This window comes from Loxodonta africana, chromosome 14 (assembly GCF_030014295.1).
Source record: "Loxodonta africana isolate mLoxAfr1 chromosome 14, mLoxAfr1.hap2, whole genome shotgun sequence".
Taxonomy (NCBI): Eukaryota; Metazoa; Chordata; class Mammalia; order Proboscidea; family Elephantidae; genus Loxodonta; species Loxodonta africana.
In genome coordinates this window covers 58,312,379-58,456,557 of record NC_087355.1, presented here as the reverse complement: position 1 = coordinate 58,456,557, position 144,179 = coordinate 58,312,379, and the positions used below count along the sequence as shown (strand labels likewise).

The 144,179-nt window shown below is 38.1% G+C and overlaps 1 protein-coding gene across 2 annotated transcripts; it reads left to right on the top strand.

Annotated features, from left to right (window-relative positions):
* The first annotated feature begins 53,818 nt into the window (after positions 1-53,818).
* Positions 53,819-142,437, top strand: RSPO2 (R-spondin 2). Of its 2 annotated transcripts, XM_003408433.3 has the most exons (4): positions 53,819-54,719; positions 77,190-77,333; positions 79,395-79,583; positions 140,320-142,437. In XM_003408433.3, exons 1-4 carry the CDS (start codon positions 54,638-54,640, stop codon positions 140,430-140,432), a joined length of 528 nt encoding a protein of 175 aa, XP_003408481.2. In that variant the 5' UTR covers positions 53,819-54,637; the 3' UTR covers positions 140,433-142,437. The 2 variants fall into 2 exon arrangements, 1 of the variants encoding a protein (XP_003408481.2); XR_010317823.1 differs by lacking the exons at positions 53,819-54,719; positions 77,190-77,333; positions 79,395-79,583 and adding an exon at positions 110,412-110,831 and having other exon boundaries at positions 140,320-140,429.
* The last annotated feature ends 1,742 nt before the right edge of the window (positions 142,438-144,179 follow it).

The window sequence follows — 144,179 nt, the reverse complement described above, 5'->3', positions numbered from 1 at the left end:
CAGTTTCTCGTTCTACTGGTACCTTCCCATTTTACTTTCAAATGTGCTTTTATATCCTCAGTCCTTATATATAGAAATGTCTTTTGACTCACCAACCCTTAAAATTTACTATTTTTGCTCTGGGCATTCCTTTCCTTGTCCAACTTCTCAGACAAAAACAATTTACAATCCTCCTAACATTCTTCTGTCTTTCCATTCGTTCATTCTTTAATGCCTTTTATAGTGGGGCAAGGAGAAGAAATCAGATATCAGGTTATGTTTTAGAGATGTCCTCCTAAATTGCTTGATAACTTTAAAATCTCTCTCTAGACAGGCCCTGCGTTTCCATTTACATGCTGGACAGCTCCACTTTCTTGGCCAACTTAACTTGTCTTAAAAGTGAATTCATCTCTCTACACCCCCTTCCTCAACGTAAATGAAACAAACAAACAAAAAACCCCACAACTTCACACTACCATCTTACTCTGTACTGGCTTTGCTGTTGATTTCAGTGATACCTCAGTTCTCTTCACCCTGGTAGGGAATTTTGACCACATCCTCAAATATTCTCTCTCCTTCAGACCTCAAGCTCAATTTACTTGTTAGTTTTTTGGTTTATAATGAATCAGATTTACCCTTTGCCAAATTTCCCCTTTGCAATACTCTAGCCCAGATGAGTATGTTAGTCATGATGACTGCAAAACTCTCTTAACTGACTTTTCTCTTTTATTCACCGCCCCCACTCCCTTCATTAGTTTTTATCCCATACATTAATCCAGGTTAGGCTTCCTGTTTCTCTTTGGTCATGTTCATTCTCCTGCTCAGAATTGAGGAACTTCTCATTGCCTAGAGGCCAGTTTTCATACTTGCCTTCCATGTGGAAGACCTGGGTTTGATTCCTGGACAACGTGTCTCATGTGTAGCCATCACCTGTCTGTCAGTGGAGGCTTGAGTGTTGCTATGATGCTGAATAGTTTTTGGCAGAATTTCCAGACTAAGACAGACCAGAAGGAAAAGGCTAGTGATGTACTTTTGAAAGTCAGCCAGTGAAAACCCTGTGAATCACAAAAATTTGATCTGAAACCTCTTATGGGGATGGTACAGGCATGGGCAACATTTCATTCCATTGTGTTTGGGGTTGCCATGATTTGGGTGCAGACTTGACAGCAGCTAACAACAACAACAACAACAACAACAATTTTCATACTGAGTGTGATATTCTATGTCCTGTTTTGTATGTACCCAACCTACCTTTTCAACCTTCTTCTAAGATTATCTGCATTTACTCTCTACTTAGCTGAACTACAGCACTTACTCTTCCTAAGCGTGCCTTGTAGTTTCTTTCTTTGTGCCTTTTGCTCATAAGTTTGTTTTTTCTGTCTAAAATGTCTTTACTTCCCCTTTACCTTCCTTCTGCCTTTTAAAATTCAGCCCATAAGACCCAGCTTAGAGCCTTCCACAGTGATCGCCCATTGTTGAGGAGTTAGTGATGAAATAGAAAATAGTATTATTTATGCTGACAACATTTACCCGCCTGATGGTACAGCTGTTTTAATGCCTGCTTATACAATACCTGGAAACCCTGGTGGCATAGTGGTTTAAAGCTACCACTGCTAACCCAAAGGTCAGCAGTTCAAATCCATCAGGTGCTCCTTGGAAACCCTATGGGGCAGTTCTACTCTGTCCTATAGGGTCACTAGGAGTGGGAATCGAGCCCATGGCAATGGGTTTGGTTTCGGTGTGGTATTATGGTCCCTCTGATTAGGTGCCTTTCAAGGACCTATTCCTCAGAGCCTTCTAACAACAGGTGCTCAGTATTATTTTCTCAATTAATCCTTTATTTTTACTGTTTATTATTTGACCGATAGTAAGAAAGGATAGGTTTGCTTGGATAGTCATAGGGACCCTCTTAAGGTTGAAGGGAGAGGAGAGGAGGAAGGCAGGTTGAGCTTGGTGTGGTGGTTGAATGGATGAGCTCCTGTATCTTTAGAACTTGGCTCTATTTTTTTGCCTTTTGAAAGGCAATCTTATGATAATCCATATTTTACACATTATTTTTCAGTCTTAAACACACAGAAGGGTACAGTTTAAACAATCCTTTATTCTAAGCACTAAAGCTAGACTGAATGAGTTTAAATCCTGGCTTTTCCACTTACTAGCTGAGTGACCTTGGGCAAGATATATAACCTCTCTGTTCATTCATTTCACCCTTTGTATATCCGAAATAATAACATTCCCTTATAAGGTTTTTATAAATATTAAACAAATACACGTAAAGCATATTAAACAATGTAGCATTTAGTACATTTTCAAATGCTGGTGACTAATGTTATTACTACTAAGCAATGAAAAATTGCTGCAAGTAAAACGGTGTGAGGTATTAGAACTTAGAGTTTCTAATTTACTTGCCAGACAACTAAAGTACTGTGGTTTTAATACAGAAGAAGAACTGCTAAAATTTAGAAACTCTTAAAATGTGGCACATAGTAAAAGAGAGAATGAGTGGGCATATTATGGATAATTATGGAATATAGCCTCATCTTTGTTGTACTGTCATATACACCTGGGAATTGGCTGATGCCTTAACTAAAGACATTTCAGAATAGGGATAATAATTTATGTGGTAACTAGTAGACACCGAGCAGAGCATTTATCAGTACTTACTAGATACAAAGATAAATAGCCCATGGTCTTCGTTTTGGCGTTCTCAAATTTGTGGGATAAACTGGTAAACCGATAAACTACAGCCCAACATTGAAAAGCACTATTAACACAGGTACGTACAGTGTGCCGTAAGCCTCTCTGCCTGCGACATGCGTGACGTCTTGAAAGAGGAGGGTGACTTAGGAGCTGTCTTGAAAAATGAGACAGTTTTCTGCTGAGAGTCTACCTTTTGCTATGGATGTTAGCACATTGTAATGATGTGAGGTGGGTGTTTTTGTTTGTTTGTTTGTTTTGTTTATTGCCCTTTTTTTTTGCCGACTAAAATGTGTGAGGATAGCAAAGCACCCATGGTGGTTTACTTGGTATAAAGGGAACGCTTGTTGTACCAAGTTTTTTGTTTGTTTTGTTTGTTTAAATAAGATGTTTTGGCTTTTAACACAGTCTTTTTAAGAGCTGTTTTTTAACTTGGAGGATCGCGTGCTGAGAAACACAGGATACCTCTGTGTTCCTGTCTTTGTAATGTGTTTCACAAAAATCAAGAAAAATGTTTAGTCAGCACGTGGATAGATCTTTGTCTTCGGTTTCTAAATCTGATAATGGTGGGAATAACCTGGGGAGCATTTAATAATGTGGGAGCCTGGGCCCCAATCCAGAAAATCGAAAACAGACTGTCTGGGCATGGAGCTCAGGATCTGTCCAGAAATCACAGAAGTTTAAAAACGGGGAGGAAACAGTGTTTACTGTAAGCTTGTGCTATTGATGTGTCTGGCACTAATTGGGTCTGTGATATTAATTCATGCACAGAAGTGAGTTGAAACACAGTAAGAAGACATAAAAGTAAGTCGAGAGACAATAGGAAGTATCACCAAAGTCCTTTTTGCTTATCTGACACCTTACTTATCCTAAGGATCTACAAGAGACTGTGATTTCAAGATAAAGAATAATTCAGAAAAGATGTTTAGATTTCTAACATTCTATTGCTATTGCTATACACCCAGGTTATCATTTGGTCTTTTGTCCCTATTATGTTGTTTTCATTGAAAAGGATCTGCTCTCCTTGTTCCGAACTCCTTTTTCTCTCCCCACTGTACATTGGGAAGTGTGTTTCAATGATTAATTTAAAACGGTTATGCAATATGGTGGTGGTGGTAGGGAAAGCGGTTGGTTATTTCAGTCAAAACATGATGACAATAAAATTTAGCTTATGCTTAGGAGTCTAATTGATCATATAAGGGTGTGACAAGATTGTTAAGTGTTTTGTGCACACGTGTATCTTTTCTAGACCAGTATTTATGATGCTTCCCAGACTGGCAGGTTCGGGAGTTGATTTTCATACAGCTTTGACCACTAGTTTTTTTTTTTTTTTTTTTTTGACCACAGCCTGGATATGGCCAGTCTTTATTTTGATGGCTGCTAATGCCCCATAATGCCCTGGCTAGGCTGCACCAATTGTCATTCTTAGTCTGACGTAAAAGAGATATCTAAGCCACACGGTTGCTGTTGAGTTGATTCTGATTCATAGTGACCCTATAGGACAGAGTGGAACTCCCTCATTGGGTTTCCAAGGAGCAGCTGATTTGAATTGCTGACCTTTAGTTAGTGGCTGAGCTCTTAACCACTGTGCCACCAGGGCCCCAAAAGGGAGCTATAGACCTAAGGATTTTTATTTTGAAATATTTCAGTCAGATCACAAATAGAAGTTACCTCCCATATACATCACTCAGATTCAACATTTAGGGAGGTTGTTTGATATATGCTTCATCTGTCCTTTCTCTTTTGTCTTTGCTAAAGCATTTTAAAGCAAATCTCAGACATCGTGTATTTCTACCTCAACATGCTTCGTTATCTATAAAAAAATGCAGATTCTCTTTTATAACAATGCCATTATCACATTTAAAAAATTAACAGTAATTCCTCTATATCATTTTATACCCACCAGAGATCACATTTCTCAGACCATCTCAAAAATGCTTTTTTTTTTTTTTATAGTTTGTCTATATGAACAGGGATGCTAGTTTGGGAAAAGGACATTTTTAAGGGTGGCACTAAAGACATCCTTAAAGAATGTGTTATATTCCTCATATAATTAGAACAAGTGGAAAGGGGGTGGGGAACCCAGAGCATCATAGGATTTCTTAAGTATTTTGTGGAAGGAACTAATACTTTCTCTCCATTTTCTGTCCTTAAGGAGCACTATGATCTATCCCCTGAGAATGAGCGATCCGATGCACTTTTTAAACAATGTAAACCACAGTTTCTGGTTTAATGAGAGATTACTTTTCACATTGCATTCCATGTCATTGCAGATGCAATGATTTCATGTTCTAAAGTTAGTCCTGCAATTATCATTTTGATTGCTCTTAGAAAAATGCACGCAAAGAATACAGTGACTCAGCAAAGGGCGTGCCAGTGGGTTGTAGCTTTAAGCTTTCCAGTTATGATGGAATTGCATAAAGAATGCACAAACTCTGTGTTGCATTTTTCTGCTCTTCCTGCCTTTCTTTCCAAATACCACCACTAGCACCAGGCACAACCAGCTCCTTTTCTTTATCTTATTTTTTTAAAAGGTTGCGAAGAGTTTTGGAAGTACAGTTTACAGGTGAATTGTAAATCTCCATAACCAGCCCCCTTCTTAAAAAGTAAGCTGTCCATTCCCTTGTGATTACAAAGGTTTGTGAAGCTGTGCTTTTACTTGAAAATAATCCACAGACTCCAGAAAATTCTAACCTTAACATAAATTGATGCCCACGTGACACCTCAGTCCATGGGGTAATTGAAGGTTTTTATTGTGCACATGTGAAAGGACACTAAGTGTAGTAAGAAATGGCACTTGACTTCGAGGCATGCCTGTCTTCGGAGGGAGGATGAAAGTCCAGCTTGGAGAAGATTAGCCGTTTGGAGGAGAGGAAGCGGGAATTGGGGAGGACATCTAGAAGTTCCTGCAGCAATCCAGGTACAAGTTAATTGGCCGCAGGACTAGGGTCATGGCGTCAGGTGCTAAGAAGATGTTAGAAAAGTTTAGAAACTTTTCTTGTTCGGTTACTTTTTAGATCTGGGTAGTGAAGGATGGTGTTGACCAAGAGTTTTATCCTACAGCATACAGATCCATATTATGCTTTTGAAAAGATACACAGAGACTGGTAGGGAGAGGTTGATTTCTGTTTCAGTATCTTAACTTCGAAATCATGAACACCTAAGAGGAAATAGTAAATATTTAGAGATATGTGGCAGGAACAGGATAGAAGTGGGGATTATTGATTTGGATGATGAGTAAAGCCATTTGTTCATTTATATAAGACATTAACCTTCATGTGCCAGGGACACGTAAGGTGACCAAGTCCAAACGCACTGCTATCCAGTCAATTCCAACTCACAGCAACCTTGTAGGACAAAGTAAAACTACCCCATAGGGTTTCCAAGGCTGTAAATCTTTCATGGAAGCAAACTGCCACATCTTCTGCAGAGCGAGTGGTGGTTTCAACCCACTGACCTTTTGGTTAGCAGCTGAGTGCTTTAACTACTGTGATAACAGGGCTCCATGAAGGTGACAGTAATAGAAATTTAAGAGTTTCTACCCTCAAGGAGTTCATCATTTTAGCAGGAATGGAAGTGAATGGGTGAGTTCTCAGAGGAGCAGACCATGTGTGAACTATGGTTGTTATTAAATGTTTATGATTATGTATAACCAAAACCAAGCCAAACCCAGTGCCACCGAGTCGATTCTGACTCATAACGACCCTATAGGCGGATTTGAACTGCCAACCCTTTGGTTAGCAGCTATAGCACTTAACCACTATGCCACCAGGGTTTCCATGATTATGTATAAAAAAAAAAAATTTTTTTTTTTTTGTATAGGAAGGCCTAAATTTGGTATGGAGCCCTGGTGGCATAGTGGTTAAGAACTTGGCTGCTAACCAAAAGGTCAGCAGTTCAAATCTACCAGCTGCTCCTTGGAAACCCTATGGGATAGTTCTACTCTGTTGCTGTGAGTCAGAATTGAATTGACAGCACCTAACAACAACAATAAGCACAAATTTAGTATAATGATTCCTTGGGTGGTACAAATGGTTAAGCACTCCACTACTACCTGAGAGTTGGGGATTCGAACCCACCCAGAGGCATCTCACAAGAAAGGCCTGGTAATCTGCTTCTGAAAGGCCACAGCCTTGAAAAGCGTATGGAGCTCAGTTTTACTATGTAACACATGGGATTGCCTCTAGTTGGAATCAACTCAACGTCAGCTGGTTGAATTTGGTACAATCAATAGATGGTTTTCCTCTTTCTTTCCTTCTCTAATCCTTTTTTCCTTTCAAAATTTTTATTTTAGAAGTAGGAATAGAGAGTATATGGTATTTCACTGAAGTTGTTGAGTTTAAGGGGCAGGATCAGGGATCAGAACTTCTATTTGGTCTATATCATTGTGGTCCAATCATATAGTTCCTGGGCTAAGGCTACTATTTCTACAAGTTGCGTGTTGAAATATGGGTAGCAGTCCTCCTCGCTTCCCACTTGTAGCTACTGGGCCAGTTTGTGTTATAGATGAAATGTAGGGTACCAATCCTGTCTCGGAAAGAAGTACAACCAGAATGCTCTTTAGAAGCAAGGATGGCAAGACTACGTCTCACATACTTGAGACATGTTATCAGGGGGGATCAGTCCCTGGAGAACGACATCATCCTTGGTAAAGTGGAAGGTCAGCAAAAAATAGGATGACTCTCAACAACAACAGCAATCCTATTCTATTACCTTTTCTTCACTTCTCCACTTGTGTGCTAGAGATGTGGGAAGCTAGTCACTGTCTCCAAAGTAACCTTGACTACTTGATGTGTCTACTGGTTCAAGGTCACTTTTTTCCCCTCTATCTACAGGAAAAACAAAAACAAAAAACTGAAATGAAACCCGCTAACCAAAATTTCAATCTTTAGCTTTCCTCATTTCAAGAAATATTATTTTTATATTTTCATTCATGGTTCTTGAATTTTCAATGTAGAAAATTATAGCCTTTTTCGATCCCTGATTTTTATGCCATTTCTTATTCTCATTCAGGTGATACTCAATGCTTGTATTTTTCTTATCCAGAGGAGCTTTTGTCAACATGAAAGGCTTAGTCTCTTTTAAAATGAATTGACAGTCTACTCTACATATTTTTCAAAGTGCATAGGATGCATAGTGTTTTAATAACCAGTAATAAACATTAAAATCTATTTTTTAAAGTTGATAGCATAAAAAGGCCTTTAGTTACACCACAAAAAAAAAAAAAAAAAAAAGAAAACACATAATGGACTCCAGCTGCTTACCTTTACAATTTCCTGAGTCAAGTTTTCTGCACCATATAGTCATGATCCGTTAGTGCTGCAACATCTTGGGGATCTCATAAGTATCCTCTTTATGACTATTATTTAAAGAAAGATTAATCTGATGGTAGATTCAAGCCTATAACACCGTGACCTATGAATAGATTAGTTCAAGTTATGCTTGTTCCAATATGGAAGTATAACTTAGATGCACATCCTACAAGAATGATTTAACAATGGAATTGGTTGAGACTGAAAGAAATCAGTAGATTGAGGAGACATGAATTCTGTCCCTGGTAGTGTAAAAAATCATCTTGATCCTTAAAGAATATTAAAACAGGAGTACAATCATCAGTAGAAAAATGCTTGCCAATTTTTCAAGGACCTTGGATACCATGCAGTGATTTCACTGAATGTTAGATACACTTGATAAAATGCATCTCATCATTATATCTTCAACAACAGGCAAATTGAATAGCTGACATAAATGTTAAAAAAAAAAAAAACTATTTCAGAATTTTGTTACCTGATGATCTAGGAAGGGCTTGCCTTGCTGTGTTCTTAAAAATATAAGTGGCCTTTCTCTGAGTTGTTTGTGACTTGCCTCAACTACTTAGGTTAGGAACCCCTCTTCCTACAGTAGCTTGTACACACCTTTATCACTGTTCTTGTTGTCAGGTGCCATTGAGTCAGTTCCAACTCATAGTGACCCTTTATATGACAGAATGAAACACTGCCTGGTCCTATGCCATCCTCATAATCATTGTTATGCTTGAGCCCATTGTGGCAGCCGCTGTGTCAGTCCATCTCATTGAGAGTCTTCTTTTTCACTGACCCTCCACTTTACCAAGCATGATGTCCTTCTCTGGAGGTGGGTCCCTCCTGATAACATGTCCAAAGTATGTGAGATGAAGTCTTGCCATCATTACTTCTAAGGAGCATTCTGGCTGTACTTCTTCCAGTATGGATTTGTTCATGCTTCTGGCATGAAGGGAGTCAATTCTTCGGTCTTCTTATTCATTGTCCAACTTTCACATGCATATGAACTGATTGAAAACACCGTGGCTTGGGTCAGGCATGCCTTAGTCCTTAAAGTGACATCTTTGCTTTTTAACACTTTAAAGAGGTCTTTTGCAGCAGATTTGCCCAATGCAATGTGTCTTTTGATTTCTTGACTGCTGGGTGTTGATTGTGGATCTAAGTAAAATGAAATCCTTGACAACTTCAATCTTTTTTCCATTTATAATGATGTTGCTTATTGGTACATACAGTCATGAGGATTTCTGTTTTCTTTCTGTTGAGGTGTAATCTATACTGAAGGCTGTGATCTTTGATCTTCACCAGTAAGAGCTTCAAGTCTTTTTCATTTTCAGCAAGCAGGGTTGTGTCATCTGCATAACACAGGCTGTTAGTGAGTCTTCCTCCAATCCTGATGCCCCATTCTTCTTCATATAGTTCAGCTTCTTGGATTATTTGCTCAACATACAGATTGAACAGGCAATGGTGGAAGGATACAACCCTGACACACATCTTTCCAGACTTTAAACCATGCAGTTTCCCCTTGTTATGTTCAAATGACTGCCTATTGGTCTATGTACAGATTCCTCATGAGTGTGATCAAGCGTTCTGGAATTCCCATTCTTAGCAATGTTATCCATAGCTTGTTATGATCCGCACAGTCAGATGCCTTTGCGTAGTCAATAAAACACAGTAAACATCTTTCTGGTGTTCTACCTGTTTTGTCTTTCAGCCAGGATCCATCTGACATCAGCAATGATATCCCTGGTTCCACATCCTCCCCTGAATCTGGTTTGAATTTCTGGCAGCTCCCTGTTGATGATGTTCTGCTGCAACCACTTCTGAATGCTATTCAGCAAAATTTCACTTGTATGTGATATTAATGGTTTTGTTCAATAATTTCTGCATTCTGTTGGATTACCTTCCTTTGGAATAGACATAAATGTGGATCTCTTTTAGTTGGTTGGCCAGGTACTGTCTTTCAAATTTCTTGCCATACATGAGTGAGCACTTCCCAGTGCTGCATGGGTTTGTTGAAACATCTCAATTGGTATTCCGTCAATTCCTGGAGCCTTGTTTTTTGCCAATGCCTTCAGTGCAGCTTGGACTTCTTCCTTTAGTACCATTGGTTCTGTACTGTATTATTAGCACTCACCTTATTGTGTTGGTTTTATTTTTCATACATGCCCCAAATAGGTAGAACATATTTAAGTCAGTAGGCAGTTCCTGATGGCACAACCAGTTAAGCACTTGGTTACTAACTGAAAGGTTTGTGGTTCAGACTAACTCTGAAGCTCCTTGAAATCTACTCCTGGTGATCTACTTCCAAAAGGTCATAGCCATGATAACCTTATGGAGTGCAGTTCTACTTTGAAACACATGGGGTCACCATGAGTCACAATTGACTCAATAGCGACTTTTTTTTTTTTTTTTTAAATATATCAGTCAAGAAATGATTGAAGGTTGTGGGTCCTGCCCCCACTCAATTTCCGTAGTTATTTCTACGCGTTGCCTGTGGTTACTGTACAACATCCATCATGGTTTTCCTTCCTTGCTTGGATACCTGCTGGTCAATGCCTGTCATTCCTGAAGTCATTAGAGGGAGCCTCACCATGACTACTGCTCAGACAGGACCAAGGACTCTCGCTTCTGACACTTCTCAAGTTATCAACTTGTAGGGTGCCAGGGCCATGCTGACTTCCATGCAGAAGTAGAGACACTGCCACCATCCCAAACTCTGAGCTGTACCTTGGTCATATGAATGACTACTGCTTGGGCCCCTCTGAAAAATATCTCCTCAAACAGCTCCTACAGCTACTGTTCCTCAACCTTCTAACTTTTGAGCCTCAAACCCAGTCCAATGGACTGGCCAACAACAGATGCCTACCTGTTTTGTCTTTTTATCTGTCCTAAGGCCTTGCCTCACAAAACTCCTCCCTCCATCCCAAGTTACCAAACAGAAGGGAGACCGAGTTGAAAAAAGAGGAGGTCATTGCTACTAAAAGTGAACTCCAGCGAGTAGAGTCAGATACATTGTTAAATGAATGTTTTTATTCCTTTGAGCTCTACAAGGGCAGGGATTGTCCTTTTCTTTGATTCCTGGCACTTCACTTAGTGGTAAAGAGGCCAGAGTGGAGGAAGAATTATTGCAGTGTAGTTTCCACAACTCATTTCAAGCTGGAATACCTCCCTTCAGGACCCTCTGCTTCCCATCCATTAAAGAATATTAAATATGTAAGTATAGTTATTCTTGTTGCTCAAGTTCTATTTCAAGATTCCTTTTAGTGGGGAAAAATGTTTCACGTATTTTCTCTTTCCCTTGAGTCATCATTGTTCTTGTTGGGAACACTGTGAAAAATGTTGTCGTGAAGATGCCTTGCAGTGTGAGTTCTGTGGTAGCTAATGCTTCCTGAGCCTCCCAATTGTGGCAAGTTAAAAATGATGATTCTTGTGGGCTGTTTTTCCTCTCTATTTTAGGTGTGGAGTGTGTGAGTAGAGGTTGTTTTACCTTCCTCAATTTGTATGCCCACAGGGATTTTCTTTTATAAATATTACTTTGAATATTACCATGTATTTAAATTGATGCTGAACCAAAAAGCCAAACCCATCACTGTCGAGTTGGTTCTGACTCATAATGAACCACATGGTTTCCAAGGAGCAGCTGGTGGATTCAGACTGCCAACTTTTTGGTTAGCAGCCAAGCTTATGGCAGTAACTTATTATATACCGTGCTCTAGCAATAAAATAGCAACTTATCTGTAATTCTTCTAACAGCCCTCTGCAATAGGGGTCAGCAAACTTTTTTCTGTGAAGGGCCAGGGAGTAAATATTTTAAGCTTTGTGGTTCATGTGGTCTCTGTTTCAACTCTTCAACTCTGCTGTTGTGCAGAAGCAGCCATGGACAGTGTGTAAAAACATGACTCTGACTGTTCCAGTAAGATGTTCTTTACAAAAATAGGCCATAGGCTTGATTGGACTGGTGGGCCGTAATTTGCTGACCCCTTCTGCCAAACATCTCCTCTTTTAGATGAGATAATTAGACCTCAGATATTGAGACTTACCTAAGATCGTCTTGTTAAAAGGTGTGAGCATCAGGATTTGAACTGATTCTATTATGTCATGATTCAAAAAAGTCAATCATAAGATATCTGTTTTTTTAAGTGCTCATTCAGTTCAGTATCCACTACTTGCAAGGCTATGTACAGTGTGCTATGGAAGTGATACAGACCTAGTTATAGGACTCTGTACTTCAGAGGATGGGATAGTCAATAGCATCTCTCTTACCTTCCTAAGTCATGAGTGATGACAAAATACCAGAGTTTTCATATGACAAATTAAATATCTTGATTACTGGTAAAGCTGATACTAGAAAACATAGCTTGGGTGTAGAGTAAAAATGAGCTTCCTACCCCCATACGTTGGACTTAGGCTCAGCCAGCCACGTATAGAGAATGTGTGATGGCCCCAGCACTCCATGTGGAGGCCTGCCTCTGTAACCCTTCAGGAAGGTCAAGCAGATTCCAAAGAAGAGAAGAAGGGGAGAGCGCTAGTCTGCCATGCTTACTTAGTTCTTAGTTATGAACACTCCATTCTGAGAACCCCTTCCCTTTCAGTGGGGAAGAGTTAGTGAGGGAGTGAAGAGAATGAATAACATTATGTGAGTAGAAACATCAGGAGTAGGGAATAAATGTTCCTTTCCTGGTGTTCAACATAGAGCAAGTGGCATAAGAAGGAGAAAAGTTAAGTGGCTTTAGAAGTTAAAATGATTAGAAATTACTCCTAGGGTTGGAGAAAATTTGACAAAGAAGGTGGCATTGGAAAAGTCCTTGAACACTCTTTATTTCGATAAGTGGAGATAGTGGGGACAGGATAAACAAGAGGAAGTGAATATTAGAAGCAAAGGTCCATTTGGGGGACCAAGGAGGGTCAGTTGCTGGGTCACAGCATTATGATGACCAACTGTCCTGATTTGCCTGAAACTATTCAAGTTTTAGTGCTGGAAGACTTGTGTCCCAGGAAAGCCCTCTGTCCTGGGCAAACTGGATGACTAACATCCCTACAGAGGACCTTGGGTGCCAGGTTAGCAACTTGGACCTTTATTATGTTGGATTGTGGAATATATAGAATGGCTATATGTATGTTGTTAAGTGCCGTTGAGTCAGTTCCAGCTCATAGTGACCCTATAGGACACAGTAGGACTGCCCCATAGGGTTTCCAAGGAGTGGCTGGTGGATTTGAACTGCTGACCTTTTGGTTAGCAGCTGAGCTCTTAAACACTATGCCACCAGGGCTGTGGACTTTTTGGTGTGTGTGTATATATATATACACATATGTGTACATACATGTGTATAAAAAAACCCCAAAAATATGTACATACATGTGTATGTACTGCCCTAAATGAACCACTAGTTATAAGAGTGAGAGACCGAAAGCTGTTCAGTAGACAGAGGGACCCATTTGAAGGTTTTTGAGAGATGTGAAGGTTATATTGAATGTTAGAGTATGTAAATGTGCAAATAGAGGCTTGTGTATTGTTGAATACACATGTTGAAGCCACATAAGAAAATATTAAGGAATGAATTAAAACATCAAGAAGCGTTTTGTTTTTTGCAAAGGATGAAACCCTAAACGAAAGAAATGTGATCCCTTTTTATTGTTCTGTTGGGCTCTGAAATGAGTTATTTAGAATTCAGTTCCCCAAATTGTTACCTATTCTGATCTCTCCATTCTAATGGATAATGGTGATTTGGAGTCAATTGTTAGGATTCAATCCATGGATTGTTTGGCTTTTTATCTTTTAATGCAGGGTCTCTACTCTCCTGCTTTCCCAAACAGAAAAGTCTTTGTAATAAAGAATGCATTTGCGATAAGTTCGTTGAAATTTATTATTCAAGAATTGTTTTCATTACCATGACTATATTGTTCTGCTGGCATCTGTTTATCCCACCAGATTGACCAAATTGATAAAAAAAAACCTACTTGGGAAAGCTTGTATGGTGATTTGTTGTTGGCACTGAACTCGTGATAAACTGGATGAACTAGATGCACATCTTATCTGTTTATGTATCTAGATGGTGTCTTTCTTTCAATAACTATTTGTTAATGAGTTAATCAGTTGGGTAATTTTCCCTTCTGAGAAACCTAAGCGGAAAATGCAGTGTGTTTGGGCATGTTCTTCTTTTGGGTAGTGAACCTTATTATCTAAGAAATACCAGAAGTTGATCTCATAATTTACTCAAAAATTCCAGGAAATATGGAAGTGATATAGAGATCTGGTTATTTGAAAACCCCAGGAGCACTTTCAAGAAACCGGTTTGTATTAGTTGCTGTAGTTTCTTATAGGTAATTATTATGTTAATTATTTTGAAATGGATTGGTTGGTCATTGGTTCTTCTGCTGAAACTTGCATGATTATATTGTTTAACTTTTTATTTTGAACTGCCCCATATGGTTTCCGAGGAGTGCCTGGTGGATTTGAACTGCCAACCTTTTGGTTACCAGCCTTAGCTCTTACCCACTACGCCACCAGGGTTTCCTTTTATACCAAAGGTAATATTTACTATATATTCTTTTGTAATTTTTTTTTTTTTTTAACAGTATATCCTAGAAACCATCCCATATTGGTTCAGAGATCTTCCCTGTTCTGTTTTACAGCTACATTGTTCTCCATTGTGTGGATGTACCGTAATTTCTCCAATCACTCTCCAGTGTGTGGGCATTTAGGTTGTTTCCAGTATTTTTCAGGGATGGACAGTGCTGCAAAGAATAACCCTGTACATATATATCTTTAAATTAATGTAATTTTTATTTCATCAAAGCAACTTAATCCAATTTTTTTTTCAAGTTGTCATACATGGAGAGAATTTTAGGGTTATGTGTGTGTTAACTTTTTTATCTTCCTTTGGAAGTATCTTCAGAGTATAAAATATTGTTAAATTCTCCTACTTTTAAACACAGAAACACCGTATTGGGACTATACACCGTGAAATTTTAGTAATTTAATTCATGTTTAATGTGTGGTCAAAAGAGCCCTTGTGCTTCCTGGCTTTTTATTATCTTAGGTAATCTGAGTAGCTTCTAACGAGAGGTTCTAAAAGAATTTGGGTAGCTGGTTTTATAGCCGTAATTGAGACACAGCTCTGCATAACTCCTTCCATCTACCACTTCCTCCTCCCTATACAGGACGCAGGCCTGAAAGACTGCAAGCGTGGCCATGTGTTTTTCCCAATTAATAATTGTTCTTTTATTATTAGCAGCCTTAGAAATGATGTATTTGTAAACACTTGATTATCTAATAAGCTTTTACCTGTGACTATAACAAAATGTCCTGTTAAGTAGGACCGTATATATTGCGAATTTACAAATAAAGGTGGTTATAGGCCTGCTCTGCGTTACCTTCTGTATTACTATGTTTCTGTTTAACTGTCACCACCTGAGAGGAAGCTAATCTTAATTTTATTTGTACGTCCTTTCTCTTAAGTGTTCACATTCTGCTGGTTTCTTAACTTTTAATCTAAAATCAAATCGTATCATTTTAGTTCAGATGCCATGTGTTGTGTTTTATCTGATCCTTGTGCGCTTGAACTCAGATTTCCCTGACAAAGACTCTGTTGTTTCTGGGCTGATTGACTTTAACCAGAAGCTGGTGCTTTCTAAGCTGCATTTTCGAATGGGCTCTGGGGGTAACGTAGCTAGCGTGTTCCTCAGGGATTTTGAAATACTATGACGTTTTTCTGAATTCTGAATTTCCTGCATTCGGTTAAAATGATGTAATTTTATTCCTTGGCAGTAACCATAAAGGGGAGTTTTTCTCACTGTTTCTGAAGGATAAATTAATAAATAGTAATCTGAGTTCTGAAGGGCGTTTAATTTGGAAACCTGATTATTGAGTCAGATTTCACTATAAGAAGTCAATCAATCTCCGTTTCTTTCTTCTTCCCTTTGTTTTTCCTTCCTCTTCTTGTTCTCAGTTACGCTTGTAATACGTAAATATGTCCTCATTGTGAGGGAAAAAAAAAAGGTAAAAAGCATGTCTCCCATGTCCCGTTTTATAATTTCTCTCTAGATGTAGCTGCTGTTTTATATCAATTTCAGGTAATTCCTATGTGTTTATACCCTCCCACACATAAACTGTCATACATATTTGGGGCTTGAGGATGAAGGAGAAATGTTTCTCCTCTCCAAAGGCAAGGATGAGTGACTTCAAGCAAATCAGCTTAAATTTTGGTCCTACTGAGAAGAAAGTGGAGAATGGCCTTTCCTTCCAAAACCTGCTAAGTCAGCGGACTTGCTGCGCTCTCTTTGTGCTGAGGAAGAGAAGGGAGACCCTGACGGACTGTCTCTAGGAGGTACTAAAGATGGATCCTACACGTTTGGCTACATAATAGATGAGACTGATGAGTCCAAAAAACCAGAACCCATTGCTGTTGATTTCAACTTCCAACTCATGGTAATCCCGTATGTTACAGAGTAGAACTGCTCTATAGGGTTTTCTTGGTTGTAATCTTAACAGAAGCAGATTGCCAGGCCTTTCTTCTGTGGCACCGCAGGTGGGTTCCAACTGCCAACTAGCAGCCTGTCACAAATACCTTGCACCACCCAGAAGCACTGAGATTGGGAATTACAGTCCTCAATCACCACACTGTCATGGGGTGGATGAGGGAGGGCTAACTAAGGCATGTGTCAGAGGAATGCTCTGCGAATACTCCCCGCTGTGTATTAGCTGAAAGATATGAGATCTTTTGCATGAGACAGCCAAAGCCTAGGGAAGCTTCATGCGTGACAGACAGGGTTGCTTTTGAGGATGAAGACAGTGAAGGCTTCACCTTCCTTACTGAGCCCTTAGGCAGTGAGACAATTAAGGCCAACCAAGGAGATAGCTAAAACCTCAGTCTTTAAGTAGAAGACATGGCTCTGTTCCTCTCCAGCACAGTCACGGAGTTAGCACCCACTGCCCCCAACCCTGATGCACTCCAAGCTGTTAGAGACTTAGATATTTCCTACTTGTGCTGAGGGAAAGGGAGGAAAGGCTTTGCATTAAATATAGATTAATGTCTGGAAATAAAAAGGACTAAGTCTTAGATATTAAAGAACTACTTTAACAAATTTCTATTTGCTTTCATTCATGGAATCTGTTCAGTATACCTAGGAAACTGGTACTTGAATGAAAATGGGGCTCAGTGTAGCAGAAAGAGGGGAGGCAGGTTTTGAGAGAAAAATCTGTTTATTTACATATTCCAATGAATCAAACTACCTCAATAAATTAGTTATTGGTTTGCTTGCCAATGAGATACATTTGATTTGCCTTTCAAATCAGTGATCTATACAACATGGGTGAAGGATGCATTGAAAAAAGATTGATACAGAAGTTGGTAACTGACTATATGGTAAGGGTATGGGAATCTAGGTTGGATGTAAGGAGTTTGGTCTCTGTTGTGTAAGCAGAAGTCTACTTGGTAGGGCTATTGGTTTCTTATTGAACACGAAAGAGACTCAACTGGCACATACCTTTTGCCCTCACCCATGCCTAGGATGCTATGCAACGGATACCTCCTAACTGCCAGAGGGCCTGGGAAAGCTTTTTAGCCAAATGCATTTTACCTCCCTGAAGGTCCTGAAAGAAGAGTGAGCGACTAGGAATGTCTGCTACATAATAGGTTACCTGTTTGCCTTACTACCGCCAATATTAAACAAAGAAGACAAAGGTTATTATTTTTTTAAGAACATTTTGAAAAATAAGCCACATATTCATTGGGACTACTATATATGCAAAAAAAAAAGGGGCTGTCATATCCAACATGCACTCAATCAATAAGTGCTTTAGAACTTCTAGTGTCTGATGATTGTAATCCCTGAAGGATAACAACCAAAAGAAAGAAAGAAAGAAAGAAAAAAAGCAGTTGTCTTTCTCACCCAGGTTGATTTGAGTGAAAAGTAAAAAATAGAAACCACCAAAGGAAAGTTTAAAAGCAGCATGTAATATGTGACTGATAAAGTGGCTCAGATGAACACTCTGAGGGAGCCCCATGAAAGGGCAAGATTACCATGGAGCGAGGGTCAGTTTTGCAGAAGAGATGATGAAAATATAAATGGGAGTGAGTTGTATGATTTTTCTTTTTAATAACAAGTATCAGTGTTGGGTGATTCACTGTAACATTTTTGAGTTGGCTTCATATAACCAAAATCAGTTGCCATTGACTCGATTTCGACTCACAGCGACCCCATGTGTTTCAGAGTAGAGCTGCACATATAGTTTTCAATGGCTGTGACTTAGGATGTAGATCTCTAGTCCTTCCTTTGGAGGCACCCCTGGGTTGATTCGAACTGCAGACCTTTCGGTTTGTAGGCAAGCATTTAGCTATTTGTACCACCCTGAATTCATATAGGTAGATTTGAGTATATTAGAGACTAGGAGGTCCACAGACCATAAATAAAACAAAGTTTCTCTAGTTTACTTTTCTATGTCTCTTTTGTATTTATATTTAGAATAATCTAGATTGTATTGATTACTCTTAAAAATATCCATCAGTCAGTTTTTAAAACTATTTTCAACATATATGCAATTCATGTGTCGGCATGAAGTCTGTTAAACATAAAATGTTTTGTTAAACATAAAAGCCAAATTCACTAAAAGTTCATGAAGACATGAAATTCAGAATACTGGCACTTTTAGATTCTGGGTGCTTTACAGAAAAATCTTAATATTTGATAACACATGGCTTCATTTTTAAAGCTTTATCTGGATTTTCTATCTGCCCCTCCCCCCTTTTCAGTCCTATTTAAGGCTTCGAGACGTCTTGGCAAAAAGGAGCTAAAGAGATTTAATTCGTACAGAATATGAAACTCTTTAGGCCTGGATAATGTCTGTAGTTTTGCTAAGTCTGGAAGGAAGGAAGCTTTAGCCAACACTGGGACAGCTTGAGAAACTATTGAAATCATACATGTATTGTTCTGTCTCTTATATAGGAAAGTACTTCTGTGTGGCCTGGTTTTACTTGATGTGGTCCTAGTTAATATGGTTGGCTACTTAAGGTCTCTTGTGTTGACCTAAGGGAGGTTTGTGAAACATTGGTTAATGTCCCATAGTGTGAGAGGATTTATTACAAATGCTGTATATCATTAACATAGGCATTCTTTCCATGTAAACCCAACTCTTTTTGTAAGAGTGTATCACAGTAACTTGGATTAATCCCTCATTTTCCCTCGAGTAAAATAAACCAAAAACCCATGGCTGTCAAGTCAGCTCAGACTCATAGCAACCCTATAGGACAGAGAAGAGCTGCCTTGTAGGGTTTGCAAGGCTATAAATCTTTATAGAAACAGACTGCCATATCTTTCTCTCCCGGAGCAGCTGGTGGGTTCGAACTGCTGACCTTTTAGTTAGCAATCGAGTGCTTAACTATTGCACCACGAGGGCTCAGAGACCCTCAAAAAGATTTATCCTAGAATAAAGCTGTATCTCTGTTTTGAAACTCTGATTCTTCTTTCTGACAAGATTTAAGTGACACCCTCTTTTAGCTAAGAAATATAAATATGAATTCAGCATGAAACTTTATCCACAATTAAGTATGCCAATTTTTTTTTTTTTTTACATGTTGCTGTTTAAAAAAAAAAGCACAGTGAGCTCGTGAAAATACTTCATGGAGGGCGGGCACAGTTGGCAAACAAACATAGAAAGTGGGTGTTCTTTGTATAAAAAATACGATAAATAAAAAATATTATAGAAACAATGTTTGTTTTTTTTCTACAAGAAACAAAGTAAGTTTTGTGCAATGGCCGAATGATTCAAAGTTCTGTAGAGAACGAGTCTTCAGATTCTAGAAAGACTTTTTCTTGGTAGCCATTAGAAACAATCTGATTTGAATATTGGTATATTAACGTTGACTTTCCACAGAGTATTTACATTCCTACATATATTTCCCTCCCTTTGACTTTGTAGGTGCTATGTAATTGAATATTTACTTTGGAATATCTTCTAATTTAACTATATAAAAATTAACATTTCGTAAATATAGGCTTATCAGGCATAGGTTTAACTGCAAGTGGTGCAGTGGTGAAAGTGCTTGGCTGTTAACCAAATGGTTGGTGTTCTGAACCCACCAGAGACTGCACAGGAGAAAGATGTGGCAGTCTGTTTCTGTAAAGATTACAGACTTGGAAACTGTATAGGGCAGTTCTACTCTGTCCTACAAGGTCCCTGTAAGTTGGAATAGACTCAACAGTAACAAGTTTTTTGGTATAGGTATATCATTCATTACACCTACTCCTCACTTATCGACATGGTTAAGTTCCAAAGACCAGGTCGTTAATGTGAAAATCGGCATTATGCAAAAATGGAGGATGAGCACAGCAGATCACAAGATGGAGGATGAGTACATCATTACACAATTGCAATATTACATCATTATATAACTGCCAAACCACTGAGAATCACGGTTCAGCCAAGTGGACACATAATTGAACCATCATAACCGGTGTACTCTTGCCTCACGCCTCAGCGCTCGTTACTGCCAGATGTACATTGTTAATGAGCAAAATAGTCAAGATAGTAGATTTTTTTACTATTGTAAATGTGAAGTGTCGAATAATGAGATAGACGATAAGTGAGGAGTAGGTGTACTAATATCACAAGAAAATAAACACATTCTTTGTTTTAAGATTTTGTTTGTATCAATGTTACACATACGCATAGCTTAGAGTCAAATAGTTCTCCAGGCTTTTTAGGAAAAATTGCTGTCCTTGTCCCAGTGCCCTCCTTCCACCTCCTCTCCTGACCACTTTCTACTCTTTTAGAGGTTTTTGGTATTTGTGTTCCTAACTCTTCATAACGTGACTTTATAACTCTTTCTCAACTTTTTAGTTTCGGGTATTATCGAGTTTCTAGTATGGAAGATAAGGATTTAGTTCATTTTCTCTGCCTTTCTTCCTCACCAACACAAGTACACTTCTTCTCTCCTTCCTCCCAGTATTGTGATTTTGAATGGACGAGTTGTGATTTTTATATTTTTATAACTGTGCAAACATTATCCACAGCTGAACCAAATAGTGTATGTTGTATATATTACATTTTCTTTCCTTAGGTGATTTTTTACACATCCCTAATTCCTAAATCTCAGTACACGGAAATATATTGCCTATTTTATTCTATTAAAGAAACTTCTTCCAGAGCCTCTGACCTGTACCAGTCTGGTTTGGTTGGTTTCTAGACTGCTTCAAATCTGTGATCTTGGGATTTCCCTTCCCTATCATCTTGGAGATTCCTTCTGCCTCTAACCATGTTGAATACCCTGTTTTTGGAGTCCATCTTTTGTTTTTTTAATTTAATTCCCTGTTTTTTCTGGAACACATCCTTCAGTAGCTTACTGAGAAAGGGTACATTTTGAGGCACTGCATATCAGAAAGTGTCTTCAACTTCACAGTTGACTGTTTGGGATAGGTATAGAATTCTAATATGGAAATTATTATCCTTCAGATTTTTGAAAATGTTATCCCACATCTACTGCTTTCACTAATTTCCATGTTGCTATTAGCAGAATGGTGCGGCTCTGATTTTTTTCTTTCTCTCTCTTGAAGCTTATAGGATCTTCTCTTCAACCTCGGTACTTTGAAATTTTACAGCAATGTGCTGTATTTTCATCTACTGAGCCCCTGGAGTGGGTTTTTTCCAAATTTTGTATTTTGGCTCTGGTAAATTTTCTTGAGTTGTTTTCTCGATGGTCTCCTCCCCTCCATTTTTTATTTTCTCTCTTTCTCTAACTGTTGTTATTCAGAGGTTGAAACTTTTAGACTGGTCTTTATATTTTCTGATTTTTTTCTTAGTTCCAATTTTTCTACATACATATATTTATTTTACAGCTCAAATTAGTTTTTCATTCAAAAATTTTATATACGAGTTATTTTGTGATGTGTTGCAGTCTCCACAGGGGACTTTTACTATCTACCCTAGGTTCTCCATGTCTATTTGTCCAGTTTTCCTGTCCTTTCCTGCCTTCTGGTCTTTGCCTTTGGACAGATGTCGCCCATTTGGTCTCATATGCTTGACTGAACTGAGGAGCACGTTCCTTGTGTGTGTTATTTTTTTTATAGGCCTTTCTAATCTTTGCCTAAAAGGTAGACTTCGGGACTGGCTTCAGTTCTGAGTTAGCAGGGTGTCAGGGGGCCATAGTCTTCGAGGGTTCCTCTAGTCTCTGTTAGACAAGCAAGTCTGGTCTCTTTTTGTAAATTTGAATTTTGTTCTGTGTTTTTCTCCTGCTCTGTCTGGAACCCTCTATTGTAATGTGTCAGAGTGGTTGTTAATGGGAGCTGGGCACCATGTAGTTCTTCTGAGCTCAGGCTGGTGCAGGCTGTGATTCATGTGTTTATTAGCCCTTTAAACTAATATTTTCATTGTGTCTTTGGTTTTCTTCACTATCCTTTGCTTTGAATGTGATGAGACCAATAGATATATCTTATATGGCCACTTGCAAGCCTTTAAGATTCAGGCGCTATTCACCAAAGTAGGATGTAGAACGTTTTCTTTATGAACTATATTATACCAATTGACCTAGATGTCCCCCGAAACCATGGTACTTAGCCTTCAGCCTCAGTAACTTAGTCTCTCAAGGTATTTGGTTGTGTCTAGGAAGCTTCTATGACTTTGCCTTGGTCAAGTTGTGCTGACTTCCCTTATATTGTGTATTTTCTTTCCCTTCACCAAAGTTAACACTTGTCTGCTATCTAGTTGGTAATCCCCTTGCCCCTCCCCTCCCTCTTAACCATCAAAGATTTTTTACTGTGTGTGAAACCTTTTCTTGGGACTTTATAACAGTGGTCTCATGCAATATTTGTCTTTTTGTGACTGACTTATTTCACTCAGCATAATGTCCTCCAGATTCATCCATGTTGTGAGATGTTTTGTGGATTCATCATTGTTCTTTATGGTTATGTAGTATTCCATTGTGTGTATGTATCATAATTTGTTTATCCATTCATCTGCTGGCGAGCACTTAGGTTGTTTCCATCTTTTTGCTATTGTGAATAATGCTACAGTGAACATAGGTGTGCAGATTTCTATTTGTGTGACAGTTATTGTTTTTCTAAGATATATTCCTAGGAGTGGGAATGCTGGATCATATGGTATTTCTATTTCTAGCTTTTAAAGGAGGCACCATATCATATTCCATAGTGGTTGTTTTAATTTACAGTCCCACCAGCAGTGCATAAGAGTTCCAGTCTCCCCACAATCTCTCCAACATTTGTTATTGTCTGTTTTTTTGATAAGTGCCAGTAATGTCAGGAAGAGATGGTGTATCATTGTAGTTTCGATTTGCATTTCTCAAATGGCTGATGATTTCGAGCATTCCTCATATGTCTGTTATCTGCCTGAATATCTTCTTTGGTGAAGTGCCATATCCTTTGTCCATTTTTTTAAAATTGGGTTATTTGTCTTTTTTTGTTGAGGTGTTGAAATAGTCTAAAGGTTTTAGAGATTGTATCCTTGTCGCACGTGTCATAGCCAAAAAATTTTTCCCAGCTGGTAGGTTCTCTTTTTACTCTTTTGGTGAGGTTTTTTGAAGACCATAAGTGTTTAATTTTTAGGAGTGCCCAGTTATCTAGTTTATCTCCTGGTGTGTGTTTGTTGCTGGTTATGGTTTTTATTCTGTTTATGCCATGTGTTAGGGTTGTATTAGTGTTGGTTAGGAAACCCTCGTGGTGTAGTAGTTAACAGCTACAGCTGCTAACTAAGAGATTGGCAGTTTGAATCCACCAGGCACTCCTTGTAAACCCTATGGGGCAGTTCTATGTTGTCCTGTAGGGTCACTATGAGCTGAGCTGGAATTGACTTGACAGCAGTGGGTTTGGTTCGTTTTTAGTGTTGTCCCTAATTTTTCTTCCTTGATCTTTACATTTTAGGTTTTAAATTTAGGTGTTTGATCCATTTTGAATTAGTTTTTGTGTATGGTATGAGATATGGGTCCTATTTCATTTTTTTACAGACGGATATCAAGTTTTGCCAGCACAATTTGTAAAAAGACTGTCTTTCCCCCATTTAATGTATTTTGGTCCTTTGTCAAAGATCAGCTGACCATAGTTGGATGGATTTACATCTGTTTGATTCTGTTCGATTGGTCTTGTGTCTGTCATTGTACCAGTACCAGAATTTTTTGACTACAGTTGCTGTATAGTAGGTTCTGAGATAAAGTAGTGTGATGACTCTTACTTCTTTACTAATTCATTGCTTATCTGGGGACTCTTTCCTTTCCATATAAAGTTGGTAATTAGTTTTTCATCTCATTAAAGAATGCTGTTGGTATTTGAATCGGGATTGCATTGTATCTGTAGATTGCTTTGGGTAGGATTTACATTTTCACAATGTTGAGTCTAATCCATGAGCGTGGTATGTTTTTCTATTTAGGTAAGTCTCATTTGGTTTCTTCCAATAGTGTTTTGTAGTTTTCTTTGTATAGATCTTTTATATCCCTGGTTAGATTTTTTTTCTTACTTTGAAAGAGATTTTCTAGTTTTATCTTTCAGCTTTTGAGATTTTTTTTCTGTCATCATGTCAAATTTCCATAAATTTTTTTGTTCTCTAAATATTAATTTTTTATACCTTCTTGTTCTAATTTTATGGTTAAAATGTCTTTCTGAGAATATTAATCAGTTTTAAAGGGTTTCTCTTTTTAATATTTTTTGAATATTTTTTTTTTTTTTTGCCAATTTCCACTTTTCTGATTATTTTAGTCTCTATCTCTCATATTAGATGCTTTAGTTAAATGTCTGGTGATATTTTTTAAGAGTGGAGTATTAAAAAATTGGAAACTATACATGGTTGAAGAAGTGGGGTATATTAACTGTGGTCTTCACTGTAATGTAATATGGCTGGGCAGTTCATTTGGTAAGACTCCATTTGTTCATACCTTTTGATCTTTTCAGAGCCCTGGTGGTGTGGTGCAGTAGTTAAGTGCTCAGCTGCTAACCAGGAGGTCGGTAGCTCAAACCCAACAGCTGCTCCACAGGAGAAAGGTGTGACAGTCTACTTCCATAAAGATTACAGCCTTGGAAAGCCCTTGGGGGAGTTCAACTGTGTCCTATATGGTTGCTGTAAGTCAGAATTGACTCAGTGGCAGCAGGTTTAGTTTTGGGTCTTTTCATGTAGGCTAGCCCAATTATCTAAGAAGACACTTCTGATCTGCTTAAAGATCCCTGGTTGCCATGGTTCGAAGAGCCAGCTTGAAGCTGACAAGCCCAAGGTGTCTCTTCCTTCAATAGGGAAACTTCCACTTAATCCCTCATGTTTCCAGTATATTTTCCCCACTCTCAACTTTCCCTGGTATCTCACTGTCCAGAGAATCTCTATTTACTCCTCTTCAGAGATGCAACCTTAACCCTTCTTCAGGTATTATGGAAAGACACTTACCCAGCTTTGTGTGGGAGAAGATCTGGAAGTTAAACTGTGTCGCACACAGAATTTAAACCATTTCTCTTGGTTTTAGTCCCAAATATGTGTTAACTTCAAGAGCATTTGGTGCCAATTTCTGAACCTTTTACTCATTCTGTGATGTTAAATGGGTTACTCTTGTCTTTCTTCACTCTGGTAGCTTAGCTTTCTTGGGCTTGTTAACTTAAACCCAAAACTCATTGCCATCGAGTTGATTCTGACTGATAGCAACCCTGTAGGACAGAATAGAACTGCGCATAGTGTTTCCAAGGTGGTAAATCTTTACAGAAGCAGACTGCCGCATCTTTCTCCTGTGGAGTGGATGGTGGGTTTGAACTATCAACTTTTTGGTTAGCAGCAGAGTGCTTAACCATAGTACCACCAGGGCTCCTTATTGTTGTTCACTTAGTTGCTATAAAGCATCGGCTTTCTAATGTCCAAAATATTGTGCAGTTTTCTCCTCTTCTGTTCTCTTTGTATTTAAAGATTTACATCTTTAAAAAATAAATACCATTGTTATGTTTTCGTGGCATTTGATAGACGTAGAGTTAAATGTAAAGGTTTAATTTGTCACCTTTAGTAGGAAGTATAAGCTCACTGTTGAAAAAAAGATTGCATTATACCTTCTCTTACAAAAAAATGTATTTGGCTTAACAAACAACTCACTTTATATCTCCCCAGTCCCCTACACAGACCGTGATGAATCAGTGCTTCCAGACCTCCACATAGTTCCCAGCTATAGCCAGTTCCCTTATTCTTTTTTGCCCTATGATTTTAATCAATCTCTTCAGTCTAAGTTAATTTAATTAAAAAATATACACATGCATATTGCCACAAGCATTAATCTCTAAACGTTTTCATGATTGCTAGTCCAGGCCTTTTAATTTATTAATTACTGGATTTTAATTTTGATTTTTGAATTATTTTAATTATAAGTATGGTTGATTTCAAATTTTTGAAAACATGCAAAACAATTTTCTTTATCTGTCTGCATCAGAACCCTACTTTGAAGTATTTGTGACTGGGGTAACTTCGGCTGAATTCTCTTGGTGTGGTCAGCATCTGCGGGTTTCCTTGTTCTGAGTGAGTGGGCCATTGCTGGTATTGTGGTTCCTCTTGATGTCTGGCTGAGGTTCAGGTCTTGACTTTGGCAATCCATTCATAGGCTCTTGCTAGATGTCAGTTTGCCCTTTCCCATGGCAACCCCCCTGGTGAGGTGTTCAGCTAGCTCACACAGCTTCGCTGGGCTTCCTGCACTGAGGCATATGGAGTACTCTTGTGATCACACCCATGCTACATAGGAACTGAGGGAGATTAAAGGAGTGTAAATTCAATCTCAGGTCTTTTTCCTTTCTATGTGAGCCCTGTGCCCACTGTACTTGAGTGTGTCCACCCCACATTGATACTAGGCATTCTGCATGACTGATTGTTCCCCAGGGTTTGTGGCATGAATAGGGCGTATTTCCATTTGCCCTTGGTCCTGTATCCTCTGTGGAAATTTTCTGTAGCCACTCCATCACTCCCCAGGTTTCAACCTCAGGATGAGACTTTGAAACATTCACTACATCTAACTCTCTTAATTTCCTTATAATTCTTCTCCAGCACCAAAAATGAGCAGTGAAAATTGGGAACATACACTTCTCTAAAAGAGTATCTTTCCCTTCTCTGCACGCCCCCCACCTTCAAAAATTGTCATTGGTACTGGTAGCTGGTACCTTATTTTTCATCATGGTTTGGGTTCTTGTGCGTATTTGTACTTGTGGGTATTCTTGTGGGTAACTATCATAGACGGTCAGGTATTATTAAAAATTCTCAAGGTAGTCCTTGTAATTCTTCTCATGAATATCATTTATTTATTTACTTGACAAATTATTAGAAAGTGGGATAAAATGTAGCAACATAGATATATAGATATCCTACTGGGGAGAATAATAATTTCTTTCCTAAGGCTAATCTTGTCAGGATATTAGCCGTATCAAAGAATTTAATCAAAGTATGTATGTAGTATATTACAAGAAGGTATATATATATTTTTTAATATAATTTTATGTTCAAAAACACTTTGTCACCATAGAGTTGAAGGATGTGCTTGTGTTCCATCTGTTATGGTTAACTAACTAACTTAGGTCTAGGAATCACAAGCATGGGGAACTTTTCTACAAAGGGATTATAGAGCAACCTGGGCATTGATTGATGTGTAATTTACTATTTTTAAAAGTATATACAGGTTTCATTTTTGACTGCTAATACTAATGTCTACAAGGCCAAGCCAATGGGGGAAATTGTCGGGCAAGCCCTTGAGCTTACCTGAGTGTGCAGAATGGAAACAGGTGACTGAATTTATATTTATAATGGTGGTCAAGGAATAAATAAATAAGAAAGAAAATAAAGCAAATTATAACTATGGAAAGTTAAGTTTCTAGTGATGATGAGGGATTTTAGGGTCACTGAGGATTCTGACTGAGGTCTTGAGTCATCAGAAAATGAATTTTGAAATCACATAGAGAACATTCTCTTATCTTTGAACAAATTAATTAAATATCTACTCTGGAATCCTAGAATACCTTGTAATAGAATGATAATCCCCTACAAAGATATATAATGGAATTAGAGAAGATAGAAGAAGGATTCTAAAATGGCAAGGATAGAAGGTATCTATGCCATGGGGGTGGGGGGTGGGGATAAAAACTACAGGAATCTATATAGAAAGACGGGCTACAATAAGTTATGGCCAAACTTTTTGACCTCATGAATGGTACAAATAGTATTGATGGCATGAACACTGTCAGTCCAGGATTTGATGAGCAGTGGGGCTAGAAAATATCACCCTACCCAACCAGTCATAAACTTATGGAACCAATTACTCTAAGAGGAAGTAGGAGTGGAAAATATAAATAGCCTCAAAAATTATTTAACTAAATTTGTGGATGACAGATCCATAATGGGTTATTACAGGGAACTAGGATGTTTTGGGTCCACTCCTAACCTTTGAGGTTGACATCAAAGAGCAGTCATTCTTCCCACAGCATGTCCCTTGGTGCCATTATCAAAATCCTGGACAGGAAAGATCATGAGTCTGATCCAGTGTAGCAAGACCTATTAGACTCTGATCTGTGCCAGATTTCTGTGGATTGTAAATTTAGAGTAAATTCCAATATGAGAGTTGTAAATTTTAATGAATGAAAACTTGAAAACCTTAACTTTTGTATTTTCTAATCTTTGCTAATTCCCTTTTACATAGTGTACTTTGAAAGCCTCTTTTCCAACTTTTTTTTTTTTTGAAAGATCTCCTTATTATGTAGCCTGTGCTCAATGGTATTTTGTGATGTGGTAGTTGTGTGCTGTCAAGTCGATTCTGATTCAGTGGCCCTATGGCACAGAATGAAACTGCCTCATGGGGTTTCCTAGGCTGTAATCTTTACAGAAGCAGATTGCCAGGTCTTTTCTCCCACGGAGTAGCCCGTGGGTTCCAACTGCTGACCTTTAGATTAGTAGGCGAGCACTTAATTATTGCACCATCAGGTCTCCCGTAGGTTGTATATTAAAAAAAAAAAGTGTAGGATCAACTAATTACCTTGGGAAAATAAATCCTTGACACTTGGGATTTCTCTTGCATACCACCCCATTTTCAACTGAAAATTGAGATCATAAAATAGAAAGATTATACTTCTATTATGAATCTTAGTTTTTCTAATAGATATATAACATTCATCTTTAAATTGATTTTAATCCAAATACATAGGGAAGCATAAAGGTAATTTTGATGTTTTCAGGTCCAGAGATTTGTTCTACCTTAGTTTTAGGGGATGGGGTCTGCATCCAGAACTTTGAGCTGAACACCTTAGAACAGTGCATAGTAACCTGAGAATCCTGTTTAAATGCAGCTCTGAATTCTGTAGGTCTGGCTTGAGACCTGAGATCTTGCATTTCTAACAAGCAGGTGACGCTAATGGTGCAGATTCAATGACCAGACTTTTCATAGTGGACTTTAAAATATTGCTTGCTAATTTAGTGCTGTAGTTTTTTTTTTTTTTAATCTTGGTTTCGGTTTTTCTACTAAATATGGTTTTGGAATGCTAAAGGAATAATTAAAACAAATTATTTATGTGAGCAGTACCCAAATACTATATTTACTTGAATATCAAACTAAACTAGAAATGTTCTTTCTTTTCCGCCTATTTGGAATTCTTCCCATCTCTCTTCCTCTTCCTTCTTAAATCTTTTCTTTTTGTATTGAAAAATGAGGGACTAAACGGCACAAATTTTGCTTCAGTCTATTAAATTTCAACACTCTCTTTCAGTCCCTGAAAAGGCTCTGTATACTTTGCCTAATTACTGGTAATAAAACTCAGTAAAAGGATTTAAGGCTTATGAATGTTCTACTTGGAGGAAATTGTAATTAAGGTTATTAAGGCATTGGGGTTCCTGTGTATATTTTAAACAAATTAGGATTTTATGTGTTTTTTAAAGAGACAGTAACTCTTTCCTTTCCCATTATTTCCTCTGCATGGATGAGCATGTGGGTTTAGTTCATGCGGTTTCAAGTGGCATATGACCTACTCTGTTCTCTCAGGTAAATCACCAATTGAAGTTAAAGAGTTAGGGCTTTTTTTAAAATGTGAAACTCTAGATAACTTACAATAAAAACTAAAAAATGAAGCGAAATGGTCCATCATACTTTGTACAAAAGTATTTTAAAAATCAAAGTATTCTTTGAATGTTTTCTTTAAAACAGTTTAAGGCAGAATAATTATTATTCATCTTTTACTTCCAATATAATTTTTCTATTAAAAAAAAGTAATGAGTTTATTGTGAAACATTTATAAAGCACCAAATAGTATAAGTAAAAAACTGACTTATTTACCACCTCGAAGTTACCACTGTTAATATTTTGTGTCTATCTTTCCATGATATTTTTTATGAGCATGTGCAGAAGGTAGAAATTTTCAAAGGTAGATCCCCAAGGGTGCCACAGAGCCACTTTATTTTTCTAACTTGAAGTCATTTGTATCTTGAGGCCTTGTTCCTCTTAGTAATGGAAAATTAATCCTGGTAAATTCATGTACTCTGTCAATTAAGTGTTTTTCCGTTTTCATCCCCAGATGAGTTTTGCACTTACTTCCTTTCCCCCCTCCTCACCTTCCCAGGATTGCATCAAGCTTGTCAGAGGAGGGAAAGAGGTGGGGGTCTCTGTCAGCAGATGCCACTTTCCACTACTATGTGCGCTGTCACTGTTGATCTTTACTCTTCCACATCTACCCTGCATCATCTCCTGCCATGCCCTGCCTTCACAAGGGCTCTGTTCATCTGTCCCTGTTCTTTGCATCGTCTGTCTTGACTAGGACATGTCTCTGGCCTCTCTTGTACCCTTTTGAACTCCTCTCAGGAGGTAAGATTCTTTTGACTGGCCTCTTATACTGCTTTGGACTCAAAGGGACTTCTCAGGCCCTCTCTGTTCAGAATACCTCGCTACTATCTCCACTCTCCTACCAGGGTGACTGTGGGGATGGAGGACACTTGAATGCTGCTACTTTCTCAGGCTTTGCAGAAGCTTCTGGTCTCAGCTTCCCAAATTTATCCGGACAGGATATATTCTTTGTTCTGCCATTCCCCTAAGGTTAGGGCACAGGTCCCTTCTTAGAGACTCATTCAACATAAACTCAGTGTTCTGTCCTTCCCCCACCCAGTTCATGGGGTCTTTATCTTGTTGAAGAGGGTAAATTGGCTCTGATAGATAACAGTCTTCCATGCTTATCAATGACAATGTTTTTTGCTCTGTGTCTTTCATGTCTTTGGATTTTGAAACTAAACATTCAGTATCTTATAATGCGATAAAATTAAAGACAAGACTTTTGTCCCTTCTAAGAGTTCTAAAATTCCTTTTGGAAACAAAATTTGAGCTGCTTCTTTTAAGAACCACTCCTCCTTGAGCCAATTTATTCCACTTATGTATTTGCATGAAGAAAAAGTAAAGAGCTAAAAATGAACTTAAAAGGAATAATAAATCAGGCCATACTCCAAAATATCCCATCACACATAATGTATGTGTGATTTTTAATAAATAAAAGTAAAACCTGTTGCCATGAAGTCGATCCTGATTCATTGTTTTTATAATCTGCCTCCTCTCTTTCTGTAAAGAGAAAACCTTCTTTACATGTTAACCACCACTGCTACGTGAAATAAATGGCTCTTTGCGGTCAATATTTAAGATCTAATTATGTTATTCAATATTTTATTGATGAGACATTTAGACTGTTTACTATATTTTCATGATTAAAACCAATGCTGTGATAGAAATAAAATATTTTTGTTCACTGGTCCAGTTAATTCTTTCAGCTAATTCCTCGAAGTCACATCATTGGGTAAAAAAGGGAAAGTGTGATATTGCCAAATTATACGCTGAAAGTTTTGTACCAATTTACGTTATCACCAGCAGTGTTTGAGAGGCCCACTTCCTGAATGATTACCAATTTTTTTAAGCATTAATCTTCTAAACCTTAGAATACGTTGAGGCTTATTCTTTATTTTGATTTTGTACTTTTTTGTCACTAGTGAGAAATAATGTATTTTATGTACAGCTCTCCATTTCTTTTTTGGTAATTTTTTTTCTTCCAATAGTTTGTTTATATTATCTACTTCTTCTTCTACCCAGTGCTGTTTCTTCTTCTAGAAGGACCTTTATCCATATTAATTTGCAAGTATTCATTATACAGAAAAATTGCCTTTTGTTGTAGGTTACAATAATTTTTTCCAGTTTGTATTTTTTGTTTGATATGTATTTTGCCATGTAGAGGTTTGTTTTTTAGTCAAATCTACCTTTCTTTTCTTCTTCATTTTCTGACTTTGCCACACAGCCTTTTCAGGAAGCTCATTTTAATTATTCTATGAACAGACTTTAAAACGGGCAAACCATTTTACAAAGTGATATTTATATGGTGTATCTATGAAATTAGAGTACATTTAAAAATATTTGTAATAGTGAATAGTTTAATTTTGTTTTATTAATATTTTTGTATGTGATAGTATCTATTTCTCTTTATGCCAGTTGGTCTCTACTAGGCTACAGTGAAAAAGCCGTCAACCCTGATCATTAATTCATAGTGAGCAAGATTGTGTTGGTTTATAAGATTACTCAAACTTTTCAGTTAGTGACTGGAGTGAATGTTAGTGGAAGGTCCGTGACAGCATGAACTCTAGTGTTTTGTCCCTTGGGGAAGGCGGTCCTCAGAGGCCAAGTAGAGTCCATGAGTGAGGCAGGCCATGTGCTAGACAATGGAGAGAGGTGAACTCTGATGGAGAATGAATGCTTGTCCACTGGAGGCAGCTGCTACGCGACTGTGGTCAAAGGTTATCAAGCAAGAACGTGGGCCATGCCCTCTGACTATTCAAGAAAAAGCTAGAAATACGGATTTTCCTATTTAAAAATTTAGAGGGAAAAATGCACTATAGGTAAAACAGAACACTTCTACATGCTGAAATAGGGCTTATGATTATCAGGTTGCAACCTCTGCATTATATTCTTTGTATGGGCAAAACTGCTCTATGTGAAGAGTGTCCCCTAGAGCTGTGTAGCGCATAACCAAACATGGCAGTCCTAAGGCTATTATACACCATGATGATGAACTTATTTTCTCAGGAAGTAGGTAATTTCCCATTTTTCTCCCTTGGAGTATATGTGTGTGTGCACATACACATGCATACTTGCATGGCTACCTGTATGAGCCTAACGATCAGCTCTTAACATTGAACAGAAACCAGACTCCTTATAATCTGTATCTACTGGCTCTTCCCACCCCCCTTTTGCTGCACTCCTTTTTGAAATCTAATTGTGAAAACACAAGGAAAAGAATAAAAAAGCAACAGGGATCTACAATATGAAGTTCTGGATCCCTTTGAATAAATTGGAAATTTAACATCACAAGAATAAATCTATTGACAAGACTTCTAAACAGGTGCATACTTCCCTTTGTGTCACATCAGAAGGCATGTGGTTCCATCTGTCCCACTTGTGGTGATGCTAAGTTTGAGTGTGTGGTTAACGTGGGTTCCACCAGATCTCTCCTTTGTAAAGGTAATGTTTCCCTTCTGGAAGTCATAAATAACCTCCTGGGTGATATTTTCCTGACAAACTTTTATCCAGTGGTGTTAGGATGCACATGCTCCCTGCCAGAATCAAATTATGCAGCCGCAGTCTTTAGAATGTAGACTATGGGACATTCTACAAGATAACTGGCCTAGACTCTAGAAATACTAATGTCAGGAAAGATTAAAAAAAAAAAAAGCGCAGGAACTGTTCTTAATTAAAGAAGATGAAAGAAAACCAAATGCAATGCCTGATCCTTGATTGGCTTCTGGATAGTGGAGAAACAGTGTCTACTTTTGGGACAATTGAGGAAATATGAATATGAGTATATTAGCATTATTTTATCCATGTTAAATTTCTGAGATCTGATAAAGTATTCACATAAGGTACATGGCGAAGAATTTAGTGTAAAGTTTGCAAATTCCTTTTTAAATAGTTTACCAAAAGATGTATGTGTGGTATTTCCATATCTTTGTTTCTACCTTTATTTGTCTGTGTGGATAGATAAATGGATATATAGACATAGGTGTATAGACATAGATATCATGTGTACATAGGGAGAGAAAGCAGGGGAAATTATTATTTTTTAAAGTAATGGTATTAGTCTAACATAATCTTTATTTTCCCTTAGTGACTTAAATATCTGGTTAGGTATTTATAATTATTGCTTTAAGTTATACGTGCATACAAACTTGATGCCCTAAAACCTCCTCTAGCATTTGGAGAGTTTGAAGTTCACTTTTTCCTATTTCTTGAAAATTAGGTATTTATCAGTTTCCCTCCTTTGAAACCCTCTATTTTTTTTTTAATTTTTCAAAAATCAATGTCTAAATATTTTAAAAAATATATTAAGATGTAATTTGTTAGGCTCTTCTTGTCAACCTTATATTTTAATATTTTTTTCTTAACCTGTGATTGGTTTTTCCCTTTTTAGTATGGAGTTCTTTATTTTTTGTAAATATAAAAATGAAAGCAGAAAATAAAATAGTTTTGCTTTGTCTTTCATCTAATATATTACACAGATCCTAATAGGTTGCATTAGCTTTTCTTGTTTGTTTATTTTGCCCTAAAAATAATTTTCAATAAATCTCAGGAAACTTTAGCCTTCTTCACATTTCTTTTGTAATTATTTCATTCTTCTCCTGAATGTATCCTTTTGTATCTGTTACTTAAAATGTTGAAATTAATTACAGAACTCTCTATGAAATCATATTGAATTCCTGAGAATGTTACTCATTTCTCCTTCTTTGGGATTATATAAGCAGAATCTTACTTTAAAACTGCCTTCTTAACTCCTATTCTAATTTAGAAACTTTGTGAATCCAAACCTTCTTTCTTCTGAACTTTTAAAAATATGCATTCTTAAAGTCTGAGATTATATACTTCTAGGGTCACAGTTTATATATTCTACTCTTAAAGTCTCGTGGTACATGGTGATTTCCATATTAGTAACAAACGCTTCCTTGTAGATCCACGTTAGGTGTTGAATACCAGCTCCCTTTGTTGTTTTCTCTGTGTTCTGAAAGGTAAATTGTCAGTATGCTTGTTCAGTATTTATCAGTCATACTAAACTTTTTGTCTTTGCATATCCCATCCCTGTGTATACATCTGTGCGCATGCTGTTCTCTCTGCTTGGAATGCCCTTTCTAACTGGCAAATTCCTACTTTCTCTTCAAGACACAACTCATATTACCACTTATTTCTTAGTTTTTTTTTTTTTTTTTTTTGATAAATTCAATCTCCTTCCTCTCTAACCCCAAGCACTTGGTAATGTACACATAAAAAGTAATTTAAAAACTACAAGACCTTGAAGGGCTCTCACTGGACAATTCTGGGATAATTTGAGCATCAAATAAAGATAGTAATAGATTATAGTCCATTGAATAAAATCCTTAAGTCCCTAGTTAAATGAATGAATGAACGGACAAATCTAGGAAAAGGGACAGTTCTTCCTAACAGTAGAATACTCATTAATGAATGGTAAACGAATGATGGAGTTAGAAAATCTCCTTTGACAACCATCAGAGTAGCAGTTGACGTAGGCAAGAATGGATGAAAGCCAAAATAGTGTGTGGGAGGTTGATGAAGAGTAAGATATTTACATTGTTGTAATATATCTCCTCACAAATTACTTATTCATTTGTTGTTGTTGGGTGCCCTTGAGTTGGTTCCAACTCATTGCAACCCCACCCATGTGACAGAGTGGACTGCCTCCATAGGGTTTTTTTAGATGTAGTCTTGATGGAAGCAGATTGCCAGGTCTTTCTCCTGCAGAGCTGCTGGGTGGGTTCAAACCGCCAGTTTTTAGTTAACAGCCAAGTGCTTAACTGTCGCACCACCAGGATTCTTTGCTTATTAATTCCAGAGGGAAAAATAACAACTTAACAGTGGAGAAACCAGGCAGAAACCACCTTAAGTGATCAAAGTTAGCATTGTAAATAAGGCAGAACAGAATTTCAAATTCTAATGGAGTCCAGACTTTCTGGAGTCATGCAGGCTGGATGAACCCCTGAAACTATTGCCCTAAAATAATCTTTAAACCTTAAACAAAATATATCCCCTGAAGTCTTCTTAAAACCAAACAGTAACTTAGCTAGTAAAGAATGTCTGTTTTGAGCATTGTGCTCTTTTAAGATCTATCTTTATAGGATTTAATTGACAAAAGTGACTTGAAAGAGTAGATAAGAATCTTAGGGGACAGTGAGTTTATGTTAACGGAGGAGGAACAACTCAGAAAAGGATGGCGGCACAACTTGAGTGTAACCAGTGTTTCTGAATTATACACGTAGAAACTTGGTGTATGTTTTTACTGTGTAATTCTCAACAACAATAAAATAAAATGATTTTAAACAGTGCAAGCAAATTCATCATGTGCTGCCTAAAACAATGCATAGAAAAGGGCATAATGTGACTTCATTTATAATCTCAAAAATGCATGACCAATCATGAGGGAGCACCAGAGAAATCCAAACAGACATTCTGCAAGTTAAGTAGCCTGTATCCTTCAAAAATGTCAAGCTCACGGAAGACAAAGAACTGTTCCAGGTTAAAGGAGACTGAAAAGACGTGACAACCTAAAATGATGCTTAGTCCTGGATGGGATTCTGGTTGAGGAAAAAAAAAAAAAGATATAAAAGACATTATTGGGTCAATTGAATATGGACTGTGGATTAGAAAATAGTGTTGTATCAATATGGTTGCTCTAAGACAATGTTTTTTACTTTTGGAAAGACACACTGAACACTGAAATGTTTGGGGAAAAAAGGGCTTAATGTGTGTAACCTAGACTCAAATGATTCAGAGAAATTATGTATGTATTTGTATATACACACATATATTTCAAGCATGTGTGTACAGTTAGATACATAGACGGATAACGTATGAGAGAGTGAGAATAAACACCAGTAACAGAACAAATATATCAAAATGTAAACGGTGAAATTGGGTAAAGGGTATATACCAAATTCGAACCAAACCCATTGCCATCGAGTCAATTCCAATTCATAGTAACCCTACAGGACAGAGTAGAATTGCCCCATAGTGTTTCCAAGGAGCGCCTGATGAATTGGAGCTGCCAACTTTTTGGTTATCAGTTGTAGCTCTTATCTACTACCCACCAGGGTTTCCTTTATTTAACTCTAGGGTTAAAAGTAGGGTTACTGACTTAAACAAATTCTGTATTGAATACTTTTAAAAGACCTGCTATTCTGTACTGTAGGTCACCCCTTCCTAAATTCACTGGTTTACAATGGTGCATATGTATACTGAGGCTTTATATCTGTCCATATGTAAGCAAACACATTACTGGCAATTTTCTTAAGAGGGAAACAGATTTTTGCTTTGCCTCTCTGAAACAGCAAGTTTTTGTGAATCACAATGGAGGAATTTGTTTTATATGTGATAGTGTTGGTACCGCTACAATTCTGATATGTGTTTGCCTTTAGTTTTGCCACTTTTGGTGAGTGGTCAAAGGCTGTTTACAGTTTTCCATTAATGTTCGTGTACGTTGCTTTTGGCTTCCAGGGCTTTCAAGGAGTGGTGGAGAATCGCAGTCAATAAGCAGTGGCAAATTTTTCTCCAAATCTGTTCTGAGCAGAAGCTTCTCCTCTTTGCATCAGTCAGCTCATACCTCCCTCCTTTAGTACATCTTTCAAGTCTAGTTTTGATCATTTGAATGGCATACTGAGGCTTTCTAATTACATAGGTAGGCCTGTTGTGTTACTTCAAAGGCCCCTTGGCCAGGACAGGATCTGTCTTCAAAGACAGTGAAGAGAGTGGACCATTTGCAGGAAATTGCATGGTTTGGAGTGATTTTTTTTTTTTTTTTTTCTTTGAACTTGTTAAATGTATATTCCTCCTTAAAAAGTTCTGGCCTTTTGCTGTATGTCCAAACAGTTAAAGACTTTCCATTTATGATTTTGAAGATTTACCGTTAACTTCTGTCAGAGGAAACCTGTAATTCTATTTTCCCCCTATTCTTCTTGGCGTATCAGCAGTTTTATTCTGAAGTGTTTTGGGGGATGACATCTTCATTTTGTTGGTTTGTAAAACTTACACGGTACTAGGGATGCTGGGAAAGAAATTAGTATAGCACTCTTGATAACCGATCATCAAAAGGAAGTTGGTTATTAAAAGCAGAGAAAAGGGGCAGCAAGTGAACTACAAGGTACAGTTTTATTTGAAAGGAAGTTCTTAGTTATCATCATGGTATAATGCATTTTTTTTTCCCTACTAGGTGCTGTATGTATATATATTGCTTAATAGGAAATCATGGTTTTGAAGTCAGCAGGATTCAGATTTGTCACTAAAGAACTGTATGACCTTGGAAAGGTTTCTTAAACTTTCTAATATATGTATTTACTTTGATAAACGGAAATTGTGAGTAATAAGCATTACTTTTCAAAAAGTATACAAGCATGTAGCCTGCAATCTGGCATGTAGCATGTCCTCTGGTGTTCATTTTCCTTCTTTTTTTTCACTTTTTCCATTTTGACTGTCCCCGGCTTATTTCTTCTTATTGTGATTAGACAGAATTTATTGGTACAAGAATAGTTAAGCCGTTAGATATGAAACTAGGTCAAATGTACAGATTGCTGAGAAGTTAATAAATCAACAAAGCATGTCCCACAGTGTATAAATGTTAAATGCAGACTTTTGTTATTGAAGATTTTTGAGAACTAAATTTTATGTAAGTCTGGAAATTTAGTAGTGGATTTTACTGACTTTGGTTAACATATGTGATACTTACCAACAGTTACCAATATGGAAGATAAAAAAGTTTTCACTTTTTGCAGTCATAGTGTATTTCCAAATAATTATTACATAATGATGTTTGTCAACCCTCAGGGCTTGTTAGTGCTCTTTTCATTAAGGCAACTGTGTTTTATTAAAATAATTTGTATTTTTTCTTTGAAGAAACCTTTCTCTAGGACAGTGTAGCTAACTGAGTTTTCCTTCCAATTTGAAAACACAGTGGTATGACCCAAGGAAGTTTCCACATCAAACACACATGGGATCTTTAATATGTTTAGTTTTTTATGACGCTGATTCTTCTTGAGGGCTGTGTCCATGACACCAAGCAAGGCGTCCGGTTTGCTTTCCATTTTTTTTTTTTTGAATGAACACAGTGGTGTAAGCAAGAGTTAGCAACTAGTATCTATTCTAGAATGCAGGTGGAATATGAGGGATATTTGAATAACTTGTATGTGGTGAGAATATACTTTGAATATATTCCATCCCTGGTGAGAATATGAATTGAATGTACTCCATCTTCCACCCGCTCCCCTCCCCCCTTTTAAACAATTTAATTTTTAGATAGGCAGATGGGGAGATTTTTCCTGCAGGCAGTTTAATAGGTCAGATACCATGCACTAATGTCGTAGTACTTAGGAAGTATGCAAAAATTGTTTTGAAATAGTGTTTGTATCAAAAGTATTTAAATACTGGTTGGAATAAAAAGCTTGGCTCTGTTTTGTGAGCAGTTGTTTTTTTGTTTTGTTTTTTCCTATTTAAGTAATTGGATTATCTCTTTGGGTAAACATGGAACTCTGTGAGAGTGATGGTTTCACAATTTATCATAAATGTATATATTTACATCTGTTCATGTTGGGATTACATGAACACCAACAGTGTGTCCACATTTCCACAGAGCCTTTTAAGTAGGTTGGGAAAGCCCAGACGAGCGTTTGGCTTGAGTAATCTGTACTACACAGCTCTGTCTAAGCCCTGCTTCTGGGATCTCACGCATTGTAATTTTAAGCTTATGTTTCTTTTGGCATTAGAACAGTTTTATGGAGTTATTTATTTATTTATTTTCTTCCACAGATTCAAGCAGGTGGCTTATCTTAAGGAACATAGGATATGATTCTTCCTTTGTTTCAGAAACATCATGTATTTTTTGAACAAACAAGCAATCCCAAACCATCCTGTTTTTTTATCTGGCTTCATTGACTGATTAATATTATTGGTGTTAGCATTTGTAGAAACTGAAGAGCTTATGATTCGGGTGGTGTATTTTGTCTATTTTAATAGTTTAGTCTTGTGATGAGTGTGTTTTTATTTATAATTGTGCATTTTCTCATTGCTTGACAGAATTAAGATCTAGTGTGTGTTTGTTGTTTGTTGTGTGCCGTTGAGTGGATTCCAACTCATAGAAACCCTGTAGGGCACACTAAAACTGCTCCATGGGGTTTCCTAAGCTGTAGGCTTCATGGGAGCAGATCGCCAGGTCTTTTCTCCCCCAGAGCAGCTGGTGGGTTCCGACAGCCCAGCTTTTGGTTAGCAGCTAGATGTTTAATCATTGCACCACTAGGGTTCCTTAACATCTATTACAGGGATTGCATTAAGATTTTTGTGACAAAGAGTTTGTAAGGGGGAAAAAATATTCTTATAGGGCTTGGCTTTCCAAAGTAAAGGTTAATTGATTACGGGAAATGCTAATTCCATCATTTGGGGAATTGTATGTGCTAAATCAAGGACCGTGATTTTATTATCCAGGTCTGTACATAGTTACTTCTACCTTTTCTTGTGCCTTATATTTTTACTTGACTTTTGGTATTAACTGTTTTGGAAATGACATGTTTTTGGAGAGTTTCTAAATCCCTCTTGTTTCATTTGGATTCTTCTGTTCTACTTGAGCTTCTGACTCTGGTGTAGGCTAGAAGATAGACTCTGTTGATCAGCCTGGAGAACTGGCATGTTGGAGTGCCAGTTTTGGCTTTTCTTGAGTCTCTCTCTGTGGTTACTGAGCCCTGAGGATCAGAACCTGATGGGTGCTGATATAAAATTACCCAGAAGGTACCTTAGGAGATCTGTGGCTACTACCATCACCAGATGTGCAACCCACACCTGCTTCAGCTGCTGACATTTTGGGTGAAATATGTTGAAGGAGTACTGCTTTGTATCAGGGTGAAATGTGCTGAAGCAGTTATTTTTCCTCTGACAACTACAATGATTGTTTGCTTTTGGCATATCCTTTCAGTCTCCTCCAGTTTTAGCATATTGTCTTGAATGTTGATGATGTCTGTAACTTGTTAATTAGAGGGAAAATGTGATATTCTAGACAGGCTGCTGTATCCTGTAACAGAACCATGTTAAGACTCCATCCCCATTTGCTTTGCAACCATATCTTGGTTCATTGTCTTTCCTTGACCTGCAGTTATTGAGTATTCTAAGCCTCCCTGTGACATTTTAGTTAAATTAGACTTAGAGCATGCAGTACACATGCCTCATAGAAGCTTTCTGCTTCCTTCTGCTGTGGAAAAAAATACCCATCCAGGGATGCGCACTATGGTTACAGTTCATCATGGGTGTAAATGCACCTCTGAGCTGCCAGTCTTCAAGGATGTGGCTTAGATGATCTGGCATTGGAGAGTAATGGGGGGGGGGAGGGAGGAGCGGGAAAGGGTCATAATTGTCTTATTTTTCTTCACGTTTTTCTGATGATACTAACACTGTATGTGTTAAAATAAATCTTTAGCTCTATTTATCTTTCTCCTTCCATATTTTAAAATTTTATAATCATTTTGAATTTTTATATGGTGAGATACATACTTTGTAGGAGAAGCAAAATCATATGATTAAACACCTTTAATCTTAATATCATTAAGAACGTTCATTTCTTGAGATGACTTTCATATTTTGGAAGGGGCTTATGCATATTTCGGAAACCCTGGTGGCATAGTGCTTCAGTGCTATGGCTTTAACCAAAAGGTTGGTAGTTCAAATCCACCAGGTGCTCCTTGGAAGCTCTATGGGGCAGTTCTACTGTGTTCTATAGAGTTGCTATGAGTTGGAATCAACTCATAGTCAATGGCAATGGGTACAGTGGGTATAGGTATACATATTTAGAAATTTTTTTTTTTCAAGGAATACTTCTCCGGATAAGGATATGTCTAGCCTTTCATTCCTAATTGACGTATTGTAGATGAATAAAGTGGTATTATTAATTATCAAACTAACATTTTAGGGCAGGCAGTTTGTATTTGTCACAGGTAGTGCTTCTTTGGGGTATTAAAGGTTTGTAAGCCTTGTATCTAAAATGTGTTCTCTGTTGAAGAACTCATGACAAGAGATTCTGAGAAAATATAGCCTGTTTCTAGAGGTCCTAAAATCTCTGGAATTTTTCGTACAAGTTTTGCCCTTAATTAGGTTCAAAATTTTTCTAGATTAGGCTCATTAACTAGCCTCTTTAAAATTTTAATGGGCATTTAGCAATTTATCTATTTCTAAGCTTTATTATGATTGTTTATTTTAACACTTATTTTCTGCTTGGGATTGTAATGGTGAACATTGAGTATTAAAATTTGTTGGCTTCATATTAAGATCAGATTACATGTTTTATGAAGATATTTTCTGTAAATATTTATACTTTTATGTAAATCTAAGCAAAAGCATTCTAAGATAGGCATTTCTTCATTTTAGGCACATCTTCTTGGGCTCATTAATTCATTACTTTGATTGCTTACTTGAGTTTGGAGCTTGGTGTTAGTATACATGATTATAGGATTTTCATCCCAGTGTTGTCAAGTTCTAGTGAGCAGGATCTGTGCCCAACTTGATTTATATAGGATCTGACATTCAAGGTCCCTGTTATTGGTGCCAGAGACAGTTTTTTTAAAAACATATGGCTTAAGCTCGGGATTAGGGAAGTGACAGGTATTAGTAATTTTATTATGTGCTTGTTGAGGTTAATAGTAACTATTCATTTAAAAAATAATGTTGAACTTGTAACATTATTTAACCAATGAATATGGGATGAGGCAGAGATACAAACAACCCAGTTGTTTCAGTCCTGTTATTTTCAGGATTAGAGATCTGTCCCCCTTTTCAGGAATAGGTATCTTCCCCTAGAAGGAATTTAGATTTCTTCTTACTTGGCAAGGGCTAAATCCAGAAACAGGAGTGTGCTTTAAAAAAAAAGTGTCAGGAGTATATTGGAAACAGATGGGCATTCAACACCTACATAAAATGCTGTATGGGATAAAATGCGAATAACTGGATTTGATTTAACAAAAGACCAAACTTAAAATACCAGGATTCATAAAAAGGCCAGAGTTACTTTGCAATTTAAGAGGAACACAAATCAGTTATTAGGTTTAAAAGTAAAAAGTTCTACTTGTGCTGAGTTTTTCTCTCTCAATGTAATTGTAAGTGATATATGTGTTGTTACTTGCTTTCTACCTTATGGTTTTCCTCATTTTCTGAATCCATAGATTCCTTTCCCTGTCATGGAGGTATGTGTGGGTTTGTGCTAAAATCACCATCTATAATTTTTATTGAGGATTTTCATGTTTCACGTGATATACTTCATCTGTAGGATTCTGGGTGGATCTAGATTTAGAAAAGTGTTTTGGTTGGAATGGTGAGGCTCTGGATCTCAGCAGGCTTCAGGGCTGGAAAAGTTGAAGCTTACAGAGAGAGCAAATAAACATGGCCATCAAAGCTGGGAATTAATATCTGTTTATTCACCTGCACACTTGAATTAAATCTCTTAGCAATAGACAGAGCCATTCAGCTTATTCGGATCATGACAAAATAAATCACTCTAGTCATGTTTAAAGGCCTATTTTTGCCTGCCTTTGAACACACAGATTAGTGTAGTCACTGTATAATGGATGGAGAAGTTCTTGTTGATTTGTTAAATTATCGACTTACAACACAGAGAAGGTTCTTAGGATAGTTGACACTGGAAGATGGTTAATTAAACTGAAAAGTTTCTTCACAGTTTGGAGCATGAAGCTTCAAATTGCAAAAAATGAAATGATGCTCTCATCCTTCAGCATCGAAGAGCACTGTTAATGACTGAAGATGATTGGGGAAAGGGAAGAGGTTGGGGGTGGCTTATATCACTTTTGCTTTAAGAGAAATCATTCTGTGTAGGGTTATAAAGGTATCTAAGATATGGACTCGGGTAAGTGTTCTTTAATTCATTTTCATTGTCTAAGTCAGTTGAGGTTCAGGTAAATAAAGCAATGCTTTTAATGTTTTTAATAATACCTTTTTTTAAAAAAAAAAATGTAGGGCACAACTTGTTGACCCTGAAATCTTTGTGGTTAAGATGAAAGTTGGCTTCTGGTACATAAAAACAAAACAAAACAAAAAGCCTTTAATTTATGTTGATTCACTTTGTTCTTTAATTCTCTCCTTTCCATACTTTTTTACCATGGAGTGTGATTTATGGTGATAAAGACCTTTTGGTTTAACTTTTGAACTGAAAGTAAGTATAACCTCAGCTTTACTTTGCGATGACTGTGGTACAGAGAGCCTTCTCCTTAAACCATTCTGCTATGTACGTAAACCTTCCAAATTCTCTTTTCATTTACAAAGCTAAGTTTGGGGTTTGGGTAATCTTGATACTGCTTTTTTCAAAACTCTAGTTAAATTCAAGAACAGAAGGCGGCCAGGAAACTACTCTTGGACATGTTACAGAGAACCCTGCAATGTGAGGCCACTTTTGATGCAATTCTAGCCAGTATCCCTCTGCCCTTGCCTTAATCTGCTGGTAGTTAATATTTAAAAAATCTCTCTTTCACAAAATAATAATGAATTGCTTCTCCGAGATATCATGCTTATAGGGTCTTTGTGTTGATGGCAAGTTATGTTCTTTGATGCAACCCTGAAAATTAAACTGAGTTGGATTCTTCCCAGTCATTTCCTGTCCCACCATAACCATTTCCTCATACAGCCTCTGAATATTCCCAGTTGCTATTTTTCTTTCCTATCTTTATGTACCCTATCCACCTTCAGTCCCAATCTTTACACCTTTCTTACTTTCTAACTGAGCTGTACTCCAGCTTTTTGTATTCACTTCTTACACCTTGCTCAGGACACCAATAACGGAATAAAACATCTTCAGAAGGCAGCTGGAGAAATTGTAAGTAATTGTAGACTGATTTTCTATCAGATATCTGAAAGTGCTTTATACCTCATAATGATCTAGTCAAAGTAAGATATAACAAATATCATAATAAGAGTAGGAAAATTCATCATTATGATGTAGAATGTAGTAGAGAGATGTGGGCCTGGGGTTGGGGACCATAACTATCCATATGAGAAGTAAGAAGGTAAAGAGTTATGGGAAGATTAGCGGAAATCACCATAGCGAGGGAGTAGAATCCATTCTGTAGAGGTGTCATTATCATGGAAGCTAGAGGAAGAAGAACACTTCCAGCAATGGCCCAGTCTGCAGGAGTCCTGAGGGCCAGAAAGTGAGAATGAGGTCTTCAAATGGGCATTAGAAAACTGGTGGTAGTCTTCATAAGAAATAACTGAATGGGAGGTGGTGGTGGGTAACTAAAGGCTGCAGGAAAAACTGAAACTTACATGAATTGTGATAGTAGTGTTGATCTGGATCATTGCTATGGAAAGATGAGCACAACTTGACTGAAATTGAGTAGGATACAACATAGCATGTAAAGTATGATCATCTTAGCCACAGAGATTTCACAGTCAACAAGTTAGGAAAAACACAAATTTTATTTCATGTATATATGTATCTGTGTATGTATATATAATGTATATATATATATATACACACATAAATATATACATACACACATATATCACATATAAACACATACATACTTACAAGGACATCTGGAAAGATATTTGCCAAAATTTTACTAGTAATTACACCTGAGGGGGTAATTTTTTAATCTAAATTAATTCTTCACCCCCTCACCCAATGACAGATTAAAAAAAAAAAAAAAAAAAACGGGATTAGTAGGATTGGGATAAAAGTGGGTTTTAAAAATCATTTGGAAAGCATAGATAGGCTTCGAGGCAGAGAGTGAGTGTCTATGAAATAGATCAAATATCTAGATAAAAGCTCTTGGACTGTTGATAGATCAAAGTCCTCAAATAGATGAGAAGTAGACCTTAATGGGCAAGTCAAAGAACTATCTTGTGAGAATGCAAAATGATACAGATACTCTAGAAAATGGTTTGGCAGTTACTTACTGTGAGACCCAGGAATCCCACTCATGGCTCTTTACCCTAGAGAAATAAAAGTTTATGTTGATAACAAAAATCTGTGCATGAATGTTTATAACAGCTCTATTCATGATTACCAAAAACTGGAAACAACCAAACATCCTTTAATGCATGAATGAATGAACAGATGGTGGTAAATTTCATGCAATGGAACCCACTCAGTGAGAAAACAAGGGATGTACAACAACATAGGTAAATCTCAAATCTGTTATGCTAGGTGAAAGAAGCCAATCTCAAAGGTTGTGTTTATATGGCATTCTTGAAAAAGCAAAATTAGTGATGGAGAACAGATCAGTGATTGCCAGATGTTAGGGGTGGGGGGAAGAGATGACTGACTATAAAGGAATAGCACAAAAGAGGTGTCCCCCCCCACCCAGGGGAGTGGTGATAGAACTGTTCTATATCCTAAATATAATAGTGGTCACAGAGAACTATGTTGTTGTTGTTAAGTGCCATTGAGTTGGTTCCCACTCATAGCTACCCCATGGACAACAGAACAAAACACTACCAGGTCCTGTGCCATCCTCGCAGTGGTTGCTGTGTTTGAGTCCATTGTTGCAGCTAGTGTGTCAGTCCATCTGGTTGAGGGTCTTCCTCTTTTTCACTGGCTCTCTACCAAGCATGATGTCCTTTTCCAGGGACTGATCCTTCCTGAAAACATGTCCAAAGTATGTGAGATGAAGTCTTGCCATCCTTGCTGCTAAGGAGCATTCAGGCTGCGCTTCCTCCAAGACAGATTTATTTGTTTTTCTGGTAGTCCATGGTACACTCAATATTCTTCTCTAACACCATAATTCAAAGACATCAATTCTTCAGTTCCCCTTATATGTTGTCCAGCTTTCATATGCTTATGAGGCAATTGAAAACACCATGACTTGGGTCAGGCGCACCTTAGTCCTGAAGATGACATCTTTGCTTTTTAACACTTTAAAGGGGTCTTTTGCAGCACGTTTGCCCAATGCAATGTGTCTTTTGACTTCTTGATTGCTACTTCCATGGACATTGATTGTCAATCCAAGTAAAATGAAACCCTTGACAACTTCCATCTTTGTTTATCATGATGTTGCTTATTGGTCCAGTTGTGAGACTTTGTTTTCTGTATGTGGAGGTGTAACCCATAGTGAAGACTGTAGGCTTTGATCTTCATCAGTAAGTGCTTCAAGTCCTCTTCACTTTCAGCAAGCAAGGTTGTGTCATCTGCATAGTGCAGGCTGTTAATGAGTCTTCCTCCAATCCTGATGCCAAATTCTTCTTCATATAGTCCAGCTTCTCAGACTATTTGCTCAGCATACAGATTGAATAGTATGGTGAAAGGTTACAGCCCTGACACACACCTTTCCTCACTTTAAACCATGCAGTATCCCCTTGTTCTGTTCAAATGACTGCCTCTTGGTCTATATACAGGTTCTGCATGAGCACAATTAAGTGTTTGGAATTCCCATTCTTCACTGTGTTATTCATAACTTGTTATGATTCTCACAGTTGAATGCCTTTGCATAGCCAGTTAAACACAGGTAAACATCCTTCTGGTATTCTCTACCCTCATCCATGATCCTTCTGACATCAACATTGATAATCCCTTGTTCCATACCCTCTTCTGAATCTAGTTTGAATTTCTGGCAGTTCCCTGTCGATGTACTGCTGCAAGCACTTTTGAATGATCTTCAGCAAAATTTTACTTGTATGTGATATTAATGATATTGTTTGATAATTTCCATTTTCTGCTGTATCACCTTTCTTTGGAATGGGTATAAATGTGGATGTCTTCTAGTTGGTTGGCCAGGTAGCTGTCTTCCAAGTTTCTTGGCATAGACAAGTGAGCACCTCCAGCATTGCATCTGTTTGTTGAAACAGCTCAATTTGTGTTCTGTCAATTCTTGGAGGCTTATTTTTCGCCAATGCCTTGAGTGCAGCTTGGACCTCTTCTTTCAGTACCATTGGTTCTTGATCATATAATACCTCCTGAAATGTTTGAATATCAACCAGTTCTTTTTGGTATGGTGACTTTGTGTTCCTTGAATCTTTTGATGTTTCCTGCATTGTTTAGTATTTTCTGCATGGAATCCTTCAATACTGCACCTAGAGGCTTGATTTTTTTTCTTCAGTTGTTCCAGCTTGAGAAATGCCTAGTGTGTTCTTCTCTTTAGGTTTTCAATCTCCAGGTCTTTGCACGTGTCATTATAATATTTTACTTTGTCTTCTCAAGCTGCCCTTTGAAATCGTCTGTTAAGCTCTTTTACTTCATCATGTCTTCCTTTCATTTTAACAACTCTACATTCAAGAGCAACTTTCAGAGTCTCTTCAGCCATCCATTTTGTTTTTTTCTTTTTTTCCTGTCTTTTTAATGACCTCTTATTTTCTTCCTGTATGATTTCCTTGATGTCATTCCACAACTCATCTGGTCTTCTGTCATTAGTGTTCAATGTGTCAAATCTGTCCTTGAGGTGGTCTCTAAATTCAGGTGGGATGTATTCAGAGTTATACTTTTGACTCTTGTGGACTTGCTCTAATTTTATTCAGCTTGCATATGAGCAGCTGATAGGCTGTTCTTCAGTTGGCTCCTGGCTTTGTTCTGACTATTGATATTAGTTTATTGTACTGTGTTGGCTTGCATGTTGCTGTGATCCTGGAAGCTTTGCCACTGGTATTTCAAATACCAACAGGATCACCCTTTGTAGAAAGGTTTCAGAGGAGCTTCCAGACTAAAACAGAGTAGAAAGAAGGACCTGGGACTCTACTTCTGAAAAAAATGGCCAGTGAAAACCTTATGAATAGCAGCCAAACATTGTCTGATATGGTGCTGGAAGATGAGCCCCTCAGGTTGGAAGGCAATGAAAATACAACTGGGGAAGAGCTGCCTCCTCAAAGTAGAGGTGACCTTAAGGACATGGATGTAGTCAAGCTTTTAGGGCCTTCATTTGCTGACATGGCACAACTCAAAATGAGAAGAAACAGCTGCAAACATCCATTAATAGTTGGAATGTGGAAAGTATGAAGTGTCAATCTAAGAAAATTAGAAGTTGTCAAAAATGAAATAGAATGCATAAAGACCAATATTCTAGGCATTAGTGAACTGAACTGGGCTAGTACTGGCCATTTTGAATCAGAAAATCATGTGGTCTACTATGCCAGGAATGACAAGTTAAAGAGGAATGACATTGCATTCATTGTCAGGAAGAACATTTCAAGATCTATCCTGAAGTACAATGCTGTCAGTAATAGCATAATATCCATACGCCTGCAAGGAAGACCAGTTAATAAAACTATTATTCAAATTCACACACCAACCACTAAGGCCAAAGATGAAGAAATTGAAGATTTTACCAACTTCTGCCATCTGAAATTGATCAAACATGCAATCAAGATGCATTGATGATTACTGGTGATTGGAATTTGAAAGTTGGAAACAAAGAAAAAGCATTGGTAGTTGGAAAATATGTGCTTGGTGATAGAAATGGTGCTGGAGATGGCATAATAGAATTTTGCAAGACCAATGACTTCATCGCAAATACCTTTTTTTCAGCAACATAAACGGTGACTGTACATGTGGTCCTTGTCAGATGGAATACACAGGAATCAAACTGACTACATCTGTTAAGAGACGATGGGAAAGCTCAGTATCATCAGCCAGAAATCTATACGTGTGTCAAAATTCATGAAACTGTATGTTAAAAGGAAAAAAGTCAGCGTTACTTGTATGATAATTGAAAACATAAAATAAAATTCCACCCCCACCCCCAAAGCTATCTTCACCTTGATTCCTGGTCATGAGGTACCCTGGTTCTTCTTCAGCCCTTTCTCTGAAACGTAGATTAAGCCCTTGCTTTGGGATCTCCCTGGAAGAGAGCTTATAGAACCAAATCAGGGCTGTGGGACCCTGGGAGAAGAGAGGAGAGCATCTTGTGGAAATAAAATTTATCTACTACGAGTAGAGATGTATTTATTTGAATCATTACAAGTAAATGCTGTAGGGTACGTTGTATTTTATGGTATAACTGATGATCTGATATTAACTTCCTGGATATTAGTTTTGTATGCAATAAAAATTACATGTAGGGCAAACAGGGTATATACCCCAAAGCTAAATGGTTGAATAATTGATGAGCTTTTTGGGTATTCCCTTTTTAGCTCAACCCAATAAAATTAAGTCACTTGTGACCTTATGTATCTTGTTATATTTATGGTCTTGCTTGGTGCAGTGGGAACTGAAACTTACGTAAATTTTTCATATTTTAGAAATTATATTGAGATTTCAGATTATATCATTTCCAAATTATATACTAGGAAAAAAATTTTTTTTTTTAGGTCTAAAGTTTTTCTTTTTTTTTTTAATTACCTTTTTCACCACTAGAGGTAGTGAACTTCTTGAGGTACATATATTGATTTTTAGATGCTATTTCAATATTTTTTTTAATTTTTAAATTAACTCGGAAAACTATTAAATATGTTAGTATCCAATGTAATTTATAATACCTTTAAAAGATACATAATTATAAGAAACTCCATTTTCCTGAAGTTAGTATATAGATATCCTGTCCATTTTTTGTTTAAAAAAAATTGAAATATAACTTTCATGCAGTAAAACTACACACATCTGAATTGCAGTTTGATAAGTTTTGCAAACATGTACATTTATGTCATCAATATCCCATTCTAATGTCACCAACATTCCAATCAAGATATAGAACATTTTTATCATTTCTCCCTAAATTCCCTTGTGCCCCTTTCTAATCAGTTTCTACCCCTCAAAGGTAGCTAGTGTTTTGATTGCTAGTGTTCTGATTTCTGTATTAGCTTCATCTATCCTTGACCTTGGAGGCCTGGTGGCACAGTTGTTAAACATTTGGCTACTAACCAAAAGGTCCACAGTTTGAATCCACCAGCTGCTCCTCAGAAACCCTGTGGGGCAGTTCTGCTTTGTCCTATGTGATTGCTGTGAGTTGGAATCAACTCGAGGGCAAGGGGTTTGGTTTTTGGTGCTCCTTGATCTTAATATAAATGGAATTATAAAGAACATATACTCTTTTGTGTCTGGCTTTTTTCATTCACCATAATGTGTTGAGCTTTATTCATGTTATGTGTATTGATAGATTGATCTTTTTCATTGTTGAGTAAAATTCCTAGTATGAATATGCCACAAATTGCTTATCCATTCTCCTTTTCATGGCCATTTGGGTGGTTTCCTATTTATATTTTATAATTTATTGTATCTGTTTATAGTCGTTGGGACCTATATTTGCTATTACTGTTCTTACAGTTCCTGGGTTAAAAATTTTAGCATATATATTTAACTTAAAAACTAATCTATATGACAAAGTCTTCCTCACAAATAGTACAAAACCTTTAAATGCTTTAATTTTGGCTTCTCCCTTCCAGTCTTCTAGGTTATTGCTTTGAAAGTATAAAATATTTATGGATCCTGAAAATTAATCATTTCTTAAATACCTATGTTTTATAGATATACTGACATGTTTATCATTCATTTTACTCACTACTGTATATTTTGCTCTACTTTGTTATGGGTTTGATTTTATTTTCTTCAGAATACACAGTTAACTGGTTCAGTGAGTGCTTTTGATTAATAAATTTCTTGCCTTTATTTTGACTGAAAAGTCTTTATTTTGGCCTCAGTCTTGAACTATCATTTAACTTCTTACAGATTTGTAGTTTGAGAGTTACTTTTTTTTTTTCTGATGAGAAACCTGCCAGTCAAATTTTCATTCCTTTGTAAGTAATCTATTTCTCTCTGTCTTGACTTGTTCACTAGTACAAGCATGCTGTGTCTAGGTGTGCACTTGTTTTACTGATCTTCCCAAGACTCGTCATTTAAGAACTCATGTATTTCTTTAATTCTGGGAAATAATCAGCTATTATTTCTTAGACCCATTCTCTTTATTCTCTCCTTTTGGAATACCTGCTATCTTAGTTATCTAGTGCTGCTATAACAGCAATACCACAAGTGGGTGACTTTGAGAAATTTATTTTCTCACAGTCTAGGAGGCTAGAACTCCAAATTCAGGGTGCCAGTTCCAGGGGAAGGCTTTCTCTCTCTGTCAGTTCTGGGGGAATGTCTTTGTCATCAATCGTCCATGGTCAAGGAGCTCCTCAGCACAGAGACCCTGGGTCCAAAGGACTCACTATCCTTCTGGCTCTTGTTTCTTGGTGGTATGACATCCCTATGTCTTTCTGCTTGCTTCTCTCTTTTAAATGGCAAAAGAGATTGACTTAAAACACAACTTATTCTTGTATTTTATTGACTATGCAAAGGCATTTGACTCTGTGGATCATAACAAATTATGGATAACATTGCAAAGAATGGGAATTCCAGAACACTTAATCGTGCTCATGAAGAACCTGTACGTACATCAAGAGGCAGTTGTTCGGACAGAACAAAGGGACACTGAGTGGTTTAAAGTCAGGAAAGGTGTGCGTCAGGGTTGTATACTTTCACCAGACCTGTTCAATCTGTATGTTGAGCAAATAATCTGAGAAGCTGGACTGTATGAAGAAGAACAGGGCATCAGGATTGGAGGAAGACTTATTAACAACCTGCGCTATGTAGATGACACAACCCTGCTTGCTGAAAGTGAAAAGGACTTGAAGCACTTAGTAATGAAGATCAAAGACCACAGTCTTCAGTGTGGATTACACCTCAACATAAAGGAAACAAAAATCCTTACAACTGGACCAATAAGCAACATCATAATAAACAGAGAAAAGATTGAAGTTATCAAGGATTTCATTTTACTTGGATCCACAATCAACAGCCATGGAAGCAGCAGTCAAGAAATCAAAAGACGCATTGCATTGGGCAAATCTGCTATAAAGGACCTCTTCAAAGTGTTGAAAAGCAAAGATGTCACCCTGAAGACTAAGGTGCACCTGACCCAAGCTATGGTATTTTCAGTTGCATCATATGCATGTGAAAGCTGGACAGTGAATAAGGAAGACTGAAGAAGAATTGACGCCTTTGAATTGTGGTATTGACCAAGAATATTGAATATACCATGGACTGCCAAAAGAATGAACAAATCTGTCTTAGAAGAAGTACAGCCAGAAAGCTCTGTAGAAGCAAGGATGGCGAGACTGTGTCTTACAAACTTCGGACATGTTGTCAGGAGGGATCAGTCCCTGGCAAAGGGTATCATGGTTGGTAAAGTACAGGGTCAGCAGAAAAGTGGAAGATCCTCAACAAGGTGGATTGACACAGTGGCTGCAACAATGAGCTCAACCATAACAATGATTGTAAAGATGGCGCAGGACCAGGCAGTGTTTCCTTCTGTTGTGCATAGGGTCACTATCGGTCAGAACCGACTCAATGGCACCTAACAACAACAACCACAACCTTGTAGATTGAGTCCTACCTTATTAATACAACTGCCATCAATTCATCCCACCTCATTAAAATTATAGAGGTAGGATTTACAACACATAGGAAAATCATATCAGATGACAGAATGGTGGACAGTCACACAATACTGGGAATCATGGGCTAGCCAAGTTGACACACATTTTTTGGGGGAACATAATTCAGTCCATAATACCTGCTAGTCATGTATTTGAACATTTTCCTTTTTTTTGCTTACATGCTTCTTACCTTTTTATATTTTCATGTTTTACGTGTTCTTGTGCTGCACTTTTGTGTGGCTTCTTTAGATTTCTCTCTCAGTTAATTCACTCTGTTCAGAGACAAGGTTTTTGAAGTTTAAAATTTTAATTTTTTTTTTCTAATTTGCACATTTTTTATACAATCTCATTCTTCTCCATGTGGTTTATATTCGATCCTTTATTTCCTCAAGTATTTTAAACATACACATTTAAAGGCACTTTCAGACTGTTCTGTGGTGTCTAGTTCTTTGGATGTAAATTCTCCCATTTATTGAGACTGATGACTTGCATGTGGTTTGTTCATTTTTATTTTAAGGTGATTGTCCGTAAAAATCCCAGGTCCTGAGATTGTAGAAAATATCTAGAGGATAGTCTCACATTTTCTTCTTTGTTGGTTTTTCTGGCTGTGGACAAGTTTTTATGTTAACTTCTTTACTTAGGGATTCCAAAACATATTGATATTTGAATTTGGACCCCACACTTAGATGTCTTGCAGGCTTGGGATTTTTCTTTCTTATAGCTGTTTTCTCTCTTCTGAGCTCACGGTTTCCACGGCCCCAATCCAGGGTTGCCGTCCTCTTCTTAGCTAGTTGGGGTGAGGATGGGGTTCTAGTACTTATTCATAGGCAGAACAGTCCAGATGACTCCTTTGTACCTAAAGAGATCAAACTTTCAGTTCTCCACATGCATGTATTTTGACCTGGACACACAACCCTGCCGTAAGGTCTGCCTCTGTCTGGTCTAATATCCCATGAGCTGGTTCAGTTTCAGCTTGTAGCCTCAACTCTGTGTCTTGGTTTCTTCATTGTCTCTAAGCTTGGTTGTATATTAAGTTTTCGGGGGGTATATTTTATCTAGTATTTCTTTGTGATTAGAGCAGAGGGACAAAAGACACTTTGCTCTCAGCATGTTGTATTTACCAGACTTCTGATTATATTCGTATTTAAACATGTTTTTTTATTTGTTCCTTTTGCAGCAAGCTATGTGTCAAATCCCATTTGCAAGGGTTGCTTGTCTTGTTCAAAGGACAATGGGTGCAGCCGATGTCAACAGAAGCTGTTCTTCTTTCTTCGACGAGAAGGGATGCGTCAGTATGGAGAGTGCCTGCATTCTTGCCCATCAGGGTACTATGGACACCGAGCCCCAGATATGAACAGATGTGCAAGTGAGTGACTTTTGTCAGCCTTATTTTATTGTTTATGAAATTTAGAAAAGAGCTAAGTTGGAAATTTTGTCTAAAGAAGTGGTATATTTGTAATAATAACTAAAAACCCCAAATCCACTGCTGTTGAGTTGATTCCAACTCATAGTGACTCCATAGGGTTTCCAATACGGTATATCTTTATGGAACCAGACTACCACATCTTTCCCCTGCTGAGCTACTGGTGGTTTCAAACTGCTGACCTTCCAGTTAGCAGTTGAGTGGTTTAACCACTGTGCCACCAGGGGTACCTATACATTTGTAGTAGGCCCCAAAATACTGTAAGCTCAAACTTAAAAAAAAAAAAAAAATGTGATGGGGTCAGAGAAGAGGACTTGCATTTTATTTTTTATAGACATGTATCACCCATACTTTTTTTTTAGGTTACCAAAATATTTTTTCATAACAAGGATCTCAATTCTAGCAGAAATGAGATGAATTGGAATAGAATAGAAAGTAGAGGAAGGCTATTGGAACAGTCAGAGATTAGAAGTAGTGTCTGTGAGTAAAGAGTTCCAGAAGCTTTTGAAATAGAGTCAATTAGATTTGGTAACTAATTGCACTGGGAGAGAGAGAGAATCAAATTTGATCCTGAGGATTCTAGCCAAGTGTAGATAGCTTTGTCATTAGCAAAGATAGACATGTATAGGCTTAGAGGAAATTTGGGTCTACCATCATTTCATGGAATTGTCTGGGTTAATATCTAGAGGGATACAACTCCCAACAAGTGTCAAAAGACTGACTAGTTTTTGCAAATACATGTCTTGTCCTTGAGGTGTATGAGTTGGTTAGTAAAAATTAGTGAATTAGTAATTTGTCTGTTAAGTTGTCAAATTCCATAGGAGGATAGAGTCCACCTTGAAATGGATTCCTGTTCAGATTGATTTAGACAACCTGTGGAGGGATTTGAGTTCACGACTATCCCGTGCACTTTTCATTCTAAATCATCAGTGTGCTAGGAGGGTGACACAAGAACATAGATGGCTCTAGGCATATATTCCAAGTTCAAATCCCAGATTTATACATACTGTGGATGGACAATAGGCTGATCATATAATGTGTCGCTCAACCTGGAATGTTGGGAAGTAAAAGAAGCTGCTATTAATAATTATTCAGAGGCATCGGGTGTAAGCTGGGATAAAACCAAACTCGTTATTATCAAGCCACTTCCGAATCATAGCGACCCTACAGGACAGAGTAGAACTGCCCTGTAGGGCTTCCAGGGAGCAGCTGGTAGATTTGAACTGCTGACCTTTTGGTTAGCAGCCAGGCTCTTAACCACTGTGCTGTAAGGGCTCCAAGCTGGGATTGTCATGGGCAAACTGGAATGGATGGATACCTCAGCTATACCTCAGAGTTTATCAACAAAGTATTCCTTAGAGTGATAGTCCCAGGAAGGGGTTAATAAGACATTAAGGTGAGTTTGATATCTTTTCTCAGAAATGAAGAGAGCAGTGTTTGTAATTCAGTGTTCTATAGAGAATCTACTTGCGATTGAGTTTATACTCATTCTGTAATGGGTTATACTTATTGTAAGTGAATGTAATCAATTTTGTAGCTTACTGACCTAGAAGAAATCGTTACTTACCAGGCAGGAAGTACTTATTAGCAAGACTCCTATGAACCAAAGTGAAAGTGGAAATTTATTTAATTCTTAGTATGTGAATTTAGATTACCATGGTTTTTTTCATACTATTTATTTCCTCTTTTTCATAGCTGTTTTATACATATTGCATATGTATTACATAATTATACATGTTCCATTCAGAGGATGAGACATTTAAATTGAAAAGCTGTCATAGACTTAGAATTTAAAATCATGCCTACTTTTTGTTTCTTAAGATATTGCTCAGCAGTAGAGAAGAAAGATGTACTTCAAGCATCAGTAGCTTAAAAAATTCCGTAGGTGAAATGTGCTCATCTGTTTTCTGATCACTAAAGTCAGACTGTAATTGTAAAGCAGTCTTTCTTCCAAAGGTTTATTATCTTTGAAGTGTTGGCTAACCTATGAAATGCTGACTAAAGTAGGCTTCTTGGTAAACACAGTATGAAGCTTATGAAATTCAAACACTTGTATAAAAACCAATTCAATAACCATTTGAGGCATGTAGTGAGTATATATATTAACAGACAATAATATTATCCCCGATACTATATTAAACCAAACCAAACCCACTGCTGTCAATTCTGACTTACAGTGACCCTATAGGACAGAGTAGAAACTGCCCCATAGAGTTTCCTAGGAGCACCTGGGGGATTCGAACTGTCAACCTTTTGGTTAACAGCCATAGCTCTTAACAACTACGCCACCAGGGTTTCCAATACTATATTAGGTGATACTTATATTTTCTCTTTCTAATTCATTGATAAACTCATTTACATGATAAAGCTTAATTTTTTTTTAATTGTTATACGTATTCCTTGCAGAATGCTTAGAAAATACATAGACCTAAAAGAAAAAAAAAAAAAAGCAAACCCAGCAAAACAAAATAAAATAACAAAAATTATTCCAAGATAGCAAAAATTAACATTTTGGCTTCTGTCCTTGATATTTTCTTTCTATGCATATTTATGTCTTTTCCCACTTATAAATATATCATTCTTCCATTGTATAACATGTTTAGTTTAATGAATTATGAACATTTTTCATGTCATTAACTACAGCTACATATATTCTACTGAATGTATGTACCATAATCTATTTAGCTAATCACCTGTTGAAATTTTGCTTTTAGTTTATAGCAGTTCTGTGAAGCACTTTCTTGTATATACATTCTCTCTCTCTCTCACAAACACACACAGTTTTACACATTTGTTGGGTTTATTTTCTTAAGATAAACTTTTAAACATAGTAAAAATTTTTAAAGATTTTTGATCTGTATTGCCAAATGACCTTCCAGAAAAGTTGTAGCAGTTCACATCTTCACCAATAACAGATATATTTCCTTGCATCCCACCAACACTGAATGTTGTTGACAAAAATTATAAAAATACATTTTTTGTTTTAATATGCTTTTTGGGATACTAATGAAGTTTGACACATCCATTTTTCACATGAATATTGGTATTACAGAATATTTACCAGTATCTCTGGCTTTTTATTTTTTTTCCTATTTGAACAATGGCCTTGTTCTTAAAAATTAAAAACAAAAAACTTTAAATGAAGTATCGCACACAATTCTAAGTTCATGAAAGAGAATTCAGTGAATTATCCCAAAGTGAACACACGCATAAAACCACCACCTAGGTCAAGAAGGAATGTTAGTCGCACCCTAGGAACCCGCGTTGTGTCTCTTCGCAATGACCACCCCTCTCTCCTCCATCGTAAGCACTATCTTGACTTATAATCAAACACATGTACATGAATATGCATGAGAGCACTACAATCCCAATGTCCAAACAATAGGATAACTAAAAAAGTATAGTATATTAATAAAAGGAAATATACAGCACTGAGAATGAATGAACTACAGCAACATAGATAACTCTCAAAACATAATGTTGAATGAAAGAAGCCATAAAAATAACATATACTGATAATTCATTTACATACATTTCAGTAATAGGCAAAACTAATTTGTGATGCTAGAAGGCAGGATTGTAGTTCTTACTCTTATACATTTAATGAGCACCTACTGTGTGCTGGCTTTGGTACTAGGTACATGGAGATATAATAATGAGTAATAATTAGCTTTTGCCCTCAAGTTGCTTATGGCCTAGTGCAGTGGTTCTCAACCAAGGGAAATTTTGCCCCTTATGTGACATGTAGTGATACATGGAGACTTTTTTGGTTTTCACAGCTGGTGGGGATGCTACTGGCCTCAAGTGGATAGAGGCCAAGGATGCTGTGAACAACCTTTTCAACAAACAATTATCTGGCCCAAAACATCACCAGTGCTGAAGCTGAGAAACCCTGGTCTAGGGAAAAGACAAACAAATCAACAATTAATCCAGTGCAGTATGACATACAGACTGCTGATTTAGATTCCATTCTGTTCAAACTATTCTGCTATATGTACTTTTACTCATTTGATTTTTCAAATAAGTATATAAAGTAGGCTATGCTATTTCTCTTTCATCAATGAAGTTACTTAAACTGGGTAAAATAAACTTTCCAAAGGTTGGAATGGGTTGCAGCAATAAACGAGAGGAAACTCACGAAGAGCAGTGGAGGTTTTCAACATGATTAGGATTAGGGGGGAAAAAAAAGCCAAACAGGTGGGAAGAATAGAGGCTGGAAGCATTATCCCTTGTTAAGTAAAACACAGGTTCCAGTGCCATTGAGTCAATTCCAATTCCGACTCATAGTGACCCTGTAGGACAGAGTAGAACTGCCCCATAGGTTTTATAAGGCTGTAATCTTTACAGAAGCCAACTGCCACATCTTTTTTCCTGTGGAGCCACTGGTGGGTTCAAACAGCCAGCCTTTTGGTTAGCAGCTGGGCACTTAACCATTTTAACACCAGGGCCCCTTTTCCCAATACTATCCCATTGCCATTGAGCTGATTCTGACTCATAGTGATCCTGTAGGATAGAGTAGAACTGCCCCATAGTGTTTCCAAGGACTGCCTAGAGCAGCCAATCTCTTAACCACTGCACCACTAGGGCTTCAGTCTTTACAGAAACAAACTGCCACATATTTCTTCCGCAGAGCACCTGGAGGATTTGAACTGCTGACCTTTAGGTTCGCAGCTGTGTTTTACTACTGTGTCACCGGGGCTCCCCCTCCAATACTACTAAAAAAACTACTAGCAGGTATTTATCTGGGGAGGGAAGAGAGGGACAGACTGTGTTTTGGAGGACAGTTTAGGTTACTTTATAAAGCTTGTAAATTTAGCAAACATTCAAGGCTTACCTTTTATATACTAGGCAGGAATGTGTGCTGTTAGAGAAATGGAGAAATACAATGTAATAAGGACTTTGGTAGCAATTATATACTGGGTGTTTAGGGAACCCATAGGGGATCTCATCTAACCTGCTCTGGGGGGTGGGTGGATTTTAAGACTGCCAAAGAGTGTGTTACCTGAAACAGTCCCCAAAGAGGAGTAGGAAGGAATTAGAGCAAAAGGGAAAAGGGCATGCATAGCAGAGAGTCAGCTGAAGTTTGGGACATAAGTTTGAGGAATAGAATCCTGGAAGATGAGGATGGAGGATTTGTCAACTGGGAAGACACACAGTTTTCTTCTTGCTTTGGAATATCTTCTGGTGGCAGCAAGGGAGATAGTTTGGAGAGTGGACCAGACGGGATGCATGAGAACCAATTAGGAGGCTGTTGTACAATTCCAGACAAGAAACAAGGATTTGAGATGAAGGGGAAGACCAGGTTTAGGAGATTAAGGAGATAGAATTAGCAGGAGTTGGTGGTTGGGCATAGGAGTAACAGAGAAGGAAGAGTCCATGATGACTCTCAGATTTCTGTTTAAGGATGGCATAAATATTGGTGGCATTCAATGGGAGGGAATACAAACATGAGGTAAATCCGGGCTTATTATTATTGATTTTGGTTTTGGTTGAAGGTGCCCCAGTAACACAGTGGTAAAGTGCTTGGCTGATAACCAAAAGGTCTGTGGTTCGAACCTACCAGCCGTTCTGAGAAAAAAAAGACCCGGTGATCTGCTGCTCTAAAGATTACAACATAGAAAGTGCTATGGTGCAGTTCTACTCTGTCCTGTAGGGTCACTATGAGCCAGAATTGACTTGATGGCAATGGGTTTGGTTTTATGGTTTTTGTTGGTTTTGATTGGCAGTGAAAGGAGTTCTAGTGTAGAAACGTTGAATTTGAGGTGACACACTCATGTAGAGATATATGGTAGGGAGTTGCATATCTGGGTCTGCTTTGGATAAAATCAGGTTAGGGTCTTCCTGCTATCCTGGTACATCTTACATCTCCTGATAATATTGATTATAGATGGAAATATTACCAGGAATATTTATTATGTTTAAATGCTTACCAGAGTACTACTATACAGTCACACCACATTCTGGTGGAAATGAAACCGTAGTATATCTGCAATAACCTAGTACCCTTCAAGAGTTCTTCAAACAGAGGTGTATATGTTGGGGAAATTATTTCCCCATCCAAATTAATGGCAAACGGAACCACCCTGCATGCAGTTGTGAGGTTTGACTCTTATGTGCCTCTCACTGCCTCTCCATTTTTCTCCCTGTGGTCCTCCTTGGTCATGACCTTCCCTCTTCTGCTCTGGACCATGCATTCTTATCTGCCTTCTCATCTCTATTATTCTCAAAAGCAGGAATTATTATGACATACTGATGGAAACTTTATGCTGGAGTGAGACAGTTTGTGAACTGAAGTGTATTCAAAATCACCTGATTAAGCCAGGGCTTTGAACTGGTTTGGTCTGGTTTGAACCCTTCCTGAGAATTTGCATTTTTAAGGAGTTCCCTGCTGAGGATTTGCATTTTCACCCAGATATACTGAATCAGAAGCATTTTCACCCCAGATATACTGAATCAGAAGGCACAGTTTAACAAGTTCTCCAGGTGATTCTTATGTATAACTTCTTGGGAACTTATTAGAAATGCAAATTCTCAGCAGAGGTTTTGAGAACTGGAATAAACCAACTGGAAGCCCTGGTTAAAGTACAGGTTACTGTGTCCCATCCCTAGAGTTTCTGATTTAATAGATCTGAGGTGATGCCTGAGAACTTCTAATATGCACTTTTAATTAGCTTCCAGGTGATACTGACATTGCTGCCTTGTAGACTACACGTTGAGAATCACTCTACAGTATAATCACTCTATGGTGTTTCTACCTGCATTTGAAGTTCCTTGTCACTAATTATGAAATAGAAGACTTACTTAGTAAAAGACAAGTTTTAGTACTGCTAAGAAGAGGGGGCATCGGCAAGGTAGTTCAGTGGTAGAATTCCCGCCTTCCGTCCAGGAGATGTGATTTGATTCCTAGGCAACGCACCTCAAATGCAACCACTATCCATCTGTCCGTGGAGATTTGCATGTTGCTTTGATGCTGTGGAGCTTCCAGACTAAGGCAGGCTGGGAAGAAAGTCCTAGCACCCTACTTCTGAAAAATCAGCTGGTGAAAACCCTATGGATCACGATGGTCTGATCGCCTTGTGCATGGGACAGTCATGAGTTTGGGGTAACTTGATGGCAGCTAACAACAAGCATAGGAAGGTATTCTGAGGAAATATGTCTCCCTTCCCACCTCCCTTGTTATCATATATTAAGTTATGGCTTCTCTTGAGCTGATGATGATAGAATACACTGGCTTCCAAAAAGACTTCTGATGCCCCCAAATGTCCCCTCCTCTGACCCCCTTCTTTGCCTCCCCCACTTTCTCATAACTCTCCCTTCTTTCTTCTGTAAGGTTCCCACTATTTTATAAATTGTGAAACATACAGTATTTTATAATTGTGTCTTGATATCTTAGGATCTAAGTTATTCTATTTTGTCGACAAAGGTTCTGACAAAAGATTTTGATGAAAACATAGCTTTTACACAAATAGTAATTTAAACCTTTATTTTATACCATACTTTACAAGAAAGTTCAGGGGAGTGTTTGTGGGCAGCAGATAGGGATCATGGTAGACTACTTAGGCAGGCAGAATCCTGATCACTCCATCCACAGCTGGCTCCAGATCGGTCGGTGTACTAATGTTCTTTTTGACAGTGGGTGAACCACACAGTCTCTGAGCCTGTGTCCTTGTCTGTAAAGGCCAGGGGAGCAGGGGTCTATCTATGGAAAATAGCACCTATGGCAGTTAGTTTTAAATTGCTGAATGACCTCTCATAGCTGGCAGTGGAAACTGAGATGGCCAGTTGAAACTGCTCATTAGCACCCCTCCTCAAGTGCCTCCCTACCCACCATACCTTCGTTATGCCTCTGCAGGGAGGACTTTGAGACATTTTCACTAATGTTCTGTGATTCTATGAATGCCTCCGGAAGTTACTGCCTTTCAGCATTCTAGACCTGCCCCCTCCTCTCAACTCCCCTTGGGAATGGCTATTGCAGTATCTTTCTCCACCACTGTGATCACATCTGTCCATTCTCTATGTTGTACTAAGCATTCCTTCCCTTAATTTCAGCCCTGGACATGGCCGCAGTTCTTAAAGATGATTTTTTGCCAAGGGAGAGAGTAGAGGAGTAGTTAATAAAACATTTTTTGAGATCTCTCAGCAACCCTATGAGATAGGATAGCATTTACATTTTACAGTTGAAAAGACAAGCTCAGAGAGGTTCAGAAACCTACCCAAGGACACCCAGTATGAAGCAGAACCATGAATGGAATCCAGGATGCTCTCTGACGGCAGTGCCCATATTTCTTTAACCATACCATGCTGCATCTCTTGGGGAAAACAAAATAACGAAAGCACATTATTGGATAAGTTTTAGAAACTGTATTTTTGGTATGGGGATAGGTCTTCACTTTTAACTAGCATGCTGTGAAAGGATGTTCTCTCGTGCTGTTTTCATCTCCAAAGAGGGACCTTTTCCTAAGAGGGTATTCTGCAGAAGGCTCTCAATTGATTAATAGTTTACTGCCAGCTGGAGAAAGCTCATTGCCCTGAAGTGGTCTTACATCATTATATAAGTGTTGCTGTTGTATGCTGTCGAGTTGATTCCAACTCATAGCAACCCTATGGGACAGAATAGAGCTGCCCCATAGTGTTTCTCAGACTGTAATCTTTACAGGAGCAGATCGCTAGGTCTTTTCTCCCATGTAGACAATGGTGAGTGTTCGAACTGCTGACCTTTTGGTTAGCAGCTGAGGTCTTAACCAACCATTTCACCACCAGGGTTCCTAAGGGCAGCTAAATCAAAAACCCATTGTAGTAGAGTAGATTCCAACTCACAGAAACTCTATGGACAGAGTAGAACTGCCCCATGGGGTTTCTAAGGAGTGAGTGGTGGATTCAAACTGCCGAACTTTTGGTTAGCACTAGCAGCCAGTTAATACCCTGGCTATAACTTGGTAAGGTTATAACTTGGTAAGGTTATAGTTCTTTAGGAGGACTATAAAGATGGCTTTACTGTTCCCTTTTTTTATCAGAACAAGAAACCCTTACATGCTGAGTATCTTGATTCTTATGCTTTCTTCTGAAGAAAACTCATTTCTGCAAGATATTTGGATGCACCAGTGACTATAGGATAGAACAAAACTTTTGTCGATTGATTTCAGTTTTAGGAATTGTATACAAAAGCTTGGTCTCATCAGGGCCACAGTTTAATTGACTGAGGCCAGTCAGTCAAAGGCTTGGCATGTAATAAATGCTCAATCAAATAAGTGAAATGTCCCAGATGGCTTGGAGTCTCTAAGAGCAGGAGGGAGGGCTCAGTAATATTAGCTGCTCTGTTGTGACAGACATTGTGCTGTGTACCATTAATAATGGACACATATTTAGTTTTATTTTTTTTGGCTAGATCTTTTCAACAGCTTTATCCAGTAGATACGTGACTATCAAAATCATCAAATAGTACGTAGCAGAGTTGATACTTGAACGTGTGTCTGACTGATGACAACTCATGTTCCTTGTCACTGGACTGCATGCCTCCCTGAATGATTTTCGATTTTGTTCTAAAGAGGGATCACTCTATAAATTTGTGAAGTAGATAAAGCGTAATTTGAATGTGTTTTTATGTTTAATGAGCATTCCTATTTATTAACTACTTTTATCATTTCAAATTATATAAGGATAAAGAAATTAATTTCTTGATGATTAGATGCCAGATATGTCTTATCTAGGGAGGTGGTGGTACAAAGGAGCACCCTCCCGCAGTAGGCCACTATTTATCATGTGAAAGCCCCTTTCAGTGCCTTTATTATTTTTTTTAGGGAGCTAGCATGCACAGTGATGAGGACAATCAGACAATTCATTTCTATTATTTAAAAATGCTGTAATAAGAAATAGTTTAAAATATGCCCAATCTCTTCATTCTGTAGATTGAGTTCAGATAAAGAGAAGCAGTAATTTATTGCATTGTGCCTAAGAAAGCAACTAATAACAGCATGTTTCAAATAGTCCTTAAAGGAGAGGATGTGTTATTTAATTGATAAGTATTTCCACTGATTAACTGGTGTGTTTACAACCCTGCATGGCCCCTGTCAAGGATGAAGAAGTTGCCTTAAACTAAAATTTATGCACATAGATCTGAAAGAGACCTTACTGACTCTTCCTTCTCTCCTCCCTGCCCCAGACCCACACTCCCTAACAAATGTGGCTACTGAGGCTCATAAGGGAAATATTTCCTTGAAGTCACACAGTTAGTCCACAGCAAAGTAGGCTTAATGTCTGAGAATATTGACTCTAATGGGATGTTCTTTTCATAATACTGTTACTTAAAAAATAAACCATGTGATGTAGAGAAAACTATTATACACAGTTACAAACCTGAGTATTAAAAAAATCTGAATGTTTATTTTTTCTTAAAAGAGTGATCAATTTAAGTTTTTCAAATCCCAGTAAAGATTTCAAGACATAAAATTTTACCTTCTAAAGAGGGAAATCACTTTGCAGTAAATCACATCTTTAACAGAACACAAGATTGGAAGGAAAGCTGGGCTCTGATGTGAGCTCTGACGGTAACTAGCTTTGTGACCTTAGACAAATTATAGAATACACTCTGAAATAATAGCCTTCTAGTTCTAATATCTCTCATAAATCTGTCTATAAAAACATCTCAGAAAAATAGTCATAGGCATGGTTGGCAGTTTCTTTTTTAAAAATTGGTATCTTGTGACTATATGTATGCATATGTATGTGTATATATATATATTTACTTTTATTGTTGAGAATATACATAGCAAAACACACACCAGTTCAGCTGCATATACAAGTCAGTGACACTGATTACATTTTTGAAGTTGTACAACCATTCTCACCCTCCTTTTCTGACTTGTTCCTACCCCCTGAACAAACTCAGTGCCCACTAAGGTACCTGTCTAACCTTTTGAGTTGCTGTTGTCAATTTGATCCCATATAGATAGTTCTTAAAAGAGTATAATGCTCAAGGCAGACATTATTGTAGTTAAGCTAGTTTTTGTTTGGTTTTAAGAAGACTTCAGGGGATATTTTTGGTTTAAGGTTTAAAGATTATCTCAGGACAGTAGTTTTGGGAGTTCTTCCAGCCTCCATGGCCCCAGAAGGTCTGGAGTCCATGAGAAATTGAAATTTTGTTCAGCATTTCCCCCTTTTGGTCCGGACTCTTCTATAAAATGGTTGATCAAAATGCTCAGTAATGGTAGCTAGGCACCATTCACTTCTTTTGGTCTCAGGGCAAAGGAGGCAGTTGTTCATAGAGGCAATTAGCCATACCTTCCGTTTCCTTCCCTTATTCCTACATTTACAGATCAGGTAACAGAAGTTCTGAGAAGTTTATTGACGAGCCCCAGGTCTGCTGCCATTAAATGGCACAGCTGAGACTGTATCTTCTTTTATCATCAGACCAGCTTGATAGGCATGACAAAGCTACCTTTCCACATAAAGCTAGATGAGTACATCAGACCATGTTGTTGTTGTTTAGCTGTGTCAGGTTGGCCCCTAACTGATGGCAATACCATGTACAACAAAATCAGATCGTTGTGATCCATGGAGTTGTCATTAGCTGGTTTTTCAGAAGTAGATCTCCAGGTCATTCTTCCTAGTCTGTCTTAGTATGGGAGCTCCACTAAACCTGTTCAATGTCATAGCAACATGCAGACCTCCACTGATGGGTGGTATCTACATATGAGGTGGATTGGTCAGGAGTCAAACCCTGGTCTTCCACATGGAAGGTGAGAATTCTACCACTAAACTATCAATGCCCCCTTATATCAGACCATAGGACCAGGCATAAAAGTTATGCTGGTTTTAGCCAAAATGCATTGTTTTGTAAAGTTATTCTCTCTTTAGCCTTTCTTTCCACCCAGTCCCTTCATTCTTGAGTCAATGGCATACCAATCAAGAAATTAAAAGATTATTAAAATATGACCTATTGACAGCTAACCAGGAGTCTTCTTTCTTGATTGATCAATATAGTATAAAAATACTATGGTAAAAGTGTTCCTGGGCAGAGATAGTAAATTCCAGCATCCCGTATTCATTTGATTGTTTGTCTTATACACAAAGCCAGATGGCATATGTAAGACATCACTATGCTTCCCTGAACTTAAATGCTACCATTTGGTGTTTTAAAAATGAAATACTTTTCTCTCTTCCTTTTTCCTCTCAAGGTCCACCAGGGATTTCAGTAATTCTCTAGCCCAGGGGCCCGCAAACTATAGCCTACAGGCAAAATCTAGCTTCTTGTCACCTTTTCATGGGACTGTAGAGCTAAGAATAGCATTTAGAATTTTAAGTGGTTGGCGAAATAAATCAAAAGAACAGTATTTCATGACACAGATGAATGATACTAAATTAAAATTTCAGTTTTCATAAAAATTTTATGGGAAAAGAGCCATGGGTAGTCATTTGCGTATTATCTATAGCTACAGCAATGACAGAGTTTAGTCTGGACAGAGACCATATAGCTCGGAAAGCCCAAAATATTTACTATCTGGCCCTTTACAGGAAAAGTTTGCCAATGCCTCTTCTGGCCTATTTAGAGTGTGAGGGGATTGAGAGATTGTTCTCATTATTCTTGGATGAGTGTTAAGCGGAAAACAAGACATGTATTAGCCTACATGTGCTTTTCCATTTAGTTGAGTAGACAGACCTGCATTTTCCAACATTTTGAAAAATCCCACTAAGATTCAGGCCTGAAGTTTATTAAACTGCTCTGGTTCCACCTTAATATGAAAGGGTGACAGGTTACCAAAAAAGGAAGAGGACAAGGAGTAAGTAACCAAGACGAGCGAAATGCTACTGGCAGAAATTTAAAATCTGATTTGAGATGTTAAATTGGTTTATAATTTTTTTTAAAGTTTTTCATTGCTATCACATTTCTTTCCTATTTAATTTTTAAGTAGTCACCCTCATCTCACCGCCCTTGAATGGATGAAGAAAATCTCTTTAAACACCTAGCTTTGTATTCCCCGAGAATGTGTTCAGGTTTTGCTTTGGCTTACTTGAGCGTGATTTCAAGTATGCCTCACTTGAATATATGAGAAATGAAGTTGACATTTTTTATAGTTTCTGGTTATTTGACCACGGAATTTTATACAAACCTTAGTGTTTCTTCAGATTATTTTGTATGAAAAGGCAAGATATGATATGTAACCTTCCAATACTACAGTGAAGCTACCAGCAACATTTTTCACAAGTTTGAATTTTGGATATTTTTAAATGAACTATTGCAACATTTTAGGTTAAAATGAGTCAGGAGAAAAAAACTTATTTTTGCCTGCGTATATTTCCTCAGAAGTAGAAATAAAGGGCACTTATGAAACCCTGGTGGCATAGTGATTAAGTGCTACGGCTGCTAACCAAAAGGTCGACAGTTCGAATCCACCAGGTGCTCCTTGGAAGCTCTATGGGGCAGCTCTACTCTGTCCTATAGGGTCACTATGAGTCGGAATCGACTTGACGGCAATGGAATGGGTATGATATATAAGATAGAACCCTATAACAATTTGAAAAAGTACTATGTAAATTTCTGGTTGGAATCCATTCATCCTAACTAATTGCAGTTTGAGGATTAAAGTCACTGCTGAGGCCGGGATTTTACTATCCTCACAGTCACTGCCCCACTGGCTGTCATAGGCTGTGTTTTGTGCTTTTCATAAATAGAGCACCTTTGTTATGCTTAGAAAGCAACACTGTGTGTTTCAAGCAATAGCTTTTGAAGGATAAACTTACATGGACACGGGGTGATAGGATGTTTGTGGTACCTTTTACCTATCTTTTCGTTCTCATCTCTGCTTTGATAATCTGAACAACCGTCTGATATAGGTAAGAGTATCTCACTCTTCAGTCTGATGGAGAGGGGGGACTAGAGCTCAGAGAGGATGTGACCCCCGCCCCATGTGACCCCCCCGCCCCACCTGGTCAAAATTACCTTCAGATCTCCATTTTCCTAACTCCTGATTCTTAGTGTTAAAGGCAGATAGTCTTTCATATAGGTGCTCAAGAAAGAATTGTACTCAGTTTCTTAAGCTATGTGACCTAGCATAAAACTACTGTTTACCACAGACCGTGGTCTTCAGATAATGCCATTCATATAATGTTTCTCTACATAGAGTGTACTGTTTGAGCTTGCTTCCATCTGCCATCATGGGCTGCCATCTCTTGGTTCTCTCTTGAGTAGTTGATAAGCTTGCATAATCTTAAGAGCTTACGTTTTTTGACCACTACCTACACAGCAGACACATTCATTAAACTGCAGAATTCTCTCAACAAACCTGTGAGATAGGCATCGATATTACCTCCCTTTTGTAGATGAGGGCACTGAGGGAAAGAGAGCTTAACTGACTTGGCCACGGTCACACCACTAGTGAGCAAGCCAAGATTCTAAGCTTGGATCTGCTAACCACTGTATGAATGGCCGCTATATTCTCAACATGATTCTTATTTCCACTTTTTGGCTCTTGCTCGGTATGTGCTATTTGGCACTTGATATGGTTGAGTTTCATTCTGTCGTTGGATTTCATTCTGTGCGAACTCTCCTAACTAGTGAAGGCAATTTTGATTTAGACCTGTTCCACTGCATCTTCTGTTAATTTCATAACAGTGGCTTTTTAAAAAAATCGTCACTCAAACAGTTCAGTTGTAAGTATAGAACACTGAGTCCTGAAACTTCGGGATCTGTTCTTTGTTTTCTTTTTGTTGAAATATAATGAAGCCTCTAATGAGCTGAGTGTAACTAGACCATGTTACAAAAAATGTAACTTTAGCTTTTAGGACAGTTTTCACCATTAGTACTCTAATGAGACTACTGCAACAGTCCATATTAGAAATGCCTGGTGTGGGTAAAATAAAACTTTATTTAGGGATATTTATAAACCATTGCAAGTTTTTAGAAGGAATGTTAAACAGCAGTATTTGAAATTGTTAGCAAAACCTAAAAATATTTAAACAATTTTAAGAAACCTCATATTAAGTTGCCCAGTCTGGTCCTTTCCACGTGAAAAATTGCTAGGACTATAATTTTGAATGTCTTTTGGAAAAACCTGCCCCTTTAATCTCCATTCAAATTTTGGCATACAATAAGCAGAGAAACCTCTAGGGGTTTCCAAAGGTTGGCTTGATGCATTTTGATTCTTGCAGTTGCTCTCTGAAGACTAAGTGCCCCCTAGTGGGTGTCAGAAAGTCCCCAGTGGTGCAAATGGTTACTGCACTCAGTCAATAATGGAAAGATTGGCGGTTCAAGTCTACCCAAAGGTGCTTCAGATTCGAAGGGCCTGGCAATGTACTTACAGAGAAAAAAAAAGTCAGCCATTGAAAGCTTTATGGAGCACAGTTCTACTCTAAGACACATGGGTCCTCCATGAGTCAGAGTCAAATCAAAAGCAACTGGTTAGTGGGTGTTGGTGACCGCCACATTCTAAATCGAGATGCTGGTAGTTTGACAATAGAGAGCAGTTGAAGAACAACAAGCAGATTCTTATGGAGTGTCAAGACACTGTGAGCACACAGCCCTGATGAGCATCAAAAAATAATGTAAACAGATTCCTCAATGTGTGTCTGAGGGCCTCTCTGCCTCACTGATTTCTTCCCTTTCTCCAGTAATTGATTGTAATATATAGAATTAAAATTTCACAGTTAGATTTAACAAAGATTGATTTTTCCATGCTTTCAAAAGTTTTAATTTTTTGTTTATATGATTGGCCATGCTGAGATATTCAATTAAGAGGTGGTTCTTGTCATCTAGCGTTAGCTGAGAAGACAAAACTAGCTCAACGTGACAAATCTATGGCATCTGTCAGTTTTGCCTCCACCCTGTTTGTCAGTTTTCTTGATTGATCCTAACTCCTTTCTCATTATTGTTACATCGTAGAGAGGTGAGCTTCCCGGTGGTTTCCCTTCCCTCTACTCTCTCTCTACTTTCAGGAGAGTTCACCTTCCTCAGAATTCTTTTTATTCCCCAGATCTCTTTGTATATACTTCAGTTTAGCCACATTATTACTTAACTGCCTGCCTGTGTACCTTTCTCCTCAGTAGACTGAGACCTTGGAGGGCAGGACCCTTGCTTTCCATTAGTGTATCTGCCCTGATACCTGGCCCTGGGTGCTTTTCCTGTCTAAATGAGATGCCATTTTGGTCATGTTGCTCACATATTCAAGAATCTCTTGGGACTTTCTTCGTTAGTCATCAGACCAAGCCGCTAATCTTAAACCTAACTTCATTCTTATTAATTTTAGCTCTTCTATACATACTTAAGAGCCCTGGTGGTGCAGTGGTTAAGAGCTCAGCTGCTAACCAAAAGGTCAGCAGTTCAAATCCACAGCCATTCCTTGGAAACCCTATGGGGCAGTTCTACTCTGTCCTATAGTCTCTCTATGATTTGGAATTGTCTCAGTGGCAGTGGGTTTGGTTTTTTGGTATACATACTTAGATGCAAGCAAAGTACAAACAATTCGTAATGCTGTCCTCCCTTTGGAGTCCCTGGGTGGTGCAAATGGTTAACTTACTGAGCTGCTAACTGAAAGGTTGGTGATTCGAGCCTACCCAGAGATGCCTGGGAAAGAGGCCTGGAGATCTACTTCTGAAAAAATCACCCATTGAAAGCTGCATGGGGCAAAGTTCTACACTAATACACTGGGGTCCATGAGTAGGACCTGACTGGATGGCAACTGGTACCTTTTTTGTATGAAAGTAAATAAAATAAGCAGAATTCCTTACCCACAGCCTTTAAACCTGGGTAACCATCCCTATCACCTAATCTCCACTTGATTCGAGCCACTCTTCATCTCCCCATCCCACACCAACCATGTTTTTTTTTCTCTGTTGTTTATTTATGAATGTAGTTCCCCTTGCTGGAACTCACAGCTGAGGTTCCAAGTGCCATTGCACATGTTACCTGCCACACCTTATTCACATCTTATATTGTTATTGTTTTTAGGTGTTTAATTCTTGGTTTCTCTAATAAGATTTGCAGTCCTTCAAAGCAAGAATGGCTTTTAAAAAATTGTGGTATTAGGGATATTTGCAGTGCCTGTGCAAGCAATTTCGTGATAAAAAGTGTTTACATATTAAAGGAATTGAGTTTTAAATGGTATTTATGTTAGCTCACTTCCCAAGCCTTAAAAACCCACTATATGTCTAGCACTGTGTTAAGAAGCAGGGAATTTGCAGATTGAAAAAATAAGGAAAACTTCATGGCAGAACAGAATTGGAGAACGGAACAGAAAAGAGTTTCTTTGCCACCATAGCACCTAGCACATGCCCCTAATATATCCCTACTATGTTGCTTTTATGTTGCGGAGCTCTGGTTGCTCAATGGTTAGAGCTACAGCTGCTAATCAAAAGGCTGGCAGTTGGACTCCACCAGGGTACCTCGGAAGCTCTATGGGGCAGTTCTGTGCTGTCCTGTAGGGTCCTATAGGGTTGCTATGAGTTGAAATCAACTTGATGGTTTTGGTTTATGTTACATTACAGTGCTCTGTAAGTGCCGCGTTGTCCCCACCCTTGGCTTTAGCACCTCCAGGGAAGGGAATGGGTATTATAATTTTATGTTCTCAAGATCTGGCACAGTACCTGGCACATACTAGGTCCTTGGGGAATGTTTGGAATGAACTGTTGAACTGAATCACGGCGTGTTTTGAAAAAGTTATAATAGGGCCTGTATCGGGTGCTGTGGGAGAACAGGAGAAAGGTACCCAGTCTAGCTTTCAGATTCTTGGCCTGGGGTGAATCCCTCTTGCCAAATGCCAGCCTCGTCAGACTGCATTTTGGACATGGTTTCCCTTGAACAATAATTTTCTCAAACCAATATTGGCAGTCCTCATTTGGTGGATTACATTTTTGAGGAGGCTCTGTAATTTGGAAGCATGTAAGTTGGCTAAACCAGGGTCTTATATTTCTGCACAAGGACTTAAAGCACAGATTGCAATAGAAAAGACCTATGTTTAATAAACTTTGATATACCTGTTTTTTCATGCAGCATAAAATTTTGAGGTTTAACAATCTATTGTATGCTCTTATTGGTATTTTAAAATCCATTTATTTATAAAGTTTACATAGAGATTTTCCTGAAGTGTATATAAGAAACTGTTAACCTGACAGCTGTTTCTGGGGAGTAGGCCTGATGCGCCATTCAGGTGAGGAAGAGGATTTCTATATTTGCCTTCAAACCTTCTGTGCTGTTTTTGGTTTTTATATTTATTATGAGCATGCTTCACTTTTATATAAAAAATGAGTTAATAGAGCAAGTGTGAATCTCAATTACTTAAGAATAACAAGCTTAAGAATTTCTTGGGAGAGTGGCTACAGGCTAGGGGAGAAAGTATAGGACTATGAAGCCCCACAATTAGTGCTGTTTCCAGATCAGAAGATTTAACTCCTGGAGAGGTGGCTGAATGGGACAGAGGGTTGTGGATGGACCTGGAGCTGGTGAGAAAAGGTTTGAAGGTGCTGAAGGATGCAAGTAGACTTCTAGGATAGGTGGCATATACAGTTGCTTCTTTGCAAAAGGCTTGGGGCCATAGGTGAGTTTGGTAGGTTCCAGCTGATGAGTTTGGTGACTGCCTTTGTTGGTTCTATGTTGTGACAAAGAGTGAGACCAGGAGGTTGCCAGAGCTTCAGAAGTTAATGCTTGGCACCAGTCAAAGGTTTTTTTTCCCCAATGCTTTATTATATAAAAATAAAATCAACCAGTTGCCGTTGAAGTTGAGTCCAATTCATGGTGACCCCATGTGTGTCAGAGTAGAACTGTGCCCGGTAGGATTTTCTTTTTTTTTTAATAATTTATTATTTGTTGCTGAGAATATACACAGCAGAACATACACCAATTCAACAATTTTTACAGTAATTCAGTGATGTTAATTACATTCTTTGAGTTGTGCAACCATTCCCACCCTCCGGTTTTGAGTTGTTCTTCTTCCATTATCATAAACTCACTACTCCTAAGTTTCCTGTCTGATCCACAGGGTTTTCAGGGGCTGAGTTTTCAGAAGTAGATCACCAGGCCTTTCTTCTGAGGTGTTTCTGGGTGGACTTGAACTTTCAACCTTTTGGTTAGCAGATGAATGTGTTAACCATTTGCACCACCAGGAACTCCACTTAATTGTATAGATAGTACTTTATTTAGTTTTTTTTAAAAATTATAATGATTTGAGTGAGGGAAATGTGACATTGAACATGTGAAAACAAGACGGTGGAAAGAGAGATGGTGAAATCGGTGTCTATTTTGGAGCCTACAGCAGGTTCAGCATTATCAGTTAAGGGGTATAATTTCATGCACCCAAATCTGAAAAAGTCTGGAAAGGGATAATATGCCCTTTATTCATTCTTACCTGTTGAAATAAAAATGGTTTATTTCAGGATGTTAATATAGTGGCTTTTGTTTGTTTGTTTTTGTAAACTACATTTTGAGGTTACTTTTTAGTTTACTTTTAATACATAAATATATTACAATTCATATGATGTAAAAGTATGTAATTCTTATATGTTTCAAAATTCCATTAATACTTCCCAAAATTAATTTTTCTAAGAAACTTCACACACACACACACACACACACACACACTGCAACATGCCAAATACATCCTGCAACCTGTCTTTTTTCCTTAACAATAGGTCTTAGAGCTTATCTCGGGCATTGCTTATAATTCACCTTGCCTTTTTTAATGGGTATAGTATTCTACAGTTTGAATGTATCATATTTTTATTCTACTTAAGTTTGGAGAACAAATAATTAAGCTTTCTTCTAGTATGATTTATGCCTGAAGAAAGTCCTAGGGGACTTTATGGTAAATGATAGGTATTTCAGAAATTCCACATTCTAAAAAAAACAAAAAACAAAAAAAGAAATCCCACATTCTATGAACTGGTGTTAGGAGCATAGAGTGAAATGAGGAAAGGGAGCTACGAGTAGCAATAAAGATTAGTCCAGGACCTTGTGAAATTAATTCCAAATGCTTACTGCTATAGCTTTCTGGCCAAAAAGCTTATTGGTGAAGGCCATGTTTTAAAGAGAAATCAGACCTTCTAGATAACAGCTGATTTATGAAGTGTATTTTTTTTTTTTGTAGCACAGTTGTTTTCTTTTAAATATAAATGCTTTGTTCTCTTTATCCTTTAGTTCTGTTTTATCCTTTGGAATGTTTATCATTTTTTCTTGGAAAGTAATTCTGCTAACAGAATGAGTTGCTTGCTTTAGTAAAAAAAATATAGCAAGAAAACTAACAATTTGTGGACATAATGGTCATGTATTTTGACCATGATTAAGAGGCTGCTGACCAACTATAGACCATCATTTTATTAAAATATAGGTTACAACCTTTATAAATACAAATGAACCTTTTATGGTGTGATAAATTGTTCTTTTGTGCCCACCATCCCTACCCCGCCCCCCCCAAAATCAGAAGACCAAACCAAAACCAAACCTAGTGCCATCGAGTCAATTCCAACTCATAGCGACCCTATAGGGCAGAGTAGAACTGCCCCACAGAGTTTCCAAGGAGCACCTGGCAGATTTGAACTGCTGGCCCTTTGGTTAGCAGCTGTAGCACTTAACCACTACGCCGCCAGGGTCTCCCCCAAAAGCAGAGATAGTGTAATTTGACTGTGGACTTTGACCCACACATAGTTAACATTTTGATTGTAAATTTGGTAACTTTTTAGCAGTTGAATTAGCTGCTACATGGTGGCCATTTAATGTATGAAAATCTGCCTAGACTCAAAATTGAAAAGTAAAGAGTTTCCATTTTATTTTTGTTTTTAGAAACTTATTATTTATAAAGTAGCCTAGTTCAATGCAATCTTTTTTTAGCCGTTAATTTTACTTTCTGACTTCATTTTCTCAATTTTCAAAATGTTAATATTCAGTGATTTTAAATGTGGGCTGTGTTTTCTACTCCATCATCTCTTTGCTTAAGCTATATATTTTAAAGCTTTTCTGAATCATTGAAGTGCTAAATATAGTGCTGGCACTCAGAGGCTTGTTAAATGAAGACATGCCATGTCATGGAACTGTCATCGAGGTCTGCATGCTGTTTATTGCCGTGAGTTAAATCTCTTACAAGTAATAATGTAATATACTCTTTTGAAAACTTAACGTTTCAGTTAAACAATCCTTTGGCCTTCTCACAGGGAATCTATCCTAGAATACAAGCCTATAAATTATTGCTGCTCTTTACACCTGCTTGTAATGTGTGCAGTTTAGTGGGAAAATACATGCTTCTAATCCACTGTAAAAAAACAATAATAATAATAATAATAAATAAATAATAATATTTTTTTTAATTCACTGTTGCTCTTATCTGTAGACTATCTATTATGTTATTGCTGTTTTCGACTCATTGTGACCCCATGGGACAGAGTAGACCTGCCCCACAGAGTTTTTTTAGGCTGTAATCTTTACAGGAGCAGATCTCCAGGTCTTTCTCCTGTGTAGTTACTGGGTGGGTTTGAACACCAACCGTTGGGTTAGCAGCCGAGCACTTAACCATTGCATCACCAGAGTTTACATATATTATCTCAACCAATGACATCCCTGCTTTATACATGAAGAAACAGAGGCTGAGAGAGGTGTTTAACTGCCTCTGTCACAGAATAGGTAAGGGTATGGCTAGGACTCAGACAGACCTGTAAGCATTTGTTTCACAAACTGCCCTTCGCAGAATTCAATAAGTGTGTTATAGAAAAAAAAAAAAAGGAACAGATTTAGGAGGCAGATAGCTTTAGGCTTTCAGAACCAACTACTAGCTATGTAACATTCTCCTAGTTTCCTCATTTGCAAAATCAGAGTACTGCTACTCGCTTCGTAAGATTATTTTGAAGATTAAATGAAAAGGCACGTAAAGCCTTTGGTACATTGTAGGCTTTTAACAAAGTCACCTAAACTGGCTATCCAAGTCAAGTCACTCTCTGCAAGAAGATGTGAGCATTGACCAGGAGCCTAGGTAATAGACCATGCATTTTAAAATATTTTCAGAATTAAAATTCTTAACTCATTTTTTATCCTGAATCAGAAGACACTGATTAGAGTGTTCTCATAGTATTTTTCATTGTACGTCTTTTGAAGGGCAGATGAGGTTTCAATCCCAGCAGCAATGCAGTTAATAATGGAGATGTTTCCTTTTTTTAGTTTTAATCCTTTACTTTAATCATTTGGGCATTTCTGGAGGGTCTCATGTTGCCTATGGCCATGGAGTGGCCATTTCTCTTTCAGTCTATTGATATGGCGAACTGTTGGGAAGAGACAGGAATGATTGATAAAGAGGTGGCATTAGAACAAATGGTATAAAATGCATTTTTCTGACCACTAAAATTTCAATGGGGCTAAACCATGAGCTCGTGAACATTTTATTTGCAAAACAAATGAATTTCTTTGACAGAAACTTTCCCTTTTTCTGTTTAATTTTTTTTTTTTAGGATGCAGAATAGAAAACTGTGATTCTTGCTTTAGCAAAGACTTTTGTACCAAGTGCAAAGTAGGCTTTTATTTGCATAGAGGCCGTTGCTTTGATGAATGTCCAGGTGGTTTTGCACCATTAGATGAAACCATGGAATGTGTGGGTGAGTGGTTTTTAATTAATTCTCAAACTGCAACTTTTTATTTTAACATTTATTTCTTGAAAAATGTATGCTGGATATATTCAGTCTAAAAACCAAATGTGTTCTCTTATTGTTAATTTAAACTGGACATTAAGTGTTTTTTTTGTAGACTTTCTGGATTCTTCAGGCATCATGATGATGGGGGGTAGTGTTGTTTATTATATCTTGTTACAAAATTTACTAGTTGGATATTTGCCATGTTAAACTACTTATGTGCTGATAATAACATTTTTATAGACTATGTAATACATCCATTTCTTATTATCTTAATAAATTGGTACTAACTGTTGGAGAAAAAAAATTTTAATTTAGAACAAAAATGGAGTTTTCAAGCAGTACCGTGTCTGTTAATTATTTGATTGCTTTTGTTATGCCTATTAATTATGGAGCATCTTCTTGACTTTATCTTTCAAAAAAAAAAATCGAAGGCAAATTTTTCGTGCCAAATTTATTTAATGTGATTGACTGCACATTAAAACAATTTTATGTCTTTCACTAAATTTAGACACCTAGAACGTATACTTTCAGTGGTTAAGAGTTCCGCTGTCTACCAACAGGCTGGGCGTTTGAATCCACCAGCCGCTCCTTGGAAACCCTGTGGGGCAGATCTACTCTGTCCTATAGGGTTGCTATGAGTCACAATCGACTCGACAGCAACAGGTTTAGGTTTTTTATTCATAAATAGTAATTGGGAATACACACGTTATAAAGTTTATATTTGAGTGTTCTCAAAATGCCTTGGTATTTCTATACCATGGATTGAAAGGTAAACACCTGTCAGTGGCTGCATTTTGATGAATGCCTGAACCTACTTACCAGCGTAATGGAATCTTCATGTCCTCTCACTCCTGAATTTTATCTGGCATATTATACAGCTGATATGATGCACGACAGAGCTATGTATTAAAAATGAGACTTTGCATCCCCTTAAAATGAAGACTTAAAAGACAATTAAGAACTATTTTCTGTAGAAGTACTGCTGAAATAGCCTGTAATTATATATTGGAAAGTTTCAGAGGGGAACATGTTTACGTGAGGGTTTTTTTGAAGAGATGTATATTGTGTTCCTATTCGTGGGTGAATTAACACACTCATGCAAATCCTGTAAAAAATAAGCGAGTTACTGGAAGAGCATACTGAGAAGGCTGAATTTGCTTTTGAGAGGCAAGACCCATACCCACTACAGATATTCAATGGAGACTTGTAAGATAAATTAAAAATAAAATTCAGTGTATTACCCTGAAGAGAAATCTTAAATAGCTTTACTAGAAGGAGCTTTTTTTAATGGTAAATTTGATGAGAAGGTTTAACTTTGCATATCTATATATTTTCGTTCTACCCCCTTCCCAGAGGATGATGGGAGATTAAGCCTAGTTTTCAACCACATGGACTTGCCAGAAGAGATGTTAAAAGCTTTTTACATATCTAGGAAAAATACGCATTTTCAAATATCTTATCGTGTTTGTGTTTTTCAAACTGAAGTAATGTACAGTACCAATACGGAGAACAAGAAATACTAAATACAGTGGCTTCCAATTGTCTGTTGAAAAAATATAGAGAATCAAAAAATGCAAAACAACCTCCGCATCCTCTTCCCTAATAGCTTTCAAAATTAAAACAAACGCATTTGTGATTTGGTGGGGAGGGCATTATAATTTATTTACCTGTAAAATTTTGTCTTTTGTCATAAGGAAATAACGTCTTATACTCTAGGTTTTAGCTGTTGAATCCTGTTAAAGATTATAAATTTCAGTGCCATTAGAATGGATCAGTAGCTTTCCTTCAAATAAATGAACTAAGACAGACTGAATGTAACAGCTGTTTAATTACTTAGATGGCACTTGTTTCTTGTTTCAAATAATTTATAGTTCCCAAAAGACAAGCTTAGGTCTTTGTGGGCTCAATTTAATTTTTGGTATCGGAAGGAAGAGAGGGAGTAGAGGAACATTGCTAAATGAATTTGATGACCGTGGAACAAATGCATATCAAAGTGCTATTTGTTTTTTTTTTTTTTATTATTAGAAGGATGTGAAGTTGGTCATTGGAGCGAATGGGGAACTTGTAGCAGAAATAATCGCACGTGTGGATTTAAATGGGGTCTGGAAACCAGAACACGGCAAATTGTTAAAAAGCCGGCAAAAGACACGATACCATGCCCAACCATTGCAGAGTCCAGGAGATGTAAGATGGCAGTGAGGCATTGTCCAGGAGGTGAGTTTGGGTAATCACTGTCATGTGCTGTGTGTTTTCTGATTCTCCCCCTCTGTAGCCACCCTGTCTCCCAAAAGAGATTATCCATGCAGGAAGCCTGGTAAATAACCATTGGTGAAGGGGTAAAATTCTACAGTGTACTTATTTAGAGACAAGTGCTTAAGTTGTGAAGCATGTAAAGTGAATGTTTCATTTATTTTCATGATATCTTAAAGATAATTTAGAAGAATAGATTACAAATGAGATTTTTAAAATGAGATTTCTAAAAGTTCGTGTGAGTGTGCCTGCGTGCGTGCATGTGTGCTTGGTTAACGTACCCTAAAAGCGGGCTCATGTGAAATCAGACTGAAATCAGGCCTTTGCTGATGTTACTCTGAGAGGGCAGTCAACTTACAGTTGAGAAGGGTTTAGATTAGAAAGATTTATGGAATCTTTAGAGTCATCTGCATCACTACTAGTTGAAGATGACAACTTAAAATAAACTTACCCAAACACTGGGAAGAATAAACCTTGTCCTAATGTTACCACAATTAGCCATTTCTCTTTGTTTTGATAATAATTTGTAGAAAACAGCTACTGGTATGTGTGTGTTTATTCATGTCTTTGTCGTAATTGTGCTGATTTGCAGTAATTATTGTGTAATAACAAAATTAGGCCCATTTAGGAATTAGAAGACGTACATAACTGAGGTACCAGATGAAGCACAATCAGCACCCTGAATTGCAGTTCTCAGCATCGTCACCGTGGTTCTTAAAGCATCGATTGCTTGTTACCCTTGTTGTATCTCTAGCAGATACTATATAATACCAGGGATGAAGCTGGAATTTTCTAGTGCACAAAACGGGAAAGCACATAAACAAAGTTGTACTTAGAAAATTGCCCCATAAAATAATCAAAGCTTTTGTTTCCTTCATTCTTTCTGTTGGTGCACAGTTTTTTCAGCTTTATGACTACAGCCCAGAAAGCAAAGACATATATTTTTAAGATAGTTTTTGATATCCGTATCATGCGACTTGATAGAGAATTATCTATGACCCATGGAGAAGGACAAAACTTTTAAGACTTGAAGACTCCGAATGGCCTTTGAGAACTATTAGATCCAGATTCAGAAGCTACTCTTAGGAAAGCAGCTTTTCCTCTTGAATTAGTTGTGCTTTTCCTTGCTGGGTTTTTGAAACCAAGTTTTTTTGGATGTGCTTTTCACTAACAAGGATGGTTTTGTTCACTTAAACTGGGTATTTTTCAGTCAAAATATAAGAAAATATTTTCTTACAAAACTAATAAGCCACTTCTTGGATAGCTGAGAGCATTTAACCTGCAATCTTGTGCCTCAAAACAAACCTGATGTATTCAGGTATGGGAAATAAAGACTTTCTTTGTTGTATATTGTTTATATAACTACTCCCCCCCCATTCCTCTTCCAGCAACGTGGTCCCCCCAATTGTGGTTTACGCTAATAGCAAAAATTAACCTGAAAATGCTCCTATAACAAACGTGCTTATGTGTAACGAGAGCCAGCACTTTCCCCTCCCCCCAAGACTCTGTGTTGACCTAGCCCCAGCCTTGCTTGAAAATTTTGTAGATAACAGCTAAATTGTGAAACTATAATGTTTATTGCATCCATATTTTTTATGCTACCAACAACAGTTTACTGTCTTTAATGGAATATAACCTGCACTGTCAGTAACTTAAATTACACCCAAACAAATGTATAGTCTGCTAATAATTCTGTTTTTTTTTTTTTTTAAGAAATGCACCAGTACTGGACTTTGAGTTAATTCATCTTCAGGTTTTACCAAGTTTTATTTGTTTGGAAAGACCAGCTCTCACTCTAGTCCCTATATCTACATTTTTACTTTAATAAATTCAGTTTTTCATATAACCTGTAGAATAAGTAGGTTTGAAAAGTCAAATTGAAGTTTCTTTGTTTTATAGCGAAAGAATTAAAATTTAATTGATTATTGCTGGAAATGGTAAATTACTCTGCCAGAAAATACCTTTTATTTACAAATGTAGGAAATGAAAAATAGGACATGAATTTTGGAACTTTGAGCACCAGGTGATAGAAACTGGCATAACTTCCAGCGGCCGTATCCCACCTTGCCCCAGGTGAGAGAGGGAAAAGTGTCTTTCTTCAATAGGTCATGGTGATTAATGAAAAGATGGAAGAATCCAGAAGGAAACCACTTTATCCCATTTTACATCTTGATTTGATTTCAGTGATCTGCTTTGACAAACCATGCAAAAATCTAAGTCGTAATCAGGTTGGGAATACAGGCATTTTTCAGATCTTTTCAACACACGTGTAGATTTTTCTCCTGTTGGGGCCAATCTTAACCAGATTGCACACAAATGTAGCCTTAACCTTCTTCACACTGAAGCACGGGCACATTAAAATCAGCTGCTTTTGATTACTTAAAGGCATAAGTTAGAGGTCAATGTAATGGAATAGTCACTAAGTGTGTAAGACATTACATTGAAAACCATTAAATATGAGAAAATAAATGGCTGCACGATACATTTAAAAAACAGTATAATGCTCTAACCTTTTTTCTTAATTGTCGTATGCTTATTTGATTTGAAAAAATTAAGTATATCTGGGAATATCTTAAGTAGTGTATTGGTTACACTTGAGATTACTCAGTGTTCATTCCCAATCTTTTCTTTTTGATTTGTTATCTTTCATGTCCAATGACTTAACCTGCAGTGTTTCTTGGGACTCTTCCAATGCTCATTCTTCAGGATCTTGGCCTGGCGATCACGTGATCTGGGTTTCTGCACCCTGTCAGCTCATTAATTCCGTGACCCTTGGCAAGTCACTTAACCTCTCTTGGCCTCTATTTCCTCATTTGTAAATCGAGGAAGTTAGGGTAGCCAGTCTCTAATATCCAGACCACCTTTAAAATTTGATGCTTCTAGAATTAATTGCCAAAATATGTGGACAAGTTCTGTGGTTGTCGTATGTAAAGTGAGGAAGAGACTTGGAAGCTCAAGAGCATGGTTTTATAACCAAAGAACTGAACCCTTTTCCAGTAGCTGCACCATGCATTTGCCAAGCCTTCCACATCTGGCGGCGTTCACCCTCCTACTTCAGGAAGGATTCAACTTGTGTAGTCAACCCTCAAAGACTAAGCAAAACTCTTCATAAGTCTGCACATGACCTTTGGTTTAGCTACCAAGATAGGAGGGTGGAGAATGAGAAAGGAGAAAAAAGTAGAGAATAAAAGATCATAGAAAAAAAAGAAAGATGGCCCGTGGGTCAGAGAAAAAAAAAAAAATTGAACACTGAGTATAGGAAACAAGGAAAAAACCAGAATGAACTGTTTAAAAATGAAGGCTGTCCTCACTGCAGATATAACTGTCTGCAGCCCCCACTCTCTACCCTGACTATGCTAATAGAGTTAATCCTTTTGGGATTAATTTATTCTATTGCTATAGAACCTGCCACTTTAAGGGATTTATTTTTGAAGGGCTTTCAAGTCTGGACCCTGCTGTGCATTTCTTAATAGAAAAATATAAACATGCTATTATCAGATATTTAAATGGCAAATGGGAGTACAAAATTGTAGTTGCTGAGATGTGAATTGGGAGGATGCTTACGTACAGAAGAGGATGTTGTCTTCTGGAGGTGGCTTTAGTCTTCCACTCTTTCACAGGATTGGCTACCACTATAACGTCATCCTCAAATATTCTGTCTTACCTACATGGGACTCCTCGTTATTTTCCAAAGTCCCAAGACAACTGATTTTGTGAATGTTGGTTTAGTTATTTAGTGCTGCTATAACAGAAATACCACAAGTGGATGGCTTCAGCAAAGAGAAATTTATTTCCTCACGGGAAAGTAGACTCAAAGTCCAAATTCAGGGTGCCAGCTCCAGGGAAAAGCTTTCTCTCTCTGTGGGCTCTGGAGGAAAGTCCTTGTCTTCAATCTTTCCCTGGTCAAGGAGCTTCTCGGGCACAAGAACCCGAGGTCCAAAGGACACGCTCTGCTCCCAGTGCTGCTTTCTCGGTGGTTGAGGTCCCCATGTCTCTCTGCTCGCTTCTCTCTTTTGTATCTCAAAAGAGATTGGCTTAAGATGCTATCTAGTCTTGTAGATCTTGTTAATGTAACTGCCACTAATCCATCTCATTATACATCATACTGATAGGATTTACAACACATAGGGAAATCACAGCAGATAACAAAATGGTAAAGAGTCATACAATGCTGAGAATCATGACCTAGCCAAGTTGACAGATATTTTGGGGGAACACAATTCAATCCATGACAAATGTATTCAGATATTTTTTTGAGCCTTACTCAGTGTGCCCGTTGGTGTTCTAGGCATTGGATTGCCCAAGAAGCCCTGTAGAACTTTTTCTAGTGGAAGGAATGGCATTTAAAAGGTAAATGGATGAGTATATGGTATAATTTCATGTGGAAATGAGGGTTGGGAAGAAATAAAGCAGGATAAGGAGTTAGTGAATGACTGGGTTGAGGGGGAAGAAGTGACACTGATCAGAGATCTGAGAAAGAAGGAGCATGACTTTTTTGTTTTTCTAGATTTTGTTTTTGCACTTGAGAAATATACACAGCAAAACATACACCAATTCAACAGTGTCTACATGTACAATTTAGTGACATTGATTACATTCTTTGAGTTGTACAACCATTCTCACCCTCCTTTTCTGAGTTGTTCCTCTCTCATTGGCGTAAACTCACTGCTCTCTAAGCTTCCTATCTAATCTTTTGAGTTGCTGTTGTCAATTTGACCCCATATAGATGGTTTTTAAAAGAGCATAATGTTCAGATCTTTTTTACTACTTAAGCTAAACTATTTGGTTTTAAGATGATTTCAGGGAATATTTTTGGTTTAAAGTTTAAAGATTATATCAGGGTAATAGTTTCAGGGGTTCATCTAGCCTCCACAGCTCCAGAAAGTCTGGAGTCTTTGAGAATTTGAAATTCTGTCCTACATTTACTCCCTTTTGATCAAGATTCTTCTGTGGAATCTTTGATCAAAATGCTCTTCTGGTCTCATGGCAAAGGAGGCAGTTGTTCGTGGAGACAATTAGCCACACATTCTGTAGTGGTTACCAGGGATAGGAGGGAGGGGGAAAAGAGAAGTTAATGGTGATGGAAAAATTGCATTGATTGTGGGTAGGGTTGCACAGCTGAGTATTGTAATTGCTGTCAATAAGCTGTAAAAGTTGAATTGGCAAAAGTTGTGTGATTTACAACAATGGCAAAAAAAAAAAAAGAGCAGCTGTTGAATCTGCTTATGTACAACCAAACACCCCATGGGATTTGCTTCCTTAGTTTAGAGGTAGGTTTTAGGTTCATGGTTTCATGGACCATCCTAGTTACTTGGCCTAATAACATATTTAGTGTTTCTTTCCTACCTCCTAGTTTGTTGTATAGTGCCCAGAGTCTTAAAAGCTTGCACGTGGCCATCCAAGGTACAACAATTGGCCTTTATTCTCCCTGGAGTAACAGAGGAAGAAGGAAAGTCAGGAATAGGAGGAGGATATGGAAGGTGTGGAAGCAAGCCCTTTAGGGAAAATTCTTTACTTATTGACTAAATGGCTCCTTTTTGTGAATACCGTTGATTCTACCTCTATAAAAAAAAAAAAAAATTATTATTTATTTATTTTTTACCTCTATACCTTTTTTTTTTTTTTTTTTTATACCTTAGGGAATAGGAAGGACCTGAGATCCTGACTGATTCAAGGTGATACTAGCAAGTTGTTAGTGGTAGAGGCAAGAGTAAGAGCAAAATCTTGCTGCATAGGAAACCAATGTTTTCCTGTGCCTTTTCTTTGTACCTTATAATAAAGCTCAAAGATAAAAAGCTGTGACTGTCCTACATTGAAGTAGCCTGCTTTTAACTATTTTTCCATCCACTCAGAAATATATATTTACTTTTACTCTACAAATCCTTTCAAAACATAATACCCTGCCATCGCCAACACTTCCTAACATCTTCCAACTTGAAACATTCTCCAAAGCTCATTTAATAAATGCCAGTGTTGAGCTGCTGGCTTTGCTTTGGTTGAGCTGCCCCTATGTTAAGGCCCTTTTCTCCTATCATTCTAGTGACTTCACTCCTCAGTTTGCTTGGGGGGAAAAAGTGTAACTTAAAGATTGTTCTTTCCGTCCACTGCCTTTCAAAGTCAGCCCTCTAGATGAGTCTGTCTTGTTTTGAGCCACGTACAGCGTTCATCTCTGACACCTGCTCTTTGGTGTGCATGGAAGCACTGGGAGTCCTGAGCCCCACCACCACATCTGATGGCCCTGTGCCACGTATGGTTTTTCTCTTTCTGACACATTTCAGCAATCAGACTATTAAAAAGTAATTTAGGTGAGGCTTAGATTTTTTTTTTTTAGATGTATGTTCGGATGGCTTTCTGCCTCTTTTGCTTGGGACTGCCTCAGCTCACCATACTGTAGTTGTTAGTAATAATACAGTATAATTCTTTAAAGCCACTTCCAGCACTGTGCTACAGTTTAAATACAAAATCTTCAGGAGCATACTACTTCAATTTGAAAATGACTTGTTCCTCTTATAAGATATTACCTGACCATTAAGCACCTCCCCCGCAAAGTGGCTTTTAACTTGGTAGGAATCAAAAGAAAATATTATTTGGCAACTTAGAACTTGAATCTCTGCAAACATTTATGTTTCAAAATGGCAAATAGTGGTAAGATCTCTCTAATCTGTGTTTTCTGGATATAAACTGACGTGACAACATGTGGACTAGGTATTTAGAGAATATAAAGATGGTTGTGGATTGTGACGGATTAAACCGAGAGCAGGAAATAAGCACATTTTCAGTAGGATAGGGTCAAGAAAACATGCTTTAGACATATGTTCTTTATTTCTCTACATTTTGTTTATATTTGAGTCACAATTTATGTGGTCTACTTTATACATTAAAAAAAAAATTTTTTTTTTTTTTTACTTTATACATGCCAACCTCTCAAGAGTAGTTTGGAGGAGAATAGGATAAGAGGAAATCTCTTTTCTTTTGAAACTTCCATAGTTGTCAGGAATGTAGATACTGAAATTTTCATACAAAGAAGAGAGCATCTAAGCAAGGGGAATTCTTATTTCCCTTCTGTTTGCGGTATTGAATGTTTATGTTTCTTTGAAAATCAGTGATTTGGGTTAGTTGCTGTAAATTAAACAAATCAGACAATTTCCCAGGTACTTTGAATAAACTGCAGCTAATTGTGATGTGCATTTTATAGTGATGGTAAACTAGGAGTCACGCATAAGTAGCCATATTTTAGATGTTAATGTGTAATTACCATACAAAGTTGATCTTTCAGCTTTAACAAAGATCTACCTGCAGGTCTTATCTAAGTGCCTTTAGGGTAGTGGCTTAGAAAGTACCTCCCCCCCCCCTCCCCATTTATCTGTCTGTCTGTCTATTCACTCACTCACTCATTTCCTGGAAAGTGGGTGGGGTTCGTTTTCAGAATGACTAGTTTTCGTATAGCGAAACCTATAGCCAGAACTCGACGGGATTGCCTTGTTTTTTATGTCTCCCAAGTTTTATGCTTTTGATAGGGTGCAAAGTCTTACCACTTTTCTATCGCTGTCTGTTCATGGGAAATACTGCGTTTTTCTTCTCATGAGAGGCTTCTGCCTTACACAGATTCTGGTTTTCACAGGTTTTAGCATATATCAGAGGATAAGGGTCTGAGGAAATGAAACAGCAGGAAAGTGGGCCCCGATGGTGTATAGGAGCTTATGAAAAGCCCCTGTACTTCCCAGGGAGGGCAAGACTGAACTTATTCCTGAGCACGGACATGGATGTAGACATAGCAGTCTAAGGGAATGCAAAGCATCCAGAATGTGGAGGCTGAGGGAATAGATATAAGACAACCTTTTTTTCCAGTTTCATTACAAACCAGCCTTGGGGCCAGCCTTGCTTGCAAGTGCAGCTGAGGAGTGAGTGAGTGAAAGAAGTCACCACTTCGCCTACAGGCCTGTGCCATTCTCGACAGCTTCCTATCTGGAGTCTCTACTGGCCCCATTTAATTAGAATCCGAGCAGTATGTACTAGTCTCTTTTATGGGTACTTGTAAAAAGGATTTCTCAATTGCCTGTGCCCCTGAAGTCCTGACGTTCCCTGTATGATGAGGCAAGGACAGGAAAATTCCAAAGGGGCTCTTCTATGAATTCCACACAGCAGTGAGTGACACTGCTCTTAATGTAAAAAATATAAAATAATTTTTACAACGCTCCAAAATAAAAACAACTTTAATGGGACACACATGTTGTCCGTGGCAGACTTTTTTCCCCCCTTCAGGGGATTTTTTTTTTTCTTCCCCTTCCTTTTGAGATAAGAAAATTTTAAGTATAAATCCCCTGGTGGTTTCTTAGAACAACTTATTTTCCTCATCAGACACCTCTCTGGGATCTTTAAATGGTGTTGATAAAAAGAAAACAGGCGGTTGGCTCGTTTAGATTTCCTGTAAATACCTCTCCAGCTACTGGACAGACCTAGAGCTGTGCGCATGGATGTTCTCCAGAAGCGGGAGGCAGCAAGAAAACATTTTAATGGAAATAATGACAGTGGTTTACTAAAATCCCAGTGTGATTCACATCTGTCGTCTTGCAGAAGTGGTTAAGATGATAAAATTACTTTGTGCAAAAGGAAGCAGGGGTGGGGGGAGGACGGAAGGATTATTTGGCAAAAATTACCACCATTAATTTAAACTAAAAATGTAGAGGTGGTAGTCTTTGCTTTCCAATTGTCCTATTTATGTAATTTTTGGACCTAATATTTCTTTGTGACAGTGTTATTTTTTTGTATTTGAAGACTTTGGAAACTAGGAGTAAAATATTTGTATAGTCAAGATACATCTAATAGTTGAAGTTATACGCTTATACCCTGCCTGTTACTGAAAGGATTTAGTGGGCGCAGGGTTAAGAGCTATGGCGTGCTATGGCTGCTAACCAAAAACAGGTCAGCAGTTTGAATCCACCATCGTACCTTGGAAACCTGGTGGAGCAGTTCTACTCTGTCCTGTAGCTTTGAAATCAACTTGACGGCAAGGTTTTTTTTTTTTTAAATCATAAAAAGATATGTGATAATATGGAAAAACAAAACAAAAAAATTGAAAGATCAGAACCAGGAGAAAGTTAACTTAGAATAAGAGCTCAAGACTGATAAAAAAAAAAAAAAAAATCCACAGGAGTCTGTATGGTTGAACTAATTGAGCCAAACATTTGGCTTTGATTGCTACCAGCCTTTGATTCCTACTTGCTTTTAAAGGTAGATGTGGTTCCATCTTCATTTAAAATAGATTATTAATTATAACATACAATATCAACTAGCTTCTGGAGGGAGAAATCTCCCCTGCACGCATTCAGTGTGTGTATGGTGTGTGTGTGCGTATGTGTAGGAATGGTTGTTGGTGTTAGTTGCCATCGAGTCGATTCTGACGTGTATAGATCCACCTGTGAGTTGCCATCGAGTCGATTCTGACGTGTGTAGATCCACCTGTGAGTTGCCATCGAGTCGATTCTGACGTGTGTAGATCCACCTGTGCAGAGTAAAACTGCCTCACAGGGTTTTCAGGTTGAGACCGTTCAGGAGCAGGTCACCAGCTCTTACTTCTGAGGCACCGCTGGGTGGATTCAAACTGCCAACCTTGTGGCTAGTAGTTGAGGGGTTAACCATTTACACCACCCAGGAACTGACTCTCTCTTTCTTTGTCTTTATATATATCTATATCCATACATAGAGTTTCAATTTTAGACACCTTAAAATGTGTATGTATAGAATTGAATGGAATTTACATTTTAGAATTGAGGAAACTACTGTTAATTCTCACAGAAAACATTTTAGGTCTGCGAGGAGACGAAACTTCTGCAGCACTCAAAGTGGATTTTCCACATGAAGAAACGGTTCCAGGGAAGTGGGTCGTATGGTGGATGATATACTCAGTAACGTTGGTCATGGATTGGATTGTGTCCCTCAAAAATATGTGTACCAGTTTGGCTAGACCATGATTTCCAAGTATTGTGTGATTGTCCACCGTTTTGTCATCTGGTGTGATTTTCCTATGTGTTGTAAATCCTAATCTCTGCCTGTGGTTAATGAGGCAAGATTAGATTATGTGAAGGAAGATTAGGGTGGGATGTAACACCCTTACTCAGGTTGCATCCCTGATCCAATGTAAGAGGAGTTTCCCTGGGGTGTGGCCTGCACCACCTTTTACCTTACAAGAGATAAAAGGAGAGGGAAGTGAACAGAGGGGGAGGACCTCATACCACCAAGAAAGAGAGCCATCCTTTGGACTTGGGGTTCCTGCACGGAGAAACTCCTAGTCCAGAGGAAGATTGATGAGAAGGACCTTCTTCCAGTGTCCACAAAGAAAGCTTTCTGGAGTTGATACTCTGATTTGGACTTATAGCCTACCAGACTGTGAGAGAGTAAGCTTCTGTTTGTTAAAACCATCCACTTGTGGTATTTCTGTAACAGCAGCACTAGATGACTAAGACAACATCCGTATCACATTTGTATGTTTCCAGAAGGCAGCTTGGTGCATGTTTCTTGATGAGAGCTGAAGGCATAATCCCGATAGAAGCATGTGCAATATGGAATCAGGGCTTTTTGACTGATCAGCTCTGTTCATTGACTGCAGTTATTTAGTTGATTCTTTTAGAGGATATTGAATACATTTGGAATTTCGTGATATCTAGAAAATCTAGAAAATGCACAGGTCTATTATACTGGTTTTTTATTGTACTGGGGGGCAGTTACCTTTTTTAAAATAATTTGTTTTTCTTGTTGAGAGTATACACAGCAGAACATACACCAATTGAATAGTGTCTACATGTACATTTCAGTGACCTTGATTACATTCTTTGAGTTGTACAACCATTCTCACCCTCCTTTTCTGAGTTGTTCTTCCCCGTTAACATAAATCCACTGCTTCCTAAGCTTCCTGCCTAATCTTTTGAGTTGCTGTTGTCAATTTGACTCCGTATAGATAGATCTCAAAAGAGTGCAGTGGTCCAGGCAGACATTCTTTACTAGTTCAGCTAAACTATTGTTTGGTTTTAAGAAGACTTCATGGGATATTTTTGGTTTAAAGATTATCTCAAGGCAATAGTTTTGGGGATTCATACAGCTTCCATGACTCCAGAAAGTCTGGAGTCCACGAGAATTTTAAATTGTTTTCTGCATTTTCCCCCATTTGATCAGGATTCTTCTGTAGAACTTTTGATCAAAATGTTCAGTAATGGTAGTCGGGCACCATCCAATTTTGGCCTCATGGCAAAGGAGGCAGTTGTTCATGAGGGGTTTAGATATGGGAGCAGTTACCTTTTGTATATAAGCATGGTTTCTTGTCAAGAGAGTAAAATATTCTTAAGACCACAAGTTACATATTTAATGCAGTTATTATCTCAAGCCTGGCACTAATATTTTAGGTTACCTTCTATGATTATTGCTAATTCTCTAAGGCTGACTTTTGATATGTTAATGTGTCAAAAATATTGGTTATGAGAGAACCATACAGATTTTAAGAATTTACTAAGTTGAACTGACTTTATTAAAATACGTTACGTGGTGTCTCCTCATTCTGCCTTTGAACCTATTTCTCCAAGATAATTGCCATAAGTGTTAGAGGTGGGATCCCAATACAGTCCATGATTTCTCTATTGCCATGTCAGTAGGTTCCTCAAATGAGTTATTTGAGGAATATTCTAAAGAAATGGGCAAATTGGGAACAGGGAGTGGTATAAATAAAAAATTTATAGTTATTAAAGAAGAAGAAAAGTTGAATGTAATAAATGCCAAGTAAGTATTCTTAAAAGGGTTTTTATATTATAGGAAAAAATACCATTTTTTGGCTATTGTGGCCAAGGACTACTTCCTGAAGAGTGAGAATTAATGTAATATTAGGAGGGGTGAATGGAAGCCACATTAAAAAAGGGAGGAGATCATCTTAGAACACTGTGAGGAAACACGTGGGAGCCAAAGTGTGCCTTTTGTGCCCAAGGGAGGGTGAGCAGGCAAGGCTGGCTGGAGCTCCATGAATGGCAGTCACGGAAACTCACAGTAAAAATATAAGTTTCATACTGACTGTGAAGTCTCTGTGCAGAGGGCAGAAATTTTTAATTTTGCCTTGTACACAGTGGAGAGCCATAGTGGACTTTTGAGCATAGAAATATTTTAGTAGAAAGCTGATTGAAAATGGAAGAGACTGAAGGTTGTGTTGGTAAGGTGTTAGTAAAAGGATAAACTGTACATCCAAATCTTGGGGCAGAACACTGAGCAGAGTCTGGGTTTAATGGGAGAATTACCAGAGACTGCTTACGGATTCTGAAGTTTATGCATTTTTCTTTTATGCTTGCTTTTCTAAAGAGCCTAGAATTTTGCCTTGCCTTACGGTCCACTGTGACCCCTACATCTTTTCCTGCCAACTTTCTAAGCCAGGCCATTCCTCAGTTTGTGTTTGTCCAGTTTCTTTCCTTTTTTTAAATCAAGACTCGTTTTACTTTCACCCAAGCTGAACTGTTTGTTTCTAACTACTACTTCTATTTTCCATTTACCAAAATCATTGAATGTATTATTCCCTATTTTCTAGCTTGTCATGTTAACCTTCTAATGGGTTTTCCTGCCAGTGAGCTTGGAGTGCTCTGAAAATTTAAAGTGCGCAGATAAAATATTTTTCTGGTCAAAGAATAAAATGTTCCTACAAGGCCCTGTTTCATTTGTATAATTTAAGGTAGTTTCATCTAGGATATCGGCTTTTAGCAGCTGCCTGGAATATTGTGGTGAGAAGGAGTCTGAGTTAAGTGCAGGTTGCAGTAGGAGACTGTAGTTATCAATCTGTGGTACTTGTGGCGTGGGATGGGGAGCCGTGTGTTACGTGTCTGTTACCCCTCACCCATTTTGCTTGTGTGTGTGTGTGTGTTTTTTTTTTTCTCCTGCCTTCCCTCCAATTCCCAACACACACTCAGACATCTTTGACAAATAGTCATCTAATTTCTGTTTTACGCTTTCAGTGATGGTGGATGGCCATATATTGGGGAAAAAATATAGTATGGAAGAATAATTGAAAGAGTTTTTATTTGTATCTGCAGGTCCTGGACATTTCTTGGTTGGGTGGCATTAGTCAAGCTACTTAATTTCCCAAAGCTTAGTTTTTTCATGAATGAAATGGGCACACTGTGTTTCCTCTTGAAATAATGGTATGAAACATAGCCATGAGCTAAATTCAGTAACATGTTTACTATTGGTTGGGATCCCTTCCTGCGAGTAGTTTATAGTCTCTTGTTTAGATATATAAATTCAATACAGTTAAATATGGCACAAGGTGGTGGTGTTATTAAGTGCTGTCAAGTCGGTTCCGACTCATAGTGACACTATGTACAACAGAATGAAACACTGCCCGGTCGGGCACCATCCTCACAATCCTTGTTATGCTTAAACCCGTTGTTGCAGCAACTGTATCAATCTATCTTGTTGAGGGTCTTCCTCATTTTCGCTGACGCTCTACTTTACCAAGCATGATGCCCTTCTCCAGGGACTGGTCCCTCCTAATAACATGTCCAAAGTACCTGAGATGCCGTCCTGCCATCCCTGCTTCTAAGGAGCATTGTGGCTGTACTTCTTCCAAGACAGATTTGTTTGTTTGTTTAGCAGTCCATGGTATATTCAATATTCTTCTCCAACACCTCAATTCAAAGGCTTCGATTCTTCTTCAGTCTTCCTTATTTATTGTCCGGCTTTCACATGCATATGAAGTGATTGAAAACACCATGGTTTGGGTCAGGCACACCTTAGTCCTTAAATTGACATCTTTGCTTTTCAATACTTTAAAGAGGTCTTGTGCAGCAGATTTGCCCAGTGCAGTAGTCTTTTGATTTCTTGACTGCTGCTTCCAGGGGCATCTATTATGGATTCAAGTAAGATGAAATCCTTGATAACTTTAATCTTTTCCCCATTTATCATGATGTTGCTTATTGGTCCAGTTGTGATGATTTTTGTTTTCTTTATGTTGAGGTGTAATCCATACTGAAGGCTGTGGTCTTTGATCTTCACCAATAAGTGCTTCAAGTCCTATTCACTTTCAGCAAGCAAAGCTGTCATCTGCATAATGCAGGTTATTAATGAATCTTCCTCCAATCCTGACCTTGAGTTCTTCTTCATATAATCTAGCTTCTCGGATTATTTGCTCAGTGTACAGATTGAATAAGTCTGGTGAAAGGGTACAACCCTGATGGAAACCTTTCCTGACTTTAAACCACTCAGCATCCCCTTGTCCTGTTCGAATAACTGCCTCTTGATCCAGGTAAAGGATCCTCGTGAGCACAATTAAGTGTTCTGGAATTCCCATTCTTCACAATGTTATCCATAATTTGTTATGATCCACATAGCCAGATGCCTTCGATTGTCAGTAAAACACGGGTAAACATCTTTCTGGTATTCTCTGCCTTCAGCCAGGATCCGTCTGACATCAGCAATGATATCCTTGGTGCCACATCCTCTTCTGAATCCAGCTTGAATTTCTGGCAGTTCCCTGTTGATACACTGCTGCAGCCCCTTTTGAATGATCTTCGGCAAAATTTTACTTGTGTGTGATAATAATGACATTGTTCGATAATTTCTGCATTCAGTTGGATCACCTTTCTTGGGAATAGGCGTAAATATGGATCTCTCTCAGTTAGTTGGCTAGGTAGCTGTCTTCCAAATTTCTTGGCAGAGATGAGCGAGCACTTCCAGTGGTGCATCTGTTTGTTGAAACATCTCAGTTGGTATTCCATCGGTTCCTGGAGCCTTGTTCCCCAATGCCTTCAGTGCAGATTGAACCTCTTCCTTCAATACCATTGGTTCCTAATCATATGCTACCTCCTGAAGTGGTTGAACATCGGCCAGTTATTTTTGGTGTAATGACTCTCTGTATTCCTTCTATTTTCTTTTACTGCTTCCTGCATCGTTTAGTATTTTCCCCATAGAATCCTTCAGTATTGCAACTAGATGCTTGAATTTTTTCTTAGGTTCTTTCAGCTTGAGAAATGCCAGTGTGTTCTTTCCTTTTGGTTTTGTAACTCTAGGTCCTTGCACATGTCGTTATAATACTTTACTTTGTCTTTTTAAGCTGCCCTCTGAAATCTTCTGTTCAGCTCTTTTACGTCATCATTTTTTTCCTTTTGCTTTAGCTACTTGACATTCAAGAGCAAGTTTCAGAGTCTCCTCTGACATCCATTTTGGTGTTTCCTTTCTCTCCTGTTTTGTTAATGACCTCTTGCTTTCTTCATGTGTGATGTCCTTGCACAACTCATCTGGTCTTCGGTCATAAGTGTTCAAGGAATCAAATCTATTCCTGAGACGGTCTTTAAATTCAGGTGGGATATACTCAAGGTCGTACTTTGTCTCTCAGGGACTTGTTCTAATTTTCTTCAGTTTCAATCTGAACTTGTATATGAGGAATTGATGGTCTGTTTTGCAATTGGCCCTTGGCCTTGTTCTGTCTGATGATATTGAGCTTTTCAATTGTCTCTTTACACAGCTGTAGTCGATTTGATTCCTGTGTGTTCCATCTGGCGAGGTCCATGTGTATGATCCCCGTTTATGTTGATGAAAAAAGGTGTTTGCAGTGAAGAAGTCATTTGTCTTGCAAAATTCTATCATGCAATCTCTAGCATTGCTTCTGTCACTGAGGCATATTTTCCAACTACTGATCCTTCTTCTCTGTTTCTAAGTTTCATCTTTCAGTCACCAGTAGTTTCAGTACATCCCGATTACATGTTTGATCAATTTCAGACTACAGAAGTTGGTAAAAATCTTCAATTTCTTCATCTTTGGCCTTAGTGGTTGGTGCATAAATTTGAATAATAGTCATAGTAATTGGTCTTCCTTATAGGTGTATGGATATTTTCCTATCACTGACAGCATTGTACTTCAGTATAGATGTTGAAATGTCCTTTTTGATGATGAATGCGACACCATTCGTGTTCAACTTGTCATTTCTGGAATAGTAGACTATATGATTGTCAGATTAAAAAATGGCCAGTATCAGTCCATTTCAGCTCACTAATGCCTAGGGTATCAATGTTTATGCATTCAATTTCATTTTTGACAATTTCCAATTTTCCTAGTTTTATATTTTGTATATTCCATGTTCTGATTATTATTGGATATTTGCAGGTGTTTCTTCTCATTTTGAGTCATGCCACATCAGCAAATGAAGGTCCCGAAAGCTTGACTATCCATCCACGTTATTAAGGTTGACTCTACTTTGAGGAGGCAGCTCTTCCCCAGTCATCTTTTGAGTGCCTTTTACCTGAGGGGCTCATCTTCTAGCACTATATCCGACAGTGTTCCACTGCTATTCATGAGGTTTCACTGGCTAATTCTTCTCAGAAGTAGACCCCCGGGTCCTTCTTCCTAGTCTTAGACTGGAAGCTCAGCTGAGACCTGTCTGCCATGGGTGACTCTGCTGGTATTTGAATACCGGTGGCATAGCTCCCAGCATCACTGCAGCATGCAGGCTCCCACAGTAGGGCAAACTGACAGACATATGGGGAATGGTACAAGGTAGACAAGCACAATTCATGATAAGCTCTAAACACAACTATTTTATCTTGAACTGCCTCTGTAACGTTCAATTCAGTAGGTATTATCTTCCTTTTTACCTCGGAGAAAATTTTAGTCTCACAACTTTCCTCCTTACTCTTTTGGTGATAATAGCCTGATGGTGACTTGTAGTCACTCATACAGTCTTAATTTAGTTATTCGAATGTCTAGTCCTAGATAATAATCAGAACTAGAAACCTAAATTAGCAGAAAGTCTTTGATTATTATTTTGGATTTATAAACAGAAAATGTACACCACACTTTGGCTGATTTAAAGAGTATATTTTCCAAAATAACAAATTCTTATATCTCTGTCTTGAAAGTTTTAAAGGAAATGCATCTCCGATGAAATAGTAAAAAGCAACTGAGTGCTAATCCAGGTGAGATGTGTATTGTATAGGCTGCCTTCCCTCTCTTCTTTTCATCTTATGTCAGAACCTATAGAAGGGAACCGGATGCCTCTGTCTTGCATCTGTGCAAAGATTTCATGTAGTGTTCCTGTATTTTACATGTTTAGAATGGTATTGCTAACTTGAGTAATTTAAAGTAATTTCTGCCTCAAATGTCAAATGTCTGTTGCATTTCAGATCTTCCTCTATTTGGTATAATTATCAACTCTGAGTGCACAGATTGACTTAATACAGTCATCAAATATGCTTTGAATTAAGCGTTATTTGGCTAGCTTCTGTAGCTCTGTTTGAAGCAAAGCACTCTGTATTGCCGTTACCAGTTTGCTTCTACTTTATCAGAAACATAAGACCTATAGATCCCAACAACCCCTTGGTGAAATCTTTCTGCCAGGTGGATGACATGTGAGTGTATCTCGTTGCAAAACTATAACATTGCTAGTAGCCTAATTTGAACCATTTCTTTTATAATAGGTTACATTTATTAAGAACTTGCTTAAAAGAGTTCAAACAAGGGTGGTGACCTCTTAAGCACTCATATTTCCAAACTTTTTAAAAACCATACATCCTTCACATTGTTGATCCTTTATGCAAACTTTTAGTACTTAGTACCAAATGATTCCACAATTAGTGTTTTGCAGCGAATGCACAATGAAAGATTATTGAGCATTCAAGATACGTGGTCATTTAATCTCCTGGTGCATTTGTATGTGCGTGTGTGTGTGTGTGTGTGTGTGTGTGAGAGTGAATTAGAAGTTTCAGTGCTGCATTTAGGGAAATGTTCAATGTTGTGCTCGGCATTTTGTTTGACAGTTGTCACATTGTTTTCATTGTCTCTCCAGTTTTGTTTATTTCCCTGCTTCTTAAGCAGCTTGATGAAATCTCATCAGCTAACTGGGAGTGAATTTCGATGAGTGCCAAGTTGCTTTGATGAAGTCTAGTGCAATTATCTTAAACTCGACTTTATTTGGCTTTAATGCTGGCATTTTCCATATTGAGAAAATCAGTGCATTTGTCCGCTGCAAGAGATAGAAGCCCCGTGAGAAACAAAGATAGCTCAAATACAAAGAGCAACCACGATTTAAGTTCATTTTATACCTTTGTTTCAAAACCAGCTGGTCCACACATTAAAACGTTGTTTTACCATCTGTTCTTTTTAACAACAAAAAATCAGAATGAGTTCTTAGCCAAAACTACCCTCACCCACCAACTAGAAAAAGCAAATATACAGTTCCTATTGATCAGAATGAAAGCTTTGGTTTCCTGTTACCTGCATTTTTCTAAGGGGACAAAACTGGTTTTAAAGCTTTTAAAAAAAGATATTTCATTTTACCAGCAATGAAAAATTGAGTTTTTTAATTGGACTTCCTAGGAAGATTTCAGGCTACAAAACAAGTACTGTAAAGGAGTCAGCAGTATCCCAAATTTAGATCTTAATTTTTGATACTTATGATTAAGTAGAGTGGCTGATGGGTTCGAACTGCCAACCTTTCGGTTAGCAGCTGAGCTCTTAACTGCTGTGCCAGCAGGGCTCCTTTATTGAGTACGGTGTACAGAAATTACCTTTACATAAATGGTTTCAAAACTTGCCCCTTGTTTTAATGAGCTATTATTTTGTGTTCACTTATTAGGTTATTATTATTATTATTATCACCATGATCTAGACCAAGGACCTGGTGAGGCCTTTGTATACCCAAGCTTCTAGCTTTCATGCAGTTTGAATTAAAGCTACCGCAGAAAATAATTCCTAGATGAAGGATATAGGAGAATGATTTCTAGTGGATCTGTTCTGATACACTTTTTTCTTTTTAATTTTTATTCTGATTGTGGTCTTGTCACAGCCCCAGATGAATCTCAAATAGTTATTCTAGAGTCTGGATATAATTGCTGTCTTCTTGGTATAAGGGTCTCCTGATCCATAGTCTTGAAAGAAATTGATGAAATACGCATTTTTCTGGTGCAATGCATGGCTTTTCATTATAATAGGTATTTTTAAAACCATGAGTTGTGATGATGAAGTGATTCAAGATTGGAAAAAGGTTGAAAGCTGCTACAACTGAAATGAAAGCAAGAACCAAATGCTGACAGCAAGGAACACACAGCCATCATAGAAAAATGTTGATGCCAGTTGCTTGAGAAGTGCATCAAGGAGGTATAGTAAGCCTTTCTAAGGAATTTTATTAGGAGGGAGCTGTGACTGGCAGTTCATCAATGCCTAAAACAGCTTCAGTGCACTTGACCTTTCCACATTTATCTATTAATATTTTTCAAATTGGTTCTTTTATAAAAGCCATTTGCTTTCAGTATTGTACGTGGCAGGAGGTGGGGGGGGGGGCTCTTCAGATTTTCCAAGTCCTTTAAATCTCCATTGCTTGCTAGATCCTTCTTTAGGAAGGAGTTTGTTGAGGCAGATGCTAAATGGCCTTGGGCCAAGAGGCTGTGAGCAACGTATCTATTGCATGTACACTGGGAGTTGAAGCTTTTCTAAGAGAAACAGACCATCTGACTTTTTAATTAGAAAACTGCTCAAGTCAACACCTCGCTGTCATCTCTTGGGACTTCTAAACTAGAATCCAGGGTAGCTTTACTAGTGTTTTTCTTTTTTAAAACATGCAATAAAAATGTAGAACCATAGCCAGGGGAGGGATGAAGGGTAAGGGGGTGCGTCTCAAGGGATTGATAACAGGATTAGAACTTTGTAGAAATAATTTGCATTTCTGGCTAGCATCTGTCATAGAACACACATACTTAGCTTGGCTGGAGTTATGAAACCTAGTGTTTTACATTTTGAGTTTTTTTTAGGCAAAATTCAACACTTTCTCTGCTATGCAGAAGTGGCCACCTCTGTGAAAATTCAAGAACTAGCCCTAAGTGCAGGAAGAAGTAGACAAGTATAAGGAAATCCACTCTGACCAAAGCCTTTTCTTTAGCCAGTTCAGTGGCAAAAGGCAAAAGGCAAAACAACAACAACAACAACAAAAACTGCATTCACATTGTTTATATGAAATTGAAGGTGCTAAAATAGCAAAATCCAGAAGGTTCTGGGGTGGCTACAGCCTATCACTTTGAGGAAGCTCTGTCCTATGTTGATTTATAGGATTTTAGTTTGGATCTGCTGTTGTTAGAGACGTCCTTAGACTTATTTCTGGTTCAAAGATGATATTGAGCAATCGCAAGCTTTTAGGAGAGAAATTGTTTTAAAAACTTATCTAAAAGAAACATTTTATTTGTAAAACAGCCCATGAAAAATCAATGTTTCATTTTACTCTCAAGATAGTAGCACACGCGAAAGGAACAATTGTCGATTTCAGCTCATGACGACCCCGTGTGTGTCAGAGTAGAACTGTGCTCTGTGGGGTTTTCAGTGGCTCATTTTTCAGAAATAGATTAGCAGGCCTTTCTTCTGAGGTGCTTTTGGGTGCACTTAAACTTCCAGCCTCTTGGTTTGCAGCTGAGCATGTTAACAGTTTGCAGTAACCAGGAACTCTAGCACATACTAGACTTTGAGATTCCAGATAGGTTTTTTGTGTTTTGTTTTCCCCTTGTTATGTTGATAGAATGTAGATAAAATGCTTGAGAGTTAACTTCGTTGACATCTTCTGTCTCATGTTTCTGTATCGGTGGAGAAGGTGCTTCATGGTGGTCAGTAATGCAAAAAATATTATGACAAATTTTTGAAATTTTCTTTCTTTAATCTCTGCAATTCAGACTGTGTGCTTGTACGTGTTCTGCATTTTGACTTATTGAAACAGCTAAACAGGGAGGCAAAAGCACAATGGAGACATCTTTAGGGCTAATGCTAATTTAGTGAATTTAAATTGCTGTTCTATAAAATCATCTCATTATAACTTCCAATCATTGTGCCCTTTAGTCTAGTAGCATTTCAGTACACCCCTCCCCCCGCCCCCCGCCCATTCCCCCTGCTAAGCAGTTTGTAATAGATCAGCTATACCACCAGGCCATCAAATGTATTCAATTTTGGAAGCAAACACTTCATGGTTGTTTAAAAATCCAGAGTATTCACATGGGGAAAGTGTGGGAGGTTTCAAGTTTCTGAAACATTCTGCAGAAAATGAAGTGATAACAGTTCCTGCCGGTGGCCATATGACTCAATAATAACTGGAAGAAAAAAAATGTTTGCTTAGGCTTGGCCAGAGTTAATAACAAGCAAGAGTTATAATCTTATTTTGCTCACATACACATTTCCTTTCTCCACAATCTCTCTCCTCGTCTTCTGTAGACATGCTCACTTACTCCTATAGAGAAGGTCAAAATGTATTTTATGCTGATTGAAGACTTTTTTTGACCCTTGCCATTAATTAAAAACACAGTAATAGCAAGGTCTCAGTTCTGTTGGCACAGTACAATGTTAGCTCGTACAGTGGCTAAATGTGGGTAGCGTTTGTGGTGGGCAGTCCGAGGTAGCTGTTTAGAAGGTTTTCCTTTCAATTCCGTGACTGAACAGCCTCGGGTCATCAAAATGCTTTACTGTCAGAGATTGCAGAGTACATTTGGCACCAACATGTGCTAACATGAGCTTTTGTTGTGTTTAAATTGCTTTCCAGCTAGGTTGGCCAGATCTTTATTTTATTTTGGTCCATGGCCACATCTGTCACCTGTCGTCCTCAGAGGTTCTGTGCCTCTTGGGAGGGACTGCTTTTTCCTGAACCTCTGCTTTGTGTTTAGCTCCCAGACTCTTTAGACCTTTCTTTCTGTAGCCACAATCAGGTGAGCCACCTAGTCTCTAATCCATTTGGTTGATGGGCTGGGGAGTTAACGTCTGTTTTATTTTATTTATTTTTGCTAAGTGGGTGGGATATTATAGCTTTAATAAATGACCTTTTGTGCTGATAGTATTGTGGGCAGAGAGAATGTGTATTTTGAAAAGAAAACCTTTAATTTGAATATGTTAAGTAATTCTGTAGGAATTCATAAATGAAAGGTTTAGGATAAAATGTATTTTCAGGAGGGTACCTGGAGCATTTACCTAGGTAAGGGGTGAACAGTCTTAAACTGTCTCAAGACTGAAATTACTTGAGCATTTCTGGTTTAATTTTAATTTCTTCTGAATATTTTCAAGCCCTGAATTTGCAAAGGTTTTACTGTGAACCGGAAGCTAACTATTAGGTTTAACAAACATGCCAAGCAATGTAGAAAAACTAATTTCTGTGGCGATCAAACCCCTGGTTCTATTAAATGTTTCATCTCTTTCTTCTAACTTGAAATTTAAATTTGAAAGGAAACTAAATTTTCAAGTAGTTAGGAGAGTGCTGTCGGATACAGCACTGCCATATTGCAATTTTATTTCAAAGACCCTAATATGGAAAGGTTCAGGATTTTAAGAAGACACAGAAGACATACCAGTCTCTACATACCTCATTCCCTTTGTATTCATGTGTGTATGAGCAAAATGTATATTTTATCAACCAGTCTGCTGAAATTACCGAAAAAGGAGCTCTACCTCTAATATGGATCAATGTCAGTTACTAAAAGGTGTGATGAGAATAACTTTACAGAAAAGTCATAACGTAAAATCGTGTGTTTACACTGAATCTAGGGTAAAATTTAGGGGTCTCTCCTGTGAATTACCTTCCCGTTCTTTGATGACCTGGCATCTCTAGTTGCCAGCCTGTTCCAACCGCGACACCGCTACCACTTGAGGCTTCATTGCTGGCCGCTTGCTCATCTGTTTCTGTTTTTTCACCTCTCAGATGAGGGAAGTCAGAACAGCAAGACGTGAAGAGAGCAAAGGCTGGGAGTCAGACAGTCTGGGATTGTCCCTTCAGTGCTGCCACTTAGTGACTTGTGACCTTGAACATATCTCTGATAATTGTTCTTCTTTGCTGTAAGGTGGGCAGATGGTAGAATGTCCCTTGTAGGTTTGTTGTGAGATTTAAAGAAAAATGCACAGTGTCTGCACAAAACTAGCATTTGCTGTGCTCTTAGGCTGTTATTTATGTTAGTTTGAGTGTGGCAACTCTCAGCTGAGCCTGAATGGCTTGCTAAGACACTAGAGTTCTTCAGATTCCAGAAAGTTGTGGTATTGTCCCGGTTCCTAGCTCCTTCTATTAAACAGGTTAACCTCATCCTTTATTCATGGAATACAAAGGGAGTTAGTTATTCAGTAGAGCATCATTTTGTGGCCCTGGTGGGCGGGTCAGTCTCAAGTCTGTGTGTCTTCTGGTTCTTCCCACCTGCTCGGGCTACTGTACCCATCCACTTAGGCAGTTGCCTCTAATTTCTGTATCCGGAAAACTAGTCACTTTTTTCTTCAAATGTCAACATTCCTCCCAGGGAGGGAGGGGCGGAGTCAGGAGAAGGATTTCTTACAAATCCAGGGCTGGGTTAGGAAGTCATGAGATCCAAAAATTCTAAAGTGGAGACTTAGATTATGTCCATTTTTGTCCACTTTTTGGGTTATTAATATATGTTTTCTGAAACAAGTTTTAACATTATTAGCCTAAAGATTTATATTTCATAATATTTCATTATTTTTTGCATGTATCTCCATTTTCTATGCATATTCAAGTCAGTATTTTGTTATGTATTTAAAATGCATTTATACAGATAAGAAGTACTTTGAATGTAAAAAGCTTATGATCTTTTTTTTTACCATAGCTAAATTTTAAAGTTGAACATTTAAAATTTTCCTACATTTTGAGAGAGTTGTTTCCTTTCATCAGCAAGATTCCTGAAAAAAAGTGAAGTGAAAAAATCAATAGCATTCACAGTCATGAGTGTCAGCCAGTTAAGAATGTAATAAAAGCATTTGAACAGAAGGAAAACCAAAAGGGAAGTCACCAAACGTTTGTGTCTTGGTAGTGGGATTATGGTTTATGACGACAAGGATAGTCATGCTCGCCACTGAATTTTCAGTGTTCTAACAGTTCCTTGCATACAAGTAGGTTGTCAGTAAATATTTGAATGAATGGATGATGTTTAAAAATGTTCTTCCTTTATACTTTTTGTAATTTTAAAATTTTCTACTGTTAACATTGTTTTAGCATAAAGTTGTTTTACAAGAAAATGTTTTCATGAATATCATAAAATACAGCATTCTATAACTTGGAATATTTTCATAGAATAGATTGAGCCAAGAGAATTACAGTATAAAAGACTATGAACTTCTTTTTTTCTATAATTCAGATTATTTTCTTATGATAGATTGAACGGTAGAACTGCTATATAAAAGAATATGAACTTTTTTCCCCACAGATTCATGTTGCCAAATGGCTTTTCAAAAGTGAGAGTGCCAGCTTTGGCCCACCTTGCCAACACTAAGTTTTATATTTTGAAACAGTTTTGCTAAGACCTGATACTTTACTACTGTTTTCAATTATATTTATTTGATTATAAATGAGGAGACCCCCTTCGTTTCTTTACCGAGTTTCGTTTTTCCTCTTTTTGAGTTGTCTTTGTAACCTTTGCCCAAGATGGGTAAAGAGAGTATGCATTAGAAAAAAGGGATATAAAAAATAATGTGGTAATTTTATTTTTTAAGATGAGGGTCCAAGACTTCTACAATGGCAGAGAGTTTTGAAATTTTCAGAGTTGGATACTTAAGATTATCAGGGCCAAGTACAAGGTCTTTAATTTTTAGATCGAGTGAAATGAGTCCAAAGTTTTCCTAAAATTGCTGAATTTATAACCTGTTGTATTGTACAATGATGGCTTTAGCTTCTCCCTTTGTCTTTTGAGCTTTCTAAGTCATGAGTGGTGCCAGCTGAGACAAATAGAATTAAAAGATGTCAACTTATTTTTGAAAAGTTGTTTTATAAAAATGAATTTAAAAAATTTCTCAGAGGTAAAACTTGGCAAATGTGCTCTCTCAGAAATCTGTTCATGGGTTTTGTCATTTCAGAAGTTGTTAACATGATGATGCTTAAAACATTTTTTAAAAATATGTTTTTTAAATGGATGATAAATTTGAGGCCTGCATTTTTTATGACCATAGAAGTAAATGAAGGAGAATGGATCATTTAAATACATCTGTATTTCATAAGAGTATATACGCAATCTCTTAGGCCAATTTCTTTTTAAAAGCTGACTATTTTATGTGATCTTACGTTTATTTTTATAGTGGCCTGACGTGAGCATGGAACAGGTTGTAATACTAGAAAATGATGCCATCTGATTTTTCATATTGATAATGACATGGTAAATTTAAACTTAGAACAGGATCAGAAAGATACATGTATGTATAAGTGAAACCTCCATTAGGCAGTGTTCACAAGAAGGTTGCATGATGACTAGGCTTTCTATGATTGAATGGTATTTTCAGGTGTCAGAAAAATAGCCCGGAGCCTTGGCGGTCAGGAGGGATAGAGCAATGTCCCACAAGGATCTGCCCCTACTGCCACCAACACAAGATAGTGTTGAAGATTATGCATTGATTTATCCACTCTCTTGCCAGTCCTTTAGCCTTATCCCCTTCTAGTACTTCTAAATCCCCCAAGCCCAGTTCAAGCTAAGGTTGAGAAAAATCACACACTGTGGGCAGATGTCCTCACAATCTCAGCTGAGCGCTCAGCCCAGCCTGACAATCCTGTTACTTAGCTCTCTGTTTTCTCTCCCTTCCTCACTTGGCACAGCGGCTACTCCAAACCTTGAGTGTTCTCCTCAGAAGATGATGTTGTCTTCTACTTATGGCAGACAATGAAGTAAACTCCCTCACCTTACTTCCTGTTTCTGGATCTTCAAACTTTGCACCTCCTTGTAAAGGAGCCAACACTTTTGCTTGTAAGGATACACCCGGCATGCCTGAGTCTTAGCCTTTCTTCTCCCGGAAGATCTTATTCACCTGCTACAACTTTCTCTTTATTGTATTTTCTTTCTCTTCTCTACCAGCTCCTTCTCAGTGCCTTCACCTAGCCACTGAATCTTATTTTTTCACTTGTTATCCTATATGTACTTCAAAATATCTAAAATGACTTCTTCATTTAAATTAGCTCTTACACATAATATATTCAGTTTTAGTGGGCAATATCACCTCTCAACTCAATTTAGCCACAATCTGGAGGTTATCCTAAACTCCTTTACTACCCTTATTTCCCATATTCGTTTGGTCACTGATTCTGTCTGATTCTACCAACTTAATAACTTAGTGCCTGTTCCTCTCTGTACCCAGTCCTACTCTTTTTATCTTTGCTCCCCTTGACTGCTTGAGTTGTCTCCTGATTGGTCTTTTTTTTTTCAATATCAAATTCAAAACAGTACTGGTAAAATATGTAAGCTACAGGTCATTTATTTCATGTAGGTATTTAGTTTTTTTTATTACCTATAACCTTGAAGCAAACAAATATGCACCTATTTTTTTTTAATGTTACCAAATATTCTAGGTGTTAACTTTATTTAGTGGTGTTGTCTTTTTTAAAAGCATGGGTTGCATTTATGCTATTAATGTGGCCACCTCCCTTTAAATTGTCACCCAACTTTTTAATATCTTGCTCACGAAGTGAACCAGAGTGATGGGAGATGCAAACATCTAATATGGGTCTTCCTTTCCTACTCCCAGTTTCTTCCCTATTGAAAAGCAAACATACCAACAAGGAACAGCTTACATGTATACATAACACTCTCTTCTTAACATTTAGCGAATGGGAGATGTGAACTTAAGATTTTATATATAGTTACATGGATGCTTCTCGGCTGGGATGATAAAAGAATTATTTGACAACTTTTTCCCAGGCTTTGCCTTCTGTGATACAAAACTGTCTGTAGGGAGTGTCTCAAAATCCTCTGGTGCTTGCTTCAGTCATTTATGTTAGTTGTCAGCCAATAGTTTTGTGTAATTGGATTGTCTTCTGCTAATTTTATTGTATTTTACTTTCCTATTTTTAGGACAGAATTTGTTTCTGTGACTTGAAACAAATAATTCGGTTAATTTCATGAGAGCCAAACATCTAAATATAAAGTAATGTAGAGCGATAACATTCATGTGTTTTGACAGCATTTAGAAGGAAAATAAAGAAGGCTTGTGTCAAAAATGTACTGCAGATCTCAAATTACCAAGGGCATTACTGGACTTTGGCTATCTTGGAGCCAGAAGTACTGCAAAGCTATGATTCTGAGGATATGTGAAGAATAAAGACCTACTTTATATTATTTCTTTTTTACTGTAAAGGAAATAACATTCATTTGAAGAGTGTTAGTTTATACAAAGTAACTCTTGTCCATTGTCGGTATTAAATTTAGTGTGAGATTATTAATGAGAATTATTAAGTAGTTTAAACTTTAAATTTTGTGTCTTGTAATTAGCTTAATTTCATACCCCAGATTTTGATGGGGCAGTTTGAATTGTTTTATTCCCTGGCAAAGTGCTATTATCTTTCCAACCCTGTTAGAAGAATGCCAGATTTTACGTATGCCCTGAGACAAATTAGCACTGTTTGGTTAAAACAGCTGCCTAGACGATGAGAAACAAATTAGATTATCAAATCCTACTTGGTAGTTTAGCATGTCAATTAGTTAAGTAAGGATTTGAAGCCTATCATACAGTCATGGGATGAAAAATGACACACAGTGGTCAAGCCAAGTGTCTTGTAATAGGCCCAACCTCAGTGTTGGCTCCGCTGTAGAGCTAGGGGTGGTGTATGTGCCCTTCTGTGTAATCCCCTTTCTCTAAGTGTGAGATCATAGTTGTATATTTGAGGTTTTATTGAGTACCCACCGTAAGTTAGATGACTTACTTAGGGATGAAACAACATACTTTGAAATCATTACAAAACCAAGACTATATAATTTTAGTCCACTGGTGTTTGTTATTCAGCTCTGTGGTTCGAAATGCATGTGTGTATCTTGAAAACCCTAGTGGCAGTATGGTGTAACGAAGGATGCTTGTTTGGTCTGATGTATGAGTATACGGGCAACGTTCATCAACGTTTAGCAGGTAAAGAAGCCTGGCTGCTTCAGTACTGGGGGCTATGGGCACGTACTGAAATTAAAGTGACAGAGATCAGGCTAAACAAATAAAGTTTAATTCCTCTTTTTTCATTCTTCTTTTAAATCAAGTTGCCTATATTCTGCTCCTACTTTACTTCTAATGCTTTAAGCACTTATACATCAGGCAATCCAGTGTATTGTTGAAGAGTTCTAAGTCCGGAGTTCATATCCTGGCTCCTTCACTTAATAATTTTGTGATTTTGGCAGTTACTTAACTTCCCCAGCCCTTCGCTTCCCCATCTATAAAATGGAGTTGATAATAATGCCTGCTTCAGAAGTTGTAATGAATACTAAATGAGTCAATATATGGGCTTGGCGTTGTACTTGGGCACATATTAATATTAACTGATAATGATGTTGATGACATCCATACACCTAAAACGTATAGGTAATCTTAATGGAAGGAGCCCTGCTTTTGCAGTGGTTAAGTGCATGACGGCTAAACGAAAGGTCAGCAGTTCAGTCCACTAGCTGCTCCATGGGAGAAAGATGTGGTAGTCTGCGTCTGTAAAGATTACAGCCTTGGAAACCCTATGGGGCAGCTCTGCCCTGTCCTGTAGGGTCACTATGAGTCGGAATTGACCCAACGGCGGACAACAACAACAATCTTAATGGTACTGGGTGATCTGAAAAAGTGGTTCCCAAACCAAAAATGCGTCAGAATCACCTGGAGGGCAGAAGATGGGTATATAGATTCTTTCTGTGAACACCATAGCTGAGTTGCGGCCCAGTACTCTGTATTTTAAAAAGTTCCTGCTGGGTGCTATGAGTCGGAATCGACTTGATAGCAATGGGTTTGGGTTTCGGGTGCTTATGATGCAGCCTGACCTTGTAGCATCATGAAGCAATACTGACAAATTCACTATAGAATAAAACTCTGAGTAGGAAAAAGGGCAAAGGGGGGCACTTCCCCTAGTTTTAGGAAGATACTTTGTTCTCTGTGTGCATTTCTATGTTACTTTTAATTCTTTAATTAGCAGCTGCCTGTCTTTTGTATATTTTGTGTGTGTGTGTGTATATATATATATATGTGCATGTATATATATCTCCCCACAGGCAACATCTTTCCTCTCCAGCAAACATCTTGCATATAGCTTTTTTAAAAATCAGATTTAATAGTACAGAGAGAATTGCTTTGCCTCTTTCTTCATAGTGGGAGACCTACTTGGGTAGATAGAGAAAACCGAAGATGAAAAGCAGCTATCGAAAAGATTAAATTTATATCTGTTCTAAGTTTTCTACAGCCTATCATTTGTGTATGTGTGTGTGTATGCGCGCTTTAGTGTTCTGAAGAGATTTTGAAAACTTACTTGAGTGTTTTCTACCTGAGCAAAAACTGATCCCATTTATCTTTATAATCTCTTCAAGCTTACAGTTATTGAAATATTTTTCGCTCTCCTCTCTCTCTCAGCTCTTAGCCGAGAGCAGTCCTCACATTATTTGCTTATTTGGGTACTGTTCTGTGAGTTCTTGTATTTAAAGCTTGTGCGGAAGCCAAGCCACAGGATCTGGCTGGCTTTCAGCAGCTAAACAGGGGGCATGTAACTTGCCATTGGTCCCCAACTGAGAGAATTGTGGATGTAATTTCTTTTTGGTAAACATCCATCCTGAAGTAAATTTATCTCCTCTAAACATTTGTTTTCCTTTGGGTGTTTTTTCTTTTGTTGTGCGATCCTCCCTTTGTTGGCCACGAGGACTTCTGTGGTGTTACACATACTCTCTAAACAATGATGTTTAAGTCAGAGGATGTAAAATGAATCCCACCCAAACCAGCAGTTACCGTCCATAGAAATGGGAAGGAGTGACTTCTAGGAGGCGTGGGATGACTAAGGGTCCATGGTGTGACCAAGCTGAGCAGCACAGCCATGACTTTGGGCTTAGTTGTCAGGGCATGTGGTCAAACCTTCCTTGTGGTTTGGCTCTGACTTAGATTGTTTCATGTAGTTGGTTTAAGGAAGGCTGAGAAGATGCATGCTTGCTCTCTCGGTCTCATTGATATGCCTTTTGTTTTTAATCATCATCATTATCACTGCTACCACCACTAACATGTATACAGGTATTGAGTGCTTACTATGGGCCATAAACTATGCTAAGAACTTTACTGCATTTTATTGTTTAATCATGGAAACAACTTTATGTGGTAGAAACTGTTTCTCACACTTTACTGATGAGGAACTGAGGCTTAGAGAAGATACCAGTTATGAGGCTTTAGATGAGTTAAAGTAGCAGAGCTAAGATTTAAACGGGGCCTCTCAGTCTCCAAGGAGCATGTTCTTAACCTCTGTGCTATATTGCTTTCTTGAACTAAGATGATTGTTGGAAAGTGTCCACTTTAGGAACTTACCACTTATAAATGCTCCATACATAAAGCTTTGGGATGGCATTTCTCCCAGTTCCATTACTTTTATATACTCTAAGTACCTTTAGTAAATGGAATCAAAAGGTTAGACTAGAAATGCACTGTTTGAAAGATCTTTACATAATCTGGCAAGGCTAAATTTTTAGTCTCTTGTTTAAAATAAATATGACATTTCAAAAAGAAGAGTAGACAGTTTGTGTTTATATAAAGTTAATTATTTATGTAAACTTGGTCAGCTCAGAAATGCATCCGTTAACAATATACTTTTTAAAGGGGTAAAGGATAATTTTTTTTTAAAGGATAATCTAGTAAAGTTTTAAAAATATAAAGATTATATGGAATTTGGTAGCCAACTATTTTTGTCTTTTTGAGAAACTATACTTAACCACAGAAGGGGGTTTGAAGTTCAAATAATCAGGAGCTCCTTAGTATTCAAGATTATTAAGAATATTCAAGTATTTTCTTGGGTCTCTGAAATACTTCCCTCTCCCCAGGATGTGTGTGTGTCCCCAGGATAGATGGTATAGTAATATTTTAAGGCAGATAGATGGAGTATATGAATTCTTAAGATCCAGCCCAGCACTATGAATGTTTTTGGTCTACACTTAATGCTTCTGATTAGTCAAGAGATTTTTAGAACTTGACATTTTCCATGGGTATAAACAAAACAGAATTGGACTTTTGAGCTCCTCTTAGTCATAGAAACTTTAGTTGTACATTTTCTTTCAAATGCCAAGTATTTGAACATAGTTAGGATTAATGATCACTGGCCTCTGATTCAGAATGGTATCCGGATGGATTTTGTCCTTGCTGCCACCCCTCCTGACTTCTCCCTAAAAGATTTATAAGGATGGAATGGATAACACTGCAAAGGAAAACCATCAGTCACCCTGTTATCAGAATCCAGAAGGAAGTTTCAGCCACTAAATGACTGAAAGGACTGGATTGAGAAACGTAAGTCGAGGGTCATTTATGTTATGCTGCTGGTGACTGACTATGCCTAAGTGGAAGCTATAAAATGATTTTTTCCACTCACCATTGCGTGGCCCCTGGATCCCGATGAAAGTTCTGTGTCAATCAGAAATCTGGGAAGATGGCCTTTTTTTGCATGGTCTCTGCTTTATATCAACAACAGAATAAGAATTTTAACTAATAGTGAATACTCATATCAGATATTACATGTATTAACTCATTTAGTGATGTCAGTAATTCTATAGGGTAGGTACTATTTTATTGCTGATTTCCAGATGATGAAATAGAGGTACGGAGATGATAAATAATCAGCTATGTGAGTGGGAGCAAGTTAAGTAGTAGAGCCAGGGCTTGAATCCAGGCAGCCTGACTACAGGGCTTATGTTCCTAATGATGATAAAAAATTGTCTACGAAGCCATATTTTTCTTTCTAACATCCTTCTTTCTAAGTCCTCTTCTTACAAATACCCAACTTCCAGAAAACAAAGACATAACAAATACGTGGCACACTGTGTCTGGAAAATGTGGTTCCATTAAGTGATATAAATCTGGGAAATGATGGAAAGAACTCTGATGGGAGTGAATGCTGAAGATTATAATTTGACTTATTTTACTTGAGTGTGTTAGAGATCCAGACAGTACCTAGAAGCTTCCAGTTTAGTTCAGCAGAATTGAAGTAGAGAAAAGTTACCTAAAATTTGGAATTAGGTTGGGGGATGGGCAAATCAAATGCTGTTTATCTGTTGTAATGAAAATGGAATTTTATCAGCATGCAAGGCCCAAAGGCAGTTTCCACAATTCATCTCTTGGATCTAAGTAGACTTTCCTTGTTTTTTTTTTGAGGAAGAAAAAAGCAGTAAGCTATGGCATAATTATTGTAGAATGAGAAGAAGAAATTCTGAAATCTTAGCAAAGCTCAGACTTCTGATATTGTTGCATTATAAGAACAGATGGAAAATTTTAGAAAGGAAAGTTTTGTTCTCAGTAGGATGCAGGGAAGACATTCAAAAAACAGGTTAGAAAGCACTTGTGAATAGGCTGAGATGAAGGGACAGTTGGATCAGATTAAGAAGAAGCTCAGGTAAAATAAAGAGTTGATGGGAACCTGAATATAGAGTAACCAGTTTAAATGTTCATTGAGGAGTTTCAAGTATAGAATTGATGATTTGGAGAATAGAATAATGAAATGAAGGAAAAACTTGGGAAACTGTAATTGAATTTTAGGCAATAAGGGCAAATAGATGAAAATAATAATGGAAAAGATGATGGATATTAATCACAACAACAAAAAAGTTGACTTGAAAAGTGGTGTCAGTCTATACAGGCAAAGAATCCACGATGTGAAAAAAAGATCTACATATAGACACAACCTGGCAAAAACACTTGAATAGAAAGGATAAAGAGAAAATCTTATATGCATCCATCAGGAAAAGTACTTTATATCCAAAGAACAAAAATCAAGTCAAGCTGTCCTCAGACTCTTCGGTGTTAGTCACAACAACACTCACACACACACACACACACACACACACAAATACACGTGTGTAGTGGAGGAACATCTAAGTTTTAAAAATGAAGACTGTGACCCATGTATAATCTTGTGCTCAGCCAAGTTATCTTTACCTGTATTCCATGCTACCTGAATTGTCTCTGCTGGAACATTTGCTATCACAGCTTGCAAAAAGTTTACCCCATTAAAAAAAAAAAAAAAGCCTACCATAATGTAGGGCTTGAATCAAACCCAACATGCACTCACCAGCAAAAACGTTTAAATAAGGTATGAGTCTGAGCAAGAGTATGTGCTCAGCAGTCCTCCCGACAGGATATCTGTGTTGCGTTTATCTCTTGCATGATGAACATGCCAAGATTTAGTAGATTAAAATAAAGAATTTTATCATCCTTTTTTGTGGATCTCAGGGTTGAGTGGTTGCATTTGGGAGACCCTTGCTTGGGGGCCTTCATCCTGTTGCAGTCAGTTGACTGCTAAAATCATATTTATCTGCAAGTGTCTTACTAACATGATTGGTTCCTGGGCTGGTGTAGATGGAACAGCTGGGTGTTGGCTGGGCAGCTTTCTAACCACAGAGTCTCTCCATGTGGTTAGCTTGGGTTTTCTCACACGTCGGAGGGCCCAGAATGAATCTGCAAGACTTCTTATGAAAAAAGAAGTCTCAGAATATCATCTCCGTCATGCAAGTTGCCAAGGCCAGCCCAGGGAAGGGGAAGGGAGAAATAGTCTCCACCTCTCAATGTTGTTGTTAATTTCCATCGAACCTGTTCAGACTCATGATGACCCCGTGTATAACAGAACAAAATATTGCCCTGTCCTAAGCCATCTTCACAATCATTGATATACTTGTGTCCATTTTTGCAGCCACCATATATCTTGAGTGTCTTCCAGCCTAATGGGCTCATCTTCTGGCACTATTTCAAACAATATTCTGTTGTGATCCATAGGTTTTTCATTGGTTCATTTTAGGAAGTAGATCTCCAGGCGTTTCGTCCTAGTCTGTCTTAGTCTGGAAGCTCTGCTAAACCTGTCCACCATGGGTGACCCTGCTGGTATTTGAAATACTGGTGGCATAGCTTTCAGCATCACAGCAACACTCAAGCCACCACAGTATGATAAACTAATAGACAGGTGGTAGATCTCTCAATGGAGGGATGACCTAAGCTACAAAGAAAGAAGGAAATTCTAGCAGCCGTGCTGGAGTCATGCTGCTCCAGTGTTTCATGCTCACTTTATTTCTAAAAGGAGTCCCTGGGTGGTGCAGACTCAGCTGCTAACCAAAAGTTTGGAGCTTCCGGTCATCCCAAAGGTACCTCAGAAGAAAGCCCTGTGGATCCACTTCTGAAAAATCAGCCACTGAAAATTCTATGGAGCACGGTTCTATTCTGACACACATGGGGTTTCCCTGAGTCAGAATGGACTTGACAACTGGCTTCATTATTTCTAAATGTGAATTGTTTCCGCTACTGTACGGTATCATTGCTTGGTTAACACAGACACACCTTCAAGAGTTTATTGAGTTTTATATAAATAGGTAATTTAGTTATTTAACTGTTTTTTATTCAGGAATCTTTGATGGATTGTACATGGATTGTTTTCAAGGATTGTAGTAATATTCTAGGAAATTGGTTGGGATACTTGCATGAACTTGGAATAAATTATTTTTTTTGTTGTTTCAAATAATGAAATACAGGCCTCCACTATCCAAAAATTTGCTGCCCAACATGTTTTCAGGAATGGATTAGATTCAGATAATGAGGTGTGCCTGTGCTATGAAAGAAAAGAAAGATACTGAAATATACAATTACAAAGAATATATATACCACTGATGTATTTGTTTTTTGAAAAAAAAAAAAGGAAGAAACAAAGTTGTTTTTTCCCCTGTGTGATACAGTGTTATTTTTATTGAAAAGATCTCTCTTTAATTAACAATGGCTACTTCTGGGTTTTTAAAAAAATTTTACAATGAGTTTTTATTAATTTTCTCAAAGAATGTCATACCTACCAAAGAGTACATATAGTTTATATGTAGGGTTTAAAGCACAGTGATAAAACAATCATACCTGTAGCCATCACTTAGCTTATGAAACTAACCATTACCAAACCTACTGCCGCCGAGTCAATTCTGACTCCTACCGACCCTATGGGATAGAGTGGAACTGCCCCCACACAGTTTCCCAGGCTTTAAATCTTTACAGAAGCAAAGTGCCACATCTTTCTTCCGTGCAGCAGCTGGTAGGTTCGAACCACCGACCTTTCAGTTAGCAGCAGAGAGCTTTAACCACTGTGCCACCAGGGCTCTTAAAGCATTACCAATACCTTTGAAATACTTTGTGATTTTCCCATTCAGTCTTCTGATTGCCCCTCTCCTAATATTTCTGGAAGCAATCCCTATTCTTTTCTTTATACTTTTAAAGACATTTATATATGCATAAATAATACATTGTGTAGTTTTGTATTTTTGTATAAATGGAGTCATGTGGCATTTTAGAGAAAAGATTCTGGGTACAAATCCTTTGTTAATTTTGTGTGTTTCAAGTGTCTTCTCACTTCGTGGCTTGTTTTTCATCTACTGTAAGTTTTACTATAATTATATGCACTACTCTTTTCCTTTATAAGTTGTTCTCTTGGAGCTTTAAGAAATACTTCCCTACTTCTATATTCTCCTGTATTTTGTTCTGAAAATTGTCAGTTTTTCTGCTTTCACATTTAAACATTTGATCTACTTAGGAATTGATGTTTGTATTAGATGTGAGCTGGGAATATGATTTCTTTTCTCCCCTTGTTGCTGTTTTTATAATGGGAATCCTTTGGATGGGACCTAAGACAAAGCAGTCTTTATATGAACTTACAAGCTCTAACAAGTAGTGTTATTAGTAAAGCTTCAAAAATCAGATTTTATCCTGTTAATAAGATGTTTACCTGCCATGTGGCTGATTTTAGCAAATGATTTCTAAATGAGAAGATATTTATAAATTTCTGTTTGAGTACTTGAGTGGTCACAACCAAATCCCATTGCCACTGAGTCAATTCCGACTCATAGCAACCCTATGCGAAGAGTAGAACTGCCCCATAGGATTTCCAAGGAGTAGTTGGTGGATTTGAACTGCCAGCCTTTTGGTTAGCAGCTATAGCTCTTAACCACTGCATCACCAGGGCTCAACTTGAGCAGTAGCTATGATAATCATTTCTAAATTCTGCACCTTTTTGAGGAAACCCTGGTGGCATAGTGGTTAAGTGCTACAGCTGCTAACCAAAGGGTCAACAGTTCAAATCCGCCAGGCGCTCCTTGGAAACTCTATGGGGCAGTTCTACTCTGTCCTATAGGGTCACTATGAGTCGAATTCGACTCGACGGCACTGGGTTTGGTTTTTGGTTTGACACCTTTTTGAAGTATCATCCTTAAGAACGAAAAATAATCAGTTCTTCACATCTGGCAGGCATCTCCATGTCTCTTTCTCCACAGAAGCCTAGTGCATCTTAATTTTTCATTATTTCTATATCTTGTTTATAAATACAGGAACTGAGAGAGAGGCCCTAAGTATCATGGTTTGCTCTTAGTAGGAATTATTCCTCCCCCATTTTATGGCATAAAAATGGGCTGATGAGTGGATAAACAAAATGTGGTATATACATCCAGTGAAATAAAAAAAAAATTTTTTTTTTTTTTTTTTTGTAAAGAGAGATGAAGTCCTGATACATGCCACATGAATGAACCTTGAAAACATTGTGCTGAGTGAATTAGTCAATCACAAAATGGGCAAGTATTGTATGATATCACAAATATGAAATACCTAGGATAGGCAACTCCCACATGTCTGTTAGTTTGTCGTACAATGGGGGCTTGCGTGTTGCTGTGATGCTGGAAGCTATGCCACCGGTATTCAAACACCAACAGGATCACCCATGGTGGGCAGGTTTCAGCTGAGCTTCCAGACTAAGGTAGACTAGGAAGAATGACCTGGCAGTCTGCTTCAGAAAAGAATTAGTGAAACCGTATGAATAGCAGTGGAACATTGTCTGATATAGTGCCAGAAGATGAGCCCCCCAGGTTGGAAGGCACTCAGAAGACGACTGGGGAAGAGGTCCTTCCTCAGAGCAGATTTGACCTTAATGACATGGATGGAGTCAAGCTTTTGGAACCTTCATTTGCTGATGTGGCACTATTAAAAATGAGAAGAAACAGCTGCAAACATCCACTAATAATCAGAGCATAGAATTACGAAGTATGACTCTAGGAAAATTGGAAATTGTCAAAAATGAAATGGAATGCATAAATATCAATATCCTAGGCATTAGGGAGCTGAAATGGACTGGTATTGGCCATTTTGAATCAGACAATCATATGCTCTACTATGCTGGGAATGACAACTTGAAGAGGAATGGCTTTACACTCATCGTCAAAAAGAACATTTCAGGATGAATCCTGAAGTACAGTGCTGTCAATGATAGGATAATACCCACACACCTACAAGGAAGACCAGTTAATACGACTATTATTCAAATTTACACACCAACCACTAAGGCCACAGATGAAGAAATTGAAAATTTTTTATCAGCTTCTGCAGTCTGAAATTGATCGAACATGCAGTCAAGATGCACTTATAATTACTGGTGTTTGGAAAGTGAAAGTTGGAAATGAAGAAGGATTTGAACTGTTGACCCTTTGGTTAGCAGCTGTAGCACTTAACCACTATGCCACCAGGGTTTCCTCAAAAAGGTGCAGAATTTAGAAGTGATTATCATAGCTACTGCTCAAGTTGAGCCCTGGTGATGCAGTAGTTGGAAAATGTGCCTTGGCCATAGAAATGACTTGGAATATTGCATTATAGAATTTTGCAAGACAATGAGTTCTTCACTGCAAATACCTTTTTTCACCAACATAAATGGTGACTACACACATGGACCTCACCAGATAGAATACAAAGAAATTGAATCAAATACATCTGTGGAAAGAGACAGTGGGAAACCTCAATATCATAAGTCAGAAAAGGCCAGGGGCCAACTTATATGCAAGGTCAAGTTGAAACTGAAGAAAATTAGAACAAGCCAACGAGAGCCAAAGCACAACCTTGAGTATATCCCACCTGAATTTAGAGACCATCTCAAGAAGAGATTTGTCGTGTTGAACACTAATGCCCAAAGACCAGATGAGTTGTGGAATGGACATCAAGGACATCATCCATGAAGAAAGTAAGAAGTCATTAAAAAGACAAGAAAGAAAGAAAAGACCAAAATGGATGTCAGAAGAGACTCTGAAACTTGCTCTTGAATGTTGAGTAGCTAAAGCAAAAGGGAGAAATGATGAAGTAAATAAACTGAACAGAAAATTTCAAAGAGCGGCTCAAGAAGACAAAGTAAAGTATTATAATGTTGTGCAAAGAGCTGGAGATAGAAAACCAAAAGGGAAGAACATACTTGGTATTTCTCAAGCTGAAGGAACTGAAGAAAAAATTAAAGCCTTGAGTTGCAGTAGTGAAGGATTCCATGGGGAAAATATTAAATGATGCAGGAAGCATCAAAAGAAGAAGGAAGGAATACACAGAGTCATTATACCAAAAAGAGTTGGTCGATGTTCAGCCATTTCAGGAGGTAGCTTATGATCAGGAACCTGGATGGTACTGAAGGAAGAAGTCCAAGCTGCCCTGAAGGCATTGGGGAAAAACAAGTCTCCAGGAATTGATAGAATATCAATTGAGATGTTTCAACAAATGGATGCAGTGCTGGAAGCGCTCACTCATCTATGCCAAGAAATTTGGAAGAGAGCTACCTGGCCAGCCAACTAGAAGCGATCGATATTTATGCCTGTGCCCAAGAAAGGTGATCCAACCAAATGCAGAAATTATTGAACAATATCATTAATATCACACGCAAGTAAAATTTTGCTGAAGATCATTCAAAAGTGGCTGCAACAGTATATTAACAGGGAACTGCCAGAAATTCAGGCCTGATTTGAAGAGGACATGGAACCAGGGATATCATTGCTGTTGTCAGATGGATCCTGGCTGAAAGCAGAGAATACAGAAAGATCTTTGACTTTGAAAAGACATTCCACTGTGTGGATCATAACAAATCATGGAAAACATTGTGGAAAATGAGAATTCTAGAACACTTGATTGTGCTCATCAGGAACCTGTACATAGACATAGATCAAGAGGCAGTTTTTCAAACAGAACGAGGGGATACTGCATGGTTTAATGTCAGGAAAGGTGTACATCAGGGTTGTATTCGCTCACCATACCTATTCAGTCTGTATACTGAGCAAATAATTTGAGAAGCTGGACTGTATGAAGAACAGGGCATCAGGATCAGAGGAAGACTCATTGACAACCTGCATTATGCAGATGACACAACCTTGCTTTCTGAAATTTAAGAGGGCTTGAAGCACTTAGTCATGAAGATCAAAGACCACAGCCTTCGGTATGGATTGCACCTTGACACAAAGAAAACAAAAATCTTCACAATTGGACTAATAAGCAACATCGTGATAAACGGAGAAAAAAATTGAAGTTGTCAAGGATTTCATTTTACTTGGATCCACAGTCAACACCCATAGAAGCAGCAGTTAAGAAATCAAAGGACACATTTGCGTTGGGTCAGTCTGCTGCAAAAGACCTCTTTGAAGTGTTAAAAAGCAAAGATGTCACCTTGAAGACTAAGCCATGGTATTTTCAATCACACCTTATGCATGTGAGAGCTGGGCAGTGAATAAGGAATACAGAAGAATTGACACCTTTGAGTTGTGATATTGGAGAAGAATATTAAATATACCACGGACTGCCATGGAAAATCATCAAAAATGAAATGGAACGCATAAACATCGACATCCTAGGCATTAGTGAGCTGAAACCTACTGGTATTGGCCATTTTGAATCGGACAATCATATAGTCTACTATGCCAGGAATGACAACTTGAAGAGGAATGGTGTTGCATTCATCGTCAAAAAGAACATTTCAAGATCTATCCTGAAGTACAGTGCTGTCAGTGATAGGATAGTATCCATAGGCCTACAAGGAAGACAGTTAATACGACTGTTATTCAAATTTAGACGCCAACCACTAAGGCCAGAGATGAAGAAATAGAAGATTTTTATCAGCTGCTGCAGTCTGAAATTGATCGAACATACAGTCAAGATGCGTTGATAATTACTGGCGATTGGAATGTGAAAGTTGGAAACAAAGAAGAAGGATCTGTAGTAGGAAAATATGGCCTCGGTGATAGAAACAATGCCGGAGATCAAATGATAAAATTTTGCAAGACCAATGACTTCTTCATTGCAAATACCTTCTTTCACCAGCATAAACAGCGACTACAGACATGGACCTCGCCAGATGGAACACAGAGAAATCAAATTGACTACATCTGTGGAAAGAGATGATGGAAAAGCTCAATATCATCAGTCAGAACAAGGCCAGGGGCCGACTGTGGAACAGGCCATCAATTGCTCATATGCAAGTTCAAGCTGAATCTGAAGAAAATCAGAGCAAGTCCATGAGAGCCAAAATATGACCTTGATTATATCCCACCTGAATTCAGAGACCATCTGAAGAACAGATTTGATGCACTGAACACTAGTGACCTCAGACCAGACGGGTTGTGGAATGACATCAAGAACATCATACGTGAAGAAATCCAGAGGTCATTGAAAAGACAGGAAAGAAAGAAAAGACCAAGATGGATGCCAGAGGAGACTCTGAAACTTGCTCTTGAATGTCGAGCAGCTAAAGCAAAAGGAAGAATTAATGATGTAAAAGAACTGAGCAGAAGATTTCAAAGAGCAGCTTGAGAAGACAAAGTATTATAATGACATGTGCAAAGAGCTGGAGATGGAAAACCAAAAGGGAAGAACACGCTCGGCGTTTCTCAAGCTGAAAGAATTGAAGAAAAAATTCAAGCCTCGAGTTGCAATAGTGAGGATTCTATGGGGAAAATATTAGACGATGTAGGAAGCATCAAAAGAAGGTGGAAGGAATACACAGAGTCATTATACTAAAAAGAATTAGTCAATGTTCAACCACTTCAAGAGGTAGCATATGATCAGGGACCGATGGTACTGAAGGAAGAAGTCCAAGCTGCTCTGCAGGCATTGGCAAAAAACAAGGCTCCAGGAATTGATGGAATATCATTTGAGATGTTTCAACAAACAGATGCAGCGCTGGAGGTGCTCACTCGTCTATGCCAAGAAATATGGAAGACAGCTTCCTGGCCAACTGGCTGGAAGAGATCCATAGTTATGCCTATTCCCAAGAAAGGTGATCCAACCAAATGTGGAAATTATAGAAAAATATCATTGATACCACACGCAAGCAAAGTTTTGCTGAAGATCATTCAAAAATGGCTGCAGCAGTATATCGACAGGGAACTGCCAGAAATTCAGGCCAGTTTCAGAAGAGGATGTGGAACCAGGGATATCATTGCTGATGTCAGATGGACACTGGCTGAAAGCAGAGAATACCAGAAGGATGTTTTCCTGTGTTTTATTGACTATGCAAAGGCATTGGACTGTGTGGATCATAACAAATTATGGATAATATTGTGAAGAGTGGGAATTCCAAAATACCTAATTGTGGTCATGAGGAACCTTTACATAGATCAAGAGGCAATTGTTTGGACAAAATAAGGGGATACTGATTGGTTTAAAATCAGGAAAGGTGTACGTCAGGGTTGTGCCCTTTCACCATACCCATTGAATCTGTATGCTGAGCAAATAATCTGAGAAGCTGGATTATATGAAGAGGAACAGGGCATCAGAATTGGAGGAAGACTCATTAACCTGCTTTATGGAGACCACGCAACCTTGCTTGCTGAAAGTGAAAAGGACTTGAAGCACTTACTAATGAAGATCAAAGATCACAGTCTTCAGTATGGATTGCACCTCAACATAAAGAAAACAAATATCCTCACAACTGGACCAATAAGCAACATCATGATAAATGGAGAAAAGATTGAAGTTGTTAAGGATTTCATTTTATTTTGATCCACAATCAACAGCCATGGAAGCAGCAGTCCAGGAATCAAGAGATGCATTGCATTGGGTAAATCTGCTGCAAAAGACCTCTTTAAAGTGTTGAGGAACAAAGCTGTCACCTTGAAGACTAAAGGGCACCTGAGCCAAGCCGTGATATTTTCAATCACATCATACGTGTGTGAAAGCTGGACAATGAATAAGGAAGACGAATTGACGCCTTTGGATTGTGCTGTTGGCGAAAAATATTGAATATACCATGGACTGCCCAAAGAATGAACAAATCTGTCTTAGAAGAAGTATAACCAGAATGCTCCTTAGAAGCAAGGATGGCGAGACTGTGTCTTACATACTTTGGACATGTCAGGAGGGATCAGTTCCTGGAGAAGACATCATGCTTGGGAAAGTACAAGGGCAGTGGGAAAGAGGAAGATCCTCAGCAAGGTGGATTGACACAGTGGCTGCAACAATGAGCTCAAGCATAACAATGATTTTAAGGATGACCCAGGACTGGGCAGTGTTTCGTTCGGTTGTGCATAGTGTCACTATGAGTCAGAACCGGTTGTGCATAGTGTCACTATGAGTCAGAACCGACGGGGTGGCACCTAATAGCAACAACATGGACTTCCAAAAGAAGGAACCAATCTGTCTTGGAACAAGTATAACCAGAATGATCTTTAGAAGCAAGGATAGAGAGACTACATCTTACATATTTTGGACGTGTTATAAGCAGGAAATCATTCCCTGGAGAAGGAAACCATCCATGGTAAAGTACAGGGTTGGCAAACCAGAGGAAGACCCTCAACGAGATGGACTGACACAGTGGGTACAACAACGGGCTCAAGCATAACAAGGATTATGAAGATGGTGCAGGACTGAGCAGTGTTTCGTTCTATAGTACATAGAGTCGCTATGAGTCAGAATCAACTTGATAGCACTTAACGACAATAGGATAGGTAGAGGTATAGAGATTAGAGTTTAATAGTAGTTACTGCAGGTGGGAAGGACAGCAAAAGGGGATCATTGTTTTAGTCGTATGCAGTTTTTGCTTATTGGGTTGGAAAAGTTGACAATGGATATTGGTGATGGTTGTACTACATGATTGATACAATTAGTTTTATTGAATTGTAATGCGAAAAGTGTTAAATCGGCAAATGTCATGATCTTTATATTTTTACAACAATGAAAAAAAAAGGACCTTAAAGAAGCTTTAGGATCCCTGGGTGGCACAAAAGGTTAAGCCCTCCAATACTAGTCAAGACGTTGGTAGTTTGAACTGACTCGGCGGCGCCTCTAGAGACAGGCAGACAATCTGCTTCCGTTAGGTCACAGACTTGAAAACCCTACGGAGTAGTTCTACTCTGCACACATGGAGTCACCACGAGTCAGAATAGTTGGGACAGCAACTAAAAACAACAGAGAAGCTTTGTCATTCAGTGCAAAATGTGCTTTGCCAGAGTCAGAAAAATACTTTTGATTAGTTACGTCTCCAGGCCACAAGCTTTTATTCTGGGAATTTTTCACCCTTCTTGACTTTACAATTTTTAATTCCCTAGAACTTTAGCTTTATTTTTATTTTTTTAACTTGAAGTTTCTTGGCCAGAATACCTAAAAAGAAATAATTTTATGCTATAGGATGAGGACACATTTATGCAGAATCAAATTGTCTTCTCATGGATATGCCCTGAAGTATTCTATGGAGGCTGTATTTTATATGCCTGTGCACATATGAATACACACACACCCCTCAGAGAAATTGTGCACCATCTCTGTGGTTTTTAAGGTAGCCTGTTTCATTGCTACTGAATCTTTCAGTGACTTAGAACTGAAGATTAAATGATGGGTTATTAAAATACAGCTGCATTTGTGTTTCAGAGAAAAACCTTGATTTATGCGAGGATCAATTTAACTTTGATAGAACATTTAGATGATGAGTCTTGAACTATTTTGGTGAAATTAAAAAAAATTTTAATACGAAGACTTGCAAAGCATACTAATTAAAGGCCGTTTAAAATATATATTTATCACTTCATCTAAAGTATTAAAAATATGTTTTAATCTTCTTCAGCTTTTATCATCCACACATTTTGACTGTTTTATACTAGAATCAAAGTGATTGGCAGCAATTTCCAGCAGTCGCTTAATTCTTTCCATGTCTTCCAGTGGAGTTCTATCTAAACGGCTGTCAGAAAAATGGTTACCTACTTTTTGACAACGGTAAAGAAGGAAAGCTTTTTCATATTTGCTCTCAGTAGTTCAGTGTCTAATTCCTCTAATAGATAAAGGAGTTAATGTGATTGTGGTAGAGCTTTATAGCTATAATATTACCTGTTTTTTATCTGGGACTTTGTAAAACACAGAAAATTCTTTTTCGAAAAGCTAATTTTGTACATATCTAGAGAGCATTGGATTCTTTTCTTGTTTCTTGGCAAAGCATTCTCTGTAGTCTAGTCTTTCTTCAAAGTCCCGCCAGTCCCTTTTTTTTGGTAACATTTCCATTTTTGGTGCCTTCATTTGCTTTCGCTGGTTTAAGTTGTCTAAATTCTTTTTTTTTTAAAATTCAAATAGGAGATATTATTTAACATGTGAAATGTACAATACAGTGCTCTGCGCACCTTACTTCATCCTCTGTGTCCACGACTATTTCTTTTCCCCGCTACAGGCATAGACTGTTAACTGACCCATTTAGCCCAAGTTTCAGCATACTTCTTTAAGCTTGTCTTGCTAAAAGATCATGAGGTTACGCTTTTATAACAGTGATAGCCAATTGCCGTGGAGTCAGTTCCAACTCATGGCAACCCCATGTGTGTCAGAGTAGAACTGATTTTTTGGAAGTAGATCACCAGGATTTTCTTCCAGGATACCTCTGGATAGACTCAAACCTCCAACTTTTTAGTTAGCAGCCGAGTGCAGTAACTGCTCACACCACCTAAGGACTTCATAACATAGTAAGAGCTCAGTGATATTCTTCATGTAGTTCTTGTTGAACTCCACGTAATTTCTCTCACTGAAGTTAGAGGACTAATTTGAAATGCTAATCTCCCCTAGGATATTTGATTCAGTGGTCACTGATTTTTTTTTTTAATTTTTAATGCTTTAAGTGAAAGTTTACAAATCAAGACAGCCTCTCATATAAAAATTTATATACACCTTGCTTTATACTCCTAGTTGCTCTCCCCCTAATGAGACAGCACACTTCTTCCCTCTACTCTCTCTTTTCTTGTCCGTTCAGCCAGCTTCTGACCCCCTCTGCCCTCTCATCTCCCCTCCAGACAGGAGATGCCAACATAGTCTCATGTGTCTACTTGATCGAAGAAGCTCACTCTTCAAGAGTATCATTTTCTATCTTATAGTCTAGTCCAATCCCCGTCTGAAGAGTTGGCTTTGGGAATGTTTCCTGTCTTGGGCTAACAGAAGGTCTGGGGACCATGACCTCTGAGGTCCTTCTAGTCTTAGTCAGACCATTAAGCCTGGCCTTTTTATGAAAATTTGAGGTCTGCATCCCAGTGCTCTCCTGCTTCTTCAGGAATTCTCTGTTGTGTTCCCTGTCAGGGCAGTCATCAGTTATAGCTGGGTACCACCTAGTTCTTCTGGTCTCAGGCTGATGTAGCCTCTGATTTATGTGCCCCTTCTGTCCCTTGGGCTCATAATTACTTTGTGTCTTTGGTGTCCTTCAGCCTCCTTTGCTCCAGGTAGGTTGAGACCAATTGATGCATCTTAGATGGACGCTTGCTAGCATTTAAGAGTGGTCATTCATTTTTTATTTTTTAAATTTTTATTGTGCTTTAAGTAGAAGCTTACAAATCAAGTCAGTCTCTCACACAAAAACTTATATACACCTTGCTACATACTCCCAGTTGCTCTGTCCCTAATGAGACAGCCCGCTCCCTCCCTTTACGCTCTCTTTTTGTGTCCATTTCACCAGCTTCTAACACCCTCTACTCTTTCATCTTCCCTCCAGACAGGAGATGCCAACATAGTCTCAAGTGTCCCCCTGATCCAAGAACCTCACTCCTCACCAGCGTACGTCTCCATCCCATTGTCCAGTCCAATCCCTGTCTGAGGAGTTGGCTTTGGGAATGGTTCCTATCCTGGGCCAACAGAAGGTCTGGGGCCATGACCACCGGGGTCCTTCTAGTCTCAGTCAGACCATTAAGTCTGACCTTTTTACAAGAATTTGGGGTCTGCATTCCACTGCTCACCTGCTCCCTCAGGGGTTCTCTGTTGTGTTTCCTGTCAGGGCAGTCATCAGTTGTAGCCGGGCAGCCTCTAGTTCTTCTGGTCTCAGGCTGATGTAGTCTCCAGTTTATATGGCCCTTTCTGTCCCTTGGGCTTGTAATTACCTTGTGACCTTGGTATTCTTCATTCTCCTTTGGTCTAGGTGGGTTGAGACCAATTGATGCATCTTAGATGACCGCTTGCTAGTGTTTAAGACCCCAGATGAAGAGTGGTCATTCATTTTAAATAATTTTTGTAACTTCTTAAATTTTCTCATGTTATTATTGGTAAACTCTTTAGGGTTTTCATGCTTCCCTCTTTAATACCTAAATTAAATAAAACTGAAGAACACAGTGATATGAGTATGCAGGTAAACCGTGCTAGGGAAATACTTTGTGTGTGTGTGTGTGTGCACGCACACATACACTATGTAAGTAGCATCCTTTGATTTTAGTTCGTATTATGTATTTAACAGTCTACACGTTTTTTCTGGAGAGTGAAATACCATTTTCATTTAAGGCATCAGGATGTTTGTAAAAAATAATTAGCTCTATCCTACTATTTGAATATCTGGTACTCACAAAGATATTAGAATTCAAGATAACCCAGGTAGGTTATAGATTTTTTTTTTTTTTTAACTTAGGAACGTGATGTTTCTTATAATCTTGAGGTAAGCGGAACATGTCGTTTAGAATTCCTTATCAAATGTTTTTCCCCTAATCCAGATCCCTTGCTGCTACTTGGTAGTTGACAAAGATTCTCTAGTGATCAAAATGTGTAAACATAATATGTATGAGACTTGGTCTGTTTTTCATTTATGTTGTTGTTAGGTGCTGTCTAGTCGATTTTCAACTCGGAGTGACCCCATGTGACAGAGTAGAACTGCCCCATACGGTTTTCTTAGCTGTAATCTTTACTGGAGCAGATCGCCAGATCCTTCTTCCCCAGAACCACTGGGTGAGTTCAAACCTCCGACCTTTAGGTTAGCAACCAAGCACCTAACTGTCGCACTAGCAGAGCTAGCTGACTTACATATATTATCTCACCTAATCCGGTTTGCACTACCAGGGCTCTTTTTCTTTACTTATCAATAAACATTTTGGCAAATGTTTACTTTCCTTGTCCTGTAAGAATAACAAAGAGTATATGCCCTTGACCATCCCAGTCTTGTATCAAACCAGTGATGGCCGCAGACTCTATCGTATGAGTTTAATGGTCGAGTCGTTAATGGAATGAACAGTTCACTAGGTTTACAGGAGTCTATCATTAAAAGAAAGAAAGTAACACTGACCTTCTTCTTTCTCTTATCCCTAGTTATATCCTTTACTCTCAGGAGATTACATTCAGTAAGCTGCAAAGGTGATGAGAAAAGGTATAGCATATTGGATAAGGGGGTAAGCTTTGAGGCCAGACTGCCTGAGTTCAAATCTCAACTCTACCACTTACTTAATGTATGTAAAGCACTTAGTGTGTGGCACATAGCTAACACCTATGTGGTTCTGCAAACCAACTAAATTGTCTTATGAAACAACCTTTTGATTGTATAAATGAACTTATTCTATAGAGAAAGGCAGGTTTCTGAAATATAACCACACTTCAGTAGAAGGTAATGAGAAATGAATCTGCTGTAATATGAATGAGCTACAGCATGTTGGCATGAGCACAGAGGTGTTGTCCTGAGGTTCTGGTGAGTTCATTTTGACTCATATCAGCCCCATATGATGGAGAAGAGCTACCTCATAGGGTTTTTTTTTTTTTGGCCATAATCCTTACAGGAGCAGATTGTCAGGATTTTTCTCCCTGAGCTGCTGGGTGAGTTCGAACCACCAACCTTTCACTTAGCAGTCAAGCATATAACCATTGTGCTACCAGGCCTCCTTGAGCACAGGGCCATTTTCCTGGGTGTGCACGTTCCTCCATCACAGGGGCGGTTTGATTTCTGTGGCTTTCTTTTTGGGGGCATCATCCACAAACAGAGCTCAGGGAACCAAGTCCAGGCACAAGGTGGTGGTGTGGTGTGCTGTCGAGTCGATTCCAACTCATAGGACCTTCTAGGACAGAGTAGAACTGCCTTGTGGGGTTTCTAAAGCTGTAATCTTTACAGGAGCAGATCACCAGGTCTTTTCACCCATGCAGCAGCTGGTGGGTTCGAACTGCCGAACTTTCAGTTAGCTGAGTGGTTAACCATTGCGCCATCAGGGCTCCAGGTGGTTAGCTTCATTTCGCGGTTCAGAAGGTGAATGCCCAGTAAATTTGAGAAGGAGGTTGCAGTTTGTTGTCAGGTACTCGCACCTGGTACTAACTTCTTTATTCTGTCCAGCGTTCCTTTACTCTTCTGCCTACACCTTTCTTAGCCAAGTTTTATATTATCCACTGGCAATCATAACTTTACACTGAATCACCTCTGAAGCTTAAAAATAATCCTGCACTCTCCCCCATGAGGGTCTCATTCAGGTGTCTGTGTATGGCGATGGAACCTATAGTTTAAAAAGCTCCCAGGAGTATTCTGCATCAGGCCTGTGAAGTGGCTTTTGGATACCATAGCTCTAAACCTCTTCCGACTCCCAGCTGAAAAATAAGCGCCCTGTGTTTTCTTCTCTTGGGTGTTGCCTTGGCCACACTGTTGATGCTGAGTTGGAACTCCTAAATGTGTTGCTTGACCCCAGGAAACTGAGGCTTTGAATGCCTTAACCCCAAGGAATAATTAATGTGAGAAACAGAGGTTGTAGGCCAGCTCATTGGGGAGCTAATGTGACCCAAGGGAGCCCTGATACTGTATGGGATTGGGCGGGGAGTCTGATGTCTTCCTCCAGTTTAGAGTTTACTTATTAATTTGTTTGTACAGCGGCCATTTAAATGATTATGAGATCAAAGGCATTTTGCTGGGCACAAGGGATCCAAAGAGTATAGTGGAAAGAGCACAGGTTTTAGAATCTGCCAGATGTTGGCTTGAATCACTGCTGAGCTATGTGATTTTGAGCTATTTATTTAACTTCTCTAAACCTATTCCCTCATTGGCAAAATAGAAATAATGCTTACCTTGAGGGTTCTTGTAAGAATTAGAAATAATACACAGGAGGCACCTCAGATGGTGCTATAACTTATTTAGGATTTATGTGCCACATGTAGTATTTGGAACTTTACATACATTCCTTGTTACCCCTCACAGCAACCCTGAGGTGGATACCATTGCTATTATCATTTTCTAAATGAGGAAACTGAGGTTTAAAGAAACTAAGTAACTGATCTAAGATCACTAGCTTTTAAATGGCAACGTTCCACCTTGAATTTTGGGCCATGCTATATAACCATGTATCCTAGATACCTTCCTGGTTTAGTATCATGTGATTCTTCCCACTCTTCCAGGCTAGACCTGGGAGTGACCCATTTGGGCCTGGCCAGGCATCCTGGATTCTGGTTTAGTTTGCAAGGGTGGGCAAGGCATGGTGAATTCCTCTTTTGGGATTATGCAATTGAGGCAAAAAAGACTGAGGCTGATACATAAGAGACGTTAGCTGAAAGGTCATGGAGTGCATTCAGGGTCAGGCTTGCCTATATACACCATATGAAACCTGAAGTTGGGGGCAGAAGCCAGGTAGGAGCCCAGAATAGAACAAGAGGGTTCATTTTATGATGAATGGTAAAGACCACATAGCTTTGTTTCCTGACTCAGTGTTTATATCAAGTCCACATATCTTGCGGTAATTCATCTTATTAGTTGAGGTAATTTTAAGTGAATATCTGCAACTTGCTCCTAGAAGGATTCTAAGTAGGACTCAGTGGCACTTATCACATTAAATTAGAGCTATTTATAAGTATTCACAAACCGTTGTTATTAGCTGCCATCGAGTTGGCTCCCACTTACGGCGACATGGATGACAATAAAATGTTGCCCGGTTCTGAGCCGTCTTCATGACCATTGGATCATTGGTATGTTTGAGTCCATTCTTGTGGCTGTTGTGTCAGTCCATCTCATTGAGGGTTTGCCTTGTTTTCGTTGGTCCTCTCCTTAACCAAATATGATGTCGTTTTTTAGCAGCTGGTCTTTCCTGATGGCGTATCCAAAGAAAGCAAGTCGAAGTCTTGCCGTCCTCGTTTCTAAGGAATATTCTGATTGTATATTCTTCTAAGACTCATTTGTTCATCCTTTTATCAGTCCACGGTACTGTTTTGGAGAAATCTGCTAAAACAGACATTTTTCAGAAAACAAAGATGTCACTTTGATGATTAAGGTGTATCTGACCCAATCCGTGGTCTTTTCACTCATCTCATGTGCATGTGAAGGTTGGATAATGTAAAAGGAAGACAGAAGAAGAATTGATGTGTTTGAACTGATTAACAAACTAGTAGCCATGCTATACGGGCAAACATAAAATTGCAACCCAAACAAAACAAACCCACTGCGGTTAAGTCGATTCTGACTCATAGCGTCCCTATAGGACAGAGTAGAGCTGCCACATAGAGTTTCCAAGGAGCCACTGGCAGATTTGAACTGCTGACCTCTTGGTTAGCAGCCGTAGCACTTAACCACTGTACCACCAGGGTTTCCAAAAAATTGCAACAGAGGGTGGTAAATTTTACAATGAGGGGAGTTCAAAGCATTACAAGGGCTCAGGAATGAATGCATTCATGATCCTTTGTGGAACACCCATCATCTCATGTTACCCTGTATTCACTGTCCTCATATGAAGCCTGCCTCTTCAGTGCACTAGGTGAGCTGTAGGCTTGGACTGATGGCCCACACTCATACATAGCTACCATGTAGGAACCATTATTAACTTTCTTTTTACTTGCAAGCATGTCTTCAGGTTCTAGAGAAATCGTGTTGAATCCAAATTTAATGCCTACCATATATAATAGTTTTAAATGTCATTTCTTGAATTTTTTTTTCAGTTAGTTAATGGTTATTGATTTAAGACCAAAAAGAAAGTATCTAAGCCTCTTGTCCTAATGAAATTATCTTAAAAGGTACCTTGCATTATGAAGTCAGCTATGGAGAAACTTGAAATTCTTTTCTGGTTATCCCGTATCTCATAATCAAATGAAAACAGTTATCTCATTTTCTCTGTAAAACTTGATGTTTTCCTGCCATCATTTAGGAGTGCCAAATGAGCCTGATCATTTTCTGTGAATTTTATTTATTTTGAGAAATTTAGAGAGAGTGTCTGCACAATGTTCTGGCAGCACAGCTTAAGTATTTACTTTTTTCCCACAATATTCAATTAATGTGTATAAAGCACTTACAATTCATGGTATATAGCAGAAAAATTTGGCATCTCATGCTACCTAGGAAACTTCTAGATTGCATCTTGCGGTAAGAGTTCATAAAGGGATTTCACAGCTACACGACGCCAATGACTTTTCTCCTAGGGCTTAGTCAGAGGAACCTATTAGTTGTCTTCTCATGCTTCTCTTTCTTGAAAAATAACTCTGTAACTTTGTTCTTACCCAATAACATTTAATGCAGTGAAAGTATATAAGAAAGAAATTGAAACCTGTGGTCAAGTTTAGTTATGCTGCTAATTAGCTGTAGAGACCTGGGTATGTCGACCAGTTTTTCTTTGCATTGCTTACTTCATCTCTAAACCATTTTGCAAAGATGAACCATAGCAAAACACAAAAAAACTAAAAACTAGCTTCTACCGAGTCCACTCCAACTCATGGAGACCCCGTGTGTACCAGAGTAGAACTGTGCCCCATAGGGTTTTCAGTGCCTGATTTTTCTGAAAGGAAATGGCAAAGATTTTCTTCTGAGGCATCTCTAGGTGGACTTGAAACACCAACCTTTTAGTTAGCAGCCAAGTGCTTTAACTGTACCACCCAGGGACTCCTTGAACGAGAGCAGAGGATAGTAAATGTCTGGTATATTCACTGTCTCTCCACTGTCCCCAACATGGCCAACTAATTGTGACGCTGGGAGGGAGTCTGTCAGAATCCTCCTTCAGGAATGAGCACCAGACTATCAGCTTTCCCATTTGATATAAAATCTATGTACACTCTCTGGACAGAAGATAATGAAGGTCATTTTTAGTTTTACAACTTCATCCTTCCAAATAAGAGACCCGAGAAAGGAGCCTGTTCTTTGCAAGTAGTTTATGTTGATTTTCCCATAAAAAATGTCAGTCTGCATTTGTAAGCAGTCCTTTTTTTCTCTAAATCACTATTTAAATGATGAATTCATCTTAATTTTCTTTCTTTTTCTCACCAGCCCAGCCCCTCTCACCTTCAAGTATCTTTTTAGCAGCACTGCAAGTCTGTTTTTCCTTCTGCTGCAGTTAGGTCTTATTACTCTGTGGTCCACTACAGAGCTTACCTTTGGCTAGAAAGGAAAAAAAAAAAAAAAAAAGCCTCCCACTGGGGCTAAAAGAGAGTATATAAAAATTTAAAGCCCAAAAGCTCCCCTGGATTTTTTTTTTTGGTAACTAGATATTCTCTTACCATTAAAAATGAATTATTGCCCCCTTGTGGTAAAACTATGTATTAATTTTCTCATGATAACGAAATTGTGGGGAATATTATTTTATAATGGAGTCCTGGTTGCACAATGGTTAAAGCACTTGGCTGCTAACTGAAGTCAGCAGTTTGAACCCACCTGCAGCTTCTTGGGAGAAAAGATCTGGAGGTCTGCTCCTGTAATGATTACAGCCTAGGAAGCCCTATGGGGCAGTTCTGCTCTATCCTGTAGGGCCACTACGAGTCAGAATCGACACCACCACCATATTTTTATATGGCCTGAAACTCTCTTTGTCCTTTCAAATCAAATGTAAAGTGTTTATGAAAAAAAACTTAAGGTATTTTTGAAATGACCTCATTTATTCTCACCTATCTTTTTTTTTTTTTTCCTTTTTTATCTTAAACTCCTTATAGTCCTGTTGTTGAACTGATCTTGATTTTTCCCCCCTACTGTTTGAGGTACCAGATAGCTAAGAGCTTCATTTAAGCAAGTCTGGTGGAGTTCCTCAACGTTATAGGAAACAAACCCACATCTCGTTGAAACAATTTTGCTGTAGTCATTGCTTCAAGTGAGTCAGCAGGGGCTGTGGAATATCCTATTGCTCCTTAAAAAGTCATTTTATATAAAACAATATATATATTAATGGTTTAATAAGAAACCAATTTGCTCTGTAAACCTTCACCTAAAGCACAATAAAGAAAAATTGGAATAAAAAAGTCATGTTATGCACATGAAGGACAATAATGAGAAAATTTTGAAATGCCATGTGGTTGAAATCTTAGTGACAATTTAGTTAGTTTATAAAGGTTTCGGTTCATCAGGATTAGCTTTTCTTCAATTCTCATCATGTTGAGTATGAAACAAGGGTTCAAAACCAAACTGGACTTGCTGTCAACAAAATAGGTAACAGATCTCACACCTAATAGGCTGTCTTGTGTAAGAAGAGGAAACCCTGGTGGCATAGCGGTTAAGTGCTATGGCAGCTAACCAAAAAAGCCTTCTATTTGTGAAATGTTTTTAGTGAGAAGAAGGGATGTATGTATATATATATATATATATACACATTTTTAATTGTGCTTTAAGTGAAAGTTTACAAGTTAGTCTCTCATACAAAATTTTATATACACCTTGCTATATACTAATTGCTCTCCCACTAATGAGACAGCACACTCCTTCCCTCCACTCTCTCTTTTCATGTCCATTTGGTCAGCTTCTGACCCCCTCTGCCCTCTCATTTCCCCTCCAGACAGGAGGTGCCAACAAAGTCTCATGTGTCTACTTGATCCAAGAAGCTCATTCTTCACTAGTATCATTTTCTATCCCATTGTCCAGTCCAATCCCTGTCTGAAGAGTTGGTTTTGGGAATGGCTCCTGTCTTGGGCTAACAGAAGGTCTGGGGACCATGACCACTGGGGTGCTTCTAGTCTCAGTCAGACCATTAAGTCTGGTCTTTTTACAAGAATTTGGGGTCCACATCCCACTGCTCTCCTGCTCCCTCAGGGGTTCTCTCTTTGTTCCTTATCAGGGCAGTCATCGGTTTTAACTGGGCACCATCTAGTTCTTCTGGTCTCAGGCTGATGTAGTCTCTGGTTTATGTGGTCCTTTCTGTCTCTTGGGCTCATAATTACCTTGTGTCTTTGGTGTTTAGAAGAAGGGATATATTTCTAAAAAGCCGGATGGGTGCTACCTAAAATGCTACTTTAGGGAACCTTCATTCTTTTGTTTTATTTTTTCTAGCTTCTCTGTCCTCTGACTCCCCAACTAGTGTAAGTAAATAATCATCCATATGTGTTATTCTGAATTAGTATGTGCAGATTTTTATCTTAGGCTACACAAAACATACTGTAGTAGATCCCAGTCATGTTCATCATATTCATCACAATATGCCTACTTGGATTCCTTTCCCAATAAAAGAAGCTTCATGAACTAACAACCATTGTGAATGTCTGAAGTGTTTAGGTCAGTAGTTCTTAAACTTTTATATCTCAGACCCACTAACCATTGATAAGTCCACTAAAGAAACAGCTTACCACCACAGTAGGAATGCTTTTGAATTACAGACTTTTTATTCCCATTTATGATAAGTTGTAAGGACAGGCCGTAGTTAGCACTCTTGGGAATAAAGTTAATTGCCATGGCCTTGAAATACAAAATTTTTCATCTAGTAGTTAAAAACACACTTCACTGCATCAGTAATCAAAAAACAAAGAGGTCATGAAAAATTATAGTAGGAGATTTAGTTAAGTTATATATATTTTTTTTTTTTTTCAGTATTATAGTAAACGTCTCTACAGTAAACCTTTGTCCATGTTTATTTTCCTAGGATAGATTCCTAGATGTGAATCAAAAGTTAGGAATATTTTTAAACACTTCTGTGCGTGTTGCCAGATGGCTCTTCAGAAAGGTTGTGGGGATTTCGTACTCTCATAATACATCCCAATGCCTGTCTCGCCACATTCTCACCAGCTTTGAGTATTTTCACGTTTAAGAATCTTTGCAGTGGCATCTCATTATTATTTGGCAATTTTAAGTGTAACTGAGATTTACTTGCTTAAATGTGTTTATTAGCTATTTTTATTTCCTTCATGAACTGTATTTAGGTCTTTTGTCTGTTTTTATATGGGCTTTTTAAATATTTTAAGGATCAGCTGGCGTTTCTCCAGAGACTCATTAGTCACTGTTAAATAAATAAATTTCTGTTGCTACGTGTTCTCGGGCAAACTCAAGTTGCCCGTAGGAGAACAAGAAATAGCCCAGTTGCTACTCATTGCCTACTCTTAGTCCTTGGGACATCAGAGGTAGGAGCAACCTTTTAGTTCTGCCTCCAAAATGTCCTCAGCTATATGGTGAGATTTGCCAGGCCCATGGTTACACAGGTATTTTATCTTTAAGTTTTCGCTGCTTTGGAGGATGACTGAATGTCTCCATGATGAAGCCTAGATTTCAAGTCAGAGCATCGCAAACATATCGTTAAAATTTGGCAAAAATTGGTCTTGGTTTCCGGTGATTCCCTTTGTCATGGTGTGGCCATGACAAAGGTGGTTACAATTAATTACATTTGTCATAGACTTACTTAAGTTTGTTTCCCTAATCATTCTCCCCACTTGCCGTTGTTGTTAGCTGCCGTTGAGTCAACTGCAACTCCTGGTGATCCTATAGACAGCAGAATGAAAGGCCGCCCAGTCCTGCATCATCCTCGCAGTCAGCAGCGTGCTCAAGTCCATCATTGCGAATGTTGTGCCAGTGCATCACACTGGGGACCTCCCTGGCCGTTGCTGGCGCTCTGCTTCCCCACACGTTGTGTCCTCCTCTAGTGGCCGATCCCTCCTGATGATGTGTCCAAAGCAAATACGTCAGTATTCTCTTGTGATCCATAAGGCGTTCATTGGATACTTTTTAAAACTAGATCACCAGGTGTTTCTTCCTAATCTGTCTCGGTCTGGGAGCTCCACTGAAACCTGCTCACCGTGGGTGACCCTGCTGGTATTTGAAATACCAGTGGCATAGCTTCCAGCACCATAACAAGACACGGGCCACCACAGTATGACAAGCTGACAGAGAAGTGATGGCCCTGGTTTCCTAGCCTGGATAAAAGGCTTAGAAACTTTTATCTTTGTTTTTATAATCACAGCTACTGAATTTTTTCTTTGCATCAAACTGAACTTTTGAAAAGTCTTTGTCAAAACCAATAGGAGTCGTTACAAAAATCCTAGACGGCCTCTTTGCCTTACTGTTGGGTGTCCAAGAACCATTGTTCCAACAAAAAGACTTACCTAAACTAGCGAGAGAAATAGGCATTTGAAGATCTTCCTCAACTTTGGGAGCTTATGAAAGAATGAAATCAGCATCTGACTGGCAGTGGAGTCAATATCTGCACAGCTTCGTGTAATTTGTGAGTCTGCCTGAGACCTTGGTTCAAAATAATCTTCCCTATTTCTGATTCTAAAGCAGTAACCCACAGCTGGGCCTTAGGAGTATTTCCATAAAGGGCTGTTCACTTTGCTCTGTAGAAGACTTGCTAGGTTCTCCTGCTGGACAGTCTCCACATGTGTGCTCAAGTCAATGTAATTATGTTCGTTAGAGTGCCTTTGTTAGTATTTTTCTGACTTGTTTCATTTTGTTGATAATCTTGTCTTGTCCATCTTCCCTTTCATCCTGGGAGCACAACTTTTCGCACAGTGTTTTGTAACTTTATAGTGGAAGATGACTATAACATCTTCATTCTATAAATGTAGAAACTGAGAGTCACAAGTTTAATGCCTTACCAGACATCTCAGTTACAAGACGTTGCCTAGCTACCAGGTTTCTTTCCTCCCAGATGAGAACTTTCTCCATTAAACCACACTACTTTCATTGAAACTTCATATAGTATCTGAGTCAGGTCCTCGTCTTGCATCCATCCGTTCAACAGCTGTGACAAGATCTGCTCCAAAGACGAGTTTCTATCTGATCTTTAAGAGAATCACTAAGTTGTATCGTCCAGACCATTGTATTCTTAAAGCACTCAGGGTAAATATATATAGAATTTGTCATTAAGAGTTGAATATGCTTGGGGGCCGACAATCTCTGCATAAAACTCAATCTTTTTCTGCTGCTCTTGTCAGTGTATTTTCCAAGTCTTCTCTTGTGAACTAAAAAGTAAAGTTAAATCCATGAGTTGAACTGCTCTTTAGGTGACTGCATCATACCTGTCTTTGAATTCTTCCTGAACAGGTAAATGTGCTTGAGAATGTGAAATGATCTGAAAGTCTAAAAGTCATTTTCTGCTTTAGATCTTATATCTAGGAGTCCCTGGGTGGTGCAGATGGCTAAGCACTCTACTGTTGGCCTAAAGGTTGGCAGTTTGAACTCTCCCAGAGCTGCCTTGGAAGGTAGGCCTGGCAATCTGCTTCTGAAAGGTCACAACCTTGAAAACCCTATGGAGCAGTTCTACTCTGCACACGTGAGGTTGCACGAGTCTGGATCAGTTCTGTGGCAACTAACAACAATCTCATATCCACAGATGTAAGGAAGTTAAGTGAAAACATAAATTTGCATGCTTATATGCCCAGTATTTTTCAAATGTATAGATATATTTTTTTACTAGCTTTAATCTTACTAATTTTTTTTTTTCTTAAATTTGAAAACCTTTCAAAGAAAATGTCTAAGACTTCTGTATCTTATGTTTTGCCACTCTTTTAATTCTTTGAGTTGGGCTTTCAGTCAAAACAACCTACTATGGACCACAAAATAGTTGCTATTAATTTAGGCCTATTCATGGTTGAAGCTTGGCAACTCCTCTTAACTCTAGTATTGCAACATATCCTATGTGAGAATTGTGACTGACCAAAAACAAAACCAGCCAACCCAATCAATAGCAAAGAGATGTCGTGCAAAGACACTCCTGGGGGAAACTCCTTAGAATTGTAATTAATCAAACATCAAACAACACCCAAACCCATTACCATCAAGATGATTCTGATTCCCAGAGACCCTGTAAGGCGGAGCAGAACTGCCTGATAGGGTTTCCAAGGCTTTAAATTCTTATAGAAGCAGACTAGCATATCTTTCTCTCACAGAGCGACTGGTGGGTTCAAACCACCGACCTTTCGGTTAGCAGTTGAGCACTTGAACCACTGCTCCACCGGGACTACTTGTAGAAATTATAATTAAAAAACCAAAAACCAAACCCACTGCCACCGAGTCGATTCCAACTCATAGTGACCCTATAGGACAGGGTAGAACCCCCCCATAGAGTTTCCAAGGAGCGCCTGGTGTATTTGAACTGCTGACCTTTTGGTTAGCAGCCGTAGCACTTAACCACTACACCACCAGCGTTTCCAGAAATTGTAATTAGGGTCCCTAAAATATCTCTAGTTGGAGCTGATACCATGTAACTTAACTGCCAAAGAAATAATCATACAATTTGAAAAATTATTTTATATAAATTTTCAGAGTATTTGGCCATGATACAAACTGTTCTATGAGCTATCGAGTAACTTGCCTATTACACAATATTATGTCAACCAGCAAACCCAAAGACCGTTTAATACTGACAATTACATCAGAATCACATGTTAGATAAATGACACCAAATTGACCCTCTCTGAAAATGGGAGTTTCCAGTCATTTAGCATAGATTTGCTGTGAGTGAAAAGTAGTATACCTTTAACTTTCAGCTCCATGATTTACGTGAAGAAACTGCGCATGTGGAAAACTTTCTTTAAATTACATCTGCTCCATATATTTTTATTTTAGCAGAACACATTTTAAAATTTAGGAATGTTAGCATTATTTTTCCATTCACTTAATTTCAATTTGCTTTTAAAGTCCAAGTTTTACATAAATTAAATGTAAACCCAATGAATTTTTTTAAAAGATAGTGAGCCATGATTTTTTTGAACTAATTTAGAACTAAGAAAAATGTGTTCATAAAACTTCATAATTGAAACTTCTTTTTAAATACACTATTTTGTGTTAAGTATTTCATCTCCCTGCCCTTATTAGGTGTGTCTCATCACTAGATATGATGTTTCTAAAGAATTGTAACTTTACAGCTGCTTTGATTAATGATGGCTTGAACTAAGATTTCATTGGGTGGGATTAACTAGGTTTAAAAATGGCAAAATGCCATTATGATACTAATGCCAAAATTTAATGAGAACCAGAAGTTAACTTCAAGGACCTTTATAACTCAATATGGGGGCATGATCATGTTCACATTATTTTCATGTCATGTCTTATTAAAAATAAGTTACTCTTTTTTATCTTTTCTCTTGTGATAAGGATTTTTACTCAGCCAGTGTTTATTGAATATGGACTGTGTGCCAACCACTGGGCTAGGGATGATGTGAGGAGTGAGACAATGTTCCATCCTCAGAGAAAACGAACCTTTTCTGATCAGTAAAGGCAGAAATGAGAAACACCTCTCCTCTTTAGAAATCTAATGGCCTCCCGCAATCTAGTTTCTCTAAGGCATCCATCTCCAGCTAGCCTCTCGTCTGTTTTTCATTTCTTCTATCAACCACCTTCTCAACTGCGTGGATTGGAAAGCTGGCCAGCTGTGCCCCTATAATGAAAGGGGCTGGGATATTGAGTTTGCAGGTGTGGGAAGGATGGGAGACATGGATTAGAACTTAATGTTCTATTTATGGTACGGATTGCTGCAGTGTCTAGTAGCTACACCTCACAGGCAGAGGTAACTTTTCTAGAACTACACGATAAAGTCAGAAATAGCACAAGTAGGAGAGAAGAACAGCTGATAGTTGGATTCTTTCCAGTCTTCTGAGGAAGAGTCTCCCTGTACTGAAGGTTGATGGTGGTTACTTGCCTTCTCTAAAACTCAGGTACCTTGAAAACCCTTCTCTGTTCTAAAATTCTATGACTCCAAAAGAGAACAATAGGCCTAAAATGAATGACTGAGGTTCCTTATTCTTTTTTCTCAAAATCTTATGTATACATACTTGCAAAGAGCATCGAAGCCTTATGAAGTAAGGCTATAAACCATCACCACAAGAAGTTACAGGTAAAAGACAAAGGTGAAGGAAACATTGCATCCCAAACTCCAGTGGAGGAAAACCTCGACTATCTAGCTTATGGTTCTGGGCTTCCTAGTGGCTATATCGAAGAGGAGAAACGAAATAACGTGGTGTGATTCTTCGGTAAAACATACCACTGGTTCATCAGAACAAGCAAGCATTTTCCTTGCTCACAGTTAATAAGAATGATTTGTGCCAGGGATTTGCATAAGAAGTCTTAAGCCACGTAATGAATCATGTCCCCCTGAATTTTCATAGAAAATAAGGGAGTATTCCACATATGTCATTTCATATATTGGCCTTTGGAGAGCACAGAGAGAATAATGTTAAAAGCAAGACTTTTTTCTCTCCCATGGGGCAAGGAGAGGGGAGTTTGAAACTTCTGGTATATTTACTGTAGATAGATGCTTATTTTCTTTTGACCCACTGACATGTGGAGCAGTAGAAAGATGTAAAGATGTCTAGTAAAGGGTAGCATTGTTAAAAGTAGGAGGGGATAAATGGAATTTTTGTGGCAGGATGATATTTGCAAGACTGATCAGGCTGCTGGAAGGTTTTTAAATATGCCAGTTCCCTGTAACAGGAAGATCAGTCTCTATTTTAGACAGCATATCCAATTTAGTAAATTATTATTATTCCGTCAAAATTAATGTGAACAATTTTCTCTTTGAGGCTGCTTTTTCCATAGGTGATGTTTTCCAGATGGCCTTTGTGTAAAACTCTTCATGTTTTGCGTTTTCTTTCACAGAAAAAGAGCCTATTCTGACATCTCTTCATTTCTTTTTCCCTTTTCCACCCCTTGCAGGGAAGAGGACACCAAAAGCAAAGGAGAAGAAGAACAAGAAGAAGAGGAAGCTGATAGAAAGAGCCCAGGAGCAACACAGTGTCTTCCTAGCTACAGACAGAGCTAACCAGTAAAATAAGAGACCCACTTGATGGATTGGGGGGGGTTGTTTTTGCAAAAGTGCACAAAGCTACTTTCCACTCCTGCACACTGGTGTGTACAGCATTTGTGCTGTTTTCATGCAGTCTCTGTTCCCAGTGACATTGTGAAAGGAAGAGCCACTAGCATGGTCTCTGTGTTATTTATATGTTAATTTGGATCTGGGGTCCGTGGAGTCAGGAGCTGGTTGACCTGAGTCAGTGGAATCACGTGTCAGTGCACAGCATGTGACTTGGTTCCGTGTCTGCTAAGAGAACCTGTCCCTGGCAGCCGTGGAGAGGCAAGAGGTGTGAGACTGCAGACCACCCTTGGCGAATGGACTTGTCCATATTTATGTGAAAGAAGATGCTCGGTAGACAAAGCTCTGTTTCACTTGTGACCTTTATTTCCTCACATTGTGCGTTTTCAAGGATAAATATACGTAGATCTCTGCTTAGCGTTACCACATGTTCTCAGCATCTATTACCTTCAATCCATTGTGCGATGAAACTGCCTTTAGCTGGTGATAGCCTGTAGCAATCCCTGCTCAATTTCACAGCAGTTCTCATGTGTACATACTCTGCTGGGGCTACATATAAATGTCTTATTTACTGTATATTTATGCTTTCTTATGTGTAACAAGTCATATCTGGTTAACATTATATCACTTTGTTTCTAGTGGTGCCTAACCATTGTTCAGTAAGTAACTGTTCTAGTTTTATTAACTGACAAATGTTTTGTTGCCCCTTGAACCTTTTTTGTTTTTTGGGGGGTGGGTTTATTTCTTACTGTAAGGATAGGATAAGCTAGTTTGTATATATAGTCAAATGACCAGTGTCAAAGAGTTAGAATATCTGAAGCCCTTCCCCACTCTCCATTTCCCCGACAGATAAGGCAGCATGTGGCACCCGTCAGCCACAAGCCAAAACTCCTTTTGAATCTAAGATGTGATGACTTTATGAGATACAGCTGAAATGTTGTGTGGGTTTACATGCAGTCACTTGTAGTACTCAGCATGCAATTTCCCTGGTCCCCTGGAGAATTTTTCTGGCTTTATTTCTGACTTTAATTCTTTTTTTTAAATTTAAACAGTCCCTGACTTGCAAGGATAGGGTTTCTATCAATATTCTTGCGTCACTGTAGAAGTTACCATCATGAGACCATGAATAGAATTTGAGGAGCAAACAAGCTGAATTCCTACAACGCCTTGTCAGATTTTAACAGGTCTCTATTGAATCTGTTTCATATCCAAGATGGAGAGAAAGACAATATGGAGACTCCCCAGGTGCCTTTGAGAGCAGTTGTTTGAAAACCTTGATTCACTTGGGGTAACTGGTTCTTAAGAGGATTGTGAAATGGCTTCATACTTTGGTAAGAGTCATTATCTTCCTCTTTGATACAAGAGAAAATTAGAATGAAAAGGAAATGGTTGCAGATTTTGAGGAAAAAAACCAAAGCAAGGTAAAGCCTTTTTCTCACCTTGCACTGGAAAAACTACCTCTTCAGCATTTCTGTTTAACTTTTGAGTCAAAAGCATCTTACCAATAAGTATAAATGTCATATACATCGCTATGAAATATTATTGCTATGAGATAATAAGCCATATATGAATGTTGTATACAACTTTAGGGTTTGCGCTTAATCCTAAAGTGTTCACCTCCTTTCACGTCTGTTTACACTATATTCCTGTTACTGAAGGGTGAGGGGTCTCCTTTATATAGTGCTTCATCACTAATATCTGTTCTGTTTCTGGGTTGTTCTTTTTGTGCATTAAAAACACTTCAAAGCTATTTTTTGTGGGAATTTTCTTTAGAGAAATTAATTTAGAAAATAAGGCAATGCCTTATATTTTACTTTTAAACTAAAATAGTTTAATATTGGGAAGTAGATGTGAAATAAGACTTTTGGGAATCTGTTAATAAAAGTATGTTTTGTCAACTCTGCTTCCAAATAATAAAACTTAAAAAAAAAAAAAAGCAAGCAGACAATTTAAAAAGCCTATGTTAGTAACTACATTCACAACACTTATTATTTTCTCTCTAAATTACACTATAGTAATAGTGAGGACTGTGGGGATTTTAGGGCCAGATTGTCTGGATTCAAATCCAACTGCAAGTGGCCTGGGGAAAATTATTTAATTGTTTCAAATCTCAGTTTCCTCATCTGTGAAATGGGAATAGCAGTATCGTCTATGCTATAGGGTTGTGTTTTAAGGATTAAATTAGGTAAGAAGTGTGAAGTCCAGTCATCAAAGCGTGGCGCGTTCTAAGTCCTACGTAAGTTGTTACCTGTTGTCCTTGTTAATCACCTGTTTCCTTGGATATGCAAATTTTTTCAAAAATACTCATTTCTCCTCATCAACAAAATAGAATATATTTATGAAAGTATACATTCTCTTCAATCTGTTACTTGATGCCAAACATATTTGGCCAACATTTATTCTTTTTTTAAGTTACTCCTCACGTGAATATTTATTTTCTCTTTTTAAAAATTGTGCTTTAGAAGGTTTACAGAGCAAATGAGTGTCTCATTAAACAATACACGTATTGCTTTGTGACGTGGGTTGCCAACCTTGCAACGTACCAACACACTCCTCTTCTTGACATTGGGTTCCCCATTTCCATTCATCCGGGTTTCCTGTCCCCTCCTGCCTTCTTGTCCTAGACCCTGGGCTGGTATGCCCATTTAGTCTCATGTACATGGTTGAGTTATGTGTACTGTTTGTTTTATGGGTCTGTCTAATCTTTGGCTGAAGGGTGAACCTCAAGAGTAACTTCAGTACTGAGTTAAAAGGCTGTCCAGGGGCCATATTCTTGGGATTTCTCCAGTCTCTGTCAGATCAGTAGACCTGGTCTTTTTTGTGATTTTGAATTTCATTCTACATTTTTATCCAGCTCTGTCTGGGACTTTCTATTGTGACCCTTGTCAGAGCAGTCGGTGGTCGTAGCCAGGCACCATCTAGTTGTGCAAACTTTTAAGGGAATTGATTTACATCTGTTTCATTTCTGAGTCTCTTTATTATAGGCTACACACACACACACACACACACACAGAGTAGTATAATTTTATAGCTTTAGGGTGATTATTCAAAGTTTGGGGACAGCCTGGTGGTTTTCAACAACCAACCACACCATTCCTGTACTTCATACAGTGTATAAATAGAACAGATGAAAACTGGTTTTCTTCCCTATATTTTCGGGCAGCTTAGCCTTCATAACAGTAAAAGATGGGGCTACGAGTTTGTCAATTAAGAAGTGTAACAAATGGGCCTTTTGGAAAAGCCAATTTTATGAGTAAATTTTTCTTTTTCAAGATTCTGGTATCCATCATCCATAAACATGATCTTTCATGTCTTGCTGGAGACAGATGGAGAAAAGTTAATGCTTAGTGTCAGGTGTGTGACTTGTATGTAGGGGATTCCTTCTCCAACTCCATTCTTCTGCACTTACGGGGAGCTATGAGCAGGCAAATGAAAGAAAAGTGAATTGATACTTCTTTTCATTTTAGAGCAGTTTGTGCACTGTAGATACTTACTATCATATTTAAAAACAGAACGAATATCCCTGTTACTAGTTGCCATCAAGTCAGCTCCCACTCATAGCAACCCCCTGTACAACATGAAACTGCCTGGTCCTGTGCCATCTTCACGATCATTGGTATGCCCGAGCCCATATTTGTGGCCACGGTGTATTTTGAGTGCCTTCCAAGCTAGGGGCTCATCTTCCAGTACTATCAGATAACAT

Excerpts from the sequence above, each read along its gene's own strand:
- RSPO2 (XM_003408433.3), top strand. The coding sequence starts at position 54,638 with ATGCGTCAGTATGGAGAGTGCCTGCATTCTTGCCCATCAGGGTACTAT. Across the intron at positions 54,720-77,189 it reads AGATATGAACAGATGTGCAA|GATGCAGAATAGAAAACTGT; the intron begins GTGAGTGACTTT and ends TTTTTTTTTTAG. Across the intron at positions 79,584-140,319 it reads AGTGAGGCATTGTCCAGGAG|GGAAGAGGACACCAAAAGCA; the intron begins GTGAGTTTGGGT and ends CACCCCTTGCAG.